The following is a 140,571-nucleotide window of genomic DNA, read 5'->3' as shown; positions in this document are numbered from 1 at the left end:
GCGGATCAGGCTTAGCGGATCAGCTGTTAAGCGGCTTAGCAGATCAGCTGATAAGCGGCTTAGCGATCAGCTGTTAAACGGCTTAGCGATCAGCTGTTAAGCGGCTTAGCGGATCAGCTGTTAAGCAGCTTAGCGGCTTAGCGGATCAGCTGATAAGCAGCTTAGTGGCTTGGGAAAAAGGGGGGGGGGGAACCTGCAGGAACTCACAAGACATTTTCGTCTTGCGAAGCAAGCCCATAGGAAATTCGTTTTGCGAAACACCTCCAAAACGGAAAACCCTTTCGTCTAGCGGGTTTTCCGTCTTGCGAGGCATTCGTCTTGCGGGGCACCACTGTAAACATGTAAACAAATGAACACTTCAATCCAGGAGGATTTATTGAATTTACACTGAAGCAAGAACCCTTGTGGCAGATACTCAATTATTCATTTTTATAACATGTTCCAACTATCAAACTAGACCGCTGACCTGGATTTGTTTCAAGAGCAACTTACCTGCAAACAAGGTAACCAGTTCGATTCAAGCCATGTGTGCAGTGAACTCCAATAAGCTTGTCTAGGGAAATTGGAAGCACAAACTGGTTTAACAAAGGCTCAGCTGCAGAGGCAACTTTATTCTTCATCAAGTTGCTTGTCAGGTACTGTCTGACATTCGCCACAATTGTTTGGAGATAATGATATTTATGGTCAAGTGTTAGATAAAACACTAATCTCTGCAGTGCACAAACACAGTTATACACAGCAACTCTGAAAAAGCAAATTCATGTAAAGTTTTGCCATGCATCAGAAGCTAGAAAGAGTACCCTAGTGCTTCCATTCATAAAGAGCAGGAACTTAGCTTCCAGATTGGCTGCCAAGGGTAGATTGGCAAGTTTTCTCCCCTCCTTCCTCCCTTCCCCAATATCCACCTTTAAACTGCAAGCCGGTGGGGACAGTAACATGCCTGTTTCCACCATGTACATTTCCACCATGGCATGGTTCAGCCAGCCAACAGCTAAAGCATCTATCCAACTAAAATAAAAAAGACATGCCACACAATTCAAAACTGCTCTGCTGTCTTAGATAAATCCAGTTTCAACCCATGAGATCATGCTCACCATTATGTTGATTCTCCATCAGGAACTTTTTAACAGCGCTTTTAAATTCAAACACTGTCTCATTATTTGGTACTTCATGGCCAACAGTTACAATTTTACAGTACTGCGTCGTGCCTAGGAGCTCCTGCAAGAACATATGAAACACAAATAGTTGCAATGTACACCAAACAAGCCAACCACACAGGACTATTCCCGGGTTTAAATGCAGAGAGTATTTTTAAAAATTGCAGCACACATCTCCATACTTTCAGCACTCACTTTCTTCCCAGGCAGCTCAGAATGGAATCCCCTCACCCACCTAGTCTGACTAGAGTCAAGCCAGCAAACCAGTTAGAAATTCTCCCTGGGTCACAAAAGGAATTTTTTTTTCAATACTCCTTCTGTAGCCCTGTCCACTACCCTAAAGCAGGTGTGAGGAATCTTTTTGGCCCAGTAGGTCAGATCTTTATCATTCCCTACCTCATGGGCCAACTTTGACAGGTGGGTGATTAACCCAGATGTCGAAGTTAACCCACAGGGGTGAGGTGAGATTGTGACCAACCAGAACTGAACTTGATTCTCCTTTCTGCAGGATGTTGCATATTACATCAGGTGTGGGCTAGGCGGATGTGGTTTTAAGCAAACAGTGCAGTAAACGAAATTTAGTCCATGGGCTGCAAGTTTGCCACACCTGCCCTAAAGCCAACCACCATCTTCTGCAGGTCAGTTACTGGATCATGAAGTGTTCTTGCAGGTCTGGAGACCATGATGTAAAGTCACATGATACTCCTATAGCCTATAGGTCAGCTGTTCACATGACCGTATCATACAAATATAACCAAAACCAACTTGCTTTTTATAGCTTCCTAGAAAACAGCTATGGCCAGGATTGCTTATAAACCCCACCCCTCTTTTCAGGCAGAAAACTCAGCCTGTTGTGATGTTGTTTGCAGAGGAATGAAAATCAGAGGAATACCTCCACCCATCTTGACAAGAAACTCCCCAGAGTGTCATATCTACTTGACATCTGATCCCCTAAATACTACATTTTAAAAAGTCCACATGGCACTGCTTATAGCTACTGCATGATGAAAAGGAACTTTAATCCATTTCTTCAAAGTTTCAGTTCTTAGCAGAACAATTTTTCAGCAAACAAGATTCTAGTGCTAACAACCAATTCCACATTGAGAAATCTACCAAAGACAGTATCTACCCCTTTCACATAAGTTTGGGAAACTGAACTTACCTCTGGCTCATAATAGCGGGTGGTGTATGTTAAGTCAATGACCAAGCCAAGTTCTTCTTTCTGTTCTGTTACCTGATTAATAAGGTCTAATGGAGAAAACCGTTCATTTGGAGCAAGTTTCCAATCAAAAGTCTGAAAAGAAAGTAGAGTATTCAACCAACAGTTATAGGTTGCTGTTAAACTCTAAAGGTAGTGTCTAACATAGTAGCACAAGGATTTCAGTTTGTACAATGGGTTTCCATTGCACAGGCAGAAATCCTTGCACAAATGGAACTACTTCACTGGATGCTGCATCTAGACCCCCTGACAAGCATCAAAAGGAGAGTACAACTGTATTCGGATAGCCTTGTATTGCTTAAGTTTACCACACATAGTATTAAAGCTATTTCAGCAGTCTAAGACACTCAAAATCTTAAACTGGACTAAAATTACCAGAAATAATGGTAATCATAATATCTTGTGACCTGGTGTTTTTATGTGTGTGTTTTTTGTGTTTTACAGTTTTAGGCCAGTCATAAGAGCTGGGATAGATTGAGGGCACAAGGAGAAGGACACGGCAGAGGACGAGAAGGGTGGATAGTGTTCTCGAAGCTACCAACATGAGTTTGACCAAACTGCGGGAGGCAGTGGAAGACAGGAGTGGCTGGCATGCTCTGGTCCAGGGGGTCATGAAGAGTCGGACACAACTAAATGACCAAACAACAACAACAAGAACTGGGATGTTTATCCTTGCAGCTGGGAACTGGAAAGGCTAGATAAGCTAAATTAGACTATTATGAAGAGAACCATAGATACAATTACCCTATATACTAGTCGCAGGGGCCAGCAACCTTTTTCAGCCATGGGCCGATCCACTGTCCTTCAGACCATGTGGTGGGCCGGACTATATATTTGGGGGCGGGGGGGGGGGGGGGGACGACGCGAATTCCTATGCCCCACAAATAACCCAGAGATGCATTTTAAATAAAAGGTCACATTCTACTCATGTAAAAACACACTCATTCCCGGACTGTCCATGGGCCGGATTGAGAAGGCGATTGGGCAGCATCTGGCCCACGGGCCTTAGATTGCCTACCCCTGCACTAGAGGTTCCCAAAGTAGCCAGTTGTACACCTGGGGTTGCAGTTATTACGTAAGGTGGAGCTAAGAGGCAAGGGGGAATCAAGGGAGCAAAGGAGGTGTGAATTACCATCAAAATAGGCTTGCCATATTTCGAACAGTGAAAATCCGGACAGAAAAGTTGTTGAGTTCTTTTGGCAAAGGTTTTTTTTTTTGGGGGGGGGGAGGCAAAGTGGTTGGAGCTATTTTTATGGGTAAGTAGCAAAAACAGCACTGCTGACATGGGCTGCCATACGTCCGGATTTTCCTGGACATTTTTATTGATTTCCACCCACACAGTGCTGCCAACTGCACTATTCCAGATACAGTGGTGCCCCGCAAGACGAATGCCTCGCAAGACGAAAAAACCGCAAGACGAAAGGGTTTTCCGTTGCGGAGGCGCTTCGCAAGACGAATTTCCCTATGGGCTTGCTTCGCAAGACGAAAACGTCTTGCGAGTCCCGCCATTTCCCCCCCACTCCCCCCCTTTTTCGAAGCCACTAAGCCGTTAATAGCCTTTTAACAGCTTAGCCGCTAAGCCCGCTAAGACGCTAATAGCGCTAAATCGCTAAAAGTGCTAATCCGCTTAGCCGCTAATGGGGTTGCTTCGCAAGACGAAAAAACCGCTAGACGAAGAGAATCGCGGAACGGATTCTTTTCGTCTTGCGAGGCACCACTGTATGTCCGCGGAAATCTGGACATATGCCAAGCCTATATCAAACTATCACTGGATCAAGTTAATCAATTCTGATGAATTTATTAAACTAAATAGTTTTAATTGATTCTGAATAAATGTGTAATTAATTGTCACTGTCTTGAAATTTATTGTGTTCCTGTTTTCCTTGGTGGGTTGTGCAAACCTCTGGCCTGAATACTGCTTTTTATAGGCTAGGGGGCACTGCAGATGTTTATGGAACTAAAGGAATAGTGGCCCAAAAATATCTGGGAACCACTGCTATACACTGAACTTTGCTCAGATGAAAACATGAGCTCTGGAATTTGGACTAAAGCACAATGCAAACAGACCAAGAGCAAGCTTACATTTACATAAGACATAGAGCCACCCCCCAAAAAACTGCATGCCATACCTACCTTCTTAAGTGGAACTTTAAAAGCAATAAAGCGTGTTCCAGGTATTCTCTTTCCAAGAGGTATGTAATGAGTCCATCTAGAAGAGAGACCTTACACTTAAAAGTGAAATGAAATGGAATTTACTGCTTCTGCATAAATATGATGGAGAAAGCAGACACAATTCAACAGGAGAACAGGAGAAGATCTCTGTTCAGCACAGGGATTTGCCCTTTTTGGTAACATTAAAACACCATTCACACTAACAGCATCTAAACGACAGCTATACATGCAAAAGCTAGATCCCAATCTATTCTACTGTAAGACAACCATAAAATACAGCCTAGGATGGGAGGAAGGATATGCAGGCTTGACCCTCAAAAACTGGGGTCAACGAAACCCCTGTGCAAAATGAGGATTGCCTGTATGCAGGTCCTGGGCTGCCCAGATGACAAGGCTCACTGGTGTGGTCCAGAGCAAAACACAGCATGCTATGTGTTTTTGTGTTTTTATACTGTCAACCGCCCTGTGATCTTCAGATGATGGCCGGTATATAAATTTAATTAATAATAAAAATAACAACAACATACCCCTATGAAAGCAATACTTTTCCTAATTACTAACATTAAAAAAAAAAACTTTTTAAAGGAATCATCATGTGGCTGCTTTGGGGTGTGATTGGATGAAATGGCATTAGGGCACTGTTGGAAATCTTGGATTTCAAGTACAGTGGTACCTCGGTTTAAGAACAGTCCTGTTTATGAATGATTCGGTTTACGAACTCTGCAAAACCGGAAGTAGTGTCCCACTTTGCGAACTTTACCTTGGTCTAAGAAACGAATCTGAACGGTAGAAGGGCACCGGCAGCGGGAGGCCTCATGAGGGAAAGCACACCTCGGTTTAAGAACGGTTTTGGTTTAAGAACGGACTTCTGGAACTGATTAAGTTCGTAAAGATCCAGAGGCACACAGAACGCCATCACCAATCAACCACACCAGACCCAAACCCAGACCCTCTCCACAGATAAATTACAGACACCATCCAGTAGCCAAACCATGATGGCACCTCCGGATGCTGCACCCCCCTGCAATCCCTACACAGATCTGGCTGGCACAGGCCACAAAACCACAGCTCGCCCCTATACACGAAGCCAAGCCAGAGCACAACTACAGCCATCTTCTCAGAAAAACTCTTCACAAAGTTCAAGAGGTCAAGACACAAAGGCTTTAGCAACTAATCCACACCTAATGACCCACCTAAGTGGTACTCAGGATATCACTCAAGAAATCACTCAAGATATCCCTCAAGCAACTAAGGAACAAAAGAAGAAAAGGCACACTAGCCTGGGAACTTCCTCTCGGCCCAGAACATTGGAGGCTATACACCACACCCCTCAACAGTATTTATAGGAACTCAAACACTGAGATCCTGCTCTGTTCCAGTAACAAGAAGCCGAAAGCACCAGCCTGAAGATGACGAGTGAGACCTCGTCGAAACGTCGCCTAGACACCCCAACTTTTACACGGGAAGACACCCGAGGACACCAAAACCTGCATATATATATATATATATATATATATATATATATTTATAGTGTACGGCGGGGGGAGAGTTATTGGTTTTGTTTCGTGTTATGTTCCTTGTTTTGTTATGTGTTTTTGTGTTGTTAACCACCCTGTCATCCTCGGATGAAGAGCGGTATGTAACAGACATACAAGCTCCCACGAGCCTCCCACGCGAGGGGCTGACCAAGACGGAGCGAGAGGTTCACATACCAGCTCCAGCGCCTCACTACGACGGGGCGCGGAAGGACCTGTCCGGGGGCTCCCCGTCCACCCCCGGGCGAGGCAGGTACCGCTCACCTGTCCGGGACTCCGTTCTTACTCTTCTTCCCCATGGCTCTGAGGCCCCCAAAGGTTTCGCTCTCCACGCCAAGCCACCCGCTACCGGGCCGGGAAGCTGCAGTTGCTCCTTCAGCACTTCCGGTTCCCACGCCCGGCACGAAACACGACGAGCCCCGGCGCTCGGATGACGTCATCCCCGCGGGCCGTCGAGAAGGGTGTCTCCTGCTCGACGCCCGCCTCCAGCAGCGGCCCCTGCAGGCTAGTTAGGAGAACTGCGCCTTTCCCTCTCCGCCGGGAGCATCAAGGTGTGAATGGTGCTCTTGCGCAGGACAGAGAAGAAAGGTCGCTTTCCCCCTCCCTGGTCTTATTTGGCTTCGAGAATCACCTTCCTCTCGAACTCGCTTCATCTGGGAAGGGGGTCCCGAGTCAGGCCGAGAAAGAAAGCAGGGGGAGGAGGACTAAAGCAGCGAGCCCGCTTTCTCCGGCGGCGCTTCTCCGCCGCTGCGTTTGGAAACCACGAGGAAGACTAATGGAGGGAGCTGGCATGTTTAGCCTGCAAAAGAGAAGGCTGAGGGGAGAACTTCCAATATCTCGAGGACTGCCACGTGCAGAGGAGACCTGCTTGCTTCCTCCTGCTCCGGAGGCTGGACCTGGACCAATGGCTTCAAGTTACAAGAAAGGCGATTCCGACTAAACACCAGGAAGAACTTTCTGTTGGACAGTAGAAAGGACTCCCTCGGAATGTAGTGGACTTGCCTTCCTGGGAGGCTTTTAAGAAGAGGCTGGGTGGCCACCCGTCATGCATGCTTTAATTCAGATTCCTGCATTGCGGGGGTTGGGACCCTCGGGGTTCCTTCCGACTCGACCCTTCTATGATGCATGCCTTTTGCTTGTCTGCAGGGATCTCCTGCACAAAACCAGCAGCAACGGTTGCATATAGATCCCTGGCGCCTGCAAATCTCAGTCCCTTCTTCACCAGCGGGGCCAAGAGGCCGCCCGAGCTGTGCGCGTTCCAAGTGCCGGGAATCGCCCTCCCGACCAAAGGGAGGCTCGCTCCCCCTGACTCAGCGCGGGATCCACCGGCCGGGTTTTCCTTCTCTCCCTCCCCTTCCAAAGTCACGGGCGGCTCCGGAGAGCGCCGCGCATGCGCAAATGCGCCCGAGGCCTGAGGCCTGCCCTGGCTGGATTCTGGCGAGAGGTTCTGGGGTTTCGGTCCGGCGTTGAGCCCCCTTGCCTTTTTCCTCTGGCCGGAGGTGGGTGAGGGATAGCTGCTCCTTCTCTGGGTCCAGAAAGAGGTTCTGATATCAAGCGCTCATTTCTGACGGATGGGGGGGGGCAGAAGTCTCTCTGGGCGCTTTGTACATGCTCAGGGGCTCTTTTTGCTGCTGCTCTTCGAACTTGGGTGCGCTTCTCGGCTGTTTCTGAGCGGCTTCATTGGCCTTGCTCAGAGGTTGGAGAGAGCGGCGGGGTAATCCTAAAATTTTTAGGTACAACCCTCTGAGGTAGGTTAGGCTGAAAGCAAATTACTGGTCCCATATCATCCACTGAACTTCGAGAATAATCAGAGATTTTAACCCGGGTCTCCCCCAGCCTTAGCCTGATACTTTAACCCATTGGTTCTTAACCTGGTCTGGGCACAGGCCCCTTGGAGAATCTGGTGAAAGCCACGGACTCCCTCCCTAGAAATGTGCACATAAACAGATACACACAAAACTCTGCATGTGGTTGGTTTTTTTTATTGCATCAGTTTTATGGTGTATTGTTTGTGTTGATTTTTGTGCCTGATTCATAGGTCATGGAGATAATGACTCGATTGGAGTAAGTGAGCAAAATGGGGACATTGCCTCTGTATGCACATTGTTGTTTTCATTTGATGGCTGAACATGTGCTTCACACGGGTAAGAAGCCGATTATTTCACACTGTTTACTCTTTCTTTATCCTTCCCTAGCAGCAAGAATGTGGAGCCGTAAGAGTTTATTGTGCCAGTTCTAGTGGCAGAGACATACAACCTAGACATGTCTTACCGAGGCACTGAGCGAGACTTCCAAACCTCGGCACGGAGGATGGGGACCTCTCTGCTTTTTCAGCTGTCGGTCCATGAGAGAGAACTAGACCTGGTCTTCCTGGACCACAGCTATGCCAAGCCATGGAGCGCCCACCCTGATGCCAGCAATGCCCGTCCCACTCGTCTGCTGTTCGTCACTCCTAAGAGACACCAAGATAGCAACACCATGTGAGTTTCACTTGTTTTACTCAAGAGAGTTACATTAGGGATATTTTATGTGTAGGTATCTGTAATTGCATTATTGGCTCCCCTTCTTCTGTGGATTTGCATGTGCTTCTTTCAAACTGAGCTGAAAGGTTGAGTAGTGGCACCAACACTTATGCTGGACCAGGAGATGGGGCATAGCTCAGGAACTTCCTGCAGCCAATCAGAAGCCATTATTTGGTTTTCGAATGTTTTGGAAGTCGAACGGACTTCCGGAACAGATTCAGTTTGACTTCCAAGGTGCAGCTGTAGTAGAATGCCGGCTTTTGCCTGCTGAAGGGCCCAGTCACAGGGCTGGCCCATCCATGAGGTAGAATGAAGCAGCTGCCTTAGGTAGCAGAATCCAAGGGGCTCATCCATGGGCCGCCCTGGCTTGCCACTGAAGAAGTGAGGAGAAGCAGCTGCGGCAGCTTCTGAGTTCTAGTGAGATTTCGCTGGAAGCCACAGCTGCATAGCATTGCTAAGCAAGGCTTTCGTAGAGATGGTAAAGGGGATGCACAGGACAGCACCTAACTATTTTGCCTCAGGTGAAATGGCAAGAAATAACCCCCTCAGGCATCATCTCCAGGGAGTACTGGGGAAGACTCCCCGTCTGAAATCCTGGAGATCCACTGTCAACCAATGTAGACAAAGCTGAGCTAGCCAGGACTTATTGTTCTGATTCAGCTTCCCATTTACCCCAGCTTACCCATTTATCCAGAGCTCCCTTTTTGCTCAATGTGGTCCTTTGTATTGCAGGTGCGTATAGCTTTTATGGGGTGGGAAACAGAGGCTGATTGCTCTGTTCCATGACATGTCCTTGTCTGCTTTCAGTGAGGCAGATGTTCCCATCGATGTGGAAACAGTGACGCCCACACCTGTGCCACTCTACGACAACCAGAAAGCCCGCACTGTGATGAATGAGTGTGAGCGCCATGTGATATTTGCCCGCACAGACACTGATACGCCACCTCCACCTGATGACTGGGAGGAGCATATGAACAGGTAATAAATTGGGGAGTGGACAGAAGATTGTTTTATGCACTGGTGGTGCCTGTCCTTTGGTGGTGCCATTTTTTTTTAATATTTTTTTTTTTTTGAGCCTGGAGATAATTTGGGACCAGGCAGTGTTCAGGGTTCTGCAAATTGGCTTTAATTCCAAAATACTTGGGTAGTGAATGCAGATCACTGTTGCAAGGTGTGTGTAGACATTTTGGGTTAGCAGTGGGCCTTGGGAGAGTGCATGTGTGTTTGCCAAACGTTTTTGTGGTTAACTTGCATCTGTTTCATACAGGATGATACCACATCAATGAATGAAAACTGTGGCTTATTTAGATTGTGGTTCAGTCCTGGCTTGTTCTTGCCAACTGTAGTTAAAGACATGCCACAGGAAACTCTGGTTAGTTTAAGAGCACAGGCTTCTGATCTCCATTTTTGGCAGGTGAAAGAGGAGAGGATGCAGGGGAGTGGGCAAGTCCAGGGCTCACAATTGCCCATTCTTGTAGCATCAAACCATCGTTTCTTCTTCCATCTGATCTAGGTCACAAGCAGTACTCTTTGGGTGCCTCCAGCTGCAGTTTTGTTTAACAGGAGCAGGGGTGAGGAACCTCAGGCTCTTGGGGCTGAAGGTGGCCCTCCAAGCCTCTCTAGCTAGCCCTTGGGACTCCCCCAGGCCACACCCTCACTGCCCTACTGCATAACCTCCTTGTTGGCTTTTGCCAGACTGAAATGTCTTTTTGAACTCTCATAATGCGTTTTGACTGCCCGGATTGAGACTAGAAAGGTGTGTTCAAATGTATCTAGAAACTTTCCTTTTCTACAAAAGTCACATTTATGTGAACTGCTCCACCTGCTTTTGGTTGTGGTTCCGCCCATGATTTGCATGTGAGAATTCTGCCCTTGGGCTGACCGGGAAGGTGAAGTGCTAACTTGATTTTTTCCTTTGCAGATCTGGCTGGACAATAGCCCAGAATAAGCTGTTCAATAAAATCCTCAAAGCTTTACAGTCTGACAGGCTGGCCCGGTTAGCCAATGAAGGGGTAAGAATAGCACTGCTCTTGTTCTGCCCTCTTCTGAGCTTCTAGTCCCTCTGACAGGTTGCCCGTTTTATTAAATGTTTGGTGCCCTTTGTACCTCTGTGTTTTGTCCCATGAAGTCAGGAAGGTCTCATCTCTACTTTGACATCTGAGACATAGGCATTGTAACTCCAGGCTTTGTCACTGCTGCTTTGTTCTGCGGTCAGCACACTTTGTTATGCAACCTCCCTTTGGGTCCTTCTCCTCTGTTTTCCAACAGGCTTGCAACGAACCGGTGCTCAGGAGGATAGCAGTGGACAAATGTGCCCGGCGTGTCCGTCAGGCTTTGGCAAGCATCAGCTGGGATACCAAGCTGATCCAGTGGCTTCACTCGACGCTGGTGGAAACCCTTAGTTTGCCTATGCTGGCTGCTTACCTAGATGCCCTGCAGACTCTTAAAGGAAAGGTGAATGAATATGATGTGTTGGGGCAGGGGTTTCCCCCAACACTTTTTAATCCTTCTTTCCATGTTTCTTCTTTAGGCAAAGCATTCTACCTAAAAGAAGGTGCCACCTGTTTTCCTTATAAACCAGCGGTTCCCATACTCCCCCTCCCAACCACTTGAAATTTTCTGAAGGTCATAGTGGACCACTTTATCCTTTTTCTGTTTGTTGGGGCTATTGTAATGTGCTGTGCTAGATGTTGTGTGGTTTTGAAACTCTACCTTTATTTCTTTTATTTCTTACATATTGTATTTTGTTGTACAATACGACTGCATTGTATATTCAATTAATTTGCATAATTTCAATCTTGTGTGGTTGAAAGGCATTAGGTTGAAATCCCACAAATTAATTGCACAGAAAACCTGGCACAAAAAGAAGCCTTCCTTACTGGACTCTAGGGTGCTTTCATAAGATGTCTTGGGACTGTCCGAGTTCCCACTTAAGCATTCCAGAGCCTGGTAAGCAAAGTAGAGAGCTTGGAAGGTAAGCATGGTTCCATGGGGGACGTTCCAAGAGTCTGGTTTGAATATGCACATTTTTGCATGTACATCTCATCTGTGAAACGTAACCCCCATGCAAGTCGTGATCATACTATACCACCATTTGAATTCCATATAATTCTATTTATAAATCAATGCTGACCTTTCAGGTTAATGCTACTTAAGTCCTAGGAAAAGAGCAAACACAAATCTCTCCTTTAAGATACTGTAGGTTTGAATTTCTGTGTGTGTTTGTTTGGGAGTAATACTCATGTATAAGCTAAAAAGGTAAAGGGACCTCTGACCATTAGGTCCAGTCGTGACCAACTCTGGGGTTGCAGCGCTCATCTCGCTTTATTGGCCGAGGGAGCCGGCGTACAGCTTCCGGGTCATGTGGCCAGCATGACTAAGCCGCTCCTGGTGAACCAGAGCAGCACACAGAAATGCCATTTACCTTCCCGCCGGAGCGGTACCTATTTATCTACTTGCACTTGGACATGCTTTTGAACTGCTAGGTTGGCAGGAGCAGGGACCGAGCAACAGGAGCTCACCCCGTTGTGGGGATTCGAACCGCCGACCTTCTGATCGGCAAGTCCTAGGCTCTGTGGTTTAATCCACAGCGCCACCCGCGTCCAAATGTATAAGCTACTCATGTATAAATCTCTCAGCTGCTATCCCTTATAAGGGAAGTGGAAGCTAGAGAGCCTTTTTGCTTCAGGAGGTCTCTAGTCATCGTCATCCTCTGTCCCTATTTGGCAGCCCTTAACCATTGATGTACAGTGGTACCTCGCAAGACGAATGCCTCGCAAGACAAAAAACTCGCTAGACGAAAGGGTTTTTTGTTTTTTGAGCTGCTTCGCAAGACGATTTTCCCTATGGGCTTGCTTCGCAAGACGGAAACGTCTTGCAAGTTTGTTTCCTTTTTCTTAACACCATTAATACAGTTGCGACTTTGAGGAGCAACTCATAGAACGCGGTGTGGTAGCCTTTTTTGAGGTTTTTAAAGACTTTGGTGATTTTTGAAGCTTTTCCAAAATTTTCCTGACACCGTGCTTTGCAAGACGAAAAAACTCGCAAGACGACAAAACTCGCGGAACGAATTAATTTCATCTTGCGAGGCACCACTGTACAGTGGTGCCTTGGGTTAAGAACTTAATTCGTTCTGGAGGTCTGTTCTTAACCTGAAACTGTTCTTAACCTGAAGCACCACTTTAGCTAATGGGGCCTCCTGCTGCCACTGCGCCGCCGCTGCACGATTTCTGTTCTCATCCTGAAACAAAGTTCTTAACCCGAGGTAATATTTCTGGGTTAGCGGAGTCTGTAACCTGAAGCATATGTAACCCGAGGTACCACTGTACTAATAATAGTGAACCAGCTATAGAGTCCAAATGTCTTCCTGTCACTATGCAGAGTGAATGTCTGTGTTCTGGAGTTCCATCACATGTTTATCAATGTGTTTCAGATTCCCATCCTCATTGATCGGATGCTGTTGTCCTCGACTGCAAAGACAGGAGCGGCAGGAGCTGAGGCCCTCTCCCTCTTGCTGAAGCGACCATGGGATCCAGCCATAGGTGTCCTTTCACATAACAAACCAGTAAGTGTATTGTGGGCCATCAGGAAAAGGAGGGGGTCCTGGGTTTTATTTCTGTGCTGCTGCTGTTTTTCATTTTTATTTTAAGAGCAGGTTCACATGCGAACATGCCAGCTTCTGGAAAGGAGCTATCAGCCACTTTGTTCCTCCCTGGTCCCTATTCTTGGCTTTAGCTTGTGGTTAGTGAGGAGAGAGCTTTAGCCACAATACAAAGTTCAGACAACACATTAAGCCAAACCTTCGCTTAGATAATGAGATGAACTGAGAGGGCACTCTGTTGCAGTGGGCTTTTGCCAGGAGAAGGAAGAAAGCAGACATGTGGAAATGGAGGTGGCTGAGATCTAGCAGATAACAGAGATAAAAATTGAGGTTTAAAAAGGCCATTGCTTGTTCCCCTCTGAATCAGTCAGTTGGGGGAGGGCAGCAGATATATTTAGCTGCTAAATTGGGAAAAGGCTGGTGGTTTTAAAATCCCAAAGGTAGTACAGAATGTCTTCCCTTGACTTAAGACAGCTTTGGTTGTCAAGACTTAAACTGTATCTCAGTAGAGCAACCGGGTTTGGAGACGTGGTTGTTGAAGGGGCTGGAGCCTCTTTGAGAAGCAGCTTTTTTTTTACCTCTTGGCTTTGTTTGTTTTCCCAAGAGCAAGTTGCCTGGTTCTCCCCTCATCCTGTTGGCATCTTCTGGACCCTCCAATTCAATGTTTCCCACTTCTCGGCGGCATCGATTCTGGCAGTCACAACTCTCTTGCTTGGGAAAGGTTTGTGTCTCTTCACCACCCTGTTCTCATTCTCCTACAGCAAGCTATGTCCCCTCCCTCCCCACCCCACCCCTGCCTTCAGTGCAGTTGCAGGGACCCCACAGACTCCTGTAGACTTGCATTCCCTTCTTGGATTGGATTTAGATGGAAAGCAAGTGTAGAATAACCATTTGCAGGAGAGGGAGATCAGGCACGCATGAAAGTGGAAGTACCGGGAAATACTCTGGGCAGGTAACAGGTGAATGGGGGACACTTCTGGGCTTCATGTTAACAGCAGCAAAAAATGCCAATGCAAGTCTAGGCTGCGTCAACAGAAGTATAGTATCCAGAACAAGGGAAGTAATAGTACCACTCTAATCTGCCTTAGTAAGACCCCACCTTGAATACTATGCCCAGTTTTGGGCACCACAGTCTGAGAAGGATACAGTGGTGCCCCGCAAGACAAATGCCTCGCAAGACGAAAAACTCGCTAGACGAAAGGGTTTTCCGTTTTTTGAGTCGTTCCGCAAGACAAATTTCCCTATGGGCTTGCTTCGCAAGATGAAATGTCTTGCAAGTTTGTTTCCTTTTTCTTAAAGCCGCTAAGCCGTTAATAGCCGCTAAGCCGCTAATAGCCGTGCTTCGGAAGACGAAAAAACCGCAAGACGAAGAGACTCGCGGAACGGATTAATTTCGTCTTGGGAGGCACCACTGTATTGAAAAGCTGGAATGTGCAGAAGGTGGTGGCCAAGATGATAAAGAGCCTGGAAACCGAGCCTGATGAGAAGCAGTTGAGGGAGTTGGCATGTTTAGCCTGCAAAAGAGAAGACTGAGAGGAGAGATGGTCATCTTCAAATATCTCAAGGGCTGTCACTGTCACATGGAAGATGGAGCAAGCTTGTTTTCTGCTGCTCCAGAGGGTAGGATCCGAAACAATGGCTTCAAATGACAAGAAAGAAAATTCTGACTTAACATTAAGAATAACTTTCTGATGGTAAGAGCTCTTTTGACAGTGGACTGGGCTTCCTAAGAAGGTGGTGGACTGCTCTTCATTGGAGGTTTTTAAGCAGAGGTTGGATGGCCAATCTGTCATGGATTCTTTAGCTGTGGTTCCTGCATTGCAGGGGTTGAAGTAGATGACTTTTAGAGTCTCTTCCAATCCCACAGTTTTGTAGGGTATTTGTAATCCCACATCAGGCAAAAAATGTCTGGTATGGGTGGGGGGATTCAACCCAACACCATATAGAAAGCTAGAACCATATTGAGGTGGAGTAAGACACTCCAGATATTTACAAACTCAACAGTTTGCAGAGTCCCAGATCTTTGTGTTTTTCCCCTCCAATGAAATTCACAGGTGTAACTTTTGGTTGCAATATAACTTGGACTGTGATGGAATTGCTGTTTAATTTGATTGTCTTTGCTTGTCTTGCAGGTGATCCCTGTTGCTACCCATTTAATGAATAACGGCAGTGGTGTTGGAGTGTTGCAATGCCTGGAGCACATGATTGGTGCTGTGAGAGGCAAAGTTATGGAGGTGGGTACAGGAGTGGTATTAGTGGTGTTGAACTTCCCTCAAGCTTCTATAAATCCAAAACTTTTCAGTTGGATATGCGTGGCTTCCAGTTTGGAAATTACTTAACTTTTGAATTTCCCATCTTCCCTTTCTTTTCCAGATCCACAACCATTTCTCTCACAAACCAGTAATCCTCATTGGCTGGAACACAGGAGCTCTGGTGGCCTGTCATGTATGTCGCTCTCTTGTCTATACCTCCAGTATTACTATACTAGTTTACTGCAGGAAATCGCAGCAGTGTGGTACGTGCAGAATAAAATCCAGAAGGGAAACCAAGGCATAGGACCTGAAAGTATTCTGCTCCCCAGCTTTCCCCAACCTGATACCCTCCAGCTGCTTAGGACAACAGCACACATCAGCCCCAGGCAGCACTGCTTGGTTATCCTAGCATCGTAGAATCAGAATTGTAGAGTTGGAAGGGTATTGATTGTCAGGAGCTTGTCCTACACTCGAGTAGGACCCTGGCAGAGACACAAGCCCGACTGGCATGTTCTCTCCCTCCTGGTCGTTCATTTGGGAGCTTCAAAAGCTTTCTTCAGCCCAAACATCACAGCGACCGATGCCAACAAACACCGGCACACTTAGGGATCCACAGAGTGTTCGCAGTTTGCGTAACAGACCTCAGCAACTCAGCATTTTGGCTAATCTACTTTATTTACATATAAACACACACGGAGCTGACACAAAACTCCACATATATTAAGTAAAATAGAAACATCACCATCCAACCCCAACCCCACTCATCTCCCCCCCTCCACCTCTTTGCCCCTATTCTTCCTAATGTCTTAACAAATGAAACCAATTTGTAAAAAAAAAAAAGTTACATGGGGGGGGAAATACGAGAGAGAGGCATTGTACATACCTTGAATAAAAATACGTTTTAAAAAATTAAAAAAATAAACACACACAGCGCACTGCAACATGGCTCCCTCTCTCTCTAGCATCAGTTAGCAAAGAGGGGAAAAACAAAGGACAATAGTCCCACTTCACGGAACACAGTAACACAAACATCATGTCTCTGTCACTTTCCATTTTGTGGAGTCAAAACATACACCGTCATGCGATAGACAAAAATCCCATGACTGCAATCACGGAGCAGGAATTCTAACATCAATGTCAAGCTCACTGGTCGGTAATTACCTGTGTCTCCTTCCCCCTCCCCTTTTTGAAGATGGGGACAACAATTACCTGCTTCCAGTCTGCAGGGACGTCACATGTTCTCCATGAATTCTCAAAGATCGTAGACAAAGGCTTCGAGATTACAGCCACAAGCTCCTTTAGTACCCTTGGATGCAGCTCAAAACATCTGGAGAGCATCAGATTTGGGAAAACTGTGTTACACTGTGTTAGTCTAAGCAAGCTCCTCTAACGACGCAAGCTGCACTTCCAGGGTTTCTGGGAAGAGGAACTAACTGTTAAACCACCCTGAGAATTGCAGCTTTGTGAGGAGAGTAGGGGTCTCCTAACAACTCTCAGCATCCTTAACAAACCACAGTTCACAGGATTCTTTGGGGGCATGACAGTGCTTTAAATGAATAGTGCAGATACAGGAGCCTTAAAGATTCTAAGTATACTGTACTGCCTCTGCATTTTGGAAAGAGTGAGCACATGCATTAGGAAGGAAAAGTCTGGTTTTACTCTTTGTTGTACTTGAAAAGCAAATACAGCGGTGCCTCGCAAGACGAAAAGAATCCGTTCCGCGATTCTCTTCGTCTTGCGGTTTTTTCGTCTTGCAAAGCAAGCCCATTAGCGGATTAGCGCTATTAGCGGGCTTAGCGGATCAGCTGATAAGCGGCTTAGCGGATCAGCTGATTAGCGGCTTAGCAGATCAGCTGTTAAGCGGCTTAGCAGATCAGCTGTTAAGCGGCTTAGCGGCTTAGAAGATCGGCTGATAAGCGGCTTAGCGGCTTGGGGAAAAGGGGGGGGGAAGGAAAAAAACCCTGCAGGAACTCGCAAGACATTTTCGTCTTGCGAAGCAAGCCCATAGGAAATTCGTTTTGCGAAGCACCTCCAAAACGGAAAACCCTTTCGTCTAGCGGGTTTTCCGTCTTGCGAGGCATTCGTCTTGCGGGGCACCACTGTACAACTGTAACAGATTAGCCACAGAGTCATCTTTCCTGACTACTGGACATGGATTGCCAGTTGAGCTACATAGTCCTAGAGTAATAGAATTGTAGAGTTGGTTTGGACCCTGAGGGTCATCTAGTCCAACCCCCTGTAATGCAGGAATCTCAACTGGTTCATACATGGCAGGTGGCCATCCAACCTCTGCTTAAACACCTCCAGGGAAGGAGGGTCCACCGCCTTCCGAGGGAGGCTCTTCCACTGTTGAACAGCTCTTGCCCTCAGAAAGTTCTTGAAGTCATTGGTTTGGGTCATACCCTCCATAGCAGGAGAAAACAAGCTCCATGTGGCAACCCTTGAGATATTTGAAGGTGGCTATCATATCTCCTCTCAGTTTTCTATTTACCAGGCTAAACATATCCTGTGGTAGTCATAGATATGTGACCCCTTTGTTTCCATGTCTAGGTTTCAGTGATGGAGGATGTCAGTGCTGTTGTGTGTCTTGGATTCCCTCTCTTAACTGTGGATGGGCCCAGAGGGGTAAGCATGAAATTGCTAAATTTGAAATTGTCAGCTAATAAACTGGTTTTACCGCATGGCGTGAGGAGTGGATTGCTTTTTGGCTACATTACCAACAACATACCAGGAATGCTTTGCATGTTGGTTCCCTACTTTAAAAATATGTAGCAGATACGAAGGCTGCTCTTGCATTCTGCCCAGCAGCAGCAGCAGCAAAGTGTACCCTTCTTATCACTTCTAAAACTTAAGAGATGTGTTGTTTTGCGCGACAGGATGTTGATGACCCGCTTCTGGACATGAAGACTCCAGTTCTTTTTGTGATTGGTCAGAACTCCCTTCAGTGCAATAGTGAAGCCATGGAAGATTTCCGGGAGAAGCTTCGAGCTGAGAACAGCCTAGTCGTGGTTGGAGGAGCTGATGATAATCTGAGGTGTGTTCAGCCAGGGCGAATTTATTGTTAGATCTAGGCCATGAGGTTATTTGTTGAAAAAAGAACCTTGGTAGGGAAACTGTATGTTGACCTGCAAAGTTAAAACTGCTTCCTGCTTAGAGGTTTTAAACCACTTTCGTAAACCGCTTTTAAGTTGTTGTTTTTTTACAATCAAGCAGTGTATGAATTTTGTTAAATAAATAAATAACGAATAAAACTCTGGAACTTGCTCCCCCCTCCAAGGAGTCAGTGATGGCCACCTACCTGGATGGCCTTAAAAGTGGATTAGACAAATTAATGAAGGAGTGGGCTGTCGGTTGCTACAGGCTATGATGGCTATGCTCTGCCTCCATAGTTGGAGGCAGCAATGCTTCTGAATACCTGTTCCTGGGAACCCAAAATGGGGAGAATGCGCTTGTGCTCCAATGCTGCTTGCGGGTTTCCCTCAGGGATCTGGGTGGCCACTGTCAGAACAGGAGGCTGGACTAGGTGGGCCATTGCTCTGATCCAGCAGGTTCTGAATCTTCTTAGAGTGGGTCTGGGGAAACTTTTTCAGCCCATGGACCACACTCTTTTCTGGGCAATCTTTGGGGCTGTAGGCCAGTTGGTGGACAGAGCCAGAGGCAAAAATGCGTAGAGCAAGGAATCTAAATCTTACCTTTGCACAGCAGCCTATAAGCAAATACTCCTCTATATCCTTCATCTAGAACAGCAGAAGGCATTATCAGAGTCCAGAGGTGCAAACTCTCAAGAAAGGTGCAAGTAGGACCAGTAAGGGCTGTGGCCTGGGGAAAGCGTGTGCTGAAAAGCTTTGAGTGCCCCATTTCCCCTCCCCCAAAGCCGGAGGTTTCTCCATCCCTGCTGCAGAGAAACTCAAACAAATCTTGATTCAGGAGTGTCAACTTGAATAAAATGCTGGGAGGGGGGAGGTAAGCCCCATTGCGCATAATCAGTCACATGAAGTGGGGCATGCACACCATTTGAGTGGCAATGCCCAGCAACTTTGGGTAGCCCACCACCCCCCCCTCAAATATTTTGTGGGGCGTCAAAGGGACCTCGGCACCTAGGAGTTGGCATGTATGTCTTGATTTAAACTTTGAAACGACACCAACGCATACAAGAAGCTGCCTTGACACTGAGTCAGACTGATAAGTCCCTCCATCCATCTGCCAGCGTCATTCAAGCTCACCTTAGCTGGAGATGCCAGAGACTGGACCTGGAACTTTCTGTACGAAAAGTATCTGCCCATAATTCACTGCCATAAGTTAGGACGCTAAGGTACACAAGAAACTGGGGGCACAGAATGTGAACATCAGTTTGAACAATGGGATGTGCAGTTCATAGTGGACAGGCTAGCTTAGTCCGCTGGCAATTGCCAGTAGATTTAATCAGCGTTCTTGGTGTTTGTATTTGGTGAAAAGCAAGTGTCGCTTCTAGTCAGTTAAGTCAAGTCAGCCTTGATTCCATGTAATTCCAGAGCAGGTAAGTTTGTCCAAAGTTGACAAAAACATCGGTAATACCAGATTGACCTTCAGGGGTCATCTGCTACTATCAGCTTTCTGACTGTGAATTGGGAAGGAGAAGGAAATCAAAGGAAGCGTGTGCTTTGACAGGTTTTCTGTTGTTTTTTTTAATAATAGGATTAGCAAAGCCAAAAAGAAATCAGAAGGCCTGACTCAGAGCATGGTGGACAGGTGTATTCAGGTAAACAGATCTCCCTACTCAAGTACATGACATAAATTATGAGGTCCTAATCACTTCTCTGTGCTAAATAATTTTGGCAAAAAAGCCAACCCTAACCTGAGGTCATCCAGATGTTTTGGACTACGGCTCCCATCACCTGCAGCCAGTACTGCCATATGGTACTGGGACTGATGGGAGCTGTGATCCAGAACATGGAGGGTAGTTTCAACAGTAGAATGGGCTACCTTGGAAGGTGGTGGACCCTCCTCCATTGGAGGTTTTTAAACAGATTCGATGGCCCTCTGCCAGGGATTCCTGCATTGCAGGGGATGGGACTGCATGACCCTCCCAACTTGACAATTCTATGATTTTATTCAACTCAGTCCTATTCAGAGTAGACTCATTGGAATTTATTCACCTGTTAGTTCAAAGGTTAGTTCAACCTGTTAGTTCATTCAGTTCAATGGGACTACTCATAGTGGTGTAAGTACGGTGTAAGCCCTCACCTGACCGCCACACTTCCGCATTTCAAGTCCTGCCCAGTCTACTCTTGGGTCTTGATGGGCAGAATCCAAAGGTTCTCAAACCCTTGTCTCTTCGTCCCTTGTCAGTTGCAAGAGAAACACTTGAACCTATCCAAAAGCAACTGTGCTCACTTGAGGAAAGAGTCACCACTGCTGGGAGGGAGCCAAGGGTGTCACAGGCTGGCAACAAAGCTGTGCCTGGGCAGGAAATGGTTTCAGGCCTCCAGCATAAGACTGTCTGTCTCCTGTTTTAGCAGGGTGGGAAAGTGCCATCGCTCAGTCATGTGTGGAAGCCTACCAAGAGACTGGTCACTCCTGCCGTAATTCCCTAATCTTCCATATGGCTTCCTGCTGCATTGCGTTTTCATCGCTGTGCTGCCACACAGTGGAAGGCAAATCTCTACATTGCCCTCTTTGGCAGAGGTCCTTCTGCAGGGACCAGCACATAATCCCTTCTATTGCTCTGAAGGCCCCCTTAGCACATTTCAGCACATTAAATTTTCTGTTGGCATAAGAATCGTAAAAGTAAGTATAAAGGGAAGGACTGGGAGTTGTGGCCTCGCATATATATATATAGAGAGAGAGTTGGCAAATAATTTGAACTACAAGAAGTTTCATTTAGACCATTTGCACGTTTACTTTGTGGATGCTCTTAAGAACCTAACCCTGTCTTCTTGCCTCTGCAGGATGAGATCGCTGACTTCCTAACTGGAGTGCTCACCCGGGCAGACAGCCATTCGGGCTCTGACCCTCGGGACCTAGACGCTGAGAAGAAGAAGAAAACGACACGTGATTTGGCCAGGCGGGATCTGTCCTTTGACATGCCAGAAAGAAGCAGCCGGCCGGCCTCCCCTGCAGCCAAGGTCCCGGCTTCACCTTCCGGGTCAGAGGTAATGACTGTGGTGGGGAAAGCATGTGTGCTGGCAAAGAGTTGCAGTGACAACAGCAGAATGTGCCAAAAAAAGAGAAAGAAAGGTTCTGGCACCTTCACACTCCAGCTTTAGATTTTCCCAGGCATTGCCCACACAATTCTCAGGGCCACCTTTGGAACCCTATACCACAGGAGCATGGCCTATGCTTGGAAACATACAGTGGTGCCCTGCAAGACGAATGCCTCGCAAGACGGAAAACCCGCTAGACGAAAGGGTTTTCCGTTTTTGAGTTGCTTCGCAAGACGATTTTCCCTATGGGCTTGCTTTGCAAGACGAAAACGTCTTGCAAGTCTTGCGATTTTTTCCCACTTCCCCCCCTTTTTCTAAGCCGCTAAGCCGCTAATAGCCTTTTAGCAGCTAAGCCGCTAATAGCCTTTTAGCAGCTAAGCAGCTAAGCCTTTAATAGCCGCTAAGCCGCTAAACCGCTAATAGCGCTAATCCGCTAAGCCGCTAATGGGGTTGCTTCGCAAGACGAAAAACCGCTAGACGAAGAGAATCGTGGAACGGATTCTTTTCGTCTTGCGAGGCACCACTGTAGATTAAATGTGCTTATCTTAGTCTGCTCTTCCTTCTCGCATTTAGCTTTCTAGAAAACAAATTTCCAGCTTTTATAATAAGGGTCACTTAGGTTCTGAGGGCACTTGTTACTTGTCATACTTGTGAGATGTGAGCATGGAACTGAGGGATGCAGTGAGCCCTGTATATGAAAGGTGGTGGAGGAGGGCTGATAGACCCATGGGTAGAGAAGCAAAGATTCAGAATTCTTTGGAGGATGAAAGGAGCCAGTAGCAGGGATGGGACTCAATCATGAGAGCAGGGAGGTGTTGGGGTCCATTGCTTGCCATGTCATTAGTTTTCCAAGTCCATGATCCTAAGCATTACTAAACATGTTCATTGTAGTGCACCCATAATGGCATTTTTGGGGGGCTTTTTTCCCTTGGGCAGGACCTCTCCAGCGTATCCAGCAGCCCCACCTCCAGTCCTAAGGCTAAAATGGCCGCTGTGTCATCAGTTCAGAAATCCAGTCAGATTGGGGCTACCCAGTTGCTGAAGAGGTCCGTGCAGCGGACAGAAGCTGCTGCAGCAGCACTGACCCACAAGCAGGCTCAAGGTAAGTCTGCCTGTTTGTCTTTGTGGGGCAGCTTTTCGCATCCTGGGAATGCTTAGACTGGGGCCTGCGCAACGGGCAACATTCCAGGTTTTGACTCCAAGCAACACCACTTTCAGAAAGGGGGTCACTTCCTCCAGAACAGAAACAGCCGCTTTAATGGGCCTTTGGGGTCTTCTGTTTAGTAGCTTTTGTTTCCTTCCTGCTCTCCGGCTGCTGATTGTGGCTTTTGTAGGCTTATAATGTGCCCGTGCAGATACATTTGTGTGTCCTCATCAGTTGACTGTGTAATGGAGTATCAGAAGCATATGTGATGGTCTTGTATGTTGAGGGATAGAGATATTCAACAGGTGCCTTTCATCCTGCATGGCGATAAGCTTGTGCAGGCTGTGCTTTGTGGCTTGGTCTGTGAGGTGAATGCAGGTGACTCCAAGGGAAGAGAACAGCACCGATGAGAGATTGCAAAGGAACATGATAGATTGGCAGAGGGCGGGGCAGGAAGTTTTCTCTCATCTTCAATCTGGTTTTCTGTGTGCCCAGCGCAGCTCAACAGACCTGCCAGCTCCCAGTAGCGAACACTCCTCCTCTTTGTCTTTGAAAATGCAGTTCCTTTCCCTTGAGCTTTTCATTGCATATCTCTGCTGCAGGTCACTTTCTGGGACTCTTGTCTTTGGCAGCAGATGAGTTTCAGCCCAGACTCTGTTTCAGCAATGCCAAGCATTACGCTTTCTTTGCTTCATGCCTGCTGTGGAGGGAGGATGAGCTGCTATTCACTCTGTATAGCGAATGGGCAGGGTAATGGAGCAATACCGTCCTCGTTACAGTCATTCCCTAAATTAGAACTGGGCAGGAAACTTGATCAGAGAAGGGTGGCGAGTCACAGCTCAATGAGCTATGCATGCAGAAGGTCCCAGTTCTACTCTCCCTCCAGATAAAATGGAGCTGTGGTGGTGGGTCTGGGAAAACTTGAGACCCTGGGGAGCTGCTGCCAGTCAGAGTAGACAATATATACTGAGCTGAAATAGATCGGTAGCCTGACTTGAGCTAAGGAGCTTCCTGTGTTCTTAGCTGGGCTACCTTGGCTGCCACTTGACCCACAACTGTCCTGTGATGAGATTGTGTTGCGCATCGCAGCTCAGCCTTTGCCAACTTCCTGCCCTCCAGATATATTGGACTACAACTCCTGTCAGCTCCAGCATCCTGTTGCCTGATATCATTGGGGCTGATTGGAGTTCTCATCCAAAACTCCTACAACTCCTGGAAAACACCAGGCTGGTGAAAGCCGATGCAGCTGGAAATTGCTGGTGCCAGATTGGCTGAGCAACTTACTTTTCTTATAGTCCCCCTTCTCCTCCTCCGTCTGGCCTCTGTTCTCCTTCTCTAATACATGAGGTCATAGGGGTGGGGCGGGGGGGAGAGACAGCATTTTTCAAGGGTTGAAACAGATTGCCCTGTTGTTTGATCACCTATGGTCCTTGTCACTCTGGCCTTTGTGGCTGTCAGCCAACTCAAATTCTAGGTCTCGTTGTGAAACCTAGACTGAATTGTATATGAAGGCATCACTCCTTCAGAAAAGCAGCAGTAAGTGCTAAACACCCTCTAAATAAATCTTTATGCTTTGATTGTTCTAAATTACAAATTTAGACACATCCTCGCAGCAGATCAAAATAAGTGCATGTGTGGCAGCATGGTCACTCCTTTGCTTTGTTAGAGTTCAAACCTCTCAAGGTAGCTGTAAATTTACTGCAGCAGCTGTCCAGTGCTAGCAGGCTTAATGCCACATACCTCCATTCAAGAGTGGGTGCTTGGAGTGCCGCTGTGTTGAGCCCCAAACAATGACAATCAGCAGTCACATTTTGCTTCCTAATGTGTTGCGTGTTGTTTGTGCCAAGTGTTTTGCAGTTATAATTAAATATGTCCGGAATGACTTTGTGTGGTTTGTATTAGTAAGTGACCCTGCTCAGGCAATAGCTGAAAGTGCAGTCAGTGAGGGAGAGAGAGAACGACTCAGAAACCTGCTTTTGCTGTCTCTGACAGAAGTTGCTGCCTGGTTCTGCTGGTCAGGGTGGAGTGGGTGATCTCAAAGCCCCAGTGACAGGCAATATGCTATAGGATTCGGCACCAAACTGGTGCCCTTCAGATGTTTTGTACTGTTGACAGTCCCATCAGCCCTGGCTAGCACCGCTTTGAAGGGTTGGGGGAGGCTGGGCTACAGCCATGCCAGTTAGAGATGCTTCTTGGATCTACTTGCCAGCCAGCCGCAGAGTTTCTCTTCTCATGGTGGGTCAGAGGGATGCCCCCCCCCCCAACATGAGCTGCAGGACTGTAATTTTCTCTGATTCATTTCAGCTCAGTTTGCTGCCTTTCTGAAACAAAACATGCTGGTGAGGAAATCTCTTCCTCCTGGCACCTCTTCATGCCTCTTTGGTGAGTATCTCCTCACTTTCTGCCTCTGCTGCCTCTCTCTTCTTCCCTCACCCTCCTTCTCTCTCCCTCCTTGCGCTGCTTTGGCAGTCTTTGGGGGCCTCTTCTGCCTTCTCCCACTCCTCCTGTTGCTTTGGCAGGAGCTGAAGTAAAGTAGCTATAGAGGACAGCTTCTCTTCCTACCCACCCACCCCACTTTTTTACATAGCTTTGAAAATTTCATCACTGCTGGAGGCAGTTTTTGCAGTGGGCCTAAACAAAACTATTTTCTGCCTGGACCGGCCCAGCTGTTCCAGCCCTGCTTTGTCCATGGTGCTCCTGGAAGTTGCAAACTGCTACCACAAGAGGGAGATGAACAGTTGGCTGGGGCAGTTTGGGGTGTTGCAGTGAGGCTAGCTTTACCACCTGTTCTTCAGGAGGCAGCAGGCTGCCTGCCACCTGGTCTCGGTGGGTTTTGAACTCTAGAAATTAAAGATGGCAAAGTGGGACAGATCTGGTAGACAGATCGTGACCCATCGTGGGCTACAATCCGCTAGGAATTTTTCCTTGCCCAAGCTTCATTGTGATGGAAGTGTGGCCTGATAAATGCATGGCAATGCATTTCTGGTAGGGCCTTGTGCCAATAAGGGTGGTTTTTTGAGGTGGGGGTGATTCCTTCTGGGCAGCCTTCCAAGGGCCGCATTCTACTGCTTGCCAGGGCCAGATGGCAAAGCGGGTGGAGCAATAAATGTAAATTTTACCTTTGTTTGGTAGCCTGGCTTCTACACAGACTCTCACACCCTTCTCTTTCTTTGACCCATCTAGACAAATGAGGCATTATTACGTACAAAGGCATATTCCAGCCAGGCAAAAACACTTGAGGTGTGAAGCAGGACCAGTTTGGGGCGTGACCTAGGGAGAGGCTTGGAGAGCCACATTTGGGACATGGCCTGCCTGAGGTTTACTGCCCCTTCACTGTCTGGTTGACCTGGAGGAGGCTGCTTGCTCCCTACCCCAGATTGCTTTGGTGGCTCTGATGTCCTGTTCCTGTAATCTGATTGTATGAACTGAATTCCACAGTGGATTTTCAGTGATGGGGGAATGCAGCAGCGTCCCTGTCATGGCAGGAGACCTGATTCCCACCTAGTACAAGTGCATACAACACCATTAAACAAAAGCAACAGTAGTGAAATCCAAACAAATGCCAGAGTAGAATTGTGTGTGAAAAGTACCACATACACTATGAAAATAACATTAGCTAAGTAGCCAGCTCTCGCTAATTTTGTAAAACACAGTGCTTAGTGCCAGTTTATTCATTAAAGAAACAAGATATGTGTACAGCTACATCAATTCAATGGCTACGTTTTGACTTGGCTTTCTTCAGCAGTCTGGATACATAGAAACAGTGCCAGTTAATTGGAACTTGCTGGACTGCCGTAACAAATGCAGGTTGCCAGTTTCCTTCCCAGCCTGCACAGAAGTTTAGTCTCAAAATGGTATCCTCATTCACCTCAGAGCAGCAGCAAAGCCAACAGAGTTCCCGCAGAATTCTTGGGGTGCCTCAGCCTGGAAACAGGCTCAGCATTCACTTTCTGCTCCATTAAATTTGGTGGCTCTATGCTGCTAGTGAACAGAAGAGAGCAGGGGTGGCTAACCTCTAGATGTGTTTGGACTCCTCTTCCCATCAGCCCCAGCCAGCATCACTGATGTTTGGGGCTGGAGTCCATCAGCATCTGGAGAGCTGTAGCTTAGTCACTTCTGGAGTCGTGTGTGGAGTACTTGGTTGTTTTGGACTACTGTGAGTGCACACACACACACACACACACACACACACACACACACCTTGGCAGCTTTGTTCTATGTGATTCTCCACATTCTCAGCAAAACGTCTTGAGTGACTTCGGAGCAGAGCATGCACCAGGTTTCAAAGCAATGTGTTAACTCTTTGTCTTAGTAAACAGAAAACTGACTCCATGCTGATGGCCCTGGTGAAAGCGGCTGCTTGGCATGAATCAGGTTCATGGGTTGTTTCCTCATCCAGGACAAACAAATACTGAACTTTACTCTCAGCTGTTCTTGGTACCATTAGCTATCAATGCCCAGCACTATAGAGCAAAAACATCGCTTATTCAATGCTGTGGCTTCTCTAGCATCTGCACATTGTGGAATGATAACATATTGGGGGCGAGTAGGCTTTGAACTTGAAAAAAATCCCTGTTTGTGAGATGTTCAGAGAAGAAGGTGTTCAACATTGTTGGTTCTTGTGAATACCTCATTTGGTTCCCAGAAAGATCCAGTAATGAAGCCATCAGTCCAGTTTGCTGACCCAGGAAGAGAGTTCTGAATTTTGCTAAAGGGGTGTGGTTTTAGGGACTTGAAACACACCACTCTTTTATCTCTAAGCCTGAGTGTTGCAGTAAGAAGGAAAAAGCACCTAGCTAGAATGAGTTGTGTGTTGAAGGCATTAGCAGAGAGAATCCGACAAGTAAACCATGTTTACTTGCACATAAATCATGCTGAAAGCAATAAGATTAATACCAAGTTAAAAAATTGTGAGGCTGAAGTCTTGGTGATTTCAGAATGAGTTAGTTCCAAGTAGGTTTGCTTAGGATTGCAGCCCTGCTGTGGAATCTGGTACATCCATTAGGAAAGAGCTTATGTGTTTTGAAATGAAGTCCATCTATTTCCTGAGTGCAGCTCACAATGCCTCTCCAGTAACTGATCTCTTCTTCCTTTACCTCTTGGCCCCTCCATCCATATCCTACAAGTCCTCCTTCCCTTCTCCTAGTCTGCAGCTTGAATGGCACCCCTGATTAATTCCTATTTAATGCTGATGATTGGCAGGTGAGGTGACAGCTTCAAAGAAAGAGAAGAAGGGTTCTTGTCACCCGCGAAGCAAAATGACACTTTGCACAGGGTAGCCTGGAGGAAACTGCAGGGATCTGTCTGGGCACATGCACAGGTTTGTGTTGTGAGGTTTCCCCTGTACACGTAAGTTTCAACAAGCTGTCTTGTATTCTCTGGTTTCAGTCTCTTCAGAGCAGCAGTCAGAGGCCAGGGAGAAAGAAGATGTGCGAATGCAGCTGAAGAGGCACCAGGCCCCCAGTCCAACTCACTGCAGCAAATCTTCCAAGCGAGCCAAAATCAAGGTGACCATCGTCTCCCATGGAGAATCTGCTGACACAGGGAATGGAGCCCCCTTAGAGGCACCACCAGAAAGTGAGTCCTGGGAACTATAGCTCACTTACAGGTGACCAGTGGTGAGGAGGGAGGGTCTAAAGGTCACAGGAGATGTGTGTCAATCACCTCAAGTGGCATTTTGGTTGGGAGAGTGCTAGACTAGGCTGGTGGATTAATGGTTTGGTCTAGTGTATGGGACAGTGCAGAGCAAGTGCCTAAAACATGTTATCATCTGACATGCAAGGTTTAGGCCATTGTATTAGTTCCAGGGAATAATTAGCTAATATTTTTCATGAGCAGCTCTGAGTTGCAGTAGCATTATAAACAAAAGAGGAACTGCTAACGTTTCTTGGATGCAGGTGTGTTTTGAAGCTAGAGTTGGAGAATTTGTTGGGATCTAGTTATGTTAGAGTTGCTCTGTGAGCTAAACTAATAAAGCATTGCCGTGAAAGACACGGCCATCACAAAACTGAGGCCCCTTGTATGGATTTCTGCAGATTGCACTGCAAAGTGAGAGCAAGAAAGGCACAAACAGCAGCTCCAAGAAAGCCCTCAGCTAACACTGGAAGGTGCTTACAAGGCTGCCTCTTACCCTCGTCATAGCGCATGGTAACCAGGGGGCCATGGCTACTAAGTTTACAGCTGTTCCCCAGAAAATGTGATTCTGGTTGATGGGAGGCAGAAAACAGCTTTGTGGAATATGTCTAGGGCATGTTGATTTTTAAAGGCCTGGCCAGTGGTCTGTTCATTTTTTTAAAATATTCTTCTTTCTGATGTCCATGGCATTTGGTTTCTGAGCCAATATAATTAGCTTTTCCAAAACTAACAGGTTGAAGTGTTTTCCACAAAATCTTCCACCTGGGAGCTCTAGATCCCCCATAGGAAAAGCTCTTTCTAGGACTGATGCTGACTTCCATTGCAAGATCCTTTGTGATTTCAGAATTCTTGGCAAAGCCAGCTTCTAGATGTGATTATTGTTTTGTAACATTCTCATAGCCTGAACTATGTAGTTGATTGCAAATGATTTCCTAACCTGTAGCATGTTTGGATGCAGCAACTGTGCGGATGTGTGCATGGCTTACACAAGTATGCTGGTAAGGGGCTGGGAGTGGCCACAGCTCCCTGAAGGAGGGCACACTCTAGTGCACATCTCGGTTCGCTGCCCTCACATATGAGGGAAGGACCCTGAATGGGAATGACTGCATTTGCTGATGAGCCCATGATGTAACAGCGGCATCACATTGCTAAACGGGAACTCCTTCTAGAGTGGACTAGTGATTTGCATGGGCGCCCAAGCTCAATGTGAACCAGGAGATAGGATAGCCACCCTTGAAACATTTATTGGGGATAAATCAGCTAAGGCTTTTAAAATGGAAGCAAGAGTAGGCTGTCGGGCCAACCCTTCTACGAAGAGGGCTTCACATAGTAGTTTGAGCACATCTGGACATGGAGACTTCCAAAGCTGTAAATTGTTATACTTTTGTAAATCTTCCCTTTAGTTAATTCAACAGTAGATTTATTTATTTTTACTGTACAAATTAACTAATCCCTGTTTAATCACTGGGGCATAAATTTATCAGCTTTGAAAGTCTCTGTCTCTTTTTAATTTTTTAATTATCCAAACTTTATTTCTTTTCACAGACAATAATGAAATGCAGAAGTAAACTTGAACCAAACAAGAATTCCCTCTTACCATACGTGGACAGGTGGAATGTGCAAGACAGATTTTCATTTGTATCCAAAACACTGCAATAAACGCGTGATTTTAACTTGCTTCTGTTCCTGTGTATTTTATATGAGAGATGCTTTAAGACAAGCTCTGCTATGAATGATTGGCCAGTGCTAAGAGGTAGTAAAGAAAGAAGGGTGTTTGGCATAACAGAATAAGGGAAATAAGTATAAATTAAATCAGCAGGCAGGAGTGCTGATTGCTGCTTCCAAACTAGACAGGCTGGTGCTTTGGAGGCAGTGAGGCTGTTTGGAGTCTAGAATCCAGTTCAATTGCTACTCTGCTGTATGTGCTGAGTGAGTCACATAGTGACGTGGTATTTCTTGCATCTTTCACGGCAGTGTCAGGCTATGGGTTATTGGAGGTTGATGCTTGGTCTTTTTCAGTCCTTCAGACATACTGCAACAGAAACTGACTCCTCTTACTCCTTTTTTTCCTTTTGCAGTAGCTGCAGGGAAGCCTATCGCTGCAACCTTGGGACCATCCGCCTTGGCTGTAAAGGAGGCGCCTGGATTGCTTGCCACCTCCAAGTGAGTATCTGCTGGCCTTCGATGCATTTAGGACCAATTCATGCATCTTTTAGGGGTAGGCTGCATTTGTGAATGAGTTGTCACAAAGAGTTGCCTTGCTAATCTCAAATCACCAGTGTTTTCCCCATGGAAATCAGTTCACATATCCAACTCTGAGAAATGCTTCATTTATGGAATTCATTGATGCACGGTGCATTCATTCATTCATTTTAAAAATTAATCTTCCCTTCCTTTCAAAACAGTGTGTGTAATAATGATGGTCAGTTGCTTAGCAGGGGTATTGTATTATGGTATGTATTTTTATATTGTAAACCACCCTGTCATCTTCGGATGAAGGGTGGTATAGAAATTTAATAAATGATTACAGTGGCGTAGCGTGGGTTGTCAGCACCCGGGGCAAGGCAAGTAATTTGCGCCCCCTAACCCGTGGATTTGCACCCCCTAACCCTAACCCCCAGATGTTGTGCCCGGTGCGGCCGGCCCCCCCTGCACCCCCCACGCTACGCCACTGAATGATTACAATAATCTATCCCACCCTTAGGAGGAGATTTTACACATCTATGGAGGATGGGCCTACCAACACCATCCTGAGGGGCCTCATGATGACTTATCTGTTCCCTCCATGGTCTAAACACTGTGTGCTGTGAAGAAGCAGCAGGAAGAGCCCCTTGATGCCCTCATAATGGGCTTCTCATATGCACCTGGCTGGCTAATATGGGAAATGGAGCAAATTGGACAAGACCAGTCATTGGTGTGGTCCAGCAGGACTACCCAAATACAGAAGAAGAGCCTGCTGGATCAGACCAATGACCCAGCTAGTCCAGCATCCTGTTCTCACAGTGGCCAACCAGATGCCCCAATGGGAAACCTGCAAGCAGGAATGGAACACAAGTGCCAGCTCCCCTCCTGTGGTTTCCAGAAACTGGTATTCAGAAGCACTGCTGCTTCTGACTGGAGACAGTGCAGAGCCATCATGGCTAGTAGCCAGGGACAGCCTTCTCCTCCACGAATTTGTCTAATCCTCTTTTAATGCCATCTGGCTTGGTAGCCATCACTGCCTCCTGTGGGAGGGAGTTCCATAGTCGATAACTCTGCACTGTGTGGAAAAGGACTTTACAGTGGTGCCTTGCAAGACGAAAAGAATCCGTTCCGCGATTCTCTTCGTCTAGCAGTTTTTTCGTCTTGCGAAGCAACCCTATTAGCGGCTTAGCGTATTAGCGCTATCAGCGGCTTAGCAGCTATTAAAGGCTTAGCGGCTTAGCTGCTAAAAGGCTATTAGCGGCTTAGGGGCTTAGAAAAAAGGGGGGAAGCGGGGGGGGGAATCGCAAGACTTGCAAGACGTTTTCGTCTTGCAAAGCAAGCCCATAGGGAAAATCGTCTTGCGAAGCAACTCAAAAACGGAAAACTCTTTAGTCTAGCGGGTTTTTCGTCTTGCGAGGCATTCGTCTTGCGGGGCACCACTGTATTTTATCTGTCCTGAATCTTCCACGGTTCTGCTTCATTGGGTGCACACTACTGCTAGTGTTATACGAGAGGGAGAAAAACTTCTTAAAGTTTATTCACTTCATTCTTAAAGTGCATGTAAGTGTGAAGTGGCCTACAGTCAGCATGGCACAGAAGAAACTATGCAAGCCAAGCTACCATGTGCTGCAAGCACTGGCGCGGACGCACCCCAGAAAGGGCACCTGCAGAGCAAGTGGCTCCAGGTGCTGCGTGCAGGGGAGCCAAACAATGCCTTTGGAGGAAAAGCAAATCTCATTTGTGACTGAGCAATTCCACGGGGCGCGGGTGGCGCTGTGGGTAAAAGCCTCAGCGCCTAGGGCTTGCCGATCGAAAGGTCAGAAGTTCGAATCCCCGCGGCGGGGTGCGCTCCCCATTGCTCGGTCCCAGCGCCTGCCAACCTAGCAGTTCGAAAGCACCCCCGGGTGCAAGATGATAAATAGGGACCGCTTACTAGCGGGAAGGTAAACGGCGTTTCCATGTGCGGCTCTGGCTCGCCAGAGCAGCTTCGTCACGCTGGCCATGTGACCCGGAAGTGTCTCCGGACAGCGCTGGCCCCCGGCCTCTAGAGTGAGATGAGCGCACAACCCTAGAGTCTGTCAAGACTGGCCCGTACGGGCAGGGGTACCTTTACCTTTACCTTTAATTCCACTTACCCCATGCCAAGATCTGTGTGCAGTGTGTGTGTGCTTAATAATTCAACTGCTTTTCCTTTTTTTCCTCCCCCGCCCAGGCCAAGTTCTGCTGCAGACAGCCCCTCTATCAGCCCCACCCCCTTGGCCACGATCCCTAGCAGCACAGCCCCAAGTGCTTTCCATGCTCTGCAGAACAGGCTGGTGGCAAGTGGCACACACTGTATGCAGGCCCAGCCGAGCAACGCTGTCCAAGGTAACTTCTGACTCTCTCTCTCTTTCTGTGAAAAGGCAAGATTACCCCCACCAGGCCTCTGAAAGCAACCGTTGCCTCTGGCCTGCATCGGAGAATGCCTTTACTGCTGGTGCACTCTGCCATCAAGGTAGATTGAGAAGACCTCAGTTTTTGAATATTTGTATTTTTATTAAATTTGCCACTCTGAAGGCCTTCAGCAAACAGTGCTTCCAGGGTGGCTAACAATGAAAGGTTTAAAAGCCAACAATTAAACAAAAAATGTAAGCCATCAATTGAAAATCAAAACCAGGATAGCAGGTAAGACATGATCAACAATGGAATAAGTAAGGATGAGTTAATACAAAAAACTTCACAGTGCTTATTTAAAAGCCTTTTCCACCTAGCACCACTCCCAAAAGACAGTGGTGTTGACGCCAGGCTGTTGGGGAAATACAGTGGTGCCTCGCAATACGAAAAGAATCTGTTCCGCGAGTCTCTTCGTCCTGCGGTTTTTTTGTCTTGCAAAGCAGCCGCTTAGCGGATTAGCGCTATTAGCGGCTTAGCGGGCTTAGTGGATCAGCTGATAAGCGGCTTAGCGATCAGCTGTTAAGCGGCTTAGCGGATCAGCTGATAAGCGGCTTAGCGGCTTGGGAAAAAGGGGGGGGGGGGGAAACCCTGCAGGAACTTGCAAGACATTTTCGTCTTGCGAAGCAAGCCCATAGGAAATTCATTTTGCGAAGCACCTCCAAAACGGAAAACCCTTTCGTCTAGCGGGTTTTCCGTCTTGCGAGGCATTCGTCTTGCGGGGCACCACTGTATTGATTCAAACCCAGTACCCTGTGGGTTCAGCCTGCAATGGCCAATAAAATCCAGACACCAGTTATCAGTCCAACAGGACATTTATTTCGGCATTGTAAGGCCAGTGACACACAACCTCAGCTGGCAAGTAGTTGAGGGGTGACACCCCAGATATGAAAAAAGCTCTTACAAGCAAAGGGGCAGCTATTTCCATATATGACAATAGTTTCTTTTTGTTTCTAATGCTTTAATCACAAAGCATACCGACTTCCTTATCTTTCTCTCCTTACTTTGTCCTCAGCAGTTATAGCAGTAGCTCCTTTGTGAATGTTGTTCCGTCCTTCTCTCATGGTTCTCTTGTGAACACAACCTTCACAGTCCAGCCTTCACTTGCTCAACGCTTCTTCTTTTTATCCTCCTTCCATAAGGCACGCCTCTCTGGCACAGAGCTGCTGGGTGACATGAGTAAGAAGCCTCCTCTTGCATTTCACAGAGGCTTGCGGTGGCTTCAGATGTGCAGTCCAGGCCTATCAGCTGAATGGGGAGAGAAGTGTGCATCTGGCTGGCTACCCTGGGTTGTTAGCTCCAAAGCTGTTCTTGAGTTGTCTGATAGGATCAGATTGTTGGTTCAGACAGCAAATTTGTTTCTTGAAGCACAGAATGAATAACCCTCTTGCTTCTCTTTGGTTTATCTCCAGGGGCAGCTTCTGCCAGCAGCCTCCTGCAAGGCTTGAGCTTCAGCCTGCAGGACATTGGCACAAAGCCAGCCGCTCTCCCAACAAGTGTTGCTGCTGCTGCTGCAGGGCCTTTGGCTCAGGTAGGTCCATGTGAGCAACCTGTGGGGTCCCTGGTCAACCAGTGGGCCAAAGGTCTCAAACATGAATCCCCAGCTGTTGTTGGGCTACAACTCCCATCATACCTAGTTATGGATGTGGGTGATGCTGTGGTCTAAACCACCAAACCTCTTGGGCTTGCCAGTCATAAGGTCGGCGGTTCGAATCCCCGCAACAGAGTGAGCTCCCATTGCTTTGTCCCGGCTCCTGCCACCCTAGCAGTTTGAAAGCATACCAGCATGAGTAGATAAATAGGTACCACTGTGATGGGAAGGTAAACCGTGTTTCCATGCACTCTGGCACTTCTCACGGTTCTCACGGTGTTCCGTGCGCCAGAACCAGTGTACTCATGCTGGCCATATGACCCAGAAAAGCTGTCTACAGACAAATGCCGGCTCCCTCACATGAAAGTGGAGATGAGCGGGGGCCGCTAGGGGCGCCTTGGAAGATGGCTGACATACCATCTATCCAGCTTGCATGAGGTAATTAGAGGCTGATTATGGGGAGTAAATCAGTCTCCCTCATCTTCCCAGGGAAATGGGAAGATGCTGCCCTTGCCCTCGGTTGCCATAAATCACCCCCAAGTTCGGATGAAGGAGGGGGTGAGAGGCACTGGGCGGAAAGCCCTCGTACAGGCTCGGAGCTCCCTGTCAGTTGCTTTCAGGAGCGAGCCTGGTTGCATTGCTTAAAAAGAAGAAAAAAATTGGAGAAGTAAATGCACATGCTTCAAGAGAGGTCAGGAGTGTTTTTATCTGCTAATAATTTTACCACTGAGATGAAGAAGATTGGGACGGAAGGAACAGAGATAACATCAGAGAACCGCAGACATGTTGGTAGGTGGAACAGAGCGGAAAGGGGGGGGGAGACTTTCTACTTTTTCTATGTGATTTACTTAACAACCCTCCCCCTTAAAGAACCGTCTCAATGACCAATCTGCAAGTGGGATTAAAAATGAACTGTGGGGGGGGGGGGGGGAATAACATGAATTAAAGGTTTTATTCTGGGAAAGACCTGGAAAGAAAAGAGGCTCTCTTTGTGACGCAGCAAGAAATGTGACCCGATATGGAGAGGCAGACCTTTGCTGCACGATAGATGGTCTTAGGGAGGAAGAGCTGTGGATCGGTTATCAGGCTGGGATCGTAAATTTGAAAGGGCTGTTATCCTCCTGGAGAGACAGCGGGTCTGGAAAGTTAATGAGCGGACATTTAGACTGTATTTCATCGGAGTGGCAAGATGACGAATGTCTGCTCGAACGAAAGCCTGGACTATTGGATTTCTGTGAGAGATCTACGAGAGAGCATTACAAAGCCCACACAGAGATATAAATAAGACTGTTTCTTTCAAGCCACTTGTGGAGAGAACTCGGAGGTGACTGAAAAGGAAAATGAGTAATAACAAAGAGTTGAGAAGATGGGACTGAAAACATCATTGTAAACATGAAAGCAGCAGAAATATAGACGATTGAACTCCTGCCGATCGCGAAGCATGGGTACCCCCCACAAAAAAATTTAATTTGGAAAACATTTGGACTTTATGATGTGCATTGATACAATTTGGACTAATTGGTATGATATGTTTAATTTGGTAAATGGAAACTTAATTAAAAATATTTTTTTTAAAAAAAGAAAGTGGAGATGAGCACCGCACCCCATAGTCAGATTCGACTGGACTTAACCATCCAGGGGTCCTTTACCTTTACCTTTACCTTACCTAGCTAGCAGGACCAGTGGTCAGGGATGGTGGGAGTTGTAGTCCAACAACAGCTGGGGACCCAAGTTTGAGAAAACCTGGTTAACCCCTTAGATATCGTAGCATGAAGTAGGGAAAAGGGAGAGGCCTCCTGCCCAGCGATGTTTCATTCTTATAACCTGTTCCTCTTTTTCCACCTTGCAGACCTCAGCGCTGAAGACCTCAGCCCCACTCCAGAACCTGAGCACCATCACCACAAGTACAGGCACCATCGTCCGCACCATCCCAGTTGCCACAACCTTGGCATCTCTTGGAGGCTCAGCAAGTGGGAAGCCCACCACTATTCACCAGCTGCTTACCAATGGGGGGCTGGCAAAACTTGCAAGCAGCCTTCCTGGCTTGGCTCACATCTCTGGTCAGGGGACAGGTAAGAGTCCAGCTGTAATGGCAGAACAGGGAATAATTATGTTCTGTGGTGACCAGTGTCACTTTTCCTTGGATTGTGGCTTCACCAGTGGGTATGCAATACTGTGGCATTACTGACGAGGGAGCGAGTTGATTGGGGCCAAAACACCAACTACAACACACATGGAGCCAGGATGCTATAGTATTCCTTTATTCAGAAACTTGCATTTCTGTGAATCAGAATTCAGTAGCAAAAACAATAGGGTCAACAGCAACTGCAAGTGTTGCAGTTATTAGCTGATGAGGTTGGTGCAAGCTTTCATGCTTCTGCAGACCTTGATGAACAGAGCCATCATGGAGTCTTTGACTGCAGAGACCCAAGTTAAAATATCCACTCAGCTTGGAAGCTGACTGGGTAGTTTGGGGTAAATTGGGCTTGCTATCACAGGTTAAAGATTAAGAGGCCTAATCCTAGTTGCACCACCCTGAGCTCCTTGAAGAAAGGGGGAGATACAAGTGTGATTTTCCAGCACTGAGCCTACAAAACAAAAACAAACAAACAAAAAAACCCACCCGAGGCTTTGCCCTTCACTAGCCTCCTAACTGTTGATTGGCAAGGAAAAAAGTAGGTATAAAAAAGGAGAATTCCCTGGATGCCCCAAGATACAGGTTTGGGGCAAGTAATCTTTGGTGAGATAACCCCCCCCCCCCGAGATTTAAAATGACGGAATGTGCAGCGAAGTAATTATACCTTTAAAATATGCCCTTCTAAATTCCTTCCAAAGTTCCCCATTTCCTCTAGTATAGAAAAAGACCATGTTTGGTAAGTTAAAAATGGTTTACTTACAAACTTTCAAAGGTCAGATTCATGTGTTTTCCATACAGCATTCAGAAAACACAGGCAGCAAAACTTAAGTTAGTTCCAAAGTGGTTAAAGTTCCTGATTTATTTGGTACAGGAACACAATGATGGTTTGTAGAAAAGCCATGTGATCTGAGCTTGGAGCTCAGACCTCTACACACCAGAGTTCACATGGTAGACTGAAGGAAACAATAGATTTTACTTTCTTCCTCCCAAGGTGATGGGGTGTGACCAAGCTAAGTGTGGCTAGATATCTTACTCTATGGCATTGACCTATTCATGCATTAATTAGACTTAAGCATTTTGGTTATATGAGGCTGGTTATCCCTCAATGATGATGTCAGTCTCTAAAGTCTCTGCCCATAGAAGGGCAGTTGTAAACCTAACTCCTAATTTATGTTTTGTGGCTGCCAACTCTGGCATATGTGTGTTCCCAGGGCAACTTGCATCAGTGACCTTTCCCTCTCCATTTCCACCAGGCTTAAAAGCTCCAACCACCATCACAGTGACTCTGCGAGGACAGGCCAGCCGAGTCACGACCCTCAGCCAGGCAGCCATGGGAAGCATCCAGCCCCAGCTGGAAGAGCAGCAGCAGCTGCTGCTACGGTCCCCACCACCTCCACCCCAGGTAATTCTGCCTGCTGGAGCGCTAGCATTCAGGTGAGGTACATTAGGGACAGAAGAGTCACAGAACTGTCTTCAAGCCTTGACCTGGGCACTCGGCCTTCTTCTCCTCTTCTCTCTTGCTCTAAGGGTTTTCCAGCCAGCCTTTGGCTGTCTTACGGGTTTAGTAGCAGCTGCCTCCAAGCTATGATTTGTCACCTTTGTTTACCACAGGACCCACCTGGATGGTTTTGCCTCCTCTGGCAAATCCCCCTTAGCCCTTCTATCATTATGGAGGACATGGCGTTTCGTCCTCTTTGCCATTATTAATTTTTGTGACTTTGAGTTATCTTGGGAATTTGGTTAAACCTAAAGAGGTCCATCTGGTCCAAGAGATCTCTCTGGGAAGCCTAAGAGCAGGACATGAGCACAATAGCCCTCTCCCAACAGATGGTGCGTAGAGGCACATACTTCCTGTGAGGAGTAGTCATTGAGAGCCTCATTCTCCATGGATCTGTGTGCTGGCTGGGTTGAGGAGAGTTGTAGCCCAAAAGATCTGGAGGACACCAGGTTGGCAAAGTTTGGCTAAACCAGATCGTAAGTGACATAAAGGTAAAGGACCCCTGACAGTTAAGTCCAGTTGCGAATGACTCTGGGGTTGCGGCGCTCATCTCGCTTAACATGCCGAGGGAGTTGGCGTCTATCTGCTCCACAGGCAGTTTTTCCAGGTCAGGTGGCCATGACTTAAGCCACTTCTGGTGCAGTGGAACACCGACACCAGAGCAGCACACAGAAACGCTGTTTACCTTCCTACCAGAGCAGTACCTATTAATCTACTTGCACTTTTTGGCGTGCTTTTGAACTGCTAGGTTGGCAGGAGCTGGGACCCAGCAACTGGAGCTCACCCCGTTGCGGGGATTTGAACCGCCGACCTTTTGATCGGCAAGCCCAAGGCTCAGTGGTTCAGACCACAGCTCCACCCACATCCCATCTATTAAAAGAAATAAGGTAACATATATTAAAAGAAAGAAGATAGTATATACAGTGGTGCCCTGCAAGACGAATGCATCGCAAGACGAAAAACTCGCTAGACGAAAGGGTTTTCCGTTTTTTGAGTCGTTCCGCAAGACGAATTTCCCTATGGGCTTGCTTCGCAAGATGAAATGTCTTGCAAGTTCTTGCGAGTTTGTTTCCTGTTTCTTAAAGCCGCTAAGCCATTAATAGCCGCTAATAGCCGTGCTTCGCAAGACGAAAAAAACCGCAAGACGAAGAGACTCGCGGAACGGATTAATTTCGTCTTGCGAGGCACCACTGTATTTAGTTTGTAATGGAACCCACTTCATGCACTTTCTACTCTGTCTTCTCAGTCCCACCCCCATAAAGGAATCGTCTGATTCTGAGCTTGTGGAAAGTGTCATGTCAGATAATAATTTGGGATGGACTTGTGGTATGAATCCAAAGCCTGCTTTTGCTTAAATGCTGAAGAAGTTTCTGGGGACTTACTGGTGCATATTTAAAGATCTATTGAGTCAGCCTGGTCAAAAGGTCCGGTGTGCATCCCATACCTACATCTCCGGGAATCGGAAATACACAAGTTGGAACTGCAGCACAATGTTCAAAGGGCATCCCTACACCCTAAGTAGCACTACTAAGGCTTACAAACAGACTTAAGAACAGTATGCTTGGGAAACATTTGTTTGCTATGCACTTCTACAGCATTCAAGCAGGGTTTCCCCTCCTAATAATGAAAATTTTGGCATAATTTTATGTACATGTCACACAACATTTTTATAGCAGTATAGGTGGTTCTTTCTCATAACTTTTGGTATTTGGTCCTTTCCATTTTCTTACTCACACTTCTGAGTTGCTTATGGCCAGAAATGTCATTTCGTTGCCCTCCATTTCTCTTCTTTTTCTGTGTTTACATTTTTCAGATCGCAGATAGTGCAGTTGGAAACTTCACCAGTGCAGCTTCCAGCTCCACTCCTTCCAGCAAGTTGTTGCCTCAGGGGGAACTTGGCAAAGCCAAGGCCGGCATAGAGGTGCCTCCTGCTGAACCAACATCTCAAGCAACCTCAGCGCCGCCACCAGCACTATCTGTAGGTGAGAAATGGTGGCATCTGAGCAACGTCTAGAAATCCAGCTGCAGGGGTACATCATGTAGCAGGTCACTACTTTTAGTAGTCATTGGTGAACAGCTGTCCTCTTTTTAGGCAGATAGCCGCTGATGTTCATTTGAACTGAATATGAAACAGTCCAAATAGCTAGGTTGCTCAGGTGCTCAGTCTAGTTTCTTTCATTCATTCAAAACAGAATGCCTGAATGGAACAGAGGGTCCAAAACCTTTTGAGACAGTGTCCCTTTGGTTCCACAAACTCATCCCTAGAAATAATAATAATAATAATAATTTTTTATTTATACCCCGCCCTCCCCAGCCAAGGCCAGGCTCAGAGCGGCTTGCAAGCAATAATAAAAACAAGATGGATGATTACAACTTAAAAACAAAAATAAAATACAACATTAAAATAACGAAACATTAAAATATTAAAATGTAGCCTCATTGCAGGAGAAGGAAAAGAAAAAAGAAAGAGAGGGAGGGAGGGAATCAAATTGACTCCAAGCCAAAGGCCAGGCGGAACAACTCTGTCTTACAGGCCCTGCGGAAAGAAATCAGATCCTGCAGGGCCCTGGTCTCATGAGGCAGAGCGTTCCACCAGGCCGGAGCCAGAGTTGAAAAGGCCCTGGCTCTGGTTGAATCCAATCTAACTTCCTTAGGGCCTGGGACCACTAGGGTGTTGTTATTTATGGACCTTGAGGCTCTCCGTGGGGCATACCAGGAGAGGCGGTCCCGTAGGTACGAGGGTCCTAGGCCGTGAAGGGCTTTAAAGGTCAAAAGCAGCACCTTAAATCTGACCCTGTACTCCACCGGGAGCCAGTGCAGCTTGAAAAGCACTGGGTGAATATGCTCCCATGGCAAAGACCCCGTGAGGAGCCTCGCTGCAGCATTCTGTACCCGCTGGAGTTTCTGGGACAGCTTCAAGGGCAGCCCCGCGTAGAGCGAATTACAGTAGTCAAGCCTGGAGATGACTGTCGCATGGATCACTGTGTCCAGTATAGTGATAGTGTCCTATACCTTATAAAAAGCATTATGCAGAATGGTTTGCATGACCTACTAAGGAAGATGACACAGTAGAATGCAAAACAGCAACAATTGCACATTTACTCAAAATCCAATTAAAACCCAATGACCTTGATCCAGTGATACAGACTTTTCAAAGTGATAAGTCATTTACACTTCCAGCCCCCCCCCCCCCCCCGGTAATCCCTTCCAGGGGATAGTATAGCCAGATCTGGGAACCACTGCCATAAACCAAAAAGGAATTCTGTGTGAAGTGTCTGCATTGACACATGGGGCTGCTTAGGAGCCAGGGAGCTGGTTTCTTCCCATTTTAAAGTGCTTCTCAAATTTATCTTGCCTGCATTGTCTGAAACATCAGCAGCTTTCCCGGCAGTTTTTTCCACCACTTACATTTCTAGGTACCCTCTCAGTACCTAGAAAATAACCTTCTAGAGTCTGCAAAAGCAAATTAGATTTTTATGTGAATCCCTAGTATTTACAATCTACTCTTTGCCCAAGGCACAATATTAGAAAGGTGGGAAATTATATGGGAGAGAATGCTGCCACTTTCATGTTTACCCAGCCCATTGTACCATTTGGGGTTCCCCTGAATGTTATTGAGAATACTGTCTTCTAAAAATTACCAGAAGCGTCTGCATGTTGCTAGAGAGCATAGTGGCCTTGGCTGTCTCACTGATTTGAATGTCACTGGCTGTGGTCAGTCTGAGATTGAGTGCAACAGGATAGAGTGATAATGGATCTCTCCTGAAATTGTGTCTGTTCAGGTGTTGCCTGGTAAATGACACCCTGGTGCTTGATTGTAGAGATGTTTAATTACCTGGGCACCAACTGAGACTCCTTTCTTGTCCCTCTTCCTGCATAGTAACCACCACAAGCCCCATGAAGACGCTGTATGTGATGTCAGATGCCAAACTGTCTGCCCTCACAAAATCTGTCATGGCAGAGGCCGCTTCCGTCTCTGTGAAGCCCACAGCAGTCCAAACTGCCGTTGCTTCCTCCAGCTCCTCCTCAGCCCCCGTGGGAGCTGTGACCTTCGCCACCTCCGCCCCAGCTAGCACACCCTGCAGCCTTGTGCATTCCAAAGTGGGACCTGTGTTGCAGACGACATCCAAGACGGTGATACTGACTTCTACACTAACAGCCATGAAGGGTGACCGAGCCCTAGGACAGAGGGTGGAGAAGGTTAATCTGACCAAAGGTCATGCGCTTGGGACTGTGGAGACCCTGGGCAGGGTGCCTTCTGTCATGGACGACAGCAGTACCATCATCCACACCAGGGAGAGTCTTGCAAACAGACACTTGCTTCCACAAGGCATGTTGTCCGCTGGAGCCGGCACCACACTTATCACATTGGGCAATAACTTGACCAGCTCTTCCATCATAGCCACAGCTGGGCCTGCTCTCAGCCAGAAGCCATAGCAAGGAGGCAGCACGCCAGTGTACCATGGAACTGTTTGGCCTCTGCAACGGAAGCAGGAGTATTGCTCTCTCATTCCTGTCCTCCACGACAAGAGGACCCTTCATCTGTTTTCTTCCTTTGTCACTTTTAATAAACGTATCTTTTTGTGTACATAACTTTCTTTAATCATTGACTTCATTGCCTTCTACGAAGGGAGAAATGTTCAAATCTTCACAAGCGCTGAATGTAGATTGCTGGGTGTTTCTAGGTAGGTTTCTTAGAGCATTGCTTACCAAAACATTTTGCAGATAGTGAAATGTTTTTTACCTCCCTTGTATGGGGAGCGAAACATTTTGCCTAACTGGAGATCCCTTACAGGCAGCAATTGTATTAAGAATATCAGTTCTTGATTCCTGCCCCAAGCTATTAAGTTCTAAAGGGGGGGGGGGCAATCTTCATGAGGCTATGCTGCCAGGACTCTCTCCAGACAGAATGGCTTTAGTGATTATGCATGGCTGAGTGGGATACCTAAAAGCAGCAGTATTGTCACGCCTTGCTGATGATTCCCACCTCCATAATGCTCAAGTACAAAAAGCAGCATCTGAATTTAACAGATTTGTGCACTCAATCCCTTTTCTGCTGCAGAACTACCTAGTTGTGTCAAAGAAAGACCTACATTAAAGAACAAGACAGGCCCACAACAGTAAAACAATGTGTGCACAGAGCCTCTACTACAAATACAGTGGTGCCTCGCAAGACGAAAAGAATCCGTTCCGCGAGTCTCTTCGTCTTGCGTTTTTTTCGTCTTGCGAAGCAAGCCCATTAGCGGCTTAGCGCTATTAGCGGCTTAGCGGATCAGCTGATAAGCGGTTTAGCGGCTTAGCGGATCAGCTGATTAGCGGCTTGGGGAAGGGGGGGGGGAGGAAAAAAACCCTGCAGGAACTCGGAAGACATTTTCGTCTTGCGAAGCAAGCCCATAGGGAAATTCGTTTTGCGAAGCACCTCCAAAACGGAAAACCCTTTCGTCTAGCGGGTTTTCCGTCTTGCAAGGCATTCGTCTTGCGGGGCACCACTGTAGGTGCTTTTTATTCATCTTCCACAATTAGAAATGTGACATTAAACATTCTGTGGAGGTTCCTTTTCTGCAGGTGAGGGAGTCCTTGGATGTGTTCCCCCTACCACTTGTTCCACTAGCCAGGCCTATGCAAAATAAGTTACCCTCCCCACTGCAGGAAAATATCTTTTGCCAGTCTGTTCACTGACACCTCATTTGTCCGAGGATGGACAGTAGCAGCAGAAAGGCTTGGATGTGGGACTAACTTGGCAAACGAGCTCAGGGATTTGCAACCCCAACCCCATTTCTGAAAACATAAGTAGAGGGATCCCTGGTTTCTGACTCAACAAGGCAACATGCTAGTGAGCCAGGTTCAAGGTTCTTGTGTTGATATGCAAAGGCCTGGCAAGTTAATGATATAAAGTATAATTTATTATCCATCTGGGGTAAAATGAGCCATCTTGAAGCTAGACAAAGCCATTCTGAAGAAAACAAACAGACGGAGGCTGGCACAATTAAATCATACAAACGCTACGAACATTTCTGCCCCCAAACAGCAACCAAAGCCTTTAAATGATTTCTTTTAATGGAATTAAAAATGAGAGCTGGAATTCCTGATACAAGTGCAAACAAGTTTCCGTAACTGAAACAAACACTGGAGCATCTCCCATTTTGTTATTTAATTAATAGTGATATTACTCAGTTGGGCTCCTTATGACCAGGTATTTAATGTTACTAGGTCTTAACACACATGATCACATCAACACATCCAAACAATCTGCTATGGCTGTGAATGGCAGCTGCCAGGCTCCAGCCTCCTCAGAGTGCATATGGGAAGATCCCAGGAGTAGACTTCCCAGTTTACTTCAATGGAGATTTATTTCCACTGCACGTGACAGTGTCTGCTCAATCCTAGTGAATGGGGTAGCTTTTGATGCAAACTGGTCCTTCCACACTTGCAAGGAACCATTGGATCAAGTCAAAGACATCCATATACTAGAAATAAGCTTTGATTTAGAAGAAGTTGTTTCCTCAGAAGAAAATCCAGCCACTCTGTAAGACGATTCTCTATAGGAGTCTTTCAGTAAAATTTCAGTGGGTCATTCAATTCTAAGCAGTCCATCCAACCTCTGAGGCCACTCTTTTCTTGGCAGGAGTTGACAGCTGATGCACGATGATTTCACAGGGAAATACAATGTATTTTGCATTATAATATAGTAGGGTTAATTCCTAAGTGAATATGCTTACGGATCCTTTTTGCAGGTTATTTACCTTATCTAGTAAGTACACATGTTAACATTTCCCAACACGATCTCTGGGAATAAGCCGTAATTCTGAGCCATGCTTAAGGAAGACGTTTCCTAATGAGGAAGGGGGGAAAGAAATGGGTTACATGAGAGTACATAAAAAGGTAAGCATAAATCACTGTAAGCCAAGGTAAGGCTTTGGGTAAATGACTTGCTGTTATTAAGTAAGCCATGAAGGCAACTTGTTCTAGTCTGATAGGTCACAGCAGATGCATGTGAACAGTTCTCTGTAATGTGTTAAGACACCTTTGCTGCATTCTCTTGCTAACACCGAAGCAGAGATGACAAAATTAAAGATTCTGACAAGGTTGGTTACAGGAAGCTAAAGAGGTCTGGCTGAGATTTTTTCCAATGTCACTTGCATAGCTCATCTGCAGCATACAGTCATGGGGAAAAGAAAGAGAAAGTATACCCTCTTTGAATTCTGTGGTTTTACAAATGAGGACATAATAACAATAATCTTAGCAGTGATAGTTACTTAATAATATTATTTACTTAAAATTAAGTAAATATTGCACCATGTCATGATGTAAAAATAAAGCCAAAATGGAAAAACCATGTGTGAAAAACTTAAGCACACCCTTACTGCTTCCAGAGGAATTAAGAGGTTAAGTAGCAGATAGCTGCTGCTAATCAAACACCCTTGTTTAATTGATCATAAGCAATTATCATCAGAAAAAGAAAATAATCAGGGTGTTGCAATGACCCAGTCAAAGTTCAGCCCTCAACCCAACTGAAATGCTGTGGAGGGACCTTAAGAGAGCTATGCATTGACAAATGCCAGCAAACGTCAATGAACTGAAGCAATGTTATAAAGAAGAATGGGGCCCAGATTCCTCCACAACGATTTGAGCAATTGATAGTCATACAGAAAAAAATTACTTCAAGTAATTACTGCTAAAGGTGGTTCTACAAGCTATTGAATCATAAGGTATACTTAGTTTTTCACACACGGGTTCTCAATTTTGGCTTTATTTCTGTTAAACGAATCATGACACAGTGCAATATGTCATGTGCTGTTGTTCATCTGAGGTTGTATTTACCTAATTTTAAGACCTGCTAAGGAACAGGCGGTTGTTATTATGCCCTCATATGTAAAACTAAAGAATTCAAAGAGGGTGTACTTTCCTTTTCCTATGACTACATCCTTTTGAGAAAAGGACAGTACTGTATTAAAAAAACTTACATAGAAAAATATTCCATTTTTAAAAATCTAACTGCAAATAACTACTTACCAGCTGTCTGTGCAGGGTTTATCCCTATTCCATCTGTGGGGGGAAAGTAAGTAAGTCCATTAACGCATGGAAGTATTAACCAGCAACTCCTCTCAATAACCAAAAGGAAGATTGCTGTTGCATCACAGAAGCCTACAAACATTGGTAAGCATAGACTTCCTAGGCAGAATCAAATGGAATTTCTCCTGCATTTGTCCTATTAAAATAGATGGAACCTGGACTAGGATTAGTCTTGGACACCTGAAGAGATGCCTGAACATCTTGGCCACTGGCACCAGGCCTACCCCAAAGTTTCCTAAGTTATAGGGGAAAAACACTCACCATTTGTTATGATGGCACTTGTTGCTGCAGGCACTTTGAACTAGTTGAAAAGGAAATATAATACATTTTTAAAAAATATAAACATGTAAAGAAATGCAATAGCAGGTGCAATTTGGATGTTGCCAGAACCTTACTTACTTCTTCTGCAGCAAACTTCAAGACAGCAGTAAATGGTGTACTTTCAGGCACACTCAGTCTACAGAAAACCATAAGTAAGATTTCCTAATTAGTTCCCCAACTAATAAGAAAGAAGCATTCCAGCAGCTACAAATCTCTAGTTAGCAGGTGATTTTCACAATACATTCCCCCTAAAAGCCGGGAGGAAGAAAGGTTGCTACTTGCTCTTCCTGCATGTCCCACTTTTTCACTATAAGGGCAGTTCCACTCAAAACCTAATTCCCCAAATTGCTTGGACAACTGATTGCCTGCAAAGTCAGGTATACATACGGTTACCCCTAAACTCGGGTCCTTTTCGGCCAGACCACACTTTCGCCAGCTGAGCCGTCCTGGAGCGCCCTCTAGCGGTTCCCGGCAGAGGCTGAAAAAACTGCAGCGTCGCAGAGAAAAGCCCCGCCCTTCCGCCCGCTAGAGAATGATGTGTCTCAGCAGCCCGCGCATGCGCACCCAGGAAAGCGAGGGGACTCACACTTTGTAAGGCAGCCGCGGGTCTGAGGTGAGCGTGACCTTAAAGGTGACCTTGGCCCTGCGAGGGGAGAAGGGAGACAGAGCGCGGTTAGCGGCGGGCGGGCGGACAGCACAGACCGAGACGGCGCAAGAAGGCGACCAGCGGACTCACATCTTCTCCTCTCAGGCAGCTCCTGACGCTCCTGCTTCCTGAACCGTGCCTGCGTCACTTCCGGACGCGCCTCTCTTTGACCTCCCACAGAGATAAGAAAGGAGAGACGCGAACCTCATTGGAGCGAAGAGGCCGCTTCTGACTTCTCCATTTGGCGCAACCGAATGACGTCAGGGCTCCTGGGAATCGGAGTCCAAAGCGCCCGGGAGGCCCCAGTTTGCTCTGAATCCGCCTAGCTGCCCCGCCGGCCGCCCGAGCCGGCTTCCTCGGGAGCCGGGCCTGCGAGTCCTCCCGGGGCGGGAGCGGCCTGGTCCCCGCCATGAGCAAGAGGAAGGCGCCGCAGGAGAACCCCAACGAGGGCATCACCGACTTCCTGAGCGGTGCGTGGCCGGGCGGCGGCGGGGGGCCCTTCTCGGGGGAAGGAGGCCTGGCCCCTCCCTGCAGGGGACCCATAAGTGGGGGGGGGGGGGCCAGGGCAGGGGGCGGCGTCCCGATCCTGCTCTTTCAGTTGTGCATTGAAAGTACTTCAGTTGAACAAAATGAAAAGTACATGAAAAGTATAATATATCGCCATGTATGCAAAACTACAATTTCATATACGCTTGTCTAGTATATAGGTGTATGTGTTAAGGTAAAGGTAAAGGACCATTAAGTCCAGTCGTGGCCGACTCTGGGATTGCGGCGCTCATCTCGCTTTATTGGCCGAGGGAGCCGGCGTTTGTCCGCAGACAGCTTCCGGGTCATGTGGCCAGCATGACTAAGCCGCTTCTGGCGAACCAGAGCAGCGCATGGAAACACTGTTTACCTTCCCGCTGGAGCGGTACCTATTTATCTACTTGCACTTTGATGTGCTTTCGAACTGCTAGGTTGGCAGGAGCTGGGACCAAGGAACGGGAGCTCACCCCGTTGCGGGGATTTGAACCGCCGACCTTCTGATCAGCAAGTCCTAGGCTCTGTGGTTTAACCCACAGCGCCACCCGCGTCCCAGGTGTATGTGTTACATATTATCTAAAATACATATATGGTTATAAGTACTTTAGTGTGGTATAGAAATGTTGTTATTATTGTTATTATCATTATTATTATTATTATTATTATTATTATTATTATTATTATTATTTGCAGAATATTGATAGGTATCTTTTCAAAATGAGAGCAGGGGCATCAAGTGATGCCAAGCATAATCCTTGTTGCACTTTCCACTGCATTTCATAAGAAAAAAAATTCGTGTGCTGCAAGCAAATTTTTATTCTGAAAGTTTCAGAACCACTGCTCTGGGCTTTTGGAAGCTGCAGGGCAGGGCTAGAGCAGGGCTGCTTTCACCTGGCAAGTCCCACTTCCTCTCCTGGCTAAGTAGTTATTAAAGGCAAGTCATCAAGACAAACCAGCAGAAAAGGCGGAAGAAATGGCAGAAGCAAGGACAGAACAGGCTGCATGGGGGGCCTTCATGTAGGAAGTGGGTGCAAGGTGCTGAATTATTTCACTTATTTTACTATTAGCACTGTTACTATTTATTAAATTGTACACTGTTCTTAATCTGAAGATCACAGGGTAATTCACAACATGAAGATATAAAATTAGAATACATAATAAAATGAAAACAAGAATAAAAACAAACCATTAACACATGCCCACATGGGGAACAGGTTCACAGCTGCCTTCATTGTGAGACCTGTACCCTGGAGACCACTTTCACCAACCTGATGCCTTCCAGATGTTTTGGACTGCAACTCCCATCAGCCCTGGCCAGCTGGGTTTACAGTGATATCTGTATGTAATAAAAGCATGTAAAAATTTAGAATCTGAGACCATTAACAAACTACAGTTGTACCTTGGAAGTCGCACGGAATCCATTCCGGAAGTCCATTCGATTTCCAAAATCTTCGAAAACCAAACTGCGGCCTCTGATTGGCTGCAGGAAACTCCTGCAGCCAATCAGAAGCCCCGTCGGACGTTCAGGTTCCAAAAGAACGTTCGCAAACTGGAACAATCACTTCTGGGTTTGCAGCATTCAGGAGCCAAAACATCCGAGTTCCAGGGCGTTTGGGATCCAAGGTACGACTATTATGAAAATATATATTTTCTAAATTGCCTGCATAAGCCTGGCAGCTTAGAAAAGTTTTCAACAGGCATTCAAAGGTTGACAAATCTCCCAATTTTTCCTGATTTTGTTCACAATTAACTAGAATATTTTTTTCAGAACTGGCCAACTATGAGAGGAATGTGAACAGGGCCATCCACAAGTACAATGCTTACAGGTAAGATCTCTGCTATCGTCTGATCTGCCTTGGCTTGGAAACCCACCGATTCTTTGGCAAAAGGAGTTTTACAGAGGGCTTCGAAATAAGGACATTTCATAGCATGTGGGCTTGGTTTCTTGCAATGGTGGTACTTTGACACCCCATCCCAGATTTTGACTCTGTTTCACAGCAAATCTCCATCAGCCCCCCCCCCCCACTTCAAAATATGGCTGAGTCTCCAGGAATAAGTGCAAAACAAAGACAGCATCTTAGGAGAACTCTCACCTCTTGAGATAAAGTAAAGGAACATCTTTACTTTTGCAAAATACAAATCCTGTGCAGAAGTGGAAATATAATGTTCTTTATTTCAATATTAGGTGCGCTTTTTAAAGTGAGAATTGAGTGGATGGAGTGACAGTGGGGGTTAGGAGTCTGTTGAATGATTGTCCTTGGTGGGTTGTGGGTTTAGTTTTATGTAGTATGAATGGTTTTGGTAATTATGTGGGGTTTTTATAACAATAATGATATACTGTAATTAAAATGTTATTTGCATTACGGTATATTTGGATGTTTTGTATATGATTTATTTATCTACATTTTAAGAGATATTTAATTCTGTTACTAACAATGTGGAATCAGTAGTAGTAGCAGCAGTAATAGTTGTTGGGTTTGCATGTCTAATTTATATCATATTTTTATACTCAGTCCTTTTTGTTGGGATTTGTAAACTGCTTAGAGACTTCTGTTGGAATATGAAGTGGCCTATAAAGAAAAAAATAATCTGTTTGCCAGCAGACCATGACACTTGGCCCAATAGAAATCTTTACAGGATTGCACTGGAGCTGAGTAGGGAGATCTGCAAAGTGAGTGGCCTGGATGTATACAGTTACTGTCTGCCAAATATAGGAGAGAGATCCTATATTTGAACTTCTGTCTTCTGCTTCTTCTCTATGATTGACTGTAATTTCTGGAAGGGTGCTGCTTTTCAGTGGAACTGCAATGGGGATCTCATGCTGTGTGCCAATTTTGGGGGGCCCAAAATATGACTGTAGATTTTTCATTGCTGCATACAGGAAGGCAGCCTCTGTGATATCGAAATATCCAAGCAAGATCAAAAGTGGAGCTGAAGCAAAGAAGCTGGTAAGTCCCTTAAGAACAGGCAGGTCCCCATTGCTTTTCTGAATAATTCAGAATCGATAAAATTCATCTTCAGATTCTGTATATGTTTACAAATTTTACCACAAATATATTCAAATTTATGGCTTGTAATCTGCCAAAGTAAAAATAAAAACACAATGAGAAAAAAGAATGGGGATTTGTGCTGTGTCTTAGCTTATTATTTTATTATAACAATTAATATGCAAAATTGGTTGTGGTTTAGGTGTTGATGCTAACTTCCTATTTACTTGGAACATTGTTTAAACATTTGCTTGATTGAAATAAACTGTTGTAAAGGTAAAGGGACTCCTGACCATTAGGTCCAGTTGTGACCGACTCTGGGGTTGCGGCACTCATCTCGCTTTATTGGCCAAGGGAGCCGGCGTACAGCTTCCGGGTCATGTGGCCAGCAGGACTAAGCCGCTTCTGGCGAACCAGAGCAGCGCACGGAAACGCTGTTTACCTTCCTGCCAGAGCGGTACCTATTTATCTACTTGCACTTTGACGTGCTTTCGAACTGCTAGGTTGGCAGGAGCAGGGACCAAGCAACAGGACCTTCTGATCAGCAAGCCCAAGGCTCAATGGTTTAAACCACAGTGCCACCCGCATCCCCAGTACATGGGTAAAGGTAAAGGGACCCCTGACCATTAGGTCCAGTCATGGCCAACTCTGGGGTTGCGGTGCTCATCTTGCTTTATTGGCCGAGGGAGCCGGCGTACAGCTTCCGGGTCATGTGGCCAGCAGGACTAAGCCGCTTCTGGCGAACCAGAGCAGCGCACGGAAACGCCGTTTACCTTCCTGCCAGAGCAGTACCTATTTATCTACTTGCACTTTGACGTGCTTTCGAACTGCTAGGTTGGCAGGAGAAACTGTTGTAGAATTGTCATTTATTGGATTGCTGTATTGTGTTTTGAAGCTTATCGGGAGCAGACCATAGTAGTAATGCTGTTTTGATGTACATTACTGTTCGTGTGGGACGCAGGTGGCGCTGTGGGTAAAAGCCTCAGCGCCTAGGGCTTGCCGATCGAAAGGTCGGCGGTTCAAATCCCCGCGGCGGGGTGCGCTCCCGTTGCTCAGTCCCAGCGCCTGCCAACCTAGCAGTTCGAAAGCACCCCCGGGTGCAAGTAGATAAATAGGGACCGCTTTCTAGCGGGAAGGTAAACAGCGTTTCCGTGTGCGGCTCTGGCTCGCCAGAGCAGCGATGTCACGCTGGCCACGTGACCCGGAAGTGTCTCCGGACAGCGCTGGCCCCCGGCCTCTTGAGTGAGATGGGCGCACAACCCTAGAGTCTGTCAAGACTGGCCCGTACGGGCAGGGGTACCTTTACCTTTACCTTACTGTTCCTGTATTGCTGCTCTTGTGTTGTGAGCTGCTTTGGGCATGTTCATGTGTGAAAGTAGCACGTTTTAAAGGAGCTGTGCAACTTAAAAACAAAACCAATGCTCTTGCCCTGCTTCTGATCATCTCAATGGGGCTAGCGCAGAAGAACCACCTGGTGGATTCTGCACTTTGATTGGCTTTGCTGACCGGGGGACAATGGGAATGCAAGTCCCAGGCAGGTGGAGGACTCACCCTCCATGTTGTTATGGCGAATGTTTTATTCTTTACAACATTGTTTTATGTGCTTCACTCTCTTGCTCGCTGTTGTAAGTTAAGTTCCATTTTTTCATTTTTCTTTTCTTTTCTTTTCTTTTTTAAAGGATGGAGTTGGAGCTAAAATTGCAGAAAAGATTGATGAGTTTTTATCTACTGGAAAACTACGAAAGCTGGAAAAGGTAACTAATTGGATTTTTATAACTCTGTTTTGTGCAAGTGGTATAATATTTCACTCTGAAAGTACGTATATGCAAAGTACGAGTATACATATGCAACTTAGTTGGCCTTCTATATTGTTTCTAAATTTCCTACCCACAACATTTATACATCACTTGATTGTAATAAAACCACAAAGAGGTTTACTAAAAGAGTGTGGAGTGTCATTTTGGTTTTTTTAAATGGGGTGAATAGTTTGCCTAATACTTGCGCACACCACCTTGAAATCTCTTGAAGTAAGGCAGTTAAGAAACATTTAATGAATAAAAATAAACTTCCTGTGGGTGGTGCCCCATGCCTGCATGTGAAACTGCCTTGCATACCAGGTGAGGCTGGCTGGCAGACACTCCCTGCCCTACCTGGAGATACCTGATTCATTCTGCACACAGAGCATCTACTCTACTGCTGAAACTACTTGGTCAGATCTGTCCCCATGCTGCACCTTAATGAGTCCCAAACTCTGTCAAGAACAGCTGCCTCTCCTGGTATGCCCCACAGAGGACCTTAAGGTCCACAAATGACAACACTTTGGAGGTCCCAGGTCGCAAGGTGGTTAGATTGGTCTCAACTAGGGCCAGAGCCTTTTCAGTACTGGCCCCGACTTGGTGGAATGCTCTGTCAAAATGGACTAGGGCCCTGCGGGACTTGACATCTTTCCGCAGGGCCTGCAAGACAGAGCTGTTCCGCCTGGCCTTTGGTTTGGACTCAGTCTGACCCTTATGTTTCCCTCCCCTTACAGTTTTGATCTATGGGCTGCTTTTAAAATGAGGCTGCATTTTAAATTGTTTCCCCCCCCCATTCTATTATGTTTTTACTGTAATTTTACTGGTGTTAGCCGCCCTGACCCCAGCTCTGGCCGGGGAGGGCGGGGTATAAATATTATTATTATTATTATTATTATTATTATTATTATTATTATTATTATTACCTCATGTGAAGCTGAATGCTGAAAGATTCAGGACAGATCAAAGAAAGTCCTTCTTCACGCAGCACATAGTTGCACTGTGGAACTTGTTCCTACAGGGGGCAGTGATGGCCACCAACTTGGATGGTTTTAAAAGAGGATTATACATATTCGTGGAGGAGAAGGCTATCCATGGCTACTAGCTACAGTAGCTAAGCTCCGCCCCCACAGTTGGGAGGCAGCAGTGCTTCTGAATACCAGTTGCTGTAAACCACAGGACGGAAGAGGGCTGCTCTTGTGCTCGAATCCTGCTTGTGGGATTCCCACGGGCATCTGGCCAGCCACTGTGAAAACAGGATGCTGGACTAGATTGGTCGTCGGTCTGATCCAGCAGGCTCTTTGTGAAAGCTGACTCTGCACAGTTCCTGGGGAAATCTTCCCCTGCTGCTTCTGTCTCCGCTGCCTCCTGTGCTCCTGCATCCCATCATGTAGCTGGGAGGAGACAAAGGCAGGCGTTGCTTTGGCTGAGTGAACCAAGCAATGTCTCACTCAGGCTTCACAGGAACTGTTTCTCTGCCATAATCTGACTATCTGTTTCATTTGTGCAGTTGGAAACAGCCCGTTCTTTTTCTCCTTCTAGATTCGACAGGATGATACGAGCTCTTCTATCAATTTCCTGACCAGAGTCAGCGGTATAGGGTAAATGTGTGTGCATTTTTAAAACCAAGGGTAGAAATGAGCTTTGAAACCGGGTCTCCTGAATGCATTTGATCTCAAATTTGAGGAGATTGAAATTCACATTCTGCTGCTGCTATTGACAGTGTCCCAGTTTCATAATCCAGCTTCCCCCAGTTTGGTGCCCTCCAGATATTTTTGGATTCTCAACTCCCACCAGCTGTTATTTCCTCCCCGTTGGAAGGCTCTGACATTCTCTGCCCTCCAAGATTCTGCTGTTTTTGCCATTTTAATTCTAAAACTCTTCCACTGTTTGCCCTGGGTCAGCAATCTGTCCCATGGCAGACACATCCTCATGGAGCGAAATTTTGCATGAGATGTTGTGCTGTAGATTCTCTTCAAACTGGTGATGAGCAGCCTTGTTGCTTTGTAGGCCTGCAGCTGCCAGGAAGTTTGTGGACGAAGGAATTAAAACTCTGGAAGGTGAGTCCGCTGTGGCTGTCTCTCTGGTTTGAGGGAACATGCTGCTTATCTGCTTAGGCCAACATGCCTCCATCTTTGGAAAGACAGGGCTAGGGGGACTCTTCAACCATAGCTCTGCTGCCCTATCCATCTCCCCCCTCATCCAATACTCCCTCCCAATACCATCACCCTCTCCAATAGACCAGCCCAGGGATCAAGATCAGAGGAGGAGACCCTCCTTTCTGTTCTGCCACCCTCGGGAGCATCTGGCACCATCACTTGACAGCTTCTATCAGTTGCTGAAGATGCCCCTCTTTATCCCTATCTGTTGAAAACTGAAGGATTTCTTTTGGTGTCCTTTGGTGTTTGGTATGTGAATTACTGTTTTGGGGTGATGGGTGGGGTGTTGCTGGGTTTTTATATGTTCTATATATATGTTTTATATGTTCATATGTTTTATATGTTCTATATGGGACGCGGGTGGCGCTGTGGGTAAAAGCCTCAGCGTCTAGGGCTTGCCAATCGAAAGGTCGGCGGTTCGAATCCCCGCGGCGGGGTGCGCTCCCGTTGCTCGGTCCCAGCGCCTGCCAACCTAGCAGTTCGAAAGCACCCCCGGGTGCAAGTAGATAAATAGGGACCGCTTATCAGCGGGAAGGTAAACAGCATTCCGTGTGCTGCGCTGGCTCGCCAGATGCAGCTTGTCACGCTGGCCACGTGACTTGGAAGTGTCTGCGGACAGCGCTGGCCCCCGGCCTCTTGAGTGAGATGGGCGCACAACCCTAGAGTCTGTCAAGACTGGCCCGTACGGGCAGGGGTACCTTTACCTTTAACCTGCCATTTCATCTCTGGCCTGAGGAAACTGAAGTGAGTTTCCTCCTCCCACTCCACTGTGTGCCCCCTCCCTGTCCCCACCAATGGCTTCCTCATGCTTAGGATGGTCTTTGCCATCTGAAGTACAACCAGAAGCTGCTCAGACAAAGGTCCTTCTCTTTTGCCTTCCAGAAATGCATAAAACTTTACTGTTCAGGACCGCTTTGGGCTGACAAGTTGGATTTTTTTGCCCCTGGCTAAATTGATTTAGATCAACTGGATGGTTTTTCTTTGTTTCTATAACTGATGATTGGTTTATTTTATTTACTTAATTTTGGAGAATATTCTTTCTAAAGCTAATGCAAGTAACTATTTGTATTTCAGGGGCTATTGCATTTTGAGGGAGAAACCCAATTGGTTCTGCAGTAATCAGGCTTGTGACCCACTTCTCCCTTTTGCCTGTCTCCTTGGGATCACAACCCAGAGATCCCAGATTGTTGATATATCCAGTGCCAAGAAAGTTGTGCCAAACATTTCCTCCTCTCTTGAGGGCTGCTTCTAGACTGCACAGCCCTGCACGAGGAGATGCCTCCGTGTGCCCTTTGCGTCATAAGAGTACATTTTCATAGCCAACTTTAAGGAATAAAACAACAACACAGTACAATATAAATAGCAAGAGCAACACAACAAATCCACTTTTGAAAAAGATTGGACTTCTGTAGTCAGAAAAGTGATGGGTAAATGCAGTAATTTGTTCAGGAGAGCAGCCATTTGACTATGATGGGATATAGCCTCTGTCCAAGTTTTCTGAGAGCAAATCAGGACAGTCAGTAAATGCTTCATCTGGAAGAGATAATCATTTAATAAGATGCTTAACTGATTTCATTACTCTGCTCCTTCTAGATCTAAGAAAAAATGAGCACAAACTGAACCATCATCAGCGAATTGGATTGAAGTAAGACCTTCATATTTTCTTCCTCTAAAGGTTCATTTATGGACATTTACAGTTATTTGATGGCACACTTGCATAGAGCTTTTTTTTAATATAATACACTCAGAAGCAACACCATGGCAGATTTTTCATTTATTGCCAAATGTTAATCTCTATACAAGTTTTAGCTACCTTTGTTCAGCAGTTTGTGGTGTTGGTCAGGGTCTGACTTGCCCTCCATGGTTTCTTGATTGAAATTCTGTGATACTGAATTACTTGCAAAATGGGCCATTAGTAGTGAAACATTCATTGTATGGGCAGTAGTGCTGCTGACCAGTTCAAAGATGTGTTTATTTTATTTGTTTTGTGGGAAGTGAATCATAAATTAAATGAAATATCCCAAAAGTGATTAATAATTTTAAAAAGCAACAATAGAAACACATAAAAGCAATTTCAAAATTCAATGGAGATACAGACAGAGATAAAAACCTCCCCATAAAAGGCTTGTTGAAAAAGGAAGGTTTATAACAAAGTCATGTTGAGAAGCAGCATTCATGTATCACTGATATTTTTTGCTGCGGCATATTGCTTGGCCTGTGTCAGAAGTGTTCTGTTTTAAACAATAGCTTTAGCATATTATATCTATCAGATGATAGAAGGTTTTGTTCAATACTTATTCTAAAGCTGACACAATATTGGTATTAGTCACTTGCTGTATGAAGAGTCTAAGCACAACAATCTCAGAGAACAATGCATTACCAGTAGGAACCATACAGAAATCCATATAACACACCCTGTAAAACAGCAGTAAAAAAACTTGGGTAGCAATGCAGAACATATGCGAATTAGTACTTGAATTAGACCTGAATTTGCACTGTGTAACTGGGAGAGATTTATAAGAGTCAGTGGATTTAAATTTCAAAAGAACTTGAAAATTGGTGCGCCCAGGAACACAGTCACTGCTGCTTCCTTATCCTCATTTATTTTGCATGTGCAGGTACTTTGAAGACTTTGAGAAAAGAATTCCTCGGAAAGAGATGTTAGAGATGCAGGTGAGAAAAGCACCATCTTCCTCATTAAGGGGAAAGGCAAGGAGGGATCTGTGGAAGAAAGATCAAATCACTTGATCTCTTTTTGTCCAAAACAGGAAATCGTTTTGAGCGAGGTAAAGAAAGTGGACCCCACATATATTGCTACAGTGTGTGGCAGTTTCCGTCGAGGTGAGTGTCTGTTAGTTGTTGTGGGGCATTGTGTCCTCTCTGGCTTATTCTGAGGTTTCTGTAATGCCTGACTGGGGCAAGGACATGGAACCTTGTTCTGTATATTTGTCTTTAAAAACTTTGTTGATTTTATTTGTGTTTTCTTGGTGATTCTACACTGCTTAGTATTTATTAGTGGGGGGGGGGGAATCTATCATGCTTGAGACCCCAACGTTAGTTATGTCACTTAACTGAGGCAGACGTGGAACTTGTAAAACTTGCAGATATAATAAAAAAAAATAAGGTGCTACTAGACAACTTTTTGCTTTTTATTTTTATTTCGACTGCATCAGACCAACACGGCTACCTACCTGAATTGCAGATCTAACTAAACCTTGCAGACCACAGCAGAGCTGAAGGGTAGAAGTGAGGAAATAAAAACAAAGTTTCTAGGTTTGGCTGGAAAGCAGGGTTCTTATTTTCTTATACTCTGGTTTTGACAGGTGCCGAATCAAGTGGGGATATGGATATTCTTTTGACCCATCCAAACTTCACTTCAGAATCCTCCAAACAGGTGCTTTCTGCAGTCTATTACATTAAAAAAAAAACCCACTCAGAACATATATTTATGAGTTTGGATTACAGACTTCATAAAAAAACAGCAAATACTGGTGTGCAAACATAATACTTCATGAGTTGCATCTGCACAGGCAGGGCAGCCCCAGCCTGGGAATGGTGAGGCAGGACAGATCCCAAGTCCGCCCTGCAATAATATTTCTTCCCAATCCCTAATACAAGGGGTAACCAACAGATGTGCCATCCAGATTTTGTTGGACTCCAACTCCCAAGCACTGTGGGACGCGGGTGGCGCTGTGGGTAAAAGCCTCAGTGCCTAGGGCTTGCCGATCGAAAGGTCGGCGGTTCGAATCCCCGCGACCGGGTGCGCTCCCATCGTTCGGTCCCAGCGCCTGCCAACCTAGCAGTTCGAAAGCACCTCCGGGTGCAAGTAGATAAATAGGGACCGCTTACTGGCGGGAAGGTGAACGGCGTTTCCGTGTGCTGCGCTGGCTCGCCACATGCAGCTTTGTCACGCTGGCCACGTGACCCGGAAGTGTCTGCAGACAGCGCTGGCCCCCGGCCTCTTGAGTGAGATGGGCGCACAACCCTAGAGTCTGTCAAGACTGGCCCGTACGGGCAGGGGTACCTTTACCTTTACCTTAACTCCCAAGCACAGTCAATGTTCATGGCTGATGGGAGTTGTTCACAGCAGTGGAGGGCACCATGTTGGTTACTGCTGCCTAACACAGTCATAAGGCAACCAGAATCCCTAGTTTTAGCAAGAACAATTTTCTTCTGTGCCTCAAATCTTGCCCTATACAGAGAGGGAAAGCAAGCTGCTGCAGCTGCCTCCCAAAACAAGTAGAGTCACCGGAGCAGGCAACAGACAGATCTGCTCCATTGTGGACACCTTCCACTGGGAAGATCTGCTACATAAAAGTCCCTGTCCCTGTTCTCTATTTAGTTATTTGAAAATATTTTTAGACCGCTTAGCACCTATCAATCTTAAAAGAGGAAAAGGCATAGCCTGCCAGCAGTCAAGATAAAACAGCATAAAATGCATTTCAGATTTCACATTGACCAGTGAGATGCAACATGTTGTTGTTGTTGTTTAGTCGTTTAGTCGTGTCCGACTCTTCATGACCCCATGGACCAGAGCACGCCAGGCACCTCTGTCCTCCACTACCTCCCGCAGTTTGGTCAAACTCATGCTGGTAACCTCGAAAACACTATCCAACCACCTTGTCCTCTGTCGCCCCCTTCTCCTTGTGCCCTCCATCTTTCCCAGCATCAGTGTCTTCTCCAGGGAGTCTTCTCTTCTCATGAGGTGGCCAAAGTACTGGAGCCTCAGCTTCACGATCTGTCCTTCCAGTGAGCACTCAGGGCTGATTTCCTTCAGAATGGATGCGTTTGATCTTCTTGCAGTCCATGGGACTCTCAAGAGTCTGAGATGCAACATAGTGCATAACTAACAACTGATCTAGGAAGGTTTGAGTGAAAAGTCATAGTAAGTGCCAGAAGCAAGACGGCATTAGGCCTTATTTCAAGGTAAAAGGGTGTTCAGCAGGGCAGAGGCTCTAAGTTGTTGCTGCTCTTCCTCCCAGCAGCCCTCAAATATTCTGTGCAGGAGGAGAAACAGTTTCTAGACTCCTCCTGACGGCAACTTTGTGAGGCATCTGAATAAACATGACAAGTGTGTGTTGTTATCTACTCATTGATGACAAATATTATTCCTTCTGAAGCCAAAGCTTTTGCATCAAGTGGTCGAGCAACTGGAAAACATCCACTTCATTACAGATACGCTTTCGAAGGGAGACACCAAGTTCATGGTGAGTGTTTTTACTCCGCGTGTCTTGAAAGATGCTCAAACCTGCAGGAGGAGAAGACAGAGAACCCTAAGTAATTGAGTTCTCGCCTCCTTTCTTTAGTCCTTGACAATTGGAATGCCAATTTATGAGCCATGAGAAATTAAGAGAGCCCAGACTTGCCTCTTCTTTGAAATGCTAGCAAGTTTTAAAATTCCATGTCTGTATTGAAGTCAAGGAAACCCCCTTTCATGTTTGACCTCGGGCGGAAGTGCACTTCCTTAAAATGTTCCTATGAAATTCAGCTGTGTGGAGTTGTAGGGAAAGACTTTTTGGCTGCAGAGAATCTCAGGTTTTTTGTTTCAGCAACAGATTCTTTGTCAGGTTGCAGATACTTAATCCCCCTTTGATGTGGGTTTTGCCACAAAGAACAAGGTGAAAGCATCATTTATTTGGAGAGAGACCATCAAGTGTTCTCGTGCTCCGGATGTGTGCTATCAAGTTTCACAGCCAGTTTAGGTGTGTCTCCGCAGGCCTCAGATATCTTGTTCTCAACGTCTTAATTGTGAGTGGCGCTAAAATGGCTGCATTTAGACTGAGCCCTCTGTCCTAAATCTTGACCAAGAAAATGCATGTTCTGTGATGGGTGTGGAAACGTGCCCCCCCCCTTTTTATTAACTTATCTTTGCAAACTCTTGTTTCAACTGACATGCTGTTCCATACCTATTACTTTTATGGGTACATGTGTGGGAGAAACCTAGCTGGCCCTCCAGGGCACCAAAATTGCAATCCTGCGGTTGCTGCCTGTACCTGTCCAAATGGATCTCTGGAACAAGCAGCCCTGCAGCCTGCTTTTGTAAGCAGTTTCTCCCAACCACCCCAGAGATCCTCAGTGCTCCTGTCCAGATCCCAGCATTCGTGAACAGTTTCAGAAAATCACCATTTGGTTCTTTTGAAGCCAAAGAATCGCTGAACTGAAGAGTGTAGGTTTACCTGCAAAATAAAACTACAATCCCAGCCCTATTGGAAGGGTTTTGTTTGGTAGGAAATTCTGCTCTGGAGGAAGCTGCTCCACAAGCTGTTTAGCTTTTACACTGAGTCTCTGTCATATGACACCAGGTATGGGGTACACTGGGGGCAGCATGCTTGATCAAAGGTGTTGGGCTCTAAGGGTGCCTAATGATTTTTGGTGTTTTCCTTGCTTTGTATATCTGTATGTATGTATGTATGTATGTATGTATGTATGTATGTACGTTTTCTTTCTTTAACTTATAGGGAGTGTGTCAGCTCCCAAGCAAAGATGAGGAAACTGCTTACCCTTACAGGAGGATTGATATCAGGTAAATCTCAAGGAGGACAGGGGGCTGGTAACTGCACTGGTATGCTAAAGGTAAAGGTACCCCTGCCCGTACGGGCCAGTCTTGACAGACTCTAGGGTTGTGCGCCCATCTCACTCAAGAGGCTGGGGGCCAGTGCTGTCCAGAGACACTTCTGGGTCATGTGGCCAGCGTGACAAAGCTGCTCTGGCAAGCCAAAGCCGCACACGGAAACGCCGTTTACCTTCCCGCTATAAAGCGGTCCCTATTTATCTACTTGCACCCGGGGGTGCTTTCGAACTGCTAGGTTGGCAGGCGCTGGGACTGAGCAGCGGGAGCGCACCCCGCCGCAGGGATTCGAACTGCCGACCTTTCGATCGGCAAGCCCTAGGCGCTGAGGCTTTTACCCACAGCGCCACCTGCGTCCCATGCACTGGTATGCTAGATGGAATAAATAGTAATACAGAGAGAGAGTGAGAGTGTGTCCTACCTTGGAAGTCAAACAGAATCTGTTCCTGAAGTCTGTTCGACTTCCAAAACGTTCAGAAACCAAAGCATGGCTTTGATTGGCTGCAGGAAGCTCCTGCACATGACAAGAGAGCCATTCTTTGCCAGTGAATGTTGGAAGATTCAGGACAAAAAAAAGAGTTGTTCACGCAGCACATAAACTGTGGAACTGGCTACCACAAGAGGCAGTGATGGCCACCAATCTAGATAGCTTTAAAAGAGGATTGGACAAGTTCATGGAGAACAAGGCTATCAAGAGCTACTAGCCAGGATGGCTGTGACCTTCCTCCCCTGGGAATCTCAAATGAGGAGAGTCTCTTGTGCTCAGGGCCTGCTTCCAGGCTTCCCATTTGGGTGGCCACTGTGAGAACGGGATGGGCACCCTTTGATAAGACCCAGCAGGCTCTCTTAGGTTCTTATTGTGCTTCCCCTCTTGGTTTTGCTCTACAGGTTGATTCCCAGGGATCAGTATTACTGTGGAGTTCTGTACTTCACTGGAAGCGACATATTCAATAAGAACATGAGAACCCATGCTCTGGAAATGGGCTTCACCCTCAATGAATACACAATCCGGCCCTTGGGGATCACCGGTGAGTGCTCATATCTGCTCTTTTAGGGGATGGATTTGAGACTGTCTGTGTTTCTTTGTCTCAACTGCAACCGTGCCATAAATCTTGGCTTCCGGTTCCATTGTCTGCTTCCTGGAAATGAACATCTAGCTCTTGTGGTTCAAAGAGATAGTGAAGAAAAAAGGTGGGTAGGGACAAGGCAATGTTTCTAGTGTCCAGAAGAAGGGGCTTGCTCACTTCCCTGGACTGCTGGTCCTTCTAGGTGAAGATTGTTAGTAGCAGGGCTTCCAAACTGGTCTATGGCTCACCAGTGGCCCACCAGCTTTATCCTGGTGGTCTGAAGGTGTCTGTGGATTTGTGATTGAAGGCAGGAGATGGCACATTCATTGCATTAAATACCCAAAATGATTTTTAATTGTGTTTCTGTTGCTTCTTTTCTTACATACTGCATAGGATTATATTACAATTTGAATTCTATGGAATACAATATATAAGAAATAAAATAATCCATAAAGTAACAGGTAAAAATGATACAGCATCTAGCACGGCCCACTCCAGTTGCTGCAACAGGCAGAAAAATCCCCAAGTGGGGCAGCAAGATCATCAACAATTTTCAGGTGGTCCATTGGTGGGGGTGGAGTTGGGGAACCACTGGTCTGTGCCAGCCTTGCCAACGTGTGTGCCCTCCAGGGCGTGTTGGACCACAATACCCATCATGCCTGACCATTGGCCGTGCTGTCAGGGGCTGCTGGGAATTGTAGTCCAAAAAATCTAGCAGGCAGCAGCTTGGGGAAGGCTGGCCTGGACTGAGTGGCAGTAGCTTTCCAGGTTTTCATGCCTAAGCCTTTCCCAGTTCTGCCTGCAGATGCGGCCAGGGAATTTTCATCTGGAAGTGCATCCAAAGCACATGCTCTGCCTCTGAGCTATGACCCCTCCCTTTGTTGTTTGTACCCTGTCTCCCCCTCCATGACACCCACCCACACCCTTGTCCTCACTTTTTGCATTCTGGAGTGTTGCCCTCTAACAGAGCTGGTTCCACTACCTGCTGACCTGTTGCTGATTCTGCTTTTGCTAAATAGCATTTGTGTCCACAAGAAATGCAATTCGTTTTCTATACTGTTCACATAATACTGATTTTATAACTGTGGAGGGTGTGGAGTGGAGTGCTTTGCCCTTGAAGGTAAACGTCTGAATATATTGCTATATGCCGATGACATGGCTTTAATGGCACTCACCCGAAGAGGCCTACGCAGCATGCTGGAGGGGATCGCAGCCTACTGTTCCCATAACTCACTAAAGATAAACTATGACAAAACAAAAATTGTGGTGTTCACTAGAGCTCGCCACACCTTTAGATGGTCTTTAGATGAACATGTGATTGAACAGTGCCCTTTTTTTAAATATCTGGGTGTTACATTCCAGGCTACATCTAGTTGGTTAGCCCACTTTAAGGCTGTAACCATCCTAACACGAAGAACAATTGGTGTCCTGCTTAGTTTCTTTCATACCCGGGGAGGACAATTGGTGATCCCAGCATTAAGAGCTTTTGTTGGGAAAGCTATTCCCCAGATGTTATATGGGATAGAACTCTGGGGGTGGAACCAGAGGCTGATGGAACGGCTCAAAATTTTGCAAAATTATTATCTCAGGAGGATTCTAGGCCTTCCTCAAGGAACCCCAGCAGCTTTCTTGAGGGTGGAGGTTGGATTACCCTCTGTGTCTGCCAGGGCCCATTTAAGATTCCTACGATTTTACATCAACCTTGCAAATACCTCAAACACCTTATTAGCCAAACAAGCCTTTGTATCTCTTCAAAAGAACACCACTTGGCGTCAAAACCTATCTGAGATCCTGGTTAGATACACCCTACCGGAGTTTAATATCCTCAAACTGTGGAGCCCGGACAAAGTTCTGGAATGGATCCTGCAGAGAGACGCTCTGTTAGATATCACAAAAATACAGAACCCAGGGTCCTCCCACTGGCTTCCCCGACTGAAAACAGTCAAAACCTGCGCCAATTACTTAGCGAATATCACCAATCCCACCCTTCGGAGAGCCTTCACCATGGCCCGTTTTCAAACCATTCCTACGGCCTATCTGTCAGGCAGATATGCAAAAATCCCAGTAGAGCAGCGTATATGTCCTTGTCATATGAGAACCAAAGAGGATCTCATACATTACATGTTGTATTGTCCCATCTATTCGGCCTTCAGGGATGCGATGTTACAAACTATTCCCAAATCAATAGTCAACTCTGAGGACCAAGTAAAGTTTTTACTGGTGGACGCTGATCCACGGATTTCTCACGTGGTAGCAGTCTTTGTGGTGAAGGCTATGAAAACTAGGGTATGGTTCCTGGATGAAACGGTGAGGTCCCTTCCATTGATCTCCTAACCTGTTGCTGTATCTTCTTTCCTGAATGGTGGGGTTTTTTGGGTAGTTTCCTTGCTGGGATAGCATGACATGAATTTTAGCTTACTTTTATAATTTTATTGTTTATCTTTTAACAATGTTTTATGGTATTTTGTGTAAAGGCATGGACCTCACAAATTTAATAAACTTGTTGTTGTTGTTGTTGAGTGCTTTGCCATAAACCTGCCTTCCTACCAGTGGACTTAACTCCCCCATCCCCATTTGCGCTGTGTGTGTTTTCAGGAGTTGCTGGGGAGCCCCTCCTTGTCAACAGTGAGAAGGACATCTTTGACTACATCCAGTGGAAGTATCGCGAGCCAAAGGAGCGGAGTGAATAACTGCTCTCCCAATCCCAGGCCCTTTGAAAAGCTAATTTCTTAGGCTGAGGTGGTGGCAGTCTAGCCTGAGACTGTAATTTATTGCATAATCCTGTTGGGGAAGTGGGTGTGTGGTTCGTTTTTAAATGCCTTTGGAACTTGGCAGTAGTGTGTGCTGAATTAAAACGCTAGCTGGTGTATATTGGCTGTGACTTACCTTCTTTCTGCAAAGCTACAGATTCCCCAGGTCTGTCTTAAGAGATGTATTTTGACCCAAGTGAAAAGGTAAGGCTTTCACATAGCAGTCTGAGGTCTGCTACACAACACAAAGCTGCGGGACTAATTAGCAGTTCAACTTCAAAAAATGTAATTAGAGGAGCAAGTAGGGGCTTGGGAGCTGAAGCCCAGCGCTGTGACTCAGCATTCAAGTACAAACACAGAGGCTTGTTGACTGACTGGAGGGCAGGTGGTAGTTCAGAGGTAAAGACTTGCATCTAAAATAAAGGTGATATTGCTTTCCCTCGCCCTAAGTACTCAGTTTCAGTTGTGCATACACAGAGAATCAGAGTCCTTGAATGAACTTCACCCTTCTCATGCCATTCACCTTGCAAGTGGTCCAGGATACATGCTGTCTTATGGCCTCTACCTCTCTTTCAAGTGGGGTGTGAAAAAGCATTGTCCACAAAGTCAACTCTTATTTCATTCAATTGACTGGAACAATCTAATTGAGACCATATTTTGCCCATGCTTCATTTTCAAAATGCCCCAAATCAGTGGATTCAAATGACAAGGAAGGAGATTCCAACTAAACACTAGGAGGAACTTTCCAACAGTAAGAGCTGTTTGGCAGTGGAATTGACTACCTTGGAAGGTGGTGGGCTCCTTCTTTTAAACAGAGGTTGGGTGGCCATCTGCCAGGGATTCTTCAGCTGTAGTTCCTGCATTGCAGGGGTTTGGACTAGATGACCCTTGAGAGTCCCTTCCAATGCCTGGCAGCAGCTGCTCCTGGGTGGGGACCACAGGACCCTCCTGCTGTTGCTGGACTGCAGTTTGCATCCTCTGCTCATTGGCTGTGCTGACTGCGGCTGATGGGAGGTGTAGTCCAGCAACATGTTTCCCAACCTTGCCCTACTTGAGGGACCTCCTTGGCAGCTCTTAACTACTTCCTTGCTCTGGTGTCCACCCTGAGCATCCGAACGCTGCTTTCCAGTGCCACACACGGCTTGCTCTGTGCCACCTAAGCCAGCCCATTGCAAGGGCTGAAGGAAGTTTCAGTTGGTGTCCACATGTGGAAGTTCTGCCAACTAAATGCCTGCATCAGAACTGTCCCTTTGACTTGACAGAGATATATACTTCTTTTTTCTTTTTTAATTATTTTTCTCTCATGGCAAATAACAAATCAACAGATGTAAACAGAACAAAAAGGATTGGATGTTACATAGCACATTATGGTAAAAGGCAAAAGATTTATTCGATGTGAAGAGAAACCAGAGTATTATGGAAACCAAAAACCAGAGTATTATGGTACCAACAACCTTCCTGCATGGCTTAGTACTACCCTTTTGTTTTTCACAGGTAGGTGAAGTCTAGTCACTTCCATCAGCATACAAGGAGGTCTTGTGTTCATTTTGTTTTCTCCTTTATTAACCCCATCTCTTTGTCAGTTTGGAAAATTGGAGTTCATGCTGAATCCAAAGGGAATGCAGCCAGCATGCTTACAGAAGCACATCATTGCTTCACACAAGTGATAAATGCATTCCATGTAATCTAAAAGTCTGCTGCACCTGTCTTGCCATGCACAGATAATTTATTTCATAAAATTTGTACTGCACAACACTTTTGTAAAAATAAAAGAAGCAGTTTACAGCAGTATACAACAGCTTCTTGCCCATGTGCCACAACCCCTCAACAATTTTCTACTGCCAAGTGTCTTTATCAACATATTCATAACCAAGTTTCTACCACTGCAATGTTTGTACACAGGAGTGATTTAAAAAATGAAGCGATAAATCGCAAAAGGTCTTCACTTAAAAATAGGACTGCTGAAACAGAACCGTATTATGCTCCTGCTTAAAAAGCACATGTCTGGGAAGATCATTCTGTCATTCGGGTGACACAATCAAAAGGGCTCCCCTGCCTCTTGTCCCACCAACCCAACCTCCCATCAATGGTGGGCCCACCGAAAGTCAAGCTTATAGAAGAGGAGATTCTTGAGCTACTCTATCCCAGACAAAAGGCCAAGGCTAGCACCCTGAGTGTCAACACTGAAGTCTCCTCTTGATTAAAACAGGCCCAGTTCAAGTATCAAAAGCTAAAATAAGGCGCACACCAGGGAGAGCAGCAACCCATCTGAAGGGAGCCATTTATCTACCCTACAAAGTAGCAGCAGCAGTGTATGGAGGGCAAATATATGTGGTCTGGGGATTTAGATTTTCTACTGGGTGGAGTTCATCTTTGGCTTATGAGGACTCCGATATTAGCTGACTGATAAAAGTGACGTCAGTTTCTCCAGCAGACTCGTAAGCGTGATCGCTGGGGCTCTCCACTGAGTGGCAGTTGGCAAGACAGTCCTGGGCCACAGTCACACCGCTGGAAGATTTCAGGTCCCTGAGAGCCATCCTTCTGTCCTCGTCTGGAGCACACCTGGCCCTCCTTGAGAACAGGCTTGCAGATCTTGGCCCAGAAGTGGCGAGCGCAGCAGAGCCCCGCAGCACAGTCGGAGGTGCGGAGGCAACTCTCGCCCTCTTCAACTGCAGGGAAATGGTGCACAATTGAAATCCAACTGAGAGCTCTTAACCTGTGCAGCATGCATAGCCCAAGAGGACCATTGCCAGGCAGGGGTCAGCAAGGGAGGGCAGTTTCCAAGGCCCTGGGAGTGGCGAGATCTTCCCTAGGTGGATGGGTGGGCAAATAGGAGCAGCAGCAGCAGCAGGTACTGCCTCTACCTTCCTTACTTGCCCTTCTCCCTCAGCCCAGAGGATAAGACTGGCAAGGGTGAGAGACTAAAGGAACTTCTGGTGCTGCTGGCCCTGCCAAGCTATGCTCTCAAGTTCTATTTCCCTTAACCCTCCAGTCTAGCTTAACCGGAAAGACCACCTCCTTCCCCACAGACCGTCTTGGGTGCCGAGATAAGCACAGAGGGTCCTCTGGCTTGTTCCACTGGCCTCTGTGGCATGGTCCTGAGAGGGCTTCCTCTGTGGCAGCCCCAAGGTGTGGGACTCCCCACAGAGATGCACCAGGCACCTTCACTAGACAGCGTTCAGAAAATGTGCCTTAAGCACTTATTTACTTTTCCCACAACATGTATATTTTAGGAACCATCTTGTTTCTGTGATTGCAAGTTCTTTAAGCTGTTCTTAATATTGTGTTTTAATTGCTGTAACCTGCCCTGGGGTCTTGGAGAGAAAGGCAGGTAATAAATAGTAATAATACTCTTAATTTTGCTCTTTGGCCCACGCCTAGTTCTGGCTCGAGCATTCCTGCGTTGCTGGGAATTGGAATAGTTGACCCCCAGAGATCCCTTCTAACTCTACAAGTTACATGATTCTCTGCTAGTGCTCAGTATCTTGCATTGCAAGCCAGTGTGGTACAAGGCTCCCTGCACTGGATATAAGACTGGGGAGACCTGGCTTCAAGTCTCCACTCATTGGGTGACCCTAGGCCAGTCTCCTCCCTTAGCCTACCTCACCAGGTTTTGTGAGCATAAAGGCATCCGGAGCTGCTTGGAGGGGGAGGGAGGGCAGGATGAAACTCTGATAAGCAAGATTTGACAGGCCCACTTTCACTATACAGACCTTTTGCTGCCCTGGCCAGCTATGGAGAATGCAGAAATTCTGACCCAATGTCTTCGCTGACTGCAATAAATAGGCTCATCTTTCAGATTTTATATAGCCGACATGTCCAACAGGTCGATCGCGATCTACCTGTCGACCGCGGGGGTGTCCCAGGTCGATCACAGTAGTTTAGTATGTGATCTCCCTGTTACTCTCTAAAGTGATCGTGACACGCCCTGCCCTCAGCGCTATGTTCCCTCGCTGCTGGTGGCAGTGGCAGGGGGGTGCAGGGGGGGCCGGCCGCACCGGGCGCAACATCTGGGGTTAGGGCAAATCCATGGTTTAGGGGGCGCAAATCCACAGGTTAGGGGGCGCAAATCCACGGGTTAGGGGGCGCAAATTACTTGCCTTGCCCCGGGTGCTGACAACCCACGCTACGCCACTGGCTGGTGGTGCTGCTTCGATAGGTTTATTTTCGTGCATCGGTAGCAGAGTTTGATACATTAGGAGGTGAGCTGAGCGATTGATTTAATGCACTCCTCCTAAAACCAATGTTGCAAATCCTAAAAAAACTCAACAACTTTTCCTCCCCCCCCCAAAAAAAAAGCTCAACAACTACTGGCAATGACAATGGGTAGATCACAGCCAATCTTTTTATACTTTGAGTAGATCGCAGTCTCTTGGGAGTTTGACGTGCCTGGTTTATAGTTAAATAGAGATGCTAGGGAAGGCCAGAAATTAGGATTATCAAACCAACTTTAAGAAGGTAAACCATATCTAGCATCCCATACACACATCTGAAGTGTCACCTGATTTCCTTTGGCTGCAGGCAGGAGGCGGCAAGCACTGTACCCAAGGCCGACCCATCCCTATTCCTTGCTGCACAGCCGTTGCCACTTCTCCTTCTCTTACCTTTGTTGTTTGGTGTTTGAGTATTTCCTTTCTTCAAGACGTTGCTTGCTGGAACCAGGCACTGGACTGCGGCTTTTGAACTCAACCCAGCCTGTTTCTCACACTTCTTTTCTTCAACAAGAGTCGTCTTTTCAGTCTGACTGCACACTTCTGAGTGGAAAGAGAATAGTGATATATTTTTTAAGCTGTCATACCATGTCAGAACCCTGGTCCATCTGTTGTTGTTGTTTAGTCGTTTAGTTGTGTCCGACTCTTCGTGACCCCATGGACCAGAGGACGCCAGGCACCTCTGTCCTCCACTACTTCCCGCAGTTTGGTCAAACTCATGCTGGTAACCTCGAAAACACTATCCAACCATCTCGTCCTCTGTCACCCCCTTCTCCTTGTGCCCTCCATCTTTCCCAGCATCAGTGTCTTCTCCAGGGAGTCTTCTCTTCTCATGAGGTGGCCAAAGTCTTGGAGCCTCAGCTTCACAATCTGTCCTTCCAGTGAGCACTCAGGGCTGATTTCCTTAAGAATGGATGCGTTTGATCTTCTTGCAGTCCATGGGACTCTCAAGAGTCTCCTCCAGCACCATAATTCAAAAGAATCAATTCTTTGGCGATCAGCCTTCTTTATGGTCCAGCTCTCACTTCCATACAGCACTACTGGGAAAACCATGGCTTTAACTATACAGACCTTTGTTGGCAAGGTGACGTCTCTACTTCTCAAGATGCTATCTAGGCCTGTCATTGCCCTTCTCCCAAGAAGCAGGCATCTCTTAATTTCGTGGCTGCTGTCACCATCTGCAGTGAGCCCAAGAAAGTAAAATCTCTCACTGCCTCCATTTCTTCCCCTTCTATTTGCCAGGAGGTGATGGGACCAGTGGCCATGATCTTCGTTTTTTTGATGTTGAGCTTCAGACCATATTTTGCGCTCTCCTCTTTCACCCTCATTAAAAGGTTCTTTAATTCCTCCTCACTTTCTGTCCATCTAGCCTGGCATTATTCTACCTGCAACTGGCAGCTGCTCTTTTAAGGTCTCCCCTGCCATTTATACCCCACCTTTTCATCTATGGAGCTCAAGGTGGCTTACATGATTCTCCCCCTCCTCATTTCATCCCCCCCCCCCCCCGGTCAGGTGGCTTAGACTGAGAGTGAGTGACTGGCCCAACATCAACCAGTGAGCTTCATGCCCAAGTGGGGATTTGAATCCGGGTCTCTCCCAGGTCCTAGTCTGACACTCTGCTATACCACATTGGCTCTCGGACAAAAGGTCTTAGACAAAAGCCATTCCTGGTTCTGGGACTAAATCTGGTGCTCTGCAGGGGTTTTGGGCTACAATTCCCATCAACCCTGGCCAGTGCAGCCCCATCAAGCACAACATCATATAATCATGCTAGCTGGGGCTGATGGGAATTGTGGTCCAAAAAATCTGGAGGGCACCAAGTTCTGCTAGAGACTGGGCCTGCAATCTTGAGTCATTTGAGACAGATGGGACCAGAAATGCAAATGGATTCCAGTGCCTTCTGTTCTGTGTGGTTGCCTGCACATCTGCTCATGTCAATGTGTGTGTGATATGTTTATGAGTGATGTATAAATGGAATTTGTGTTAACCAATGGGTGCCAGCCCAACCATGATGTGTGGTGAAGCAAAATGTGTGGCACCTTCTGAGCAATTTCTGTGAAGTAACCATGAGTGTGGTATATTTTTCCTGGTACTGAGGAATGCTCCCTCTTGCCATTAGGCAGCAACAGGATCTAATTAGCTGTGGGTACACATTAAAAAACCACAGTATTTTTTGGTTTCCACAACCAGGACGAGCCACCTCTAAGAACCTTATGCCAACCACAAGATGTCAAGTTGTCCCTCTGATTTTGTGTTAAGTCATGCACCCTCAACAGCCATTTTGCAACTGGTACCCCAGATCTCTTAAAATCCAAAATGTGCCCATTGGTCCAAAAGGTTTGGCAACTCCTGGACTAGCTTAAGTTGGAATTGTAGGTTTCCCCCTCTTTATTAGGACACTGTACCCATTTCCCAACCATATCAAGCACAGCTTACCAATTCTTCATCACTGGTGCAGCTAAGCTTGGCTGTGGCCCTTCAAACCCTGTTGGGAGACAATGTCCATCATTCCCAACCTTTACTCATGCTTGGTTGGGACTGATGGTCCTGGAGCCCAACAACCTCTGGAGACCCACATTACGGCTATATAATGTGGTCGCGTGGAGCACCTCCGCTCTTGATGGGATGTTCTAACCTTAGACAATTGCCTCACTCATTGCCCCCACCCCCCGCAAGTGATTCTCCTGCTTGAGCCACCACAGGCCATCATGTACACTCCTTCCACCACCAGACTTTAGCAGTAATTAGTAGACGGACTTCTTACATTACAGGTTGCTCTGCAGATATTTCTCCCCTATTTTTCAGGTTCCATTCAAAAATAAAGCCAGTGTGGTGCAGTGGTTAGACTAGGACCTGGAAGACCTTGGCTATTATTCACTGCCCCTTAGCCTAATCTGCCTCACACTGTTGTTGTGGGGATTAAATGACTAGAGGTAGAACCACCTTCAGCTCCTTAGAGAAAATAAATAAATGCAATCAATAGTAGCATTATTTAGATTTCTGTCCCTTCCTCCCAAAGGAGCCCAACAATTTAGCAAAACAAGCGCAATTATGGATTAAATAAAAGCATATCTGTTATGTACTGAGTTGAATAGGATCCAAAAGGCAGCAGTCTGATTGGTTCTAGAACAATAGGATCCAAAAGGCAGCAGTCTGATTGGTCCTAGAACAATAGGATTCAGAATGCAGCAGTCTGATTGGTCCTAGAACAATGCAGCAGTATGATTGGTTGGCAGGAACTACCCAATCATGCTCCAGATAGAAGTCAATCCACAACCTGATTGGCTTACAGTAGAATTCCGGAATTAGCCAATCGTGTGCAGCCCATTGTGTAAATAATGTATATAAAGCAGATACTTTGAGGGGACATTCATTCATTCCTCCTCACCACTATGAGCTGAATAAAGAGCATGAAATCACTTTGCGACTCTGAGTATATTTCAATATCTAAATGTGGTTTTTAGCTAGGAAACAATGCAGGCAAGGAACATCTAGCATGCTCCTCCCCTAACATACTCCTCCCCCAGCCACTGCTTACCATTTATGCAGAGCATCCCTGGGCAGCACATGGTGTTGCGCTGGCACCTCCTCCGTAGCCCATGGCAAGCAGCGCAGAAGGGCAGCTCTTCCCAAGCCTTGTTGCAGAACTTCCCAGCTGGGCAGTCTTTGTCTGTGAAGCATTGGGCATTCTGTGGAGAAAGAGACGCAGTCATGTTAGGGGGAGAGAGAGAGAGAGAGAGAGAGATGGAGCTCTCCTCTGTTGGTGGAAAGAGAGAGGTCTGCTCCATAGCTTGTTTTCTCCTACACCCCACCCAAACAAGTCTGCTGCTTCATGTGCAGCTGAAGGAACTTGCAGTGTTGGAGAAAGGTGCAACTGCATGTCCAGTCTGCTTCCATGTGTGGAATTGGGGAGGGGTGCCACCTGGTCACCATGGCTCAGTTCTACCTCCCCTGCTGGAGGCAGCAAATGCCTCTGAGTAACAGTTGCTGAGCATCACGTGGGGGAAGAAGAAGAAGAAGAAGAAGAAAAAGAAGAAGAAGAAGAAGAGAAGAGTTTGGATTTGATATCCCGCTTTATCACTACCCAAAGGAGTCTCAAAGCGGCTAACAATCTCCTTTCCCTTCCTCCCCCACAACAACACTCTGTGAGGTGAGTGGGGCTGAGAGACTTCAGAGAAGTGTGACTGGCCCAAGGTCACCCAGCAGCTGCATGTGGAGGAGCGGGGAAACGAACCCAGTTCCCCAGATTACGAGACTACTGCTCTTAACCACTACACCACACTGGCAAGTCTGATGCTCTTGGGTCCTGCTTTCAGGGCATCTGGTTGGTCAACAGTGAAAGCAGGATGTTGGACTAGATGAGCCTTTGGCTTGATCCAGCCAGGCTATTCTGGTGTCCATCACAGGCAGCATAATGTGTAGTGCTGGCCCTCATTTTCAACTCAGGTGCTTCTTTCTGTGTGCATAGCAGAAGGCTTGCCTTTGGAAAGAACTCCTTGCTCCTTAGATCCTTCCATCCAAAAAGGCTCTAGAGCAAGATGTCGTGAGTTTAATCTGCAAGCTGGATTGAAGGGAAACAGCTCTAGCAGCATGGAGAGGTGATGGAATCCTGTCCAAGGAAAGGCTGGGCAACCCTACCGGGGGAGCGTTGGGCACAAGGAGTTCTGCCTCAGGGCTGTAGTTTAAAAGCGATGGAGGGGCTTCCAGCTCTTTGAAAGGGAAGCTAAGTTTCAGCTGCTCAAGTACCACTAGCAAAGTTTTCAGCCCAGACAAGATGTGGAGAATGAAAGCTGATGCCACCAATTTTCTCAGATTTTCCAGGGTGGGGAACTTGATCAGCCACAAGCTTACTGTACTCCCTACTTCCCCACCCTCTGCCCAGGCACTTTTTTGTGTTAGCAAGCACTAATTCAGGTATGAACCTTTGACCCTCCAAATGTTGCTGAATCCATCATCCCTGTGCTTGCTTGGGCTGATGGGAGTCACAGTTGAGGACAGTCTGGGTAAGAGGTTCCTCACACCTGCACTCATCTAGCAGCCAGCAGGAGCCCAAGATATACCACTGAAAGGTCCCTTCTACAAAAAGGAAGGGGCAGGAAACAGCAGTTGCATCATAACAGGCAATTTGCCAGAGCCACCAGAGTTTGGGGCTGCTCTCAGTCTACCACTGCATTCAATAAATCCACATCAGTTTCTAACTCCCTCAGTACCAGCCCAGTCTAGATTTTTCCGAGTCAGAAATATGTTCCACTAAACTTCCAGGTCAGCGTATGGAAGTTCTGACTGCAATGGTATTTCCTGCCAAACTTAACCTCATCCATATATTTTTTTAAAATGTTTTTTTTTTAATTGAAAAAATATTAACTAGTGGAATTGATGTTCAACTGCACAATTGTTTAGCTTACTAACTTCGTAAAAAAATGTATATTTACAAGATTGCAGGGATTATAGGGATGTATGGTGTCTTGATTTTTGTTAATTATATTACTTTTAATTGTGATGTTTGGCTTGCTTTTTAGTTGTTGAGCTTATTTTTTTTAGTTGCTGCTTTGTTAACTATGTTAGAGATTGTAATTGTTTCAGCGATCATTTGTTAATTATATGATTTATGCTGTATTTGTGATGTTCTAACTTGTTATTGTTATTTATTGTTTGTAAGCCACTTTGGGAGCCATTTGACTGAAAAGCAGCACAGAAATATAACAAATCAAATTAATCATTTCAGAACATAACAAATAGCAACAATTGTTCCGAAAAAGCATGCTTGGTTGCTCATTCAATGCACTTCTAAATTATATCATTTTTAATCATTTCTATAGAGGACCTCCCCCCCCAGCCCAAAACCAGTCTTCTATTGTCAGAGGATTACAGAACAGTGTGTTGGAAGTCTCCCAGAGTGGCTGGGGCAGCCTAGCCAGATGGGCAGAGTATATTTATTATTATTATTATTATTTCTTCCAATTTCTGGATGAGCAGATTTTGCAGCTGTCTGTAGCATCTGATATAGCCTGCAGAGTTTTCGAGTCCAGAGATAGTGAGTAACCTGTTCCTTATTATCCTGGAGCTCTTAATTGGCAAATGTTACTTGAAAAACAGCCCCCACCAAAGTGCTCACCTTTTTGGAGCTGGATACTTCAGCTGAGCCCCTGATGGTGTTGAAGTCAAGAACCATAGCAGTCAATGGGGAGCAGAGGCAAGTCATCCCAAGCAGAAACCTCACCTCCATTGCCAGCTCAGAGTATTGTCTATATTCCCTGGAAGACAGCAAAGCACCTTCTGCTCTCCTTCCTAGGGGAAAAGTCACTGAGCAACACACATCCTTCACCCCAGTATTTTGAACCTGTGGGTTGCTGCTTGTCAGAATAAGGCTCTGATTGCCTTTCGCACCTAAAGGAGTTAAGCATGCACCTTGGAGAGTTCAGCCTTATTTATAGCAGCATCTTCTCGCTTTTCCTTCCTCTCCAGACCCCCCAGACACTCCAAATCCCTTTGATCCCAACTTCAAAACAAAGTAGGAGGAGAGGAGGAAGGCAGCAGCCACCCTCCATCTCTTCCCAGCAATCCCTAATTGCAGCATATCAGAGTCATTTCAAAGGGCCAGAGGAAGAGACGGATGTAGGTATCAAAGGCACCTGCTGGTAATCACCTGTGTTTCCTGTGCTTTGTAATCCCCTTGTGAAAGTGGTTTCGTTCTGGGATCTGCTTTCACAGCTGACAGATGATTCATTTGGCCAGGCTGCCATACACCACATAATTAGCTCTGTTATGGTGAGGATATAAGAAAATGCTGCACACTTTGTGGTAGCTTGAAGCAGCTGTCCAGGCAGCACCTGCTGGAGCTGCAACAGCCTGACTTTGAAGGAAGCTCTCCTTCCTATTACATCTAACGCAACTGTTGTCCTAAACAAGAATTTAAATGCCATGTCCTACATCCCCCTGACCTTAGTATCAGCCATATCCTAGCAAACTGGTCCAGGGCGATTCCTCAGTGTCAGAAGCAAGCGAGTCACACATTTGGAAACAAACCTGTAGACAGGGGCAAGCCAAAGAAGTGAAAAATGAGAGGCTCTTCCAGGCAGCCTGTTTATTGAGCAAGATTAGGGAAGGGCTGAGGGACGCGGGTGGCGCTGTGGGTTAAACCACAGAGCTTCTTGGGCTTGCCGATCAGGTCGGCCGTTCAAATCCCCGCGATGGAGTGAGCTGCTGTTGCTCGGTCCATGCTCCTGCTAACCTAGCAGTTTGAAAGCACGTCAAAAGTGCAAGTAGATAAATAGGTACCCCTCCGGCGGGAAGGTAAAGCGCATTTCCGTGTGCTGCTCTGGTTCGCCAGAAGCAGCTTTGTCATGCTGGCCACATGACCCGGAAGCTGTCTGCGGACAAACGCCGGCTCCCTCGGCCTATAGAGTGAGATGAGCGCACAACCCCAGAGTCGGTCACGACTGGACCTAATGGTCAGGGGTCCCTTTACCTTTACCTAGGGAAGGGCTGCTTTGCATGCAGAAGGTCCCAGGTTCAACCCTAAGCAGGACCAGGAGAATCTCCTGCCTGAAATCTTGCAGAGCTGCTGTCAATCAGTGTTTACAATACTCCATCTTTATTGAGCAAGCATTCTGATTTTTTGGCAGGGAAATTATAGCCCAATGGACATTCATCTTAATTTGCTTGCATGGAGGTTATACATCTTTCCACTCATCAGTTGTTTATCTTACACCTTTTGTTCAATTTCTCTGCCATTTTCCCAACTGAAAAAAGGACTTTTAAAAGAAAGTGGATTTGTTGTGTCAGAAAGTCTTAATCTTATTTTTATTAACCTAAATTTCTGGTTTGCAGATGAACACCTCCCCCCCCCCCCAATACTGGCACACGAACTCTCATACCAATAACAAACTTACCGTATTTTTTGCTCTATAAGACTCACTTTTCCCCTCCTTAAAATTAAGGGGAAATGTGTGTGCGTCTTATGGAGCGAATGCAGGCTGTGCAGCTATCACAGAAGCCAGAACAGCAAGAGGGATTGCTACTTTCACTGTGCAGCGATCTCTCTTGCTGTTCTGGCTTCTGAGATTCAGAATATTTTTTTTTCTTGTTTTCCTCCTCCAAAAACTAGGTGCGTCTTGTGGTCTGGTGCGTCTTGTGGAGCGAAAAATACGGTAATTGGTCTCTAGGGTGCTACTGGAAGGAATTTTTTTATTTTGTTTCGACTACGGCAGACCAACACGGCTACCTACCTGTAACTATAAAGTGATAGGCAGTCCCAGTTCAAAACTCCAAGTTCAAATCTCACAAAGCTATAATTCTCTGGGAAGTGCCATTGATTTTTTTAAATCATTTTTTATTCAAAGTTTTCAACATAAAATGCAATAAAATATCACACTAATCTAGAAAAGAAAAATAAATAAAGAATAAAGAGAAGAGAAAGAAGAGATGAACAAAAGGAAATTACAAATCCTTTTATCAAAGTTAAATCTTGACCCTTATTTCGCACCCAGAAGAGTGAGCCTCTCAGTTCTCTCCTGGGAGCTTCCCCCTCTTCCCCCGGCCTCCCACCCTGGGAGACCCTCTCTGCTCTGCCCTTCATTCTCGGTCCATCACCTCCCTGTATCTTCCTTTAGCCAAGACAAAACAAAATGTAAATCTAGAGTTAATGAAAATAGAAAATCACAGAAAAGACAGAAAAAGAACTGAAGGGCTTCTAATTCTGTGTTCTGCCAATTATGTATGTAACAATTATATATTTCAGTCCCATTTCCTGTTGGCCATATTCCGTATCCTGGTTTAAAGGGAAAAGGAAAAGTCCTCCCCCCTCCCCCTTTTCAGATTCTTTTGCCAAGGCAGGCACCAAAATCTTGGGAGCTTTTTCTTTCTCTCTCAGCCTCTGTCATCTCCAGTTGCTTTTGTTCATAATTCCATTCACTTCTCCCAGAGGCACAACAGCATCCTTTGTCTGATCCAGTCCTCCAGGCAGCTGTGTGGATGTCCATTCCATTCCAACGTCTGCTGTGGTCCATTTTGCCTTTGTTGTTGTTGTTGTTTAGTCGTTTAGTCGTGTCCGACTCTTCGTGACCCCATGGATCAGAGCACGCCAGGCACCTCTGTCTTCCACTACCTCCCGCAGTTTGGTCAAACTCATGCTGGTAACCTCGAAAACACTATCCAACCATCTCGTCCTCTGTTGCCCCCTTCTCCTTGTGCCCTCCATCTTTCCCAGCATCAGTGTCTTCTCCAGGGAGTCTTCTCTTCTCATGAAGTGGCCAAAGTACTGGAGCCTCAGCTTCAGGATCTGTCCTTCCAGTGAGCACTCAGGGCTGATTTCCTTAAGAATGGATGCGTTTGATCTTCTTGCAGTCCATGGGACTCTCAAGACCTTTTCATTTTCAGTCAGTTCTGGATCAACACCTTTCCCACAGGTCCTGTGCATTCTTTTGTCTGATATTTCTCTGATCTAATCTTTAACATTTCACACAGCTCTTAAATCTTTCAGCTGTTTGTCTAGTAATTTTCGCTCAGCAGTGTTCAGCAGTGTTTTCACCATCTTGGGTTTTATTATTCTCCCCTTTGACCGTCTTTGCTTCCAGAAACATGCACCTGTTTCTTAAAATCAGCATTCCATTCTCACATAGGTTACCATTTAGCTTCATTTCAACATCCAACCCAGCACACAAATGGTGGAGAGTTACAGATGGTATAAATTTGTCCAACCCCCCTTGAATGCCATCTAAGCCAATAGTCATCCCATAGGTTGACCCTCAGTTCCCATAGTGGGAATTCTAACCCCTTACCTGAGTGGAAGCTCCTTAAATTCAACAGACTTACTTCTGAATGGACATGGTTAGGACTTCAGTTAAGACAATGTTTGAAGAAGTCCTTCCTCCCTTCTGTTCCAAGTCCAATTTCACTGGGTATTCCTGAATTCAAGTGCTATGAAGCAACTATTGCCATGGGATGCGCACAGCACAGACACCCACCACGCACAACAGGAATCATAGAATCATAGAGTTGGAAGAGACCACAAGGGCCACCGAGTCCAACTCCCTGCCAAGCAGGAAGCACCATCAGAGCACTCCTGACATATGGTTGTCAAGCCTCTGCTTAAAGACCTCCAAAGACGGAGACTCCACCACACTCCTTGGCAGCAAATTCCACTGTCGAACAGCTCTTACTGTCAGGAAGTTCTTCCTAATGTTTAGGTGGAATCTTCTTTCTTGTAGTTTGGATCCATTGCTCCGTGTCCGCTTCTCTGGAGCAGCAGAAAACAACCTTTCTCCCTCCTCTATGTGACATCCTTTTATATATTTGAACATGGCTATCATATCACCCCTTAACCTCCTCTTCTCCAGGCTAAACATGCCCAGCTCCCTTAGCCGTATAAGGAAAGGTATAAGCCACTAGTAGGAACCACACATGGAGTCAGAGTATCCACGGGGATGGTAGCCACGAGCCGAGCCACCCGTCCTGAGGCCACAAAGACCCAGAGTGGCAATCTTGCCTACAGCCCTGTCAAACCACCCCTCATGAGGTGAAGAGCTCTTGCAGTGAAGACAATCAATGACACACACGTGTTCATAAAATGTACTTTTTAATAGAAATTGAACACTTTTTGCCTTGGTCACACTGGAGCTTGCCACAACCTTCTCTTTTCTAGACTTAATTATAAGGCTCTTAGACAAACCTCAGGACTCCTACTGTAAGCCTGTCTGTAACAGATACCCAGACAGCAGTGAAGGTTTCCAGTTCCTTTCCAACTCTGTGAAATTGGAACTCTGTGTGTCCAGAGCTCAAGTGGTAGAGCAGCCACCCCCAATCTAATACCCTTCCAGATATTTTGGACTACATCTCCCATCAGGCCCAGCCAACCCACTGCCTGGCAACCCCCCCCCCCCTTCAACTTCAACCAACAATTAGCTGAAAAATAATCTCAGGTAGTAATGCTGGGAAACCTCCCAACATTCACAGTTTGGCTTAACATTCAGGTTCATGAACAGCTCTAGAAAGCTCGAAAACCTGCTCACTCTTTGGCAGCATTTTCACTGGTCCTGCAAATGCGTTGCCCAGTTTGTGGATACGGGAGTTTTTTCTCTTCTGGAGCAAGACAGCAGCTACCTCTGGGTGTTTTTAAAAGGACAGTGAAAATCTCTGTCCCTAATGCCGGTTGTGTCCCCATCATCATCCTCCATTCTGAATCTACAACAGGCAACAGTGAGACTGAGGAGGAGGGCACTGCCCCTTAAGACACCAGTCTCCAGGCGGCAGAGGCCAGTGGTGGTGGGCAGGAGGCAGTGGGTCTCAGCAAGCCAGTACAAGAGCCTTGGCTGAAGAGCAGAAGTCCAGAAAAGGGAGAGAGGGCAAGCCACGCAGTCCAGCAAGTGGCTCTTTTGAACGCTCAGAGTGTTCCCCCGGTTTCCCATCCTTTGGCCCCATTGTGAGAGCCTCCCTGCTGCTGCTGGCACCTGAGGTAGCGACGGCTGCTGCTCAGAGTTCAGAACGCCCTGGCTGTTTTGGCACCGTGTCTGGACTGCTGAGCGTCCGGACCTCCTCATGTTGCATGTTGGCATAGGCCACCTCCTGCGCCAGCTGCTCCAGGGGCGGGCGGCCCAACAACAAGTTCCGCAGAGAAATCCAGGTCATCAGGAGGCTGAGAAGGCAGAGAAACAGAAAGAACTCACCTCATCAGTTTAATGTCCACATGCACCACATATGGCTTCTTCAAGAGCAGGCTACTGCAATGCTCTCTATGTGGGGCTTCCCTTGCGCTTAATCCAGAAGCTGTTGTTAGTGCAGAATGCTGCAGCGTGGTTGCTGATAGGGATAAAACCCTGTCAGCATATAAGACCTCTGCTCAAATATCTACGTACATTAGTTGCCAAAGTTCAGGGTGTTACTATTAGTATATCAAGCCCTTCTTCAATGTACACTTTTTGGTGCCTGCTAACTACATTTTTGTTTAGACAAGCCTATGCAGATGCTTAGAAAGCTGATGTGCATTTTAATATACTTTTAAATTATTATTAATTTAACATTTTGAAAGTCTTAATTTTTTATTAATTTTTGCTGGTAATTATCATTATTGTTTTATCCGTTTTGTAGACTGATTTGAGGGTTTTGTTGTTGCTGTTTTGTTTTATAATATCAGCGTATGACACTGTGGCTTCGGAGCAGTGTTTTCCAAACTGTGTGCTGCAATGTGCAGGTGTGTCGAGCGAATGCTCTTAGTTTAGCCTCCGGTTTCCTACTAAAACTGAACTACTGTGTCGCAAAGTGATGCATGTCTAAAAAGTGTGTCACCATCCTGAAAAGTTTGGAAAGCTCTGCCCTAGAGCATGCCCCATTTGGTTTGGCCAGTGAGACTGCTCTCAGTGCAGGCCAGGTGACGGGTGCCGAGAGAGCAAAGCCCCCTTGAGGTTGTTCTCCTGCTGCCATCACATTTGGTGACGGACAGGTGGGCAGCCGCACCCACAGACTGAAGTTGGCCTGCAGGGGAGGTCAGGATTGAGTTCCCCAGCCATAGCTGTCAATTTTTCCCTTTTCTTGTAAGGAATCCTATTCAGAATAAGGGAATTTCCCTTTAAAAAAGGGAAACGTTGACAGCTATGTGTCCCCAGCCCTAGACTAAGCTGTGCATTATCACCACCATAGACTGTGTGCCTAGGGAAGGGCCTTTTCTAAAACATTAAGACAAACTGGCACTGTGAAGAGGAACCCCCAGAAAAACAAACGACCCTTTGAACGTTGCTCCCTTGTTAAATTTTTTTTGCCAACTACCAGTCCATTTCCAATCACAATTCAAAGTGCTGGTTATGTCCTATATGACTTGGGACCAGATTACTCAAAATATCCTATCTCTCAGTATGAACCTTCCTGGGTGAGCTCACCTTCTCTTAGTCCCATCAACAGGAGAGGCACAGCTGGGAGGTGACACGAGAGAGAGCCTTTTCTGTGGCTGATCCCAGACAGTGGAATTCCCTCCCAGGAGAGGCTAGCTCCCTCTTTGTTATCCTTCCACCAGCAGGTTAAGACCTTCCTGTTTAGAGAGGCCTTTTTTAAAAACCAAGGTGCAGACAATGCTGATCACTGGCTGCTGTCAGGGCAGACTACAGTCATACCTTGGGTTACAGATGCTTCAGGTTGTGTTTTTTCGGGTTGCGGACCGCCGAAACCCAGAAGTACTGGAACGGGTTACTTCCGGGTTTCGGCAGTCGCACATGTGCAGAAGCGCTAAATTGCGCTTTGCGCAGAAGCGCTGAATCACAACCCACGTGTGCGCAGACGCACCACTGCGGGTTGTGAACGTGCATCCCGCATGGGTCATGTTCGCAACCCGAGCGTCCACCATATATTTTAACTGCTGGCTCTAAATGTGTTCTGATGCATTTTAACTTTTGGTTTTAACTAGTTTGCTTTTATTACTTTGTATTTTATAAGAACATTTTTAAATGCTGGAGAATACCTTGAATCCCAGCTTGGAAGAAAGGCAGGATATCAAAAACATGAAGTAAATAAATGGACGCTGTCACCCTGGCAGCCAAACTACAGGGTGCCCACAGCAACATCCAGCTGCCAAAGCCAGAAAGTGGACCAGGTTAAGCCAGCAAGAAATGGCAGGGAGGGCAGACGTTGTGCGGAAAGAGAAGGCTTTTCTCACCTCCTGCGGAAGACGAAGTACTTCTTGGTGATGAAACGGTGGAAGCGCTCGGCCAGCGTGGCATTGCGGCGCTTCTGCAGCTCCTCCATGCGCCACTGGCGGCGGAGAAAGGCCTCAACGACAGGGTCCACCTGCGTCACGTTTTCCATGGAGCTGTCCAAGATGGGCTGTAGCTCTGGAGGGAGGGGCTCCGTTTCTGGGGGTGGGGGGCAATATCAGGATTTAGTATCAGAAGACTGAGAGTCGCTTGAAAATGAAATAATGCCATCGTGTAAACCTCTGGTGCGACTGCACTTGGGATACTCTCTGTGGTTTCAGGTGCTGGACCTCAAAAAAGGACATTGTTTCAGAAAAAGGCAAGCAAAATGATCAAGGGGTGGAGCAATTCCTCTTCAAGGAAAAACTGCACTGTTTGGGACTTTTTTGTTTAGAAAAAATTGGGACTTGGCAGGGAGGGGAGATGAGAGAGAGAGAGACATGGCAGGTTCTATAAAATTATCTCTGGTCTGGAGAAAGTGGACAGGCAGCCTTCTCCTATCATACTAAAACTCAGGGTTATTCAGTGAAGCTGAAAGTGGGAAGACTCAGGACAGATTAAAGGAGTTCTTCACCCAGCACAGAGTCAAACAATGGAACTCACTCCCACTAGAGGCAGTGAGGTCCACAAACTTTAAAAGAGGATTAGAGAAATTGATGGAGCATAAGGCTTGCAATGGCTATTAGCCACAATGTCTATGTTTCACCTCAGAGGCAGTTTGTAGGAGTTTGGGAGCAGGTGAGAGAGGCTACTACACTCCTGCCCTGCTTGTGGAATTCTGCTTCAGGCATCTGGCTGTGCCCTGTGAGAACAGGATGCTGGACTGGATGGAAGAAACCGGCAGGTGTTTTCATGAATTCTTCTGAAAGCACCTGAAGGAACCTTGAACTTTCTACTTGGGACTGAAGAGTCCAAGGCCAGTCCTTGGCTTGTCCCAGCAGCAGAAGTGAAATAGAGGAGGACTGTGTCAGCAGAGGCTGGTGCCCTGGAGCTGGCGGTGCAGCCGGGAGACCTTCTGAGGCCCCAAGTTCATTTGCCCCCCCAACCACTGCTCAGCCTTACCTGTCCCATTCTGCACCTTCTCCCGCAACTCCTGCAGCCGAGTGAAGTTCTGCTCAAGAGCCGCCTCTGTGGTGTTGACATACATGTACATGTAACAGGACGGTTCCTGGGACACTGTGAAGACTTTGTGGTATTTCCCCGGCGGCAGCTGTGTCCAAGAGGAAGAGAGCAAAGTTGGAATATCAACACGGGGCCCTGATCTCATTTTGCTTGGGCCCCACCATCCACAGCAGGGGTTCCCAAAATGGGCAGGACTCCCCATTACTGGGGTGGGGGAGCTATGAGGCAGAGGAGGGCTGGAGCAGGTTCCTCCAAGCATGTTGAGTGCCTATTTATGACTGACCAGGCGAGAGCCTAGAGCAAAACACCTTTCTTGCTTTGTTTTTCTGCTCCTACTACTTTCAAAACTATTTCCTTTGGTCATGGTTTGTTTGTATTTGTGATTCTGAGTTGTCACAAGGCACAAGAGGGGCCATATTCAGTTCAAAAGAGAAAATGAGCTATATTAAAGTTGAGATAGTCAGCTTTTTATGATATAGCAGCAGTTTAGTGTGGTCATTGACTGATTTAACACTCAAGAGAGGCTTTTCCCATGGAAAGTGTTCAGGCCCATACCTAGAAAGCATTCAGTTAAGCAGAAAACCACCCAGACCTGGCGTTTCTAGGCACAGGACAAGTGGAAGTGTGGACAACCCCTTAATGTGGTATAAATGACAGAGCAGTGGTCCATCTGAGCCAGTGCTGCTCCCCCGACTGGCAGTGGCTCTCCTGGGTCACAGGAGTGCAGAGGTCTCTCCCAGCCCTGCTGCTGTTTGAGATGATCCTGCGCAACTGGACCTTTGACCTGCTGCATGCAAAGCATGTGCCTGACCACGAAGCCTCGGCCTTTCAGCAGTGCATGCAAATATTGCGCATGGGGTGAAGGTTCCAATGCTTCATTGGGCTCGGGGGACGTGAGGTGGTCGAGAGGTGGTTAGATGCCCATTGCCTTTCCGTTGTGCTTTGGGGCAGAGCATCAGGATCACTGGTGGTCCTGGAGGCGGCTGGAAAAGGCTTCCCTTCCCCTGCTCTCCAGTTGTGAAGGCTCAGCTTGGCCCTCACAGAACCACAGAATTGTAAAGTTGGAAGGTACTCCAGGGACCATCTAGTCCAACCCCCTGCATTGCAGGAATCACAGCTGAAGAATCCCTGACAGATGGTCCTCCAACCTCTGCTTAAAAACCTCCAAGGAAGGAGCGTCCACCACCTTCTTAGGTACTCTGTTCCACAAACGGTCAGAAAGCCATTCCTAATGTTTAGTCGGAATATCCTTTCTTGTAACTTGAAGCCCTTCTGGAGCAGCAGAAAACAAGCTTGCTCCATCTTCCATGGGACAGCCCTTCAGGTATTTGAAAGTGGCTATCATATCGCCTCTCAGCCTTCTCTTCCTCCTCACCTGTATCCTGTCTCCTTCCTGCAGCGTGTGGTTCTTCTGCGTGCTGACAATCTCCACTGCAACTTCCCCTTTCAGCAAGTGAAGGCTAGTGTTGCCAAGGTCCTCACTGACGAAGTTCTCCAGATGCAGGCCTGCCATGGGGGACAACTGGGAGATGAGCAGCTGGAATGCAACACAGCGCCTAGGAGCAGCCCCAAGACCACTGCTGCTCTGACACCCCAAGGTGACCCCCAGGTGAGGATTCACCAGTCTCTTGCAATGGCTTCCCTACACAGGCAGTTAAAAGGGGCTCAGGCAACTTTCTCACACAGGCAAAAGGCAACATGCCAAAGAGTACTGTGTAGACTTGGCTTAAACAGGGATACCGTTTCCAGGAGAAGGCAAACAGCACAGACGTACCTGGGAAGTCTGCAATGAAGACCACCTCGGTTTGGTTGTCCAGGGCATCCTCAATCTCCTGTAGCTTTGTCCGCCAGGGTGACAGGTCAACCAGCAGAGGCTTCACCCATGTCGTCTTTTGGAAAGGGGACCACTCAGCCTTCACAATGTCCACATGTGGATCAAAGAGTCTAAGGAGAGGGGTGACATGGGTGAGTGAAGATACCCAAATCAGAAGGACCCCGGCCATTGTCAAGTCAATATAAGTAGCAAGGAAGAGGGCTCTGCCTGCATGGCTGTGTTCCTCCGATCCAATATGGCTGTCATTCCTTCCATGCACTCAATTCCAGAATATCTTTTGAGTCGCAGACCACAATGATTTGGCTCATCACCAAGCTTTGCAGGATGGGGTCAGCTTGAGTTTATGAGAGGTTTACCCATTTAAGGACAGGCGGTTCTTCAGTGTTCTATCCAGTGTCTCCTCAAAGTCAGTGACATTATGAAGGAACTGCATGATGGGAAGCAACATCCTAACTTCCACCCCCACCCTCCCTAACAGCTGCCCCATCCCTCAACACTTGTATAGCACTCCAAATTTACTGGAATTGTTAGTGCAGCTTGTATAATTCCCCCTCCCCACCTCCCGTGGGCCAAGTATGACAGGTGAAGAGACAGTCCGCCTGCCAATCACCCAATGTCACAATGACATCAAGTGACCTGCTTCTCCTTACCTGGTTTGAAATCAAACCATCTAGGCAAAGGCGCTGTGCTTTGAAAGCCCCAGTGATCAGCTGATGTACAGTTGCAGCTGCCTTTGATTAGATGACAGGAAGTGCCTGGCAGCCCCGGTTTTGGCACAGCCTCGTCTTTACCAGCCACACAGCCAAAGCAGCCTGGTAGGCCAGCAGGGGAAGAGCGAGGAACCTGATTGGGCCTGTGGGCTGGAAGCCCCCCAATTTTGCTTCGCTGTCATTGCAAGCAGCAGTCTCAAGGGCATTTCAGTTGCTGGAACAGCCTACTCACCTCTGCTGGAAGCGATCGTTGATCGAGACCCAAATATCAAAGTAGATCTCCGGCTCCGAAATGTTATAGCTGTGCAGCAGCTGACTGAGACAGGTAGCATACTGCTTCACCATGTCTGCATGGTCCCTCCAGCGTCGACTCTGGGTGAAGACCTGCCCTAACACATGCAAGTCTCAGCTGGGACACAGGAAGGGTGGCAGGCTGGTGGGGGGGGGGTGCAGGGAAGAGGAGAATGGGAGGGCAGGAGGACAGACTTGCTGCCATGAGAGGTCTTAAGAGCAGCAAGGTCTAGCAGTCAGTACCCAAAATCCCAACAGTTCTACAGCTAGAAAGTGAAGATTCCAAAGATTATGCAGCTCATGCAAATTCACCTCTCTGCACTTTAGATTTATTATTTGTTCCAGCTGCTGAATTTGGACCAGACCACATCATTATTGAGGAAGGTTTAGTTGTTGTTTGAAGACTATCCCTGCCTCCAGGTCTGGCCCTGACGAGAAGGCTACAAGGTGTCCCACAAGACACTGTCAAGGTAATGATTCAGAAGACTGCTGCCATCCATGATTTGATGGAGGAATTGACCTAGCATGTTAGAACAGAGATTTGCTTGGACAAGGTAGAGGAGCCTGTTCTTGCTACTGCTTATCCACCAGGTTTCTCTTACACACAGCAACCTATATCATGTGGGTGGGGAAGGAGGGGGGTGCAATGATTTTTAGGAAGTCTTTAGTTTTCACCGGGCGTCCTATTAGGGAGACACAGTTTTCTGAGTGCATGTTCTGGAAGTTGGGCAATAGGGGCAGTACAGGATTCCTTTTGGTGTATTGACCTCCCTGCTGCACCAAGGATTCCCTGCCCAAACTGCTTCAGGTCATGTTGGATGTTCTCCTGGAGACACCTGGCTTGGTGGTCCTGGTTGATTTTAACATCCATGCTGACATTGCCTGACAAGGGGCTGCTTGGGACTTCATGGAAAGCATGGCCTCCACTGAGCTGTCTCTGAATAAATATGGCCCTATTCATAGCCATGAACACACCTTAGATCTGGCGTTTACCTCTGTGGATGTGGGTGATCTGACATTAAGTTTCAGTGGAACAAAAGAAGTGCCATGGTCAGATCACTTCCTGGTGCAACTAGACTTCTCCGCAACCCGATTCAAATGGTCTGCCCCTGACACTTGATGGATCCAAATGGCTTCCAAAGGAGATGCATTATCCCTTTCTGATGGCCTCTCAGCTGGTTCCCTGGTGGCATGCTGGAATGTGGGGTTAACTAGGGCTATCAACTGTCTGGCTCCAAAGCGCCTACTCCAACTGCAAAGCGCCTACTCCAACTGCATGCATGAAGCTCAGATGACTCTGTAGTTTTCCCAGAGCTGAGGTTGGTGAAACACCCAGAGTGGCTGCGGCAACCCAGTCAGATGGGTGGCATTATTATTATTATTATTATTATTATTATTATTATTATTATTATTATTAGTTTCTCTAAAAGCTGGATTTTTATTCCAAAAGAAAGTTAGGCATCCCAGATTTATGCATCTTGGTCTACGAAACAGCTTGTATTTTTGTGTGTATATATAAATATGGCAGAAAACCCACAAGCATCAACAAGTAATTATTTGTAAGTATCATTTGGAGGTTTCCCATCTCCTGAGATCCTCAGGAAACCACTTTGAAGTGGGTGGGCTGTGCAGTGATCCTCCCAATTATGATTATTACTTGCACTAATTAGTCATGTCCCCATAGAGGCTAGTGGCGCGGGACGCCAGGGCGCCAAGTTCTGGAGGGTGCCAGGGAAGAGGCGGAGGCTGGACGTGGTGCCTCCCGCCATCAGCCTGCCGCCCTTGCCTGCCTCCGCCATGCCGCACCATGCCTGGAGCTTCCATCTGCTGTGGCCACCGCGGCACGAAGCAATGTCCAGCCTCCGCCTCTTCCCCACCCTCCAGCCACTGCCTGCCTCCTCCAGCCCTGCCGGCAGCACTGTCCTCCCTTTAAAAAGGTCAACAACTCTGGGAAATGGGGGGGGGGGGGCGGCGGCAGAGGGAGCTTTGCACCACGGCACAGGATATGCCCTGCATGTTTCCCCCTTGTTTTGCATAAAGTTAACTCAAAGCAACTTGCAAATCACAGCATATGAACACTTCCCTACATATCTGTCACACATGGCATGGGCTTATTTTATGAGATACATAGCAGGCAGCCTTGACAAACATCACACTCCTGCAGTTAAAACTGACACAGGTACAGTGGTCTGAATGCAACCATGTAACCGACCAGGGGCACCAGCTCTTGTGGGCTCAGTTCTTTTGCCCCTTCCCATATTTTGGGGCTGGGGGCTGGGCCCCCCAATGTTCTAAATCAGGGGTCTGCAACCCGCGGCTCCGGAGCCGCATGTGGCTCTTTTACACCTTTGCCGCGGCTCCGGGGCAGATACCAGCGAGGGGAGGAGGCGCATTGTGTGCCCCGACACTCCCCATGGGGGCACCAGCTCTTGTGGGCTCAGTTCTTTTGCCCCTTCCCATATTTTGGGGCTGGGGGCTGGGCCCCCCAATGTTCTAAATCAGGGGTCTGCAACCCGCGGCTCCGGAGCCGCATGTGGCTCTTTTACACCTTTGCCGCGGCTCCGGGGCAGATACCAGCGAGGGGAGGAGGCGCATTGTGTGCCCCGACACTCCCCACTGTGGCGGGCGCTGTACTGGCTGTGACGTCGCATGGGGGCGGTGCGTGCGTTAGTCACGCACCGTCCCGACGTCACCTTCCCGCCCGCTGTCAGATTGCGGCTCCGGAGATATATTTGTTTTAAATGTCGCAATGGTTTTGCGGCTCCCAGTTGTTGTTTTCTTCGGAAACGGGTCCAAGTGGCTCTTTTTGTCTTAAAGGTTGCAGACCCCTGTTCTAAATGCATGGAGGTGAAGTGTGGAGTCAAGCACAGCACAGCTCCAGTGGCCGACTCCTCCGACTCCTCCACAGAGGGGCAGGAGGGTCAAAGCAGCCACCTGCTGGTGGTAGTGCCAAGAGGAGGTAGAGGAGCCGCCAGCCATTGAAGTCGTGCGTGTGGTTCAGCCCCCAGCTCCTCCCAACATTGGGATGCCACACATGCAATGTTGCCCGCCCGCCCCCTATCGCCCTTGCAAGCTGGCGCCTCTGTCCTGACATGCAATGTATCCCTATGTCCAATCCCTGTACGGGACAGATGTGTATTCCTGCTTTGCAGGACTAAATGGTCCTCAGGGTCTCTTCCAACTCTACAATTCTATTATTTGATTTGCCGTTTGCCATGTGGGAAGCAGCCCAAGTAAAGTAGCCCAAAGCTGCCCCTGCCCCCTTTCAAATGAAAAGGAAGAGAAACTGACCCCAGGGTTGAGGTAGCCAACCTCCCCAGTGAGACCATCACGGTACGTAATCTTCACATGCTGGTGGGAGCGTGCGTGGACCATCATGTCCCACGAGTAGCCATAGAGTCCATTTGTCCAGTTGTTATAGCCCTGCACAAGGAGTTGAGGGGAAATCGGGTGACTTTTCCCAGAAAGGATGTTGTTTTCCCTCTTCCTTCACCCTCCCAGCCTGACAGTCATGGACAATGCACTGAGCTGCCACTTTGGACTATTATTTTCTGACTAAAAGCTACCAGCAACCAGATATTTCACCTCAAAATCCTGATTAAGATTCTGCCATTACTATCCTGCACAAATATATTTCATTGTAGCTCTGGACCAGGGGACATCTGAAGATTGCAGGAATGCTGGGAAAGAAAGGCACCATGGGAAGAATTGCACTGGCTCAGGTGGGGCCTCCTCAGTCCCTCCCACTTTGTTAGCCCAGATCCGTCATCTTCTGCTTCCCAGAGGACCCACGTCAAGGAAAATCTTATCTGTCCGATGACAACATCCAGCACCTTTTGCTCCAAGACCCATATATATATGCACGTCTGCAAGAGTTAAGAAACACCCCACAATACCCTCCAGAGCAGGAGTAAACTTGCTCCATCTTCCTCGTGACAGCCCTTTATATATTTCAAGATGGATATCTCATCACCTCTTAGTCTCCTCAGCTAAACATCCCCGTTCTCCCTCATAAGGCTTGGTTTCCAGACCCTTTACCTCCTCATTCACCCAGTTTGATCACATTTCAGCTTGTCAATATCCATCTTAAACTGGGGTGCCCAGAAATGTTTCCAGGACTCCAGGTGGGGTCTGACTAATGTTGTTTAGGGCTTTGTGAATTAACACAATTAACGCAACGCTATCCATGGCACCACCATGTTGGCTGCTTCTGCCAACCAGGCCCGTCTCACCTGGGTGATGAAGTGGGAGTAGGGCAGGAATAGCTGCTCCAGCACATACAGCACTGTGAAGATGGCCCCCAGTTTCTGCCGCAACCCCAGCTTCTGGGCTCCTCTGCCTAACCTCTGCTGCCCTGCTCCTCCATACACACACTCCTGGCTGGGCTGTGGAGCCTCTGAAAGGGGCAGGAGCCTTTGGAAGCAGGCCGGGAACTTGGCAATCAGGCGGCGTGGCCAGTCTGGGTAGCAGAAAAGGGGGCTGGTGGCCAACATGGTGTAGGAGAACATACCTGTGGGCAAGAAAAAAATGCCAGGAAATTGGACTTCTGTGGATTGGGACAGGGAGGCCAGAGAAGGAGATGTTTGCAATACCAGCCCAATGCTAAGGTTATGTACAATTGCCATCTCCCACCCACCACCTTGCAAAGACGAGGAGGAAGTTTTATTACCAAGTTTGTCACACAAACTACCCCAAATGGCATTAACATAGGCTTGCAAGTGTCTGCAAAAGCCTCTCCCCCCCCAATCTCTCCCCCCCCCCAAAAAATTGGGGATTTTTTTGTTGGGATACTGCCAGGGAGACACAGTCCATCATAGCCCCCAAGCCGGCTGCCGGACGATGCATCGATCTCCCATAGACAGGCAGTATCAGCAATTAGCGACACGAAGCCTCAGAAGCAGCATTCCACATTCTTAGGCTGGTGCACACTCTGTCAGCAGAATTCACACAGCGAGAGATGCACAGCAGGAGAGCATATTTACAGTTTATTTAACGTTGGTCAGAACAAAGAAAAGACATGACCGCCTGCTTGAGCGTTCAGGCACGAAGAAGGAAACGAAAGCAACTGAAAACATAAACATCCTGTGCAACAGGAAATACGCAGAGGATGGTTTCGATCCATCGACCTCTGTGACTCACAAAGCCTGCTCCCTTTTAAGGTGGAACGGAAATATCCTAACATTTTTTTCTCTCTGCATGAACCTATGTTAGCAATTTGCAGCCTGTTAATACTATGAAGGGGGGTGGTGTGAGGAACCACCCACATTTTCCCCCAAACAGCCAAAAAAACTTGTTTTCCTGGTTACCTAAAAGGGATTCTTACTCACCACAGGCAAGGAGGAGCGTGGTTAGCGGCCAAAGCCAAACAAGGCAGGAGTTAAGGGCTCCTGACCTTCTTGCGAAGAAGAGAGTTGTTTGGACTTCTGGAGAACTTACCAATGCTGAAGAGCTGGGAGTTCATGCAGTGAAAGTAGGAGACAAAGACAAGAGCAAGGGGTCGGGTGGCGTCAAAAAACAACAGGTAGCCAGCGGTCAAGTCCAGCATGAGACCCCCGCCATGCACTACCAGCAGGCTGGTCATCTCCTCTGAAAGCACCAACCTGAGATAGAAGACACAGCATAACTGAGAAGTGGTGGGGGGAGGTGAAGAGCCTGTGCTCAGGACTAGGGATGCACAGCAATGTCAATTTCTATGTGTTTATTCACAGGTCTCTTCTTTTTTAAAAAAAATAGCCCATGCAGATTCCCACCCTCACTCACAAGCCGCATGGCAGTTCCAAGGGTTTGGGTATATGCAGTTTTCATGTACAGTGGTGCCCCGCAAGACGAATGCCTCGCAAGACGAAAAACTCGCTAGACGAAAGGGTTTTCCGTTTTTTGAGTCGTTCCGCAAGACAAATTTCCCAACGGGCTTGCTTTGCAAGACGAAACGTCTTGCGAGTTCTTGCGAGTTTGTTTCCTTTTTCTTAAAGCCACTAAGCTGTTAATAGCCGCCAAGCCGTTAATAGCCGCTAAACCGCCGCTAATAGCCGTGCTTCGCAAGACGAAAAAACCGCAAGTCGAAGAGACTCGCGGAACGGATTAATTTCGTCTTGCGAGGCACCACTGTAAATGCAGAACCTTTGGAGCTGAACCCCCATGTAAGACGAAATCATACTGTAAACTTAAATATGCATTTTATCACGAATGCATTTCTAAATTTATTTTAGTTTTAAATCTGCAAATACACACACACACACACACACACACACACTTTTTTGTGCCAGGAACTGTATCACAAAATTTGGTCATGTCCAAAGGATAATCACATTCCAATCCATGTATTCATCAAAGTGGTGGGAGGTCAGCTCACTTAAAAATGTGGACCAAACGGTGGCTTCTGGTTCTGCTCTGCCTTAATGGAGCCAGACTCCATGACAGAGAGAGAAGGAAAAACAAGGATGATTGTGGGTAATTATCCTTGCAAATCCCCCCCCCCCCCAGAGACAGGGGGAAGGGGCTTCACTCGAAGTTCATCTCCTTGCTCTGGCATGGAATGCGGGGGGGGGGGGCAGGGAGGAGCTGAGTGCAAAAACATTTTGCCCACCAGAAACCCTCCAATGCCGCCATTAAGAAGCAGAGGTTCTCCTGTTAGTTGGAGCTTAATTGGACTAAAGTACAGGCGCGTGCTAGAAGAGATGAGATCCCAAAATGCAGAACAAAACTGAAGATAAGACTTCATTTGGTGAAAAAGACGGCGGGCAGAGAGTGGAGCCTATGGTTTGTTTAAAGTTTTATTCTCTACATTTATGATTCGGCAACTCTCCTCTGAATTTTAGTTCAAATTATATTTGTACAAGCGAGAATGAAAGAATTGGATTATAAATATGGAATATAATATCAAATGGAACTGTGTGTGTTAAAAAAGGGGAAAGGGAGGGAAGCTCTATTTTGCAAAAGGCTTAATGACAGAAACTTAGAGCTGATTCCTCCCTATCTTTTATTATCTTTTATTATTTGCAGAGTGAACTGAATAATTCTAAGAGGACTTGGAATTTAATTTAATTGGAAGTATATATCATATATCTTCAGTTGGAAGGAAGGATGAAAGGCGTCTGTGAACTGCCAAGGAACTGATAAGGTTCTTTACTGAGTCATCCGCAATTCGACAGACCGCTCTTCTTCCCAGACTGAGAGGGAAAATGGTGAAAACAGGTTATTTATTGGGACAGAGTGACTTTTGCAGCTGTTGCAAAAGTTGCAAAACAGCGAAGCACAGGACGGAGCGATGGAGAAATTTCTGGAACAATGGGATATCAGCTCCGCCCAAGGCATGATGGATAACAGCAACAACCGGGGGAAAGACAGACATAACATCTTACAAGGACAGGAAGAAACATCACAGACAGAATAACTGCCACACACAGGAAGAACAAGAATCTAATTTGAGTTCCTCACTTGTAGCTTTATAAATCATTTAATGTGTCAACACGAATAGAAGTTTTTAATACAGTGGTGCCTCGCAAGACGAAATTAATTCGTTCCGCAAGTTTTTTCTTCTTGCGAGTTTTTCGTCTTGCGAAGCACGGTTTCCCATAGGAATGCATTGAAAATCAATTAATGCGTTCCTAGGGAAACCGCCTTCAGACCAGGTCCGGGGACAGTCTGTCCCCCGACCTCTTCTGAAGGCTGGGGGGGGGGGGGACAAGGGCTTCTGAAGGCTGGGGGGGCTGGGGGGGAACAAGGGCTTCGCTGCCGACCCCCAGCATTTTAAAATCTCACCGGGACACGGGGAGATTTTAAAATGCTGGGGGTCAGCAGCGAACGCTTCGCTGATCCCGGGACGGCAGGCAGATCTGCACCGCCATCCAGAGCGGGGCGGGACTTAGCCCCGCTCGGGATGGCAGTCCCGGGACGGCAGACAGCTCTGCGCCGGCATCCAGAGCGGGGCGGGACTTAGCGCCCCGCTCGGGATGGCGGCACACATCTGCCTGCAGTCCCGGGACGGCAGACAGCTCTGCGCTGGCATCCAGAGCGGGGCGGGACTTAGCGCCCCGCTCGGGATGGCAGCACAGATCTGCCTGCAGTCCCGGGATGGCAGACAGCTCTGCGCTGGCATCCAGAGCGGGGCGGGACTTAGCGCCCCGCTCGGGATGGTGGCGCAGATCTGCCTGCAGTCCCGGGACTGCAGGCAGCTTTGCGCGGCCATCTGGAGCGGGGCGGGCTTCGCCCCGGCTCCCGATGGCCGCGCAGAGCTGCGCTGATCCCGGCACGGCAGACAGCTCTGCGCCGCCATCCCGAGCGGGGCGGGACTTCTCTGCTGTCCCGGGGAGATTTTAAAATGCTGGGGGTCGGCAGCGAACGCTTCGCTCCCGCCCGCCAGCATTTTAAGATCGCCCGGGGCGATCTTAAGTCTCTGCTGTCCCGGGAAGGCAGGCGGGGGGGAGCAAAGACTTTTGCCCCCCGCCGGCCTTCAGAAGAGGTCCAGGACCTCTTCTGAAGGCCGGCTGTGGGCGAAAGTCTTTGCTCCCGACCGCCAGCAATTTAAAACAGGTCCCCGGAGATTTCCCTATGGGCTTTCGTCTTGCGAAGCAAGCCCATAGGGAAATTCGTCTTGCGAAGCGCCTCCGAAACAGAAAACCCTTTCGTCTTGCGGGTTTTCCGTCTTGCGAGGCATTCGTCTTGCGGGGTACCACTGTATTGCAGTTGTTGTATAAGGGATTATCATTATGACTGGAAATTAATACGATTCTGGAACGCAGAAATAAAGCAAATAATCAATTCATCAAATCTAGCACACAGGGGGCCACTTTATCTAAATTATATAATTTGGTATTTGAACAATTGGTATTAATAATTGTATTATAAATTGGTATTGTTATAATGCAGTTATTATTGGATTGTAATTGAAAACTAGCAAGTATTATCCCTTGCTGAAGCCAGACCCTTCATGGGAATTCCACCCTCCCAAATCTAGGATGCAGAAGGGAGCGGCTGGAACCTTCCACCTGTGTGATTCCTTGACCTTTCTCCTCCTTCACTGCTTCCGCCTCCCTCCCTCCCTCCCTTTCCTCCTCACCTGAAGGGGCTGAAAAGCCAGTGGTGAGCAAGGGAGCTCATGGAGTAGCCTTCGACCCAATCCGCATCCAGTTTCTTGATGCCAGCAATGAAATACACAATGAAGATCTGCTCGGGAACAAGGCCAAGAATCTGGGAGTTAGATTCTGAAGCACAAGACATCAGGCAGGAGCAAAGGGGTTGCCCATCTCCAAACTACCTTCGAGGTGAGGAAAGGACCTCGCTACATATCCCCCAATGAAGGGGGTGAGCTCTTGAGCAAAAGCTCCCAGGTTCAATTCCTGGCATCCCCAGGTAGGGCTGGGAAAGACTCTGGCCTGCAAACCTGGAAAGTCACAGCCCGCCAGTGTCAATGCTGAGTCCATGCTGCTTCTGTGGGAGTGGGGGTCCTGGTTCATCCATCTACACAGAGGCTACTTTGTTTTGTGATAGGAATTTTGAGGAATGTTAAATGTTCATAAGTGTACCAACCAAGCATGTACGTAGATCAGCACAGGAAGACCAACCTGAAACCATTTTTGATTCCCAAACTGACCAAATGTTTTCTCTGCAAGGTCAAAGTGGGAAGCCTCCCCATTGTCTCTTTCCTCACAAATCCTGTCTGAAGGGCACATTTAAGATATGAATAGGGTGTGAGCCTGTGACCTGGCTCAGGAACTAAGTATTTATCATTACAAAAGACTGGCCAGGCTCCCCGGGCAATCCAATCAAGTGACCATTAAACAGGCAACCTGTCAGACGAGATAAAACAATGCACTCAGATTTCTGCTGTAGACCGCCTTTTCTGTGATGTAGGTATCAAGTATCTGGGGGGTGGGCTTAGGTTACACCCCTTCTGTGATGATGTATGATGTATGGAGGGGTGGTCTTCAGCTCCAGGGCAGGGAATTTAAAATGTCTTTATAAAGCCTTGTGCGCCATTGTTCTGGGTTCCTCCTCCCTTCTGTGTGTGGTGAGTGAGGACCCTGTTGCAGCAGATCAATAAAGATCAGGCTTACTAGCTGCTTTGCTTCTCAATATTCTCTGGTTGGCCTCTGTTATTTTCTCCTACCAATAGGGAACCTATGTAAGGATTCTGTATGGGCTCTTGGGTACCCCATAAGGGGGAAAGGGCAGATTTTTGTTTACAACAGTTTCCAGAGGACACATCGGTGCAGACCCTGAGAGGAGTCTGCACAGTGGGGTGGGGGCTAGGGGGAAACAACAGCAGCGCTTTACCTGTGTGCGCAGCAGCGTGTAGTTCCACAACGGAACATGCGCGTTTCTCTTCTGTGGATTCCAGAGGCCATCAATAGACCTAAAGGGAAGAGATGTATTACCAAGAGGCCTTCAGTGGGACTGAGAAGCTACCCACGGACCATTTTAAATTGAGACAAAGGTGGGGGGGTCCAAATCAGCTTAGCCAGTACCAGAGGTGTTCTTAGTTTTTAAGACTTTTTCCGTCTTAAAAACTAAGGGGGAAAGTCTGTGCGTCCTATGGAGCGAATGCAGGGGGGAGGCAGGCAGGGAAAAGCCCCCAAGAGCCCCACACAAGCTTCGCACGGCTCTTGCGGGCTTTTCCCCAGGAGGGAGAAGGGACTGACACGGCCAGTCAGTCCCTTCTCCCTCCTCTAGAAAAGCCTTGCGCAACCTCTCCAGCCCGGGGGAGGCTGCGCAAGGCTAAAGAGGAAGCCAGGGCAGTGAGCGCGATCCACCAGAGGTAGATCTTAACCCTTGCCTCACCTGGGAGCTTCTCTGGGCAGGAATTCCCGCAGCTTAAGTGGGGTGGGGGAAGAGTGGCAGGTAGGGGGGTACCTACCTAGACACTGAAGCCACATGTCTCTCCGATGAAAATTGGGAGTGGGCATTGTGTGAAGTGGCTGTGGATCTCCTGCCGCAGAATTGTAGGGCTGTATAGAGTTGGGAGGGCCACCCGAGGGTCATCTAGCCCAGCCCCCTCACAATGTAGGAATCACAGCTAAAGAACGCCAGGCAGATGGTCCCCCAACCGCTGGTTAAAAGCCTCCAGTGGTGGAGACCCCCAACACCTTCCGAGGTCATAGAATTGCAGGGTTAGAAGGGAACCCCAGGAGTCATCTAGTCCAGCCCCGGTGGACAGCGGGCGTGATCCATCCCGTTGCGCAAGGCTAAAGATGCTGCGCAAGGCTAAAGAGGAAGCCAAGGCAGCGAGCGGGATGGATCGCGCTCGCTGCCTTGTCTTCTTCTTTAGCCCTGCTGGAAGGGTTTAGCTCCTGGATGGAGAGGTTGCGCGGCTATGGATCCCACTCGCTGTCTTCGCTTCTTTGCTCTTTGGGGCTGGGGGGGGGGGAACCCGGGTTTCCCCCGCAGCCCCGAGAAGCTCTGGGAGAAGCTTTTCCCCCTTGATTTCCCCCTCTAAAAACTAGGTGCATCCTGTGGTCCGGTGCGTCCAATAGAGCGAAAAATACAGTAATTTCGTCGCCTGCTGCCGCCTCTCCCACCACTGCCTCCCACACCCCACACCTCCGCTGAAGCCTCGCTTGCTAGGGTCACACAGCTGCAGCACTCAGTTTCTGGAAGATCTTGCAAGAGGTCCACAAAATCTTTCTGAAACCCAGAAGCCACAGTCACTTCTCCAGTGGCAACAAGGGCGGGGGGGTCAGAAGAAGCTATTGAGCATCCTGACTCATTCAGAAAGCCGGCACCTGGAATCTGTCTTTGCCACAGTTTGGAGCTGGTCATGGGCAAACTAAGCGCAGTGAAGGTGCACATTCCAGGCAATGACCTATGAATCCAGATTTGTAGTTTGTTGCCCTCCAAGCCAAGGGTTGCTACTGGATTACTACGTATGGTTTGCACAGAGAGAAATAAGGTCAGGTTTTCACCTAACACTAAGCCAAGGCACAGGCTTTGCCTAAGGCAACGGCAGGAGCTGGGAAGCAGCAAAGGAGATGCCCTTGAGCAGTGTGCGCCAGCAGGTTACTTGTTCACATTAAACTGTAGTTAATTTTCAACTGTGGTTTAATGTGAAATGTGGCCAATGCCTTGCAATGTAAGACCAACATCTGCTGGTATCGACATGCACAAGATTTATGATTTAAATATCAATGACTTTCATTTACAGTCGTACCTCTGGAGGTCCGTTCTTAACCTGAAACTGTTCTTAACCTGAAACTGTTCTTAACCTGAAGCACCACTTTAGCTAATGGGGCCTCCTGCTGCCGCTGGAGCACGATTTCTGTTCTAATCCTGAAGCAAAGTCCTTAACCCGAGGTACTATTTCAGGGTCTGTAACCTGAAGCGTCTGTAACCCGAGGTACCACTGTAGTTTGTAAGTGTGGCAGCACCCACACTTTGGAACTCCCTGACTGTTGACATCATTCATTGTACACTTTTCACAATTTTTGTTTGGCAAGCCTGCTCAGATACTGTATGTAGAACGCTGACGGGTGTTTTAATCTGGTTTTCAGCTTATCATTTATTTTAATTATTTTTTAAAATGTTTTGAATAGCTGATTTTAACTATTTTTACCAATTATTTCACTGTTTTATTCTTTTTTGTAAACCGCTTTGAGGTTTCTTTCTCCAAACAAGTGGCATATAAATTTTATGAGATAAAGGAAGTAAGATGCCTGCTCATGTTCCTCCTCCAGCTGCTGGAGAATTCCTAGGGACCTCATGCCAGAGCCTGCAAGTGCCTTGGACTGAATGGAGGCAGGGGTGGGGGGATGGAAGGTACTAGCTGGGGAACCCCCAGGGGAACAAGGCTCAGAGCCCAAGGACTGGTGGTGGAGTGATGACAAGTGGTCAGAAGGGAGAAGAAGGAGCAGACTGGGAGGAGGATGTGTTGGAAGCTGAAGACGTAACAGGGTTTAGTGAGCAGGAAGAGGCTGTGGCAGAAGCAGAGGTCAATAGGCAGAAGTGGAGGCAGGCTGCTGAAGAAGCCAGGGAAGTTCTCCCTCCTGCTGCGACCAGCTCTCCTCCCTGCTGGTCTCCCAGAACACACAGAGAAATGAAGAGGGTGGAGCAAAGAGAGACAAGACAAAGGAGCCTTAGGCTGCTGGGGAAGGAACTGGGGGAAGAAGGGCCCTAGAGAGGCACTGGGAAGGCCCCACAGTCTCACAACGGCCACAAATGTAGCAAGACCTACTGGGAAGAGTTGCTGTGATCACTGCACTGTTTTGGTTTCCTGGAATAAAGAGCTAACTTCACTGACACTGGTGCTTTTTCATTGCTGACCTGCTCCTGACTCCTGGCACAAGCTGTTCAAATGTCAAGCTGAAATTGTGTAATTGAAATGCCGGGAAAGGTGTTTACTTGGCATAAGCATGTTGTGAGCAAAGAGGAGGCACTGCAAAACCTGACATCAGGGTTGTTGGGTGAAAGCAAAGCAAAGGGGTATCCCTTACCAGTAGCGGTTTGCGTTCATGAACAAGAGCTGGAAGCCCAGGAGGCCGTAGAGGTAGGAGTGGTTGTTCCATGTTGTTTTGTCCAGCAGGAAGACATACCAGTAAGGCACCATGAAGAGCAGGCAGCTGAGGCGGTAGAAGCAGCCCAGCATGATCCCCAAAGCACCTGTTGCAGCGAGAGAGGCAAGGTCAGGTCCCCAGAGCACCTTCTGCAGCCGGACTCAACCCAACAAGGCCCAAAAGCCCAGGAAGCAAGGTGGAGCCAACACTGCAGGCTGGTCCACCACACCTCCCCGGCCTTCTCCCAATGTCCTTACCCAGCAACATCACTGTGTAGACAAGGTACATCCAGTCCAGCGGAAGGGGCTCCAGGAAGTTGAAGAGGGGGAAGCGGCACACCTTCAGTCCATCCAGGTATTTGTGGTCCAGCTGGCTCAAGCCTCGCTCCTGGGGAATGTCCAAGGCCATCAACAAACCTAGGCAAGGGCCAGAGAGAAGAATGATGTGGGGTGGAATGGGGTCAAACACTGGAAGGAAACAGGCCTGCAGTGAGGATCTGAACCCTTGGCTCTTACAGCGTTTCCGTGCACTCTGGCCTCCGTCACGGTCCTCCGTGCACCAGTAGTGGTTTAGTCATGCTGGCCACATGACCCGGAAAGCTGTCTGTGGACAAACTCTGGCTCCCTCAGCCTGAAATGCAAGATGGGTGCCGCAGCCCATAGTTGCCTTTGGCTGGACTTAACCATCCAGGGGTCTTATACATTTATCTTACCCTAGTCCAACACTCTGGGATGCGGGTGGCACTGTGGGTAAAAGCCTCAGCGCCTAGGGCTTGCCGATCGAAAGGTCGGCGGTTCGAATCCCCGCGGCGGGGTGCGCTCCCGTTGCTCGGTCCCAGCGCCTGCCAACCTAGAAGTTTGAGAGCACCCCGGGTACAAGTAGATAAATAGGGACCGCTTACCAGCGGGAAGGTAAACGGCGTTTCCGTGTGCGGCTCTGGCTCGCCAGATGCAGCTTTGTCACGCTGGCCACGTGACCTGGAAGTGTCTCCGGACAGCGCTGGCCCCCGGCCTCTTGAGTGAGTTGGGCGCACAACCCTAGAGTCTGTCAAGACTAGTCCGTACGGGCAGGGGTACCTTTTAGTCCAACACTCTTACCAGTACACCACATTGGTACATTATGTGCTACTGCAGTCCACTCCAGAAAATGCTGAGGGTCAGGTGGAACTGTCAGATGTGCGCCACAAATGAAGAGTGAAGGGGGCTCAGAGAGAGTTTCAAAACACAGAGTAGAATTTTCTTTTCATTGAAAGCAGCAGTGATTCAAAGGAAAGGTCAGTCATTCTGTACACACCCACACCCCTTGTTGGTTTTTAGGACAAACCATCCACTGCAGCCTACGATGGGATCACACCCTGATCTCTCCTAGCCTAGTCCAAAGTCTCCTATCACTGCTGATAAGAAAGAGGCCTAAAATGAGAAGCCAAAAGCTGCTGCCAGCTACGGACGTGGCATCTCTGCAGCTGCCACCGAAACCAGCTGGCTCCAGTACAGGAGGGAAACACCACAGCTTAAAAAAGCAGCGCATTCCTCCACATCCTGTGCACTGAACTGGATTGCAACCGCCATGAAATTATTTCCCCTGCAGCTCTCAGGAAAAGCAGCCCATCTATTTTGTTTGGCAAAGGGGCCCTGTGGGCAGCTTTGTAAAGAAGGAGGCATGTAGGAAGAGACATTCCTCCTGCAAGAGATATGGTGGAGAGTGTGTGAAAGGAGGGCAGCAGCAGCCATCACATGCAGAGAAAAAACAGTTATGAATCCTGCACCCAGCATCTCCCAAAAGGTCACAAACACAAAATATGTTAAAATACTGTACTACATCAAACATTAAAAGCCTCCCTAAACAGGGCCGCCTTCAGATGTCTTCTAAAAGTCTGGTAGTTGTTGCATTTACATCTCAATACAGGGTGCACTGAAGATCCTCACAAGTTTAAAGGCTCCAAAGAAAGCAGTGGACATCAAATGATGCATTGAGGATGAGCAAATAGCACAACATCAGCATTGGTGGATCAAATAAATCTAGCCAAGTTTCCTGGCTTCAACTGTGGCAAACTCCAGATGCATCAGGAAGACCAAGCAACACATAGTGGACTAGCAGGGAGCACTATCTTATGCCTGCCAGCCCAAGGGCAAAGCTCAGATGAGTTTCCTGCACTCGCGGCAAGGTGCTCAGAAGGCATCCCTTGGAAAGGAAAGTGCCCTTTCTTCCAAGATTTCCTGCACCTGCTGCAGAGGCTGAGTATGTGGAGTCCTCAGCCTGGGTCAATTCAGCATCAATTCCTGACAACAGCAAGTGACCAATGCACACTCTGCACCTGTCCTGCTCACCTGTCCTCCCCACCCCAGGCTTTGTACCTGTATTTCATTCTCCACGTTCAGCCTCAAAGGACCAACAGCAGGGCTTGTGACAAGAGGGTACCAGAGAATGAAACAACATACCATTTTAAATTTCGGTGACAGCAAAAAGGAAAGGAAAAGCCCACAAAGAAACAATCCCAGCTCCGATGGGGTTGGGGTTTGACAGTATCTGGTGGCCTCTTCTGGTGTTTGCTAGTCAGGCAGATAGTCAAGTCCACCCTCCTGACTCACACCTCAACCTTTGGAGGCCCTTAGGTCACAAAGAAGATTGCGTATGATGCAAAGTGTCCTCTGCATCATGTTCTCCTCCTAGTTCTGCAGTGCTCTCTCAAGCAACTGTACTTTCACTGTTTATTATTATTATTATTATTATTATTATTGTTATTATTATTATTATTATTATTATTATTAATGTTATCATGTTGTACTGTTAGTGTTATAATTGCTTTCCTACTTCTGTTAAAGAGAATGATGACTGCCAACAACAGGGGCTTCCAGCAGCTTTTCTGAAGATCCAGATGAGATGTTTCCCTTGCTCCCAGAGACAGGCAGCAACTGGGACAGGAATGCCACATGTGTGGCACCATGACCCCAAAGACCCTGTTTCTTGAGCTTTACTGCTGAAGGTAACATGCAGCAGAACCTCAGGTGTCAACTGGGACTCAAGTCTAGACACACATGGAGGGATGGAGCTTTGCAGATACAGTATGAAATTGTCGGAAAACTGTAAATCAGCTTTCTGCAGCCTAGTGGCCTCCAGATGTTGCTGCTGTCGCTGTTCTTACTATTATTATTATTTTAGGCTAGTGTTGAATGCATAAGAAAGGAAATCTCCAAGGAGAGGGCATTCCATATCCTGGGAGCTGTTACCAAGGAGGCCCTGCTATATTACAACTATGGCACTATCAGCACTGCCTCTCCACCTTAAGACAAGCAATGGGGCAAAGTGCTCCTTCAAGTAGCAGGCTGGCTACCAAGGGCTTGATACACCAAACTGAGCACCTTAAACCCATCCTGATAGCAAATATATGCAGTCTGTGCTCCATTGGCTAAGGGGAGTTGTAATCCAAAAATATCCCAGAAGCACCAGGTTGTGGAAAGCTGCTGCTGTGGGCACAGATCAACATCTTTCTGAAAGCAGTTGGCATCCTGGAATCTTGCCTAAACTACACCTATGCCAAAAGGATTTATCCTTACAGATATCAAGCATCTCAATACTCTGAGGGGCCTACAAGCACTCTCCAGTCCACACCGACCTCGCAGGGCCAGCACTCTTAAGGCAAGAGACTCACCAAAGAGAAAGCGGAAGATGCCCAGCGCCGCAGGGTCAGTCGGCCTGTTAAGTAAGCAGACAAAATGGTGCCAGCTGGAAAGATCGGCCCATTCAAAGCCCAGGAGGCGCTTGGTCCAGCTGTGGAGGGTCGAGGGCCCAGGCTCCTCCTTCTTGTTGCTGCGCCTCTTCTGGCTGGCAGGAGACTCTGACAGCTGAGTGCCTGCAAAAATAAGATGAAAAGGATGGCAGCTGCACCCCAGAGGGAGAAAAGGAGTCGTGGATCAGCGGCAGAACATCAGCTTTGCATGCAAAAGCCCTGAGTTCAATCCCAGAATTGCTGAGTACGACTGTAAAGGTAAAGGTAAAGGTACCCCTGCCCGTACGGGCCAGTCTTGATCGACTCTGGGGTTGCGTGCTCATCTCACTCTAGAGGCCGGGAGCCAGCGCTGTCCGCAGACACTTCCGGGTCATGTGGCCAGCGTGACAAAGCTGCTCCGGCGAACCGGCACCAGAGAGGCACACGGAAACGCCGTTTACCTTCCCGCTATAAAGCGGTACCTATTTATCTACTTGCACTTAAGGGTGCTTTCGAACTGCTAGGTGGGCAGGAGCTGGGACTGAACGACGGGAGCTCACCCCGCCGCGGGGATTCGAACCGCCGACCATACGATCGGCAAGTCCTAGGCGCTGAGGTTTTACCCACAGCGCCACCCGCGTCCCTGAGTACGACTGAGATGGTCCCAAATCTGAACAATACTGACCAAAGCCGTATCAAACCACTTTAAGCAGTCAAGGCTTGCCCCAAAGACTCCCAGGAGCTGTAGTTTGTGAAGGGTGATGAGAGGGCTTAGGCAACCCCCTGACCCGGCAGCAGGCTCTCTCTATGTTCTCATGCAGATGGTGCCCTAGACAGCTTGACTCAGGTCTATTTAATTTGAGAGGCACCAGAATTATGCCAGCAGAGGCTACTTTTCCTGTGACTTGGGGACAGAGGAAGCTACTGCCTTCTAACAGGAAAAGTAGCCTCTGCTGGTATAATTCTGGTGCCTCTCAAATTAAAGAGACCAGAGGTTGCCAACGGCAAAGGAATGGGAGAATCTGCATTTTGAAAACCAGCACACGGCTAGGCACACACAGCAAGTTCAAACTGGCTGTTGATAACCCCCCCCCAAAAAAAAATTCCTGCTGCCCACTTCACCTTGTTGCACATATTGGCCAAGTCTTGGCCTTACACTCTGGTGTGACCAAGGGACAGAGCCCAGGCAGGAAGGGGCAGGCTGAGCTGGGGTGGGGGGAGTGTAGAATGTTGAGGACCCCCCCAGACTGTATTCTATTGCACCCTTTACTCCGCCCCCCCCCCAAAAAAGTGAATGAAGTGGAATGGACTCCCTTGCGAAGTTGTGGACTCTTCTTCCTTGGAGGTTTTTAAGCAGAGCTTGGATAGTCACCTGTCAGGGATGCATTGCAGGGGGTTGGACTAGATGACCCCTGGTGTCCCTTCCAACTCTACAATTCTATTACTCTAAGCTTTTAAAAGATATATGGGACGCAGGTGGCGCTGTGGGTTAAACCACTGAGCCTAGGACTTGCTGATCAGAAGGTCGGCGGTTTGAGTCCCCGCGACGGGGTGAGCTCCCGTTGCTCGGTCCCTGCTCCTGCCAACCTAGCAGTTCGAAAGCACGTCAAAGTGCAAGTAGATAAATAGGTACCGCTCTGGTGGGAAGGTAAACGGCATTTCCGTGTGCTGCTCTTGTTCGCCAGAAGCAGCTTAGTCATGCTGGCCACATGACCCGGAAGCTGTACGCTGGCTCCCTTGGCCAGTAAAGCGAGATGAGTGCCGCAACCCCAGAGTCGGTCATGGTTGGACCTAATGGTCAGGGGTCCCATTACCTTTACCCTGGTTGCTAGCTAAAAGCATAGCTGTCAACCTTCCCTTTTATTGCGGGAAATTCCCTTATTCCAGCGCCATTTCCTGCTGCTTCCCGGATTGTTAAATATCCCGTAGACTGTCCCCGGGGCAGGTGAGGCTACTGATCCCTTATTTTCAAATCTGAAAGTTGACAGCTATGGCTAAAAGGGCAGAGCGGCGACCAGTGAGACACAACTCTCTTAAGGCCAGTGCTTTTTTTCCTTTAAAAAAATATCCTGCTCATATTGAAACACTGTCCCTCAATGAGGCGCTGCCCTGGGCAGGGGAGAATTAAAAGAGGAATTTGCAGAGGAGCCTGCCCTCCTCGCCCCACCGCGGTGCGTTTGCCACGGGGAGACGCGGTGCCAGTCCTGGGGGCGGGCGCTGCGCCCCAGCTGGGCTTGCAGGAAGAAGAAGGGGGGCCCTTCCCCAGCACCCCCCCCGAGGCCTGAACCTGAACCTCGCCCCCCCCCCCGCCTGCCCTCTGCCCGCTCATACCCGCAGCGTGCACGCGCCCCGGCCCCATCTCGACGTGGCGGTGGGAGAGCGAGAGCGCGCGCCTTCCGCTCGGCGGAGTCCCGGCCAGGGAGGCGCCCCCCAAGAGAGGAGGGCAAGCCAGGCAGCGCCGCGCAGCCCTGACTTCCGGCTCCGCCGAGGCGCCTCCCTGCGCGGGCCGGGCGGAGGAGCGGGACGGGCCGCCCAGCAAAGCAGCTTCCAGGGCGGGGGCCGCCTTGGCCCGCCAACTGTATTCTCCACCCGCCCACATGAAGGGCGGGCCTTGGACCAGTCGCTGCCTTTCAGCCTCATCTCCATTGCGGGGCTGTTGCGAGACTAAAACGGAGAGCTGGAGAATCAAGTGCAGAGCTGCCAACTTTCCCCTTTTTTAAGGGAAGTTCCCTAATTCCGAATAGGATTCCTCGCAAGAAAAGGGAAAAGTTGACAGTTAGGATCACACTGAGCTCGTGGGAGGAGGGCGTGGAGGTGGATGGTCTTTGAATAAATTGGCATTAAAAAATCGACACGAATGGTTCCAATGACTAATGATTTCACTGGTCTCCTCCAACATCCCAGCCTTCTGCTTCCCGGTGATCCCTTTGGGTTCCAGCACATTATGCGCGTTTGTCACGCGTTTCTAATGGTAAAAGCCCGGGATGTGGTGGCCTTTGCTTTTAAGGGAGCCTTTTGCTCCAGCCCTTTGGATAGGGAGGGTGGACGTGGAGCGTGGCCGCGATCTTCCCTCTACTCCTGGCACCGATCCGGAGGCTCCGGCTCCAAAGGGGAGGAGCTTTTAGGAATCAGAATCTCACTTTTCGAGTTTCCTTGGGGGGGGGGACCCTTCAAATTACTACACAAGTAGTATCTTACTCCCTTGCAAATGTCAAAAAATGTCTTCTTTTGTACCACCTGATTATTGCAATAAATGTGTGCATTTTACCATTTATGAGGGAAATGTCAGTTGATTCAAGATTGGGGGGTTTAATTTTGACAGAAATGACAAATGTTACCAATTAAGTTATTGTTTGTTGTCCCAATTAATTTCCTGAATATTTTGGTGATACCAATGTAGATACATTGTCAAAAGGGTAAGTCTTATACAGTGCTGTTTTTTCTAGAAAAAGAGGTGTTGGAACTCACCATGGATGCCTCCCTCAGGTGTCAATGGCACCCACCTGAGTTCTGGCTGGAAATAAAAATCCTTAGTTTTATAGATGATTTTGGTACCACAAATGGTAATAGCAACTCAATGGAAAACAGCCAATCTGACACAGGACGCCTGGTACCACTCGCTCTGGAATATAGCTATATATTTGATTGGTTTGATTGAAGACAGCCTTCTTCTAAAAATGCTGCATATCTTTTTTTGCAACATAGAGAATCAGATTCTGTGTAACAAGCAAGAATTTTCAGAGTAGTTTAACAATCAACCTTTCATCCCAAGGAACTCAGAGAAGTAATTGTAGCTCTATGAGGGGACCGGGGGTGTCTCCTAACTGCTTTCAGCACCCTTAATGAACTACAGCTCCCAGAATTCTTTGGAAGAAACGCTGGTTTTTTAAAACGGTATGATGGTGCATTAAATGTATACTGCAGATGGGCCCTATCAACTGGAAAAGGAAAACAAGGAGCAGTGTAATTCCCTGGTTGCAGGGGCTGGCTGGCTGGAACGCTGAAGAGAAGCCACTTCCGTCTGGAGGAACTTACCAGTAAAAATGGTGCCAAACGGTTGCAAATGCTCCCCTGAGAGGTTTGGCGGTCGAAACAGAAGGCATTTAATCACAGGAAAATAAATCAGCCCTCGACAACTTAACCGGCAGAAAAAGATTTTTTTGAAAAAATCCCTAAGCCCCGGGGTCACAATTTCATAAAAAATCTGACTTTCAGTAATTCACTCAAAAATTGTGCCAAACGGTTGCAAATGCTCCCCTGAGAGGTTTGGCGGTCGAAACAGAAGGCTTTTTATCACAGGAAAAGAAATCGCCAACGACAAGATAATCGGAAGAAAAAGATTTTTTTGAAAAAATGCTAAGCCCCGGGGTCACAATTTCATAAAAAATCTGATTTTTTTTTTGAAAAAATCACAATTTCATAAAAAATCTGACTTTCGGCAATTCACTCAAAAATGGTGCCAAACCGTTGCAAATGCTCCCCTGAGAGGTTTGGCGGTCGAAACAGAAGGCATGTAATCACAGGAAAAGAAATCAGCCCTCGACAACTGAACCGGCAGGAAAAGATTTTTTTGAAAAAATCCTAAGCCCCGGGGTAACAATTTCATCAAAAATCTGACTTTCGGCAATTCACTCAAAAATGGTGCCAAACGGTTGCAAATGCTCCCCTGAGAGGTTTGGCTGTTGAAACAAAAGGCTTTTAATCACAGGAAAAGAAATCAGCCCTCGACAACTGAACTGGCAGGAAAAGATTTTTTTAAAAAAAATCCTAAGCCCCGGGGTCACAATTTCATCACAAATCTGACTTTCAGAAAATCACTCAAAAATGGTGCCAAACGGTTGCAAATGCTCCCCTGAGAGGTTTGGCGGTCGAAACAAAAGGCTTTTAATCACAGGAAAAGAAATCAGCCCTCGACGACTTAACCGGCACACAAAGATTTTTTTGAAAAAATCCCTAAGGCCCGGGGTCACAATTTCATAAAAAATCTGACTTTCAGTAATTCACTCAAAAATTGTGCCAAACGGTTGTAAATGCTCCCCTGAGACCTTTGGCGGTCGAAACAGAAGGCTTTTTATCACAGGAAAAGAAATTGGCCATTGACAACTTAACCGACAGAAAAAGATTTTTTTTAAAAAATCGTAAACCCCGGGGTCACAATTTCATAAAAAATCTGGCTTTTGGCAATTCCCTCAAAAATGGTGCCAAACGGTTGCAAATGCTCCCCTGAGAGGTTTGGCGGTCGAAACAGAAGGCTTTTAATCACAGGAAAAGAAATCAGCCCTCGACAACTGAACCGGCACACAAAGATTTTTTTGAAAAAATCCTAAGCCCCGGGGTCACAATTTCATCAAAAATCTGGCTTTTGGCAATTCCCTCAAAAATGGTGCCAAACGGTTGCAAATGCTCCCCTGAAAAGTTTGGCGGTCGAAACAGAAGGCTTTTTATCACAGGAAAAGAAATTGGCCATTGACAACTTAACCGACAGAAAAAGATTTTTTTGAAAAAATGCTAAACCCCGGCCGGGGTCACAATTTCATCAAAAATCTGACTTTCGGCAATTCACTCAGAAATGGTGCCAAACGGTTGCAAATGCTCCCCTGAGAGGTTTGGCGGTCGAAACAGAAGGCATTTAATCACAGGAAAATAAATCAGCCCTCGACGACTTAACCGGCACACAAAGATTTTTTTGAAAAAATCCCTAAGGCCCGGGGTCACAATTTCATAAAAAATCTGACTTTCAGTAATTCACTCAAAAATTGTGCCAAACGGTTGTAAATGCTCCCCTGAGACCTTTGGCGGTCGAAACAGGAGGCATTTAATCACAGGAAAAGAAAACGGCCATCGACAACTTAACCGACAGAAAAAGATTTTTTTGAAAAAATCCTAAGCCCAGGGGTCACAATTTCATCAAAAATCTGACTTTCGGCAAATCACTCAAAAATGGTGCCAAACGGTTGCAAATGCTCCCCTGAAAGGTTTGGCGATCGAAACAGAAGGCTTTTTATCACAGGAAAAGAAATCAGCCCTCGACAACTGAACCGGCAGAAAAAGATTTTTTTGAAAAAATGCTAAGCCCCGGGGTCACAATTTCATCAAAAATCTGAAAGTCGGCAAATCACTCAAAAATGGTGCCAAACGGTTGCAAATGCTCCCCTGAAAGGTTTGGCTGTCGAAACAGAAGGCATTTAATCAGAGGAAAAGAAATCGGCCATCGACAACTTAACCGGCACTAAAAAATCTCTAAGCCCCGGGGTCACAATTTCATCAAAAATCTGACTTTCGGCAATTCACTCAAAAATGGTGCCAAACGGTTGCAAATGCTCACCTGAGAGGTTTGGCGGTCGAAACAAAAGGCTTTTAATCACAGGAAAAGAAATCAGCCCTCGCCAACTGAACCGGCAGAAAAAGTTTTTTTAAAAAAAATCGTAAGCCCCGGGGTCACAATTTCATCAAAAATCTGGCTTTTGGCAATTCCCTCAAAAATGGTGCCAAACGGTTGCAAATGCTCCCCTGAGAGGTTTGGAGGTCGAAACAGAAGGCATTTAATCACAGGAAAATAAATCATCCCTCGACGACTTAACCGGCACACAAAGATTTTTTTGAAAAAATCCCTAAGGCCCGGGGTCACAATTTCATAAAAAATCTGACTTTCGGTAATTCACTCAAAAATTGTGCCAAACGGTTGTAAATGCTCCCCTGAGACCTTTGGCGGTCGAAACAGGAGGCATTTAATCACAGGAAAAGAAATCGGCCATCGACAACTTAACCGACAGAAAAAGATTTTTTTGAAAAAATCCCTAAGCCCCGGGGTCACAATTTCATCAAAAATCTGAAAGTCGGCAAATCACTCAAAAATGGTGCCAAACGGTTGCAAATGCTCCCCTGAAAGGTTTGGCTGTCGAAACAGAAGGCATTTAATCAGAGGAAAAGAAATCGGCCATCGACAACTTAACCGGCACTAAAAAATCTCTAAGTCCCGGGGTCACAATTTCATCAAAAATCTGACTTTCGGCAATTCACTCAAAAATGGTGCCAAACGGTTGCAAATGCTCACCTGAGAGGTTTGGCGGTCGAAACAAAAGGCTTTTAATCACAGGAAAAGAAATCAGCCCTCGCCAACTGAACCGGCAGAAAAAGTTTTTTAAAAAAAAATCGTAAGCCCCGGGGTCACAATTTCATCAAAAATCTGGCTTTTGGCAATTCCCTCAAAAATTGTGCCAAACGGTTGCAAATGCTCCCCTGAGAGGTTTGGAGGTCGAAACAGAAGGCATTTAATCACAGGAAAATAAATCATCCCTCGACGACTTAACCGGCACACAAAGATTTTTTTGAAAAAATCCCTAAGGCCCGGGGTCACAATTTCATAAAAAATCTGACTTTCGGTAATTCACTCAAAAATTGTGCCAAACGGTTGTAAATGCTCCCCTGAGACCTTTGGCGGTCGAAACAGGAGGCATTTAATCACAGGAAAAGAAATCGGCCATCGACAACTTAACCGACAGAAAAAGATTTTTTTGAAAAAATCCCTAAGCCCCGGGGTCACAATTTCATAAAAAATCTGAAAGTCGGCAAATCACTCAAAAATGGTGCCAAACGGTTGCAAATGCTCCCCTGAGAGGTTGGTGGTCGAAACAGAAGGCATTTAATCACAGGAAAAGAAATCAGCCCTCGACAACTTAACCGGCAGAAAAAGATTTTTTTGAAAAAATGCTAAACCCCGGGGTCACAATTTCATAAAAAATCTGACTTTCGGCAATTCACTCAGAAATGGTGTCAAACGGTTGCAAATGCTCCCCTGAGAGGTTTGGCGGTCGAAACAGAAGGCATTTAATCACAGGAAAAGAAATCAGCCCTCGACAACTTAACCGGCAGAAAAAGATTTTTTTGAAAAAATGCTAAACCCCGGGGTCACAATCTGACTTACGGCAATTCACTCAGAAATGGTGCCAAACGGTTGCAAATGCTCCCCTAAGTGGTTTGGCGGTAGAAACAGAAGGCATTTAATCACAGGAAAGGAAATCAGCCCTCCACAACTTAACCGGCAGAAAAAGATTTTTTTGAAAAAATGCTAATCCCGGGGTCACAATTTCATAAAAAAATCTGACTTTCGGCAATTCACTCAGAAATGGTGCCAAACGGTTGCAAATGCTCCCCTGAGAGGTTTGGCGGTCGAAACAGAAGGCATTTAATCACAGGAAAAGAAATCCGTTGCAAATGCTCGCTTGAGAGGTTTGGCGGTCGAAACAGAAGGCTTTTTATCACAGGAAAAGAAATCGGCCATCGACAACTTAACCGACAGAAAAAGATTTTTTTGAAAACATCCTAAGGTCACAATTTCATCAAAAATCTGACTTTCGGCAAATCACTCAAAAATGGTGCCAAACGGTTGCAAATGCCCCCCTGAAAGGTTTGGCTGTCGAAACAGAAGGCATTTAATCAGAGTAAAAGAAATCAGCCCTCGACAATTTAACCGGCAGAAAAAGATTTTTTTGAAAAAATCGTAAGCCCCGGGGTCACAATTTCATAAAAAATCTGACTTCTGGCAATTTACTCAAAAATGGTGCCAAACGGTTGCAAATGTTCCCCTGAAAGGTTTGGCGGTCGAAACAGAAGGCTTTTTATCACAGGAAAAGAAATCAGCCCTCGAAAACTTAACCGGCAGAAAAAGATTTTTTTGAAAAAATCCTAAGACCCGGGTTCACAATTTCATCAAAAATCTGGCTTTTGGCAATTCCCTCAAAAATGGTGCCAAACGGTTGCAAATGCTCCCCTAAGAGGTTTGGAGGTCGAATCAGAAGGCATTTAATCACAGGAAAATAAATCAGCCCTCGACGACTTAACCGGCACACAAAGATTTTTTTGAAAAAATCCCTAAGGCCCGGGGTCACAATTTCATAAAAAATCTGACTTTCGGTAATTCACTCAAAAATTGTGCCAAACGGTTGTAAATGCTCCCCTGAGACCTTTGGCGGTCGAAACAGGAGGCATTTAATCACAGGAAAAGAAATCGGCCATCGACAACTTAACCGACCGAAAAAGATTTTTTTGAAAAAATCCCTAAGCCCCGGGGTCACAATTTCATAAAAAATCTGAAAGTCGGCAAATCACTCAAAAATGGTGCCAAACGGTTGCAAATGCTCCCCTGAGAGGTTGGTGGTCGAAACAGAAGGCATTTAATCACAGGAAAAGAAATCAGCCCTCGACAACTTAACCGGCAGAAAAAGATTTTTTTGAAAAAATGCTAAACCCCGGGGTCACAATTTCATAAAAAATCTGACTTTCGGCAATTCACTCAGAAATGGTGTCAAACGGTTGCAAATGCTCCCCTGAGAGGTTTGGCGGTCGAAACAGAAGGCATTTAATCACAGGAAAATAAATCAGCCCTCGACAACTTAACCGGCACACAAAGATTTTTTTGAAAAAATGCTATGCCCCGGGGTCACAATTTCATCATAAATCTGACTTTCGGCAGTTCACTCAAAAATGGTGCCAAACGGTTGCAAATGCTCCCTTGAAAGGTTTGGCGGTCGAAACAGAAGGCATTTAATCACAGGAAAAGAAATCAGCCCTCGACAACTGAACCGGCAGGAAAAGATTTTTTTGAAAAAATCCTAAGCCCCGGGGTCAAAATTTCATCAAAAAACTGACTTTCGGCAAATCACTCAAAAATGGTGCCAAACGGTTGCAAATGCTCCCCTGAGAGGTTGGCGGTCGAAACAGAAGGCATTTAATCACAGGAAAAGAAATCAGCCCTCGACAACTTAACCGGCAGAAAAAGATTTTTTTGAAAAAATGCTAAACCCCGGGGTCACAATCTGACTTACGGCAATTCACTCAGAAATGGTGCCAAACGGTTGCAAATGCTCCCCTAAGAGGTTTGGCGGTAGAAACAGAAGGCATTTAATCACAGGAAAGGAAATCAGCCCTCCACAACTTAACCGGCAGAAAAAGATTTTTTTGAAAAAATGCTAATCCCGGGGTCACAATTTCATAAAAAAATCTGACTTTCGGCAATTCACTCAGAAATGGTGCCAAACGGTTGCAAATGCTCCCCTGAGAGGTTTGGCGGTCGAAACAGAAGGCATTTAATCACAGGAAAAGAAATCCGTTGCAAATGCTCGCTTGAGAGGTTTGGCGGTCGAAACAGAAGGCTTTTTATCACAGGAAAAGAAATCGGCCATTGACAACTTAACCGACAGAAAAAGATTTTTTTGAAAACATCCTAAGCCCCGGGGTCACAATTTCATCAAAAATCTGACTTTCGGCAAATCACTCAAAAATGGTGGCAAACGGTTGCAAATGCTCCCCTGAAAGGTTTGGCTGTCGAAACAGAAGGCATTTAATCACAGGGAAAAAAAATCAGCCCTCGACAACTTACCCGGCAGAAAAAGATTTTTTTGAAAAAATCCTAAGCCCCGGGGTCACAATTTCATCAAAAATCTTTCTTCTGGCAATTTACTAAAAAATGGTGCCAAACGGTTGCAAATGCTCCCCTGAAAGCTTTGGCTGTCGAAACAGAAGGCTTTTTATCACAGGAAAAGAAATCAGCCATCGACAACTTAACCGGCAGAAAAAGATTTTTTTGAAAAAATCCTAAGCCCCGGGGTCACAATTTCATCAAAAATCTGACTTTCGGCGAATCACTCAAAAATGGTGCCAAACGGTTGCATATGCTCCCCTGAAAGGTTTGGCTGTCGAAACAGAAGGCATTTAATCACAGGAAAAGAAATCGGCCATCGACAACTCAACCGGCACAAAAAAATGTCTAAGCCTCGGGGTCACAATTTCATAAAAAATCTGACTTTCGGCAATTCACTCAAAAATGGTGCCAAACGGTTGCAAATGCTCCCCTGAGAGGTTTGGCGGTCGAAACAGAAGGCCTTTAATCACAGGAAAAGAAATCCGTTGCAAATGCTCCCTTGAGAGGTTTGGCGGTCGAAACAGAAGGCTTTTTATCACAGGAAAAGAAATCAGCCGTCAACAACTTAACCGGCAGAAAAAGATTTTTTTGAAAAAATGCTAAGCCCCGGGGTCACAATTACATCAAAAATCTGAAAGTCGGCAAATCACTCAAAAAAGGTTTGGCTGTCGAAACAGAAGGCATTTAATCAGAGGAAAAGAAATCGGCCATCGACAACTTAACCGGCACTAAAAAATCTCTAAGCCCCGGGGTCACAATTTCATCAAAAATCTGACTTTCGGCAATTCACTCAAAAATGGTGCCAAACGGTTGCAAATGCTCACCTGAGAGGTTTGGCGGTCGAAACAAAAGGCTTTTAATCACAGGAAAAGAAATCAGCCCTCGCCAACTGAACCGGCAGAAAAAGTTTTTTTAAAAAAAATCGTAAGCCCCGGGGTCACAATTTCATCAAAAATCTGGCTTTCGGTAATTCACTCAAAAATTGTGCCAAACGGTTGTAAATGCTCCCCTGAGACCTTTGGCGGTCGAAACAGGAGGCATTTAATCACAGGAAAAGAAATCGGCCATCGACAACTTAACCGACAGAAAAAGATTTTTTTGAAAAAATCCCTAAGCCCCGGGGTCACAATTTCATCAAAAATCTGAAAGTCGGCAAATCACTCAAAAATGGTGCCAAACGGTTGCAAATGCTCCCCTGAAAGGTTTGGCTGTCGAAACAGAAGGCATTTAATCAGAGGAAAAGAAATCGGCCATCGACAACTTAACCGGCACTAAAAAATCTCTAAGCCCCGGGGTCACAATTTCATCAAAAATCTGACTTTCGGCAATTCACTCAAAAATGGTGCCAAACGGTTGCAAATGCTCACCTGAGAGGTTTGGCGGTCGAAACAAAAGGCTTTTAATCACAGGAAAAGAAATCAGCCCTCGCCAACTGAACCGGCAGAAAAAGTTTTTTTAAAAAAAATCGTAAGCCCCGGGGTCACAATTTCATCAAAAATCTGGCTTTTGGCAATTCCCTCAAAAATGGTGCCAAACGGTTGCAAATGCTCCCCTGAGAGGTTTGGAGGTCGAAACAGAAGGCATTTAATCACAGGAAAATAAATCATCCCTCGACGACTTAACCGGCACACAAAGATTTTTTTGAAAAAATCCCTAAGGCCCGGGGTCACAATTTCATAAAAAATCTGACTTTCGGTAATTCACTCAAAAATTGTACCAAACGGTTGTAAATGCTCCCCTGAGACCTTTGGCGGTCGAAACAGGAGGCATTTAATCACAGGAAAAGAAATCGGCCATCGACAACTTAACCGACAGAAAAAGATTTTTTTGAAAAAATCCCTAAGCCCCGGGGTCACAATTTCATAAAAAATCTGAAAGTCGGCAAATCACTCAAAAATGGTGCCAAACGGTTGCAAATGCTCCCCTGAGAGGTTGGTGGTCGAAACAGAAGGCATTTAATCACAGGAAAAGAAATCAGCCCTCGACAACTTAACCGGCAGAAAAAGATTTTTTTGAAAAAATGCTAAACCCCGGGGTCACAATTTCATAAAAAATCTGACTTTCGGCAATTGACTCAGAAATGGTGTCAAACGGTTGCAAATGCTCCCCTGAGAGGTTTGGCGGTCGAAACAGAAGGCATTTAATCACAGGAAAATAAATCAGCCCTCGACAACTTAACCGGCACACAAAGATTTTTTTGAAAAAATGCTAAGCCCCGGGGTCACAATTTCATCATAAATCTGACTTTCGGCAATTCACTCAAAAATGGTAACAAACGGTTGCAAATGCTCCCTTGAAAGGTTTGGCGGTCGAAACAGAAGGCATTTAATCACAGGAAAAGAAATCAGCCCTCGACAACTGAACCGGCAGAAAAAGATTTTTTTGAAAAAATCCTAAGCCCCGGGGTCAAAATTTCATCAAAAAACTGACTTTCGGCAAATCACTCAAAAATGGTGCCAAACGGTTGCAAATGCTCCCCTGAGAGGTTGGCGGTCGAAACAGAAGGCATTTAATCACAGGAAAAGAAATCAGCCCTCGACAACTTAACCGGCAGAAAAAGATTTTTTTGAAAAAATGCTAAACCCCGGGGTCACAATCTGACTTACGGCAATTCACTCAGAAATGGTGCCAAACGGTTGCAAATGCTCCCCTAAGTGGTTTGGCGGTAGAAACAGAAGGCATTTAATCACAGGAAAGGAAATCAGCCCTCCACAACTTAACCGGCAGAAAAAGATTTTTTTGAAAAAATGCTAATCCCGGGGTCACAATTTCATAAAAAAATCTGACTTTCGGCAATTCACTCAGAAATGGTGCCAAACGGTTGCAAATGCTCCCCTGAGAGGTTTGGCGGTCGAAAGAGAAGGCATTTAATCACAGGAAAAGAAATCCGTTGCAAATGCTCGCTTGAGAGGTTTGGCGGTCGAAACAGAAGGCTTTTTATCACAGGAAAAGAAATCGGCCATCGACAACTTAACCGACAGAAAAAGATTTTTTTGAAAACATCCTAAGGTCACAATTTCATCAAAATTCTGACTTTCGGCAAATCACTCAAAAATGGTGCCAAACGGTTGCAAATGCCCCCCTGAAAGGTTTGGCTGTCGAAACAGAAGGCATTTAATCAGAGTAAAAGAAATCAGCCCTCGACAATTTAACCGGCAGAAAAAGATTTTTTTGAAAAAATCGTAAGCCCCGGGGTCACAATTTCATAAAAAATCTGACTTCTGGCAATTTACTCAAAAATGGTGCCAAACGGTTGCAAATGTTCCCCTGAAAGGTTTGGCGGTCGAAACAGAAGGCTTTTTATCACAGGAAAAGAAATCAGCCCTCGAAAACTTAACCGGCAGAAAAAGATTTTTTTGAAAAAATCCTAAGACCCGGGTTCACAATTTCATCAAAAATCTGGCTTTTGGCAATTCCCTCAAAAATGGTGCCAAACGGTTGCAAATGCTCCCCTAAGAGGTTTGGAGGTCGAATCAGAAGGCATTTAATCACAGGAAAATAAATCAGCCCTCGACGACTTAACCGGCACACAAAGATTTTTTTGAAAAAATCCCTAAGGCCCGGGGTCACAATTTCATAAAAAATCTGACTTTCGGTAATTCACTCAAAAATTGTGCCAAACGGTTGTAAATGCTCCCCTGAGACCTTTGGCGGTCGAAACAGGAGGCATTTAATCACAGGAAAAGAAATCGGCCATCGACAACTTAACCGACAGAAAAAGATTTTTTTGAAAAAATCCCTAAGCCCCGGGGTCACAATTTCATAAAAAATCTGAAAGTCGGCAAATCACTCAAAAATGGTGCCAAACGGTTGCAAATGCTCCCCTGAGAGGTTGGTGGTCGAAACAGAAGGCATTTAATCACAGGAAAAGAAATCAGCCCTCGACAACTTAACCGGCAGAAAAAGATTTTTTTGAAAAAATGCTAAACCCCGGGGTCACAATTTCATAAAAAATCTGACTTTCGGCAATTCACTCAGAAATGGTGTCAAACGGTTGCAAATGCTCCCCTGAGAGGTTTGGCGGTCGAAACAGAAGGCATTTAATCACAGGAAAATAAATCAGCCCTCGACAACTTAACCGGCACACAAAGATTTTTTTGAAAAAATGCTAAGCCCCGGGGTCACAATTTCATCAAAAATCTGACTTTCGGCAAATCACTCAAAAATGGTGGCAAACGGTTGCAAATGCTCCCCTGAAAGGTTTGGCTGTCGAAACAGAAGGCATTTAATCACAGGGAAAAAAAATCAGCCCTCGACAACTTACCCGGCAGAAAAAGATTTTTTTGAAAAAATCCTAAGCCCCGGGGTCACAATTTCATCAAAAATCTTTCTTCTGGCAATTTACTAAAAAATGGTGCCAAACGGTTGCAAATGCTCCCCTGAAAGCTTTGGCTGTCGAAACAGAAGGCTTTTTATCACAGGAAAAGAAATCAGCCATCGACAACTTAACCGGCAGAAAAAGATTTTTTTGAAAAAATCCTAAGCCCCGGGGTCACAATTTCATCAAAAATCTGACTTTCGGCGAATCACTCAAAAATGGTGCCAAACGGTTGCATATGCTCCCCTGAAAGGTTTGGCTGTCGAAACAGAAGGCATTTAATCACAGGAAAAGAAATCGGCCATCGACAACTCAACCGGCACAAAAAAATGTCTAAGCCTCGGGGTCACAATTTCATAAAAAATCTGACTTTCGGCAATTCACTCAAAAATGGTGCCAAACGGTTGCAAATGCTCCCCTGAGAGGTTTGGCGGTCGAAACAGAAGGCCTTTAATCACAGGAAAAGAAATCCGTTGCAAATGCTCCCTTGAGAGGTTTGGCGGTCGAAACAGAAGGCTTTTTATCACAGGAAAAGAAATCAGCCGTCAACAACTTAACCGGCAGAAAAAGATTTTTTTGAAAAAATGCTAAGCCCCGGGGTCACAATTACATCAAAAATCTGAAAGTCGGCAAATCACTCAAAAATGGTGCCAAACGGTTGCAAATGCTCCCCTGAAAGGTTTGGCTGTCGAAACAGAAGGCATTTAATCAGAGGAAAAGAAATCGGCCATCGACAACTTAACCGGCACTAAAAAATCTCTAAGCCCCGGGGTCACAATTTCATCAAAAATCTGACTTTCGGCAATTCACTCAAAAATGGTGCCAAACGGTTGCAAATGCTCACCTGAGAGGTTTGGCGGTCGAAACAGAAGGCATTTAATCACAGGAAAAGAAATTAGCCCTCAACAACTTAACCAGCAGAAAAAGATTTTTTTGAAAAAATCCTAAGCCCCGGGGTCACAATTTCATCAAAAATCTGACTTTCGGCAATTCACTCAAAAATGGTGCCAAACGGTTGCAAATGCTCCCCTGAGAGGTTTGGTGGTCGAAACAAAAGGCTTTTAATCTCAGGAAAAGAAATCAGCCCTCGACAACTGAACCGGCAGAAAAAGTTTTTTTTGAAAAAATCCTAAGCCCCGGGGTCACAATTTCATGAAAAATCTGGCTTTTGGCAATTCCCTCAAAAATGGTGCCAAACGGTTGCAAATGCTCCCCTGAAAAGTTTGGCGGTCGAAACAGAAGGCTTTTTATCACAGGAAAAGAAATTGGCCATTGACAACTTAACCGACAGAAAAAGATTTTTTTGAAAAAATCCTAAACCCCGGCCGGGGTCACAATTTCATCAAAAATTTGACTTTTGGCAATTCACTCAGAAATGGTGCCAAACGGTTGCAAATGCTCCCCTGAGAGGTTTGGCGGTCGAAACAGAAGGCATTTAATCACAGGAAAATAAATCAGCCCTCGACGACTTAACCGGCACACAAAGATTTTTTTGAAAAAATCCCTAAGGCCCGGCGTCACAATTTCATAAAAAATCTGACTTTCAGTAATTCACTCAAAAATTGTGCCAAACGGTTGTAAATGCTCCCCTGAGACCTTTGGCGGTCGAAACAGGAGGCATTTAATCACAGGAAAAGAAAACGGCCATCGACAACTTAACCGACAGAAAAAGATTTTTTTGAAAAAATCCTAAGCCCCGGGGTCACAATTTCATCAAAAATCTGACTTTCGGCAAATCACTCAAAAATGGTGCCAAACGGTTGCAAATGGTCCCCTGAAAGGTTTGGCGATCGAAACAGAAGGCTTTTTATCACAGGAAAAGAAATCAGCCCTCGACAACTGAACCGGCAGAAAAAGATTTTTTTGAAAAAATGCTAAGCCCCGGGGTCACAATTTCATCAAAAATCTGAAAGTCGGCAAATCACTCCAAAATGGTGCCAAACGGTTGCAAATGCTCCCCTGAAAGGTTTGGCTGTCGAAACAGAAGGCATTTAATCAGAGGAAAAGAAATCGGCCATCGACAACTTAACTGGCACTAAAAAATCTCTAAGCCCCGGGGTCACAATTTCATCAAAAATCTGACTTTCGGCAATTCACTCAAAAATGGTGCCAAACGGTTGCAAATGCTCACCTGAGAGGTTTGGCGGTCGAAACAAAAGGCTTTTAATCACAGGAAAAGAAATCAGCCCTCGCCAACTGAACCGGCAGAAAAAGTTTTTTTTAAAAAAATCGTAAGCCCCGGGGTCACAATTTCATCAAAAATCTGGCTTTTGGCAATTCCCTCAAAAATGGTGCCAAACGGTTGCAAATGCTCCCCTGAGAGGTTTGGAGGTCGAAACAGAAGGCATTTAATCACAGGAAAATAAATCAGCCCTCGACGACTTAACCGGCACACAAAGATTTTTTTGAAAAAATCCCTAAGGCCCGGGGTCACAATTTCATAAAAAATCTGACTTTCGGTAATTCACTCAAAAATTGTGCCAAACGGTTGTAAATGCTCCCCTGAGACCTTTGGCGGTCGAAACAGGAGGCATTTAATCACAGGAAAAGAAATCGGCCATCGACAACTTAAACGACAGAAAAAGATTTTTTTGAAAAAATCCCTAAGCCCCGGGGTCACAATTTCATAAAAAATCTGAAAGTCGGCAAATAACTCAAAAATGGTGCCAAACGGTTGCAAATGCTCCCCTGAGAGGTTGGTGGTCGAAACAGAAGGCATTTAATCACAGGAAAAGAAATCAGCCCTCGACAACTTAACCGGCAGAAAAAGATTTTTTTGAAAAAATTCTAAACCCCGGGGTCACAATTTCATAAAAAATCTGACTTTCGGCAATTCACTCAGAAATGGTGTCAAACGGTTGCAAAAGCTCCCCTGAGAGGTTTGGCGGTCGAAACAGAAGGCATTTAATCACAGGAAAATAAATCAGCCCTCGACAACTTAGCCGGCACACAAAGATTTTTTTGAAAAAATGCTAAGCCCCGGGGTCACAATTTCATCATAAATCTGACTTTCGGCAGTTTACTCAAAAATGGTGCCAAACGGTTGCAAATGCTCCCTTGAAAGGTTTGGCGGTCGAAACAGAAGGCATTTAATCACAGGAAAAGAAATCAGCCCTCGACAACTGAACCGGCAGAAAAAGATTTTTTTGAAAAAATCCTAAGCCCCGGGGTCAAAATTTCATCAAAAAACTGACTTTCGGCAAATCACTCAAAAATGGTGCCAAACGGTTGCAAATGCTCCCCTGAGAGGTTGGCGGTCGAAACAGAAGGCATTTAATCACAGGAAAAGAAATCAGCCCTCGACAACTTAACCGGCAGAAAAAGATTTTTTTGAAAAAATGCTAAACCCCGGGGTCACAATCTGACTTACGGCAATTCACTCAGAAATGGTGCCAAACGGTTGCAAATGCTCCCCTAAGAGGTTTGGCGGTAGAAACAGAAGGCATTTAATCACAGGAAAGGAAATCAGCCCTCCACAACTTAACCGGCAGAAAAAGATTTTTTTGAAAAAATGCTAATCCCGGGGTCACAATTTCATAAAAAAATCTGACTTTCGGCAATTCACTCAGAAATGGTGCCAAACGGTTGCAAATGCTCCCCTGAGAGGTTTGGCGGTCGAAACAGAAGGCATTTAATCACAGGAAAAGAAATCCGTTGCAAATGCACCCCTGAGAGGTTTGGCGGTCGAAACAGAAGGCTTTTTATCACAGGAAAAGAAATCGGCCCTCAACAACTTAACCGGCAGAAAAAGATTTTTTTGAAAAAAACCTAAGCCCCGGGGTCACAATTTCATCAAAAATCTGGCTTTTGGCAATTCCCTCAAAAATGGTGCCAAACGGTTGCAAATGCTCCCCTAAGAGGTTTGGAGGTCGAATCAGAAGGCATTTAATCACAGGAAAATAAATCAGCCCTCGACGACTTAACCGGCACACAAAGATTTTTTTGAAAAAATCCCTAAGGCCCGGGGTCACAATTTCATAAAAAATCTGACTTTCGGTAATTCACTCAAAAATTGTGCCAAACGGTTGTAAATGCTCCCCTGAGACCTTTGGCGGTCGAAACAGGAGGCATTTAATCACAGGAAAAGAAATCGGCCATCGACAACTTAACCGACAGAAAAAGATTTTTTTGAAAAAATCCCTAAGCCCCGGGGTCACAATTTCATAAAAAATCTGAAAGTCGGCAAATCACTCAAAAATGGTGCCAAACGGTTGCAAATGCTCCCCTGAGAGGTTGGTGGTCGAAACAGAAGGCATTTAATCACAGGAAAAGAAATCAGCCCTCGACAACTTAACCGGCAGAAAAAGATTTTTTTGAAAAAATGCTAAACCCCGGGGTCACAATTTCATAAAAAATCTGACTTTCGGCAATTCACTCAGAAATGGTGTCAAACGGTTGCAAATGCTCCCCTGAGAGGTTTGGCGGTCGAAACAGAAGGCATTTAATCACAGGAAAATAAATCAGCCCTCGACAACTTAACCGGCACACAAAGATTTTTTTGAAAAAATGCTAAGCCCCGGGGTCACAATTTCATCATAAATCTGACTTTCGGCAGTTCACTCAAAAATGGTGCCAAACGGTTGCAAATGCTCCCTTGAAAGGTTTGGCGGTCGAAACAGAAGGCATTTAATCACAGGAAAAGAAATCAGCCCTCGACAACTGAACCGGCAGAAAAAGATTTTTTTGAAAAAATCCTAAGCCCCGGGGTCAAAATTTCATCAAAAAACTGACTTTCGGCAAATCACTCAAAAATGGTGCCAAACGGTTGCAAATGCTCCCCTGAGAGGTTGGCGGTCGAAACAGAAGGCATTTAATCACAGGAAAAGAAATCAGCCCTCGACAACTTAACCGGCAGAAAAAGATTTTTTTGAAAAAATGCTAAACCCCGGGGTCACAATCTGACTTACGGCAATTCACTCAGAAATGGTGCCAAACGGTTGCAAATGCTCCCCTAAGAGGTTTGGCGGTAGAAACAGAAGGCATTTAATCACAGGAAAGGAAATCAGCCCTCCACAACTTAACCGGCAGAAAAAGATTTTTTTGAAAAAATGCTAATCCCGGGGTCACAATTTCATAAAAAAATCTGACTTTCGGCAATTCACTCAGAAATGGTGCCAAACGGTTGCAAATGCTCCCCTGAGAGGTTTGGCGGTCGAAACAGAAGGCATTTAATCACAGGAAAAGAAATCCGTTGCAAATGCTCGCTTGAGAGGTTTGGCGGTCGAAACAGAAGGCTTTTTATCACAGGAAAAGAAATCGGCCATTGACAACTTAACCGACAGAAAAAGATTTTTTTGAAAACATCCTAAGCCCCGGGGTCACAATTTCATCAAAAATCTGACTTTCGGCAAATCACTCAAAAATGGTGGCAAACGGTTGCAAATGCTCCCCTGAAAGGTTTGGCTGTCGAAACAGAAGGCATTTAATCACAGGGAAAAAAAATCAGCCCTCGACAACTTACCCGGCAGAAAAAGATTTTTTTGAAAAAATCCTAAGCCCCGGGGTCACAATTTCATCAAAAATCTTTCTTCTGGCAATTTACTAAAAAATGGTGCCAAACGGTTGCAAATGCTCCCCTGAAAGCTTTGGCTGTCGAAACAGAAGGCTTTTTATCACAGGAAAAGAAATCAGCCATCGACAACTTAACCGGCAGAAAAAGATTTTTTTGAAAAAATCCTAAGCCCCGGGGTCACAATTGCATCAAAAATCTGACTTTCGGCGAATCACTCAAAAATGGTGCCAAACGGTTGCATATGCTCCCCTGAAAGGTTTGGCTGTCGAAACAGAAGGCATTTAATCACAGGAAAAGAAATCGGCCATCGACAACTCAACCGGCACAAAAAAATGTCTAAGCCTCGGGGTCACAATTTCATAAAAAATCTGACTTTCGGCAATTCACTCAAAAATGGTGCCAAACGGTTGCAAATGCTCCCCTGAGAGGTTTGGCGGTCGAAACAGAAGGCCTTTAATCACAGGAAAAGAAATCCGTTGCAAATGCTCCCTTGAGAGGTTTGGCGGTCGAAACAAAAGGCTTTTAATCACAGGAAAAGAAATCAGCCCTCGCCAACTGAACCGGCAGAAAAAGTTTTTTTTAAAAAAATCGTAAGCCCCGGGGTCACAATTTCATCAAAAATCTGGCTTTTGGCAATTCCCTCAAAAATGGTGCCAAACGGTTGCAAATGCTCCCCTGAGAGGTTTGGAGGTCGAAACAGAAGGCATTTAATCACAGGAAAATAAATCATCCCTCGACGACTTAACCGGCACACAAAGATTTTTTTGAAAAAATCCCTAAGGCCCGGGGTCACAATTTCATAAAAAATCTGACTTTCGGTAATTCACTCAAAAATTGTGCCAAACGGTTGTAAATGCTCCCCTGAGACCTTTGGCGGTCGAAACAGGAGGCATTTAATCACAGGAAAAGAAATCGGCCATCGACAACTTAACCGACAGAAAAAGATTTTTTTGAAAAAATCCCTAAGCCCCGGGGTCACAATTTCATCAAAAATCTGAAAGTCGGCAAATCACTCAAAAATGGTGCCAAACGGTTGCAAATGCTCCCCTGAAAGGTTTGGCTGTCGAAACAGAAGGCATTTAATCAGAGGAAAAGAAATCGGCCATCGACAACTTAACCGGCACTAAAAAATCTCTAAGCCCCGGGGTCACAATTTCATCAAAAATCTGACTTTCGGCAATTCACTCAAAAATGGTGCCAAACGGTTGCAAATGCTCACCTGAGAGGTTTGGCGGTCGAAACAAAAGGCTTTTAATCACAGGAAAAGAAATCAGCCCTCGCCAACTGAACCGGCAGAAAAAGTTTTTTTAAAAAAAATCGTAAGCCCCGGGGTCACAATTTCATCAAAAATCTGGCTTTTGGCAATTCCCTCAAAAATGGTGCCAAACGGTTGCAAATGCTCCCCTGAGAGGTTTGGAGGTCGAAACAGAAGGCATTTAATCACAGGAAAATAAATCATCCCTCGACGACTTAACCGGCACACAAAGATTTTTTTGAAAAAATCCCTAAGGCCCGGGGTCACAATTTCATAAAAAATCTGACTTTCGGTAATTCACTCAAAAATTGTGCCAAACGGTTGTAAATGCTCCCCTGAGACCTTTGGCGGTCGAAACAGGAGGCATTTAATCACAGGAAAAGAAATCGGCCATCGACAACTTAACCGACAGAAAAAGATTTTTTTGAAAAAATCCCTAAGCCCCGGGGTCACAATTTCATAAAAAATCTGAAAGTCGGCAAATCACTCAAAAATGGTGCCAAACGGTTGCAAATGCTCCCCTGAGAGGTTTGGCGGTCGAAACAGAAGGCATTTAATCACAGGAAAATAAATCAGCCCTCGACAACTTAACCGGCACACAAAGATTTTTTTGAAAAAATGCTAAGCCCCGGGGTCACAATTTCATCATAAATCTGACTTTCGGCAGTTCACTCAAAAATGGTGCCAAACGGTTGCAAATGCTCCCTTGAAAGGTTTGGCGGTCGAAACAGAAGGCATTTAATCACAGGAAAAGAAATCAGCCCTCGACAACTGAACCGGCAGAAAAAGATTTTTTTGAAAAAATCCTAAGCCCCGGGGTCAAAATTTCATCAAAAAACTGACTTTCGGCAAATCACTCAAAAATGGTGCCAAACGGTTGCAAATGCTCCCCTGAGAGGTTGGCGGTCGAAACAGAAGGCATTTAATCACAGGAAAAGAAATCAGCCCTCGACAACTTAACCGGCAGAAAAAGATTTTTTTGAAAAAATGCTAAACCCCGGGGTCACAATCTGACTTACGGCAATTCACTCAGAAATGGTGCCAAACGGTTGCAAATGCTCCCCTAAGTGGTTTGGCGGTAGAAACAGAAGGCATTTAATCACAGGAAAGGAAATCAGCCCTCCACAACTTAACCGGCAGAAAAAGATTTTTTTGAAAAAATGCTAATCCCGGGGTCACAATTTCATAAAAAAATCTGACTTTCGGCAATTCACTCAGAAATGGTGCCAAACGGTTGCAACTGCTCCCCTGAGAGGTTTGGCGGTCAAAACAGAAGGCATTTAATCACAGGAAAAGAAATCCGTTGCAAATGCTCGCTTGAGAGGTTTGGCGGTCGAAACAGAAGGCTTTTTATCACAGGAAAAGAAATCGGCCATCGACAACTTAACCGACAGAAAAAGATTTTTTTGAAAACATCCTAAGGTCACAATTTCATCAAAAATCTGACTTTCGGCAAATCACTCAAAAATGGTGCCAAACGGTTGCAAATGCCCCCCTGAAAGGTTTGGCTGTCGAAACAGAAGGCATTTAATCAGAGTAAAAGAAATCAGCCCTCGACAATTTAACCGGCAGAAAAAGATTTTTTTGAAAAAATCGTAAGCCCCGGGGTCACAATTTCATAAAAAATCTGACTTCTGGCAATTTACTCAAAAATGGTGCCAAACGGTTGCAAATGTTCCCCTGAAAGGTTTGGCGGTCGAAACAGAAGGCTTTTTATCACAGGAAAAGAAATCAGCCCTCGAAAACTTAACCGGCAGAAAAAGATTTTTTTGAAAAAATCCTAAGACCCGGGTTCACAATTTCATCAAAAATCTGGCTTTTGGCAATTCCCTCAAAAATGGTGCCAAACGGTTGCAAATGCTCCCCTAAGAGGTTTGGAGGTCGAATCAGAAGGCATTTAATCACAGGAAAATAAATCAGCCCTCGACGACTTAACCGGCACACAAAGATTTTTTTGAAAAAATCCCTAAGGCCCGGGGTCACAATTTCATAAAAAATCTGACTTTCGGTAATTCACTCAAAAATTGTGCCAAACGGTTGTAAATGCTCCCCTGAGACCTTTGGCGGTCGAAACAGGAGGCATTTAATCACAGGAAAAGAAATCGGCCATCGACAACTTAACCGACAGAAAAAGATTTTTTTGAAAAAATCCCTAAGCCCCGGGGTCACAATTTCATAAAAAATCTGAAAGTCGGCAAATCACTCAAAAATGGTGCCAAACGGTTGCAAATGCTCCCCTGAGAGGTTGGTGGTCGAAACAGAAGGCATTTAATCACAGGAAAAGAAATCAGCCCTCGACAACTTAACCGGCAGAAAAAGATTTTTTTGAAAAAATGCTAAACCCCGGGGTCACAATTTCATAAAAAATCTGACTTTCGGCAATTCACTCAGAAATGGTGTCAAACGGTTGCAAATGCTCCCCTGAGAGGTTTGGCGGTCGAAACAGAAGGCATTTAATCACAGGAAAATAAATCAGCCCTCGACAACTTAACCGGCACACAAAGATTTTTTTGAAAAAATGCTAAGCCCCGGGGTCACAATTTCATCATAAATCTGACTTTCGGCAGTTCACTCAAAAATGGTGCCAAACGGTTGCAAATGCTCCCTTGAAAGGTTTGGCGGTCGAAACAGAAGGCATTTAATCACAGGAAAAGAAATCAGCCCTCGACAACTGAACCGGCAGAAAAAGATTTTTTTGAAAAAATCCTAAGCCCCGGGGTCAAAATTTCATCAAAAAACTGACTTTCGGCAAATCACTCAAAAATGGTGCCAAACGGTTGCAAATGCTCCCCTGAGAGGTTGGCGGTCGAAACAGAAGGCATTTAATCACAGGAAAAGAAATCAGCCCTCGACAACTTAACCGGCAGAAAAAGATTTTTTTGAAAAAATGCTAAACCCCGGGGTCACAATCTGACTTACGGCAATTCACTCAGAAATGGTGCCAAACGGTTGCAAATGCTCCCCTAAGAGGTTTGGCGGTAGAAACAGAAGGCATTTAATCACAGGAAAGGAAATCAGCCCTCCACAACTTAACCGGCAGAAAAAGATTTTTTTGAAAAAATGCTAATCCCGGGGTCACAATTTCATAAAAAAATCTGACTTTCGGCAATTCACTCAGAAATGGTGCCAAACGGTTGCAAATGCTCCCCTGAGAGGTTTGGCGGTCGAAACAGAAGGCATTTAATCACAGGAAAAGAAATCCGTTGCAAATGCTCGCTTGAGAGGTTTGGCGGTCGAAACAGAAGGCTTTTTATCACAGGAAAAGAAATCGGCCATTGACAACTTAACCGACAGAAAAAGATTTTTTTGAAAACATCCTAAGCCCCGGGGTCACAATTTCATCAAAAATCTGACTTTCGGCAAATCACTCAAAAATGGTGGCAAACGGTTGCAAATGCTCCCCTGAAAGGTTTGGCTGTCGAAACAGAAGGCATTTAATCACAGGGAAAAAAAATCAGCCCTCGACAACTTACCCGGCAGAAAAAGATTTTTTTGAAAAAATCCTAAGCCCCGGGGTCACAATTTCATCAAAAATCTTTCTTCTGGCAATTTACTAAAAAATGGTGCCAAACGGTTGCAAATGCTCCCCTGAAAGCTTTGGCTGTCGAAACAGAAGGCTTTTTATCACAGAAAAAGAAATCAGCCATCGACAACTTAACCGGCAGAAAAAGATTTTTTTGAAAAAATCCTAAGCCCCGGGGTCACAATTTCATCAAAAATCTGACTTTCGGCGAATCACTCAAAAATGGTGCCAAACGGTTGCATATGCTCCCCTGAAAGGTTTGGCTGTCGAAACAGAAGGCATTTAATCACAGGAAAAGAAATCGGCCATCGACAACTCAACCGGCACAAAAAAATGTCTAAGCCTCGGGGTCACAATTTCATAAAAAATCTGACTTTCGGCAATTCACTCAAAAATGGTGCCAAACGGTTGCAAATGCTCCCCTGAGAGGTTTGGCGGTCGAAACAGAAGGCCTTTAATCACAGGAAAAGAAATCCGTTGCAAATGCTCCCTTGAGAGGTTTGGCGGTCGAAACAGAAGGCTTTTTATCACAGGAAAAGAAATCAGCCGTCAACAACTTAACCGGCAGAAAAAGATTTTTTTGAAAAAATGCTAAGCCCCGGGGTCACAATTACATCAAAAATCTGAAAGTCGGCAAATCACTCAAAAATGGTGCCAAACGGTTGCAAATGCTCCCCTGAAAGGTTTGGCTGTCGAAACAGAAGGCATTTAATCAGAGGAAAAGAAATCGGCCATCGACAACTTAACCGGCACTAAAAAATCTCTAAGCCCCGGGGTCACAATTTCATCAAAAATCTGACTTTCGGCAATTCACTCAAAAATGGTGCCAAACGGTTGCAAATGCTCACCTGAGAGGTTTGGCGGTCGAAACAGAAGGCATTTAATCACAGGAAAAGAAATTAGCCCTCAACAACTTAACCAGCAGAAAAAGATTTTTTTGAAAAAATCCTAAGCCCCGGGGTCACAATTTCATCAAAAATCTGACTTTCGGCAATTCACTCAAAAATGGTGCCAAACGGTTGCAAATGCTCCCCTGAGAGGTTTGGTGGTCGAAACAAAAGGCTTTTAATCACAGGAAAAGAAATCAGCCCTCGACAACTGAACCGGCAGAAAAAGTTTTTTTTGAAAAAATCCTAAGCCCCGGGGTCACAATTTCATCAAAAATCTGGCTTTTGGCAATTCCCTCAAAAATGGTGCCAAACGGTTGCAAATGCTCCCCTGAAAAGTTTGGCGGTCGAAACAGAAGGCTTTTTATCACAGGAAAAGAAATTGGCCATTGACAACTTAACCGACAGAAAAAGATTTTTTTGAAAAAATCCTAAACCCCGGCCGGGGTCACAATTTCATCAAAAATTTGACTTTTGGCAATTCACTCAGAAATGGTGCCAAACGGTTGCAAATGCTCCCCTGAGAGGTTTGGCGGTCGAAACAGAAGGCATTTAATCACAGGAAAATAAATCAGCCCTCGACGACTTAACAAAGATTTTTTTGAAAAAATCCCTAAGGCCCGGCGTCACAATTTCATAAAAAATCTGACTTTCAGTAATTCACTCAAAAATTGTGCCAAACGGTTGTAAATGCTCCCCTGAGACCTTTGGCGGTCGAAACAGGAGGCATTTAATCACAGGAAAAGAAAACGGCCATCGACAACTTAACCGACAGAAAAAGATTTTTTTGAAAAAATCCTAAGCCCCGGGGTCACAATTTCATCAAAAATCTGACTTTCGGCAAATCACTCAAAAATGGTGCCAAACGGTTGCAAATGCTCCCCTGAAAGGTTTGGCGATCGAAACAGAAGGCTTTTTATCACAGGAAAAGAAATCAGCCCTCGACAACTGAACCGGCAGAAAAAGATTTTTTTGAAAAAATGCTAAGCCCCGGGGTCACAATTTCATCAAAAATCTGAAAGTCGGCAAATCACTCCAAAATGGTGCCAAACGGTTGCAAATGCTCCCCTGAAAGGTTTGGCTGTCGAAACAGAAGGCATTTAATCAGAGGAAAAGAAATCGGCCATCGACAACTTAACTGGCACTAAAAAATCTCTAAGCCCCGGGGTCACAATTTCATCAAAAATCTGACTTTCGGCAATTCACTCAAAAATGGTGCCAAACGGTTGCAAATGCTCACCTGAGAGGTTTGGCGGTCGAAACAAAAGGCTTTTAATCACAGGAAAAGAAATCAGCCCTCGCCAACTGAACCGGCAGAAAAAGTTTTTTTTAAAAAAATCGTAAGCCCCGGGGTCACAATTTCATCAAAAATCTGGCTTTTGGCAATTCCCTCAAAAATGGTGCCAAACGGTTGCAAATGCTCCCCTGAGAGGTTTGGAGGTCGAAACAGAAGGCATTTAATCACAGGAAAATAAATCAGCCCTCGACGACTTAACCGGCACACAAAGATTTTTTTGAAAAAATCCCTAAGGCCCGGGGTCACAATTTCATAAAAAATCTGACTTTCGGTAATTCACTCAAAAATTGTGCCAAACGGTTGTAAATGCTCCCCTGAGACCTTTGGCGGTCGAAACAGGAGGCATTTAATCACAGGAAAAGAAATCGGCCATCGACAACTTAAACGACAGAAAAAGATTTTTTTGAAAAAATCCCTAAGCCCCGGGGTCACAATTTCATAAAAAATCTGAAAGTCGGCAAATAACTCAAAAATGGTGCCAAACGGTTGCAAATGCTCCCCTGAGAGGTTGGTGGTCGAAACAGAAGGCATTTAATCACAGGAAAAGAAATCAGCCCTCGACAACTTAACCGGCAGAAAAAGATTTTTTTGAAAAAATTCTAAACCCCGGGGTCACAATTTCATAAAAAATCTGACTTTCGGCAATTCACTCAGAAATGGTGTCAAACGGTTGCAAAAGCTCCCCTGAGAGGTTTGGCGGTCGAAACAGAAGGCATTTAATCACAGGAAAATAAATCAGCCCTCGACAACTTAGCCGGCACACAAAGATTTTTTTGAAAAAATGCTAAGCCCCGGGGTCACAATTTCATCATAAATCTGACTTTCGGCAGTTTACTCAAAAATGGTGCCAAACGGTTGCAAATGCTCCCTTGAAAGGTTTGGCGGTCGAAACAGAAGGCATTTAATCACAGGAAAAGAAATCAGCCCTCGACAACTGAACCGGCAGAAAAAGATTTTTTTGAAAAAATCCTAAGCCCCGGGGTCAAAATTTCATCAAAAAACTGACTTTCGGCAAATCACTCAAAAATGGTGCCAAACGGTTGCAAATGCTCCCCTGAGAGGTTGGCGGTCGAAACAGAAGGCATTTAATCACAGGAAAAGAAATCAGCCCTCGACAACTTAACCGGCAGAAAAAGATTTTTTTGAAAAAATGCTAAACCCCGGGGTCACAATCTGACTTACGGCAATTCACTCAGAAATGGTGCCAAACGGTTGCAAATGCTCCCCTAAGAGGTTTGGCGGTAGAAACAGAAGGCATTTAATCACAGGAAAGGAAATCAGCCCTCCACAACTTAACCGGCAGAAAAAGATTTTTTTGAAAAAATGCTAATCCCGGGGTCACAATTTCATAAAAAAATCTGACTTTCGGCAATTCACTCAGAAATGGTGCCAAACGGTTGCAAATGCTCCCCTGAGAGGTTTGGCGGTCGAAACAGAAGGCCTTTAATCACAGGAAAAGAAATCCGTTGCAAATGCTCGCTTGAGAGGTTTGGCGGTCGAAACAGAAGGCTTTTTATCACAGGAAAAGAAATCGGCCATTGACAACTTAACCGACAGAAAAAGATTTTTTTGAAAACATCCTAAGCCCCGGGGTCACAATTTCATCAAAAATCTGACTTTCGGCAAATCACTCAAAAATGGTGGCAAACGGTTGCAAATGCTCCCCTGAAAGGTTTGGCTGTCGAAACAGAAGGCATTTAATCACAGGGAAAAAAAATCAGCCCTCGACAACTTACCCGGCAGAAAAAGATTTTTTTGAAAAAATCCTAAGCCCCGGGGTCACAATTTCATCAAAAATCTTTCTTCTGGCAATTTACTAAAAAATGGTGCCAAACGGTTGCAAATGCTCCCCTGAAAGCTTTGGCTGTCGAAACAGAAGGCTTTTTATCACAGGAAAAGAAATCAGCCATCGACAACTTAACCGGCAGAAAAAGATTTTTTTGAAAAAATCCTAAGCCCCGGGGTCACAATTTCATCAAAAATCTGACTTTCGGCGAATCACTCAAAAATGGTGCCAAACGGTTGCATATGCTCCCCTGAAAGGTTTGGCTGTCGAAACAGAAGGCATTTAATCACAGGAAAAGAAATCGGCCATCGACAACTCAACCGGCACAAAAAAATGTCTAAGCCTCGGGGTCACAATTTCATAAAAAATCTGACTTTCGGCAATTCACTCAAAAATGGTGCCAAACGGTTGCAAATGCTCCCCTGAGAGGTTTGGCGGTCGAAACAGAAGGCCTTTAATCACAGGAAAAGAAATCCGTTGCAAATGCTCCCTTGAGAGGTTTGGCGGTCGAAACAGAAGGCTTTTTATCACAGGAAAAGAAATCAGCCGTCAACAACTTAACCGGCAGAAAAAGATTTTTTTGAAAAAATGCTAAGCCCCGGGGTCACAATTACATCAAAAATCTGAAAGTCGGCAAATCACTCAAAAATGGTGCCAAACGGTTGCAAATGCTCCCCTGAAAGGTTTGGCTGTCGAAACAGAAGGCATTTAATCAGAGGAAAAGAAATCGGCCATCGACAACTTAACCGGCACTAAAAAATCTCTAAGCCCCGGGGTCACAATTTCATCAAAAATCTGACTTTCGGCAATTCACTCAAAAATGGTGCCAAACGGTTGCAAATGCTCACCTGAGAGGTTTGGCGGTCGAAACAGAAGGCATTTAATCACAAGAAAAGAAATTAGCCCTCAACAACTTAACCAGCAGAAAAAGATTTTTTTGAAAAAATCCTAAGCCCCGGGGTCACAATTTCATCAAAAATCTGACTTTCGGCAATTCACTCAAAAATGGTGCCAAACGGTTGCAAATGCTCCCCTGAGAGGTTTGGTGGTCGAAACAAAAGGCTTTTAATCACAGGAAAAGAAATCAGCCCTCGACAACTGAACCGGCAGAAAAAGTTTTTTTTGAAAAAATCCTAAGCCCCGGGGTCACAATTTCATCAAAAATCTGGCTTTTGGCAATTCCCTCAAAAATGGTGCCAAACGGTTGCAAATGCTCCCCTGAAAAGTTTGGCGGTCGAAACAGAAGGCTTTTTATCACAGGAAAAGAAATTGGCCATTGACAACTTAACCGACAGAAAAAGATTTTTTTGAAAAAATCCTAAACCCCGGCCGGGGTCACAATTTCATCAAAAATTTGACTTTTGGCAATTCACTCAGAAATGGTGCCAAACGGTTGCAAATGCTCCCCTGAGAGGTTTGGAGGTCGAAACAGAAGGCATTTAATCACAGGAAAATAAATCAGCCCTCGACGACTTAACCGGCACACAAAGATTTTTTTGAAAAAATCCCTAAGGCCCGGGGTCACAATTTCATAAAAAATCTGACTTTCGGTAATTCACTCAAAAATTGTGCCAAACGGTTGTAAATGCTCCCCTGAGACCTTTGGCGGTCGAAACAGGAGGCATTTAATCACAGGAAAAGAAATCGGCCATCGACAACTTAAACGACAGAAAAAGATTTTTTTGAAAAAATCCCTAAGCCCCGGGGTCACAATTTCATAAAAAATCTGAAAGTCGGCAAATAACTCAAAAATGGTGCCAAACGGTTGCAAATGCTCCCCTGAGAGGTTGGTGGTCGAAACAGAAGGCATTTAATCACAGGAAAAGAAATCAGCCCTCGACAACTTAACCGGCAGAAAAAGATTTTTTTGAAAAAATTCTAAACCCCGGGGTCACAATTTCATAAAAAATCTGACTTTCGGCAATTCACTCAGAAATGGTGTCAAACGGTTGCAAAAGCTCCCCTGAGAGGTTTGGCGGTCGAAACAGAAGGCATTTAATCACAGGAAAATAAATCAGCCCTCGACAACTTAGCCGGCACACAAAGATTTTTTTGAAAAAATGCTAAGCCCCGGGGTCACAATTTCATCATAAATCTGACTTTCGGCAGTTTACTCAAAAATGGTGCCAAACGGTTGCAAATGCTCCCTTGAAAGGTTTGGCGGTCGAAACAGAAGGCATTTAATCACAGGAAAAGAAATCAGCCCTCGACAACTGAACCGGCAGAAAAAGATTTTTTTGAAAAAATCCTAAGCCCCGGGGTCAAAATTTCATCAAAAAACTGACTTTCGGCAAATCACTCAAAAATGGTGCCAAACGGTTGCAAATGCTCCCCTGAGAGGTTGGCGGTCGAAACAGAAGGCATTTAATCACAGGAAAAGAAATCAGCCCTCGACAACTTAACCGGCAGAAAAAGATTTTTTTGAAAAAATGCTAAACCCCGGGGTCACAATCTGACTTACGGCAATTCACTCAGAAATGGTGCCAAACGGTTGCAAATGCTCCCCTAAGAGGTTTGGCGGTAGAAACAGAAGGCATTTAATCACAGGAAAGGAAATCAGCCCTCCACAACTTAACCGGCAGAAAAAGATTTTTTTGAAAAAATGCTAATCCCGGGGTCACAATTTCATAAAAAAATCTGACTTTCGGCAATTCACTCAGAAATGGTGCCAAACGGTTGCAAATGCTCCCCTGAGAGGTTTGGCGGTCGAAACAGAAGGCATTTAATCACAGGAAAAGAAATCCGTTGCAAATGCTCGCTTGAGAGGTTTGGCGGTCGAAACAGAAGGCTTTTTATCACAGGAAAAGAAATCGGCCATTGACAACTTAACCGACAGAAAAAGATTTTTTTGAAAACATCCTAAGCCCCGGGGTCACAATTTCATCAAAAATCTGACTTTCGGCAAATCACTCAAAAATGGTGCCAAACGGTTGCAAATGCTCCCCTGAAAGCTTTGGCTGTCGAAACAGAAGGCTTTTTATCACAGGAAAAGAAATCAGCCCTCAACAACTTAACCGGCAGAAAAAGATTTTTTTGAAAAAAACCTAAGCCCCGGGGTCACAATTTCATAAAAAATCTGACTTCTGGCAATTTACTCAAAAATGGTGCCAAACGGTTGCAAATGTTCCCCTGAAAGGTTTGGCGGTCGAAACAGAAGGCTTTTTATCACAGGAAAAGAAATCAGCCCTCAACAACTTAACTGGCAGAAAAAGATTTTTTTGAAAAAAATCCTAAGCCCTGGGGTCACAATTTCATAAAAAATCTGACTTTCGGCAAATCACTCAAAAATGGTGCCAAACGGTTGCAAATGCTCCCCTGAGAGGTTTGGCGGTCGAAACAGAAGGCATTTAATCACAGGAAAAGAAATCAGCCCTCGACAACTTAACCGGCAGAAAAAGATTTTTTTGAAAAAATCCTAAGCCCCGGGGTCACAATTTCATCAAAAATCTGACTTCTGGCAATTTACTCAAAAATGGTGCCAAACGGTTGCAAATGCTCCCCTGAAAGGTTTGGCTGTCGAAACAGAAGGCATTTAATCACAGGAAAAGAAATCGGCCATCGACAACTTAACCGGCAGGAAAAGATTTTTTTGAAAAAATCCTAAGCCCCGGGGTCACAATTTCATCAAAAAACTGAATTTCGGCAAATCACTGAAAAATGGTGCCAAACGGTTGCAAATGCTCCCCTGAGAGGTTTGGCGGTCGAAACAGAAGGCATTTAATCACAGGAAACGAAATCAGCCCTCAACAACTTAACCGGCAGAAAAAGATTTTTTTGAAAAAACCCTAAGCCCCGGGGTCACAATTTCATAAAAAATCTGACTTTCGACTAATCATTCAAAAATGGTGCCAAACGGTTGCAAATGCTCCTCTGAAAGGTTTGGCGGTCGAAATAGAAGGCTTTTTATCACAGGAAAAGAAATCGGCCATTGACAACTTAACCGACAGAAAAAGATTTTTTTGAAAAAATCCTAAACCCCGGGGTCACAATTTCATCAAAAATCTGACTTTCGGCAAATCATTCAAAAATGGTGCCAAACGGTTGCAAATGCTCCCCTGAAAGGTTTGGCTGTCGAAACAGAAGGCATTTAATCACAGGTAAAGAAATCGGCCATCGACAACTTAACCGGCAGAAAAAGATTTTTTTGAAAAAATCCTAAGCCCCCGGGTCACAATTTCATAAAAAATCTGACTTCTGGCAATTTACTCAAAAATGGTGCCAAACGGTTGCAAATGCTACCCTGAAAGGTTTGGCTGTCGAAACAGAAGGCATTTAATCACAGGAAAAGAAATCGGCCATCGACAACTTAACCGGCAGAAAAAGATTTTTTTGAAAAAACCCTAAGCCCCGGGGTCACAATTTCATCAAAAATCTGACTTTCGGCAAATCACTCAAAAATGGTGGCAAACGGTTGCAAATGCTCCCCTGAAAGGTTTGGCTGTCGAAACAGAAGGCATTTAATCACAGGGAAAAAAAATCAGCCCTCGACAACTTACCCGGCAGAAAAAGATTTTTTTGAAAAAATCCTAAGCCCCGGGGTCACAATTTCATCAAAAATCTTTCTTCTGGCAATTTACTAAAAAATGGTGCCAAACGGTTGCAAATGCTCCCCTGAAAGCTTTGGCTGTCGAAACAGAAGGCTTTTTATCACAGGAAAAGAAATCAGCCATCGACAACTTAACCGGCAGAAAAAGATTTTTTTGAAAAAATCCTAAGCCCCGGGGTCACAATTTCATCAAAAATCTGACTTTCGGCGAATCACTCAAAAATGGTGCCAAACGGTTGCATATGCTCCCCTGAAAGGTTTGGCTGTCGAAACAGAAGGCATTTAATCACAGGAAAAGAAATCGGCCATCGACAACTCAACCGGCACAAAAAAATGTCTAAGCCTCGGGGTCACAATTTCATAAAAAATCTGACTTTCGGCAATTCACTCAAAAATGGTGCCAAACGGTTGCAAATGCTCCCCTGAGAGGTTTGGCGGTCGAAACAGAAGGCCTTTAATCACAGGAAAAGAAATCCGTTGCAAATGCTCCCTTGAGAGGTTTGGCAGTCGAAACAGAAGGCTTTTTATCACAGGAAAAGAAATCAGCCGTCAACAACTTAACCGGCAGAAAAAGATTTTTTTGAAAAAATGCTAAGCCCCGGGGTCACAATTACATCAAAAATCTGAAAGTCAGCAAACCACTCAAAAATGGTGCCAAACGGTTGCAAATGCTCCCCTGAAAGGTTTGGCTGTCGAAACAGAAGGCATTTAATCAGAGGAAAAGAAATCGGCCATCGACAACTTAACCGGCACTAAAAAATCTCTAAGCCCCGGGGTCACAATTTCATCAAAAATCTGACTTTCGGCAATTCACTCAAAAATGGTGCCAAACGGTTGCAAATGCTCACCTGAGAGGTTTGGCGGTCGAAACAGAAGGCATTTAATCACAGGAAAAGAAATTAGCCCTCAACAACTTAACCAGCAGAAAAAGATTTTTTTGAAAAAATCCTAAGCCCCGGGGTCACAATTTCATCAAAAATCTGACTTTCGGCAATTCACTCAAAAATGGTGCCAAACGGTTGCAAATGCTCCCCTGAGAGGTTTGGTGGTCGAAACAAAAGGCTTTTAATCACAGGAAAAGAAATCAGCCCTCGACAACTGAACCGGCAGAAAAAGTTTTTTTTGAAAAAATCCTAAGCCCCGGGGTCACAATTTCATCAAAAATCTGGCTTTTGGCAATTCCCTCAAAAATGGTGCCAAACGGTTGCAAATGCTCCCCTGAAAAGTTTGGCGGTCGAAACAGAAGGCTTTTTATCACAGGAAAAGAAATTGGCCATTGACAACTTAACCGACAGAAAAAGATTTTTTTGAAAAAATCCTAAACCCCGGCCGGGGTCACAATTTCATCAAAAATTTGACTTTTGGCAATTCACTCAGAAATGGTGCCAAACGGTTGCAAATGCTCCCCTGAGAGGTTTGGCGGTCGAAACAGAAGGCATTTAATCACAGGAAAATAAATCAGCCCTCGACGACTTAACCGGCACACAAAGATTTTTTTGAAAAAATCCCTAAGGCCCGGCGTCACAATTTCATAAAAAATCTGACTTTCAGTAATTCACTCAAAAATTGTGCCAAACGGTTGTAAATGCTCCCCTGAGACCTTTGGCGGTCGAAACAGGAGGCATTTAATCACAGGAAAAGAAAACGGCCATCGACAACTTAACCGACAGAAAAAGATTTTTTTGAAAAAATCCCTAAGCCCCGGGGTCACAATTTCATAAAAAATCTGAAAGTCGGCAAATAACTCAAAAATGGTGCCAAACGGTTGCAAATGCTCCCCTGAGAGGTTGGTGGTCGAAACAGAAGGCATTTAATCACAGGAAAAGAAATCAGCCCTCGACAACTTAACCGGCAGAAAAAGATTTTTTTGAAAAAATTCTAAACCCCGGGGTCACAATTTCATAAAAAATCTGACTTTCGGCAATTCACTCAGAAATGGTGTCAAACGATTGCAAAAGCTCCCCTGAGAGGTTTGGCGGTCGAAACAGAAGGCATTTAATCACAGGAAAATAAATCAGCCCTCGACAACTTAGCCGGCACACAAAGATTTTTTTGAAAAAATGCTAAGCCCCGGGGTCACAATTTCATCATAAATCTGACTTTCGGCAGTTTACTCAAAAATGGTGCCAAACGGTTGCAAATGCTCCCTTGAAAGGTTTGGCGGTCGAAACAGAAGGCATTTAATCACAGGAAAAGAAATCAGCCCTCGACAACTGAACCGGCAGAAAAAGATTTTTTTGAAAAAATCCTAAGCCCCGGGGTCAAAATTTCATCAAAAAACTGACTTTCGGCAAATCACTCAAAAATGGTGCCAAACGGTTGCAAATGCTCCCCTGAGAGGTTGGCGGTCGAAACAGAAGGCATTTAATCACAGGAAAAGAAATCAGCCCTCGACAACTTAACCGGCAGAAAAAGATTTTTTTGAAAAAATGCTAAACCCCGGGGTCACAATCTGACTTACGGCAATTCACTCAGAAATGGTGCCAAACGGTTGCAAATGCTCCCCTAAGAGGTTTGGCGGTAGAAACAGAAGGCATTTAATCACAGGAAAGGAAATCAGCCCTCCACAACTTAACCGGCAGAAAAAGATTTTTTTGAAAAAATGCTAATCCCGGGGTCACAATTTCATAAAAAAATCTGACTTTCGGCAATTCACTCAGAAATGGTGCCAAACGGTTGCAAATGCTCCCCTGAGAGGTTTGGCGGTCGAAACAGAAGGCATTTAATCACAGGAAAAGAAATCCGTTGCAAATGCTCGCTTGAGAGGTTTGGCGGTCGAAACAGAAGGCTTTTTATCACAGGAAAAGAAATCGGCCATTGACAACTTAACCGACAGAAAAAGATTTTTTT

The 140,571-nt window shown here is 46.2% G+C and overlaps 6 protein-coding genes across 16 annotated transcripts in view; 2 read left to right on the top strand and 4 right to left on the bottom strand.

The window, feature by feature from the left end:
* Nucleotides 1–6,662, bottom strand: part of DUSP11 (dual specificity phosphatase 11) — a 16,031-nt gene extending 9,369 nt beyond the window's left edge. Inside the window, exons 1-5 of the mRNA XM_028741139.2 lie at nt 6,348–6,662; nt 4,510–4,585; nt 2,320–2,451; nt 1,095–1,218; nt 493–553 (exon numbers count right to left, since the gene is read on the bottom strand). Coding sequence (XP_028596972.2) covers nt 493–553; nt 1,095–1,218; nt 2,320–2,451; nt 4,510–4,585; nt 6,348–6,523 — 569 coding nt within the window. The 5' untranslated portion in view covers nt 6,524–6,662. The remainder of the gene's footprint in view (nt 1–492; nt 554–1,094; nt 1,219–2,319; nt 2,452–4,509; nt 4,586–6,347) is intronic.
* Nucleotides 6,663–7,428: 766 nt separating this feature from the next.
* Nucleotides 7,429–42,850, top strand: KANSL3 (KAT8 regulatory NSL complex subunit 3). Of its 10 annotated transcripts, none has more exons than XM_028741130.2 (23): nt 7,429–7,582; nt 8,279–8,563; nt 9,413–9,583; nt 10,527–10,617; nt 10,874–11,059; nt 13,038–13,169; nt 13,810–13,926; nt 15,338–15,439; nt 15,579–15,650; nt 18,008–18,082; nt 18,334–18,491; nt 20,132–20,195; nt 21,385–21,588; nt 22,576–22,741; nt 25,088–25,165; nt 28,172–28,360; nt 30,496–30,580; nt 32,814–32,968; nt 34,444–34,562; nt 36,472–36,694; nt 38,013–38,161; nt 40,071–40,239; nt 42,138–42,850. In XM_028741130.2, the coding sequence occupies exons 2-23, from the start codon at nt 8,346–8,348 to the stop codon at nt 42,692–42,694; spliced, it is 3,480 nt and encodes a 1,159-aa protein (XP_028596963.2). In that variant the 5' UTR covers nt 7,429–7,582; nt 8,279–8,345; the 3' UTR covers nt 42,695–42,850. The 10 variants fall into 10 exon arrangements, with proteins under 10 accessions (XP_028596963.2, XP_028596970.2, XP_028596968.2 ...); XM_028741137.2 differs by having other exon boundaries at nt 40,071–40,235; nt 42,138–42,278; XM_028741135.2 differs by having other exon boundaries at nt 40,071–40,303; nt 42,138–42,275.
* Nucleotides 42,851–44,142: 1,292 nt separating this feature from the next.
* On the bottom strand, nt 44,143–47,521 carry UFM1 (ubiquitin fold modifier 1). Of its 2 annotated transcripts, XM_028741142.2 has the most exons (7): nt 47,388–47,521; nt 47,238–47,294; nt 46,730–46,787; nt 46,592–46,631; nt 46,271–46,303; nt 45,001–45,089; nt 44,143–44,892 (listed from the first exon to the last, which is right to left on the bottom strand). In XM_028741142.2, coding segments are annotated over exons 1-6 (258 nt in total). In that variant the 5' UTR covers nt 47,390–47,521; the 3' UTR covers nt 44,143–44,892; nt 45,001–45,021. The 2 variants fall into 2 exon arrangements, with proteins under 2 accessions (XP_028596975.1, XP_028596974.1); XM_028741141.2 differs by having other exon boundaries at nt 44,143–45,089.
* Nucleotides 47,522–47,608: 87 nt separating this feature from the next.
* On the top strand, nt 47,609–65,262 carry POLB (DNA polymerase beta). Its single transcript, XM_028741140.2, has 14 exons — nt 47,609–47,767; nt 49,588–49,645; nt 50,701–50,767; nt 52,486–52,560; nt 54,142–54,200; nt 54,610–54,659; nt 56,352–56,403; nt 57,377–57,431; nt 57,527–57,599; nt 58,082–58,152; nt 59,879–59,965; nt 61,217–61,281; nt 62,215–62,354; nt 64,989–65,262. The coding sequence occupies exons 1-14, from the start codon at nt 47,707–47,709 to the stop codon at nt 65,081–65,083; spliced, it is 1,008 nt and encodes a 335-aa protein (XP_028596973.2). The 5' UTR covers nt 47,609–47,706; the 3' UTR covers nt 65,084–65,262.
* Nucleotides 65,263–66,508: 1,246 nt separating this feature from the next.
* On the bottom strand, nt 66,509–76,353 carry DKK4 (dickkopf Wnt signaling pathway inhibitor 4). Its single transcript, XM_028741143.2, has 4 exons — nt 75,470–76,353; nt 72,893–73,043; nt 69,748–69,897; nt 66,509–67,812 (listed from the first exon to the last, which is right to left on the bottom strand). The coding sequence occupies exons 1-4, from the start codon at nt 75,578–75,580 to the stop codon at nt 67,562–67,564; spliced, it is 663 nt and encodes a 220-aa protein (XP_028596976.2). The 5' UTR covers nt 75,581–76,353; the 3' UTR covers nt 66,509–67,561.
* Nucleotides 76,354–79,913: 3,560 nt separating this feature from the next.
* GGCX (gamma-glutamyl carboxylase) lies at nt 79,914–106,667 on the bottom strand. The gene is made up of 15 exons (XM_028741145.2): nt 106,509–106,667; nt 104,121–104,321; nt 100,729–100,887; nt 100,412–100,577; nt 97,263–97,341; nt 96,046–96,152; nt 92,424–92,587; nt 91,220–91,497; nt 90,279–90,410; nt 86,929–87,080; nt 85,927–86,096; nt 85,528–85,658; nt 84,093–84,240; nt 82,994–83,189; nt 79,914–80,986 (listed from the first exon to the last, which is right to left on the bottom strand). Exons 1-15 carry the CDS (start codon nt 106,534–106,536, stop codon nt 80,824–80,826), a joined length of 2,274 nt encoding a protein of 757 aa, XP_028596978.2. The 5' UTR covers nt 106,537–106,667; the 3' UTR covers nt 79,914–80,823.
* Nucleotides 106,668–140,571: the final 33,904 nt, after the last annotated feature.

This window comes from Podarcis muralis, chromosome 7, assembly GCF_964188315.1.
Source record: "Podarcis muralis chromosome 7, rPodMur119.hap1.1, whole genome shotgun sequence".
Taxonomy (NCBI): Eukaryota; Metazoa; Chordata; class Lepidosauria; order Squamata; family Lacertidae; genus Podarcis; species Podarcis muralis.
This window is presented reverse-complemented; position numbering and strand designations above follow the sequence as displayed.

What these genes read in the sequence shown, in the direction of transcription:
- GGCX (XM_028741145.2), bottom strand. Translation starts at nt 106,536, where the DNA reads ATGGGGCCGGGGCGCGTGCACGCTGCGG. An exon ending in CTCCCAGCTCTTCAGCATTG is followed by an intron (nt 91,498 to 92,423) that starts GTAAGTTCTCCA and finishes TCTTGCCCACAG; the next exon opens with GTATGTTCTCCTACACCATG. An exon ending in AGGAAGGAGACAGGATACAG is followed by an intron (nt 84,241 to 85,527) that starts GTGAGGAGGAAG and finishes TCTTGGACACAG; the next exon opens with CTGCCGCCGGGGAAATACCA.
- POLB (XM_028741140.2), top strand. Translation starts at nt 47,707, where the DNA reads ATGAGCAAGAGGAAGGCGCCGCAGGAGAACCCCAACGAGGGCATCACC. An exon ending in GAGCTGAAGCAAAGAAGCTG is followed by an intron (nt 50,768 to 52,485) that starts GTAAGTCCCTTA and finishes TCTTTTTTAAAG; the next exon opens with GATGGAGTTGGAGCTAAAAT. An exon ending in ACCAGAGTCAGCGGTATAGG is followed by an intron (nt 54,201 to 54,609) that starts GTAAATGTGTGT and finishes GTTGCTTTGTAG; the next exon opens with GCCTGCAGCTGCCAGGAAGT.
- UFM1 (XM_028741141.2), bottom strand. An exon ending in TGAAGTTTGCTGCAGAAGAA is followed by an intron (nt 46,632 to 46,729) that starts GTAAGTAAGGTT and finishes CTTTTCAACTAG; the next exon opens with TTCAAAGTGCCTGCAGCAAC. An exon ending in AAGTGCCATCATAACAAATG is followed by an intron (nt 46,304 to 46,591) that starts GTGAGTGTTTTT and finishes TTCCCCCCACAG; the next exon opens with ATGGAATAGGGATAAACCCT.
- KANSL3 (XM_028741130.2), top strand. Translation starts at nt 8,346, where the DNA reads ATGTCTTACCGAGGCACTGAGCGAGACTTCCAAACCTCGGCACGGAGG. An exon ending in CTGCAGGGCCTTTGGCTCAG is followed by an intron (nt 34,563 to 36,471) that starts GTAGGTCCATGT and finishes TCCACCTTGCAG; the next exon opens with ACCTCAGCGCTGAAGACCTC. An exon ending in CATCTCTGGTCAGGGGACAG is followed by an intron (nt 36,695 to 38,012) that starts GTAAGAGTCCAG and finishes CATTTCCACCAG; the next exon opens with GCTTAAAAGCTCCAACCACC.
- DKK4 (XM_028741143.2), bottom strand. Translation starts at nt 75,580, where the DNA reads ATGGAGGTGAGGTTTCTGCTTGGGATGACTTGCCTCTGCTCCCCATTG. An exon ending in AAGTATCCAGCTCCAAAAAG is followed by an intron (nt 73,044 to 75,469) that starts GTGAGCACTTTG and finishes CTTTCTCCACAG; the next exon opens with AATGCCCAATGCTTCACAGA. An exon ending in AGGGATGCTCTGCATAAATG is followed by an intron (nt 69,898 to 72,892) that starts GTAAGCAGTGGC and finishes CTTTCCACTCAG; the next exon opens with AAGTGTGCAGTCAGACTGAA.